Raw genomic sequence first — 144,179 nt, forward strand, 5'->3', positions numbered from 1 at the left:
ATGCAAGTGGAGATTCGGAGCGCTAAGAGGGTAATAGTAGAAAAAGGAATGTCTTCAAATATAAACTACACAGAATCATTCGGTGAAACTTCTTTCTGATCTGTGCATTCAGCTAACAGAGTTAAACCATACTTTTGATTGAGCAGATCTGAACACTCTTTCTGTTGAAAATGCAACTGGACATTTGGAGCGCTAAGAGCGTAGTAGTGGAAAAAGGAATATATTCAAATATAAACTACACAGAAGCATTCTGTGAAACTTCTTTCTGATCTGAGCATTCAGCTAACAGAGTTAAACCATACTTATGATTGAGCAGTTTTGAAACACTCTGTCTGTAGAAAATGCAACTGGACATTCGTAGCGCTAAGTGGGTAATAGTGGAAAAATAATATGTTCAAATATAAACTACACAGAAGCATTGTATGAAACTTCTTGCTGTTCTGTGCATTCAACTAACAAAGTTGAACCTTACATTTGATTGAGCCTTTCTGAAACACTCTTTCTGTAGAAACTGCAATTGGACATTCTGAGCGCTAAGAGGCCTATATTGGGAAAAATAATATCTTCAAATAAAAACTACACAGAAGCATTGTGTGAAACATATTTCTGATATGTTCATTAAGCTAACAGAGTTAAACCATACTTTTGATTGAGCAGATCTGAACACTCTTTCTGTTGAAAATGCAAGTGGACATTCGGAGCGCTAAGAGGGTAATAGTGGAAAAAGGAATATATTCAAATATAAACTACACAGAAGCATTCTGTGAAACTTCTTTCTGATCTGAGCATACAGCTAACACAGTTAAACCATACTTTTGATTGAGCAGTTTTGAAACACTCTGTCTGTAGAAAATGCAACTGGTCATTCGTAGCGCTAAGTGGGTAATAGTGGAAAAGAGAATATGTTCAAATATAAACTACACAGAAGCATTGTATGAAACTTCATTCTGTTCTGTGCATTCAACTAACAGAGTTGAACCTTACTTTTGATTGAGCCGTTCTGAAACACTCTTTCTGTAGAAACTGCAATTGGACATGCTAAGCGCTAAGAGGCCTACATTGGGAAAAAGAATATCTTCAAATAAAAACTACACAGATGCATTCTGTGAAACTTATTTCTGATCTGTAAATTCAGTTAACAGAGATAAAACATATTTTTGATTGAGCAGTTATGAAACACTCTTTTTGTAGAAAATGCAAGTGGAGATTCGGAGCGCTAAGAGGGTAATAGTAGAAAAAGGAATGTCTTCAAATATAAACTACACAGAATCATTCCGTGAAACTTCTTTCTTATCTGTGCATTCAGCTAACAAAGTTAAACCATACTTTTGATTGAGCAGATCTGAACACTCTTTCTGTAGAAAATGCAACTGGACATTTGGAGCGCTAAGAGTGTAGTAGTGGAAAAAGGAATATATTCAAATATAAACTACACAGAAGCATTCTGTGAAACTTCTTTCTGATCTGAGCATTCAGCTAACAGAGTTAAACCATACTTTTGATTGAGCAGTTTTGAAACACTCTGTCTGTAGAAAATGCAACTGGACATTCGTAGCGCTAAGTGGGTAATAGTGGAAAAAAGAATATGTTCAAATATAAACTACACAGAAGCATTGTATGTAACTTCTTTCTGTTCTGTGCATTCAACTAACAGAGTTGAACCTTACTTTTGATTGAGCCGTTCTGAAACACTCTTTCTGTAGAAACTGCAATTGGACATTCTGAGCGCTAAGAGGCCTATATTGGGAAAAACAATGTCTACAAATAAAAACTACACAGAAGAATTGTGTGAAACTTCTTTCTGTTCTGTTTGTTCAACTAAAAGAGTTGAACCTTAGTTTTGATTGAGCCGTTCTGAAACACTCTTTCTGTAGAAAATGCAAGTGGAGATTCGGAGCGCTAAGAGGGTAATAGTGGAAAAAGGAATGTCTCCAAATATAAACTACACAGAATCATTCTGTGAAACTTCTTTCTGACCTTTGCATTCAGCTAACAGAATTAAAACATACTTTTGATTGAGCAGATCTGAACACTCTTTCTGTAGAAAATACAACTGGACATTTGGAGCGCTAAGAGAGTAGTAGTGGAAAAAGGAATATATTCAAATATAAACTACACAGAAGCATTCTGTGAAACTTCTTTCTGATCTGAGCATTCAGCTAACGGAGTTAAACAATACTTTTGATTGAGCAGTTTTGAAACACTCTGTCTGTAGAAAATGCAACTGGACATTCGTAGTGCTAAGTGGGTAATAGTGGAAAAAATAATATGTTCAAATATAAACTACACAGAAGCATTGTATGAAACTTCTTTCTGTTCTGTGCATTCAACTAACAGAGTTGAACCTTACTTTTGATTGAGCCTTTCTGAAACACTCTTTCTGTAGAAACTGCAATTGGACATTCTGAGCGCTAATCGGACTCTATTGGGAAAAATAATATCTTCAAATAAAAACTACACAGAAGCATTGTGTGAAACTTATTTCTGATATGTTCATTAAGCTAACAGAGTTAAACCATACTTTTGATTGCGCAGTTCTTAACACTCTTTCTGTAGAAAATGCAAGTGGACATTCGTAGCGCTAAGAGGGTAATAGTGAAGAAAGGAATATATTCAAATATAAACTACACAGTAGCATTATGTGAAAAATCTTTCTGTTCTGTGCATTCAACTAACTGAGTTGAACCTTAATTTTGATTGAGCCGTTCTGAAACTCTCTTTCTGTAGAAACTGCAATTGGACATTCTGAGCGCTAAGAGGCCAATATTGGGAAAAAGAATGTCTACAAATAAAAACTACACAGAAGAATTGTGTGAAACTTCTTTCTGTTCTGTTTGTTCAACTAAAAGAGTTGAACCTTAGTTTTGATTGAGCCGTTCTGAAACACGCTTTCTGTAGAAAATGCAAGTGGAGATTCGGAGCGCTAAGAGGGTAATAGTGGAAAAAGGAATGTCTCCAAATATAAACTACAAAGAATCATTCTGTGAAACTTCTTTCTGATCTGTGCATTCAGCTAACAGAGTTAAACCATACATTTGATTGAGCAGATCTGAACACTCTTTCTGTAGAAAATGCAACTGGACATTTGGAGCGCTAAGAGAGTAGTAGTGGAAAAAGGAATATATTCAAATATAAACTACACAGAAGCATTCTGTGAAACTTCTTTCTGATCTGAGTATTCAGCAAACAGAGTTAAACCATACTTTTGATTGAGCAGATCTGAACACTCTTTCTGTAGAAAATGCAACTGGACATTTGGAGCGCTAAGAGCGTAGTAGTGGAAAAAGGAATATATTCAAATATAAACTACACAGAAGCATTCTGTGAAACTTCTTTCTGATCTGAGCATTCACCTAACAGAGTTAAACCATACTTTTGATTGAGCAGTTTTGAAACACTCTGTCTGTAGAAAATGCAACTGGACATTCGTAGCACTAAGTGGGTAATTGTGGAAAAAAGAATATGTTCAAATATAAACTACACAGAAGCATTGTATGAAACTTCTTTCTGTTCTGTGCATGCAACTAACAGAGTTGAACCTTACTTTTGATTTAGCCGTTCTGAAACACTCTTTCTGTAGAAACTGCAATTGGACATTCTGAGCGCTAAGAGGCCTATATTGGGAAAAAGAATGTCTACAAATAAAAACTACACAGAAGAATTGTGTGAAACTTCTTTCTGTTCTGTTTGTTCAACTAAAAGAGTTGAACCTTAGTTTTGATTGAGCCGTTCTGAAACACACTTTCTGTAGAAAATGCAAGTGGAGATTCGGAGCGCTAAGAGGGTAATAGTGGAAAAAGGAATGTCTCCAAATATAAACTACACAGAATCATTCTGTGAAACTTCTTTCTGATCTGTGCATTCAGCTAACAGAGTTAAACCATACTTTTGATTGAGCAGATCTGAACACTCTTTCTGTAGAAAATGCAACTGGACATTTGGAGCGCTAAGAGAGTAGTAGTGGAAAAAGGAATATATTCAAATATAAACTACACAGAAGCATTCTGTGAAACTTCTTTCTGATCTGAGCATTCAGCTAACAGAGTTAAACCATACTTTTGATTGAGCAGTTTTGAAACACTCTGTCTGTAGAAAATGCAACTGGACATTCGTAGCGCTAAGTGGGTAATAATGGAAAAAAGAATTTGTTCAAATATAAACTACACAGAAGCATTGTATGAAACTTCTTTCTGTTCTGTGCATTCAACTAACAGAGTTGAACCTTACTTTTGATTGAGCCTTTCTGAAACACTCTTTCTGTAGAAACTGCAATTGGACATTCTGAGGGCTAAGAGGCCCCTATTGGGAAAAATAAAATCTTCAAATAAAAACTACACAGAAGCATTGTGTGAAACTTATTTCTGATATGTTCATTAAGCTAACAGAGTTAAACCATACTTTTGATTGCGCAGTTCTGAAAACTCTTTCTGTAGAAAATGCAAGTGGACATTCGGAGCGCTAAGAGGGTAATAGTGGAAAAAGGAATATATTCAAATATAAACTACACAGTAGCATTCTGTGAAAATACTTTCTGTTCTGTGCATTCAACTAACAGAGTTGAACCTTACTTTTGATTGAGCCGTTCTGAAACACTCTTTCTGTAGAAACTGCAATTGGACATGCTAAGCGCTAAGAGGCCTACATTGGGAAAAAGAATATCGTCAAATAAAAACTACACAGATGCATTCTGTGAAACTTATTTCTGATCTGTAAATTCAGTTAACAGAGATGAAACATATTTTTGATTGAGCAGTTATGAAACACTCTTTTTGTAGAAAATGCAAGTGGAGATTCGGAGCGCTAAGAGGGTAATAGTGGAAAAAGGAATGTCTTCAAATATAAACTACACAGAATCATTCGGTGAAACTTCTTTCTGATCTGTGCATTCAGCTAACAGAGTTAAACCATACTTTTGATTGAGCAGATCTGAACACTCTTTCTGTAGAAAATGCAACTGGACATTTGGAGCGCTAAGAGCGTAGTAGTGGAAAAAGGAATATATTCAAATATAAACTACACAGAAGCATTCTGTGAAACTTCTTTCTGATCTGAGCATTCACCTAACAGAGTTAAACCATACTTTTGATTGAGCAGTTTTGAAACACTCTGTCTGTAGAAAATGCAACTGGACATTCGTAGCGCTAAGTGGGTAATAATGGAAAAAAGAATATGTTCAAATATAAACTACACAGAAACATTGTATGAAACTTCTTTCTGTTCTGTGCATGCAACTAACAGAGTTGAACCTTACTTTTCATTGAGCCGTTCTGACACACTCTTTCTGTAGAAACTGCAATTGGACATTCTGAGCGCTAAGAGGCCTATATTGGGAAAAAGAATGTCTACAAATAAAAACTACACAGAAGAATTGTGTGAAACTTCTTTCTGTTCTGTTTGTTCAACTAAAAGAGTTGCACCTTAGTTTTGATTGAGCCGTTCTGAAACACACTTTCTGTAGAAAATGCAAGTGGAGATTCGGAGCGCTAAGAGGGTAATAGTGGAAAAAGGAATGTCTCCAAATATAAACTACACAGAATCATTCTGTGAAACTTCTTTCTGATCTGTGCATTCAGCAAACAGAGTTAAACCATACTTTTGATTGAGCAGATCTGAACACTCTTTCTGTAGAAAATGCAACTGGACATTTGGAGCGCTAAGAGAGTAGTAGTGGAAAAATTAATATATTCAAATATAAACTACACAGAAGCATTCTGTGAAACTTCTTTCTGATCTGAGAATTCTGCTAACAGAGTTAAACCATACTTTTGATTGAGCAGTTTTGAAACACTCTGTCTGTAGAAAATGCAACTGGACATTCGTAGCGCTAAGCGGGTAATAGTGGAAAAAAGAATATGTTCAAATATAAACTACACAGAAGCATTGTATGAAACTTCTTTCTGTTCTGTGCATTCAACTAACAGAGTTGAACCTTACTTTTGATTGAGCCGTTCTGAAACACTCTTTCTGTAGAAACTGCAATTGGACATTCTGAGCGCTAAGTGGCCTATATTGGGAAAAAGAATGTCTACAAATAAAAACTACACAGAAGAATTGTGTGAAACTTCTTTCTGTTCTGTTTGTTCAACTAAAAGAGTTGAACCTTAGTTTTGATTGAGCCGTTCTGAAACACTCTTTCTGTAGAAAATGCAAGTGGAGATTCGGAGCGCTAAGAGGGTAATAGTGGAAAAAGGAATGTCTCCAAATATAAACGACACAGAATCATTCTGAGAAACTTCTTTCTGATCTGTGCATTCAGCTAACAGTGTTAAACCATACTTTTGATTGAGCAGATCTGAACACTCTTTCTGTAGAAAATGCAAATGGACATTTGGAGCACTAAGAGAGTAGTAGTGGAAAAAGTAATATATTCAAATATAAACTACACAGAAGCATTCTGTGAAACTTCTTTCTGATCTGAGCATTCAGCTAACAGAGTTAAACCATACTTTTGATTGAGCAGTTTTGAAACACTCTGTCTGTAGAAAATGCAACTGGACATTCGTAGCGCTAAGTGGGTAATAGTGGAAAAAAGAATATGTTCAAATAAAAACTACACAGAAGCATTGTATGAAACTCCTTTCTGTTTTGTGCATTCAACTAACAGAGTTGAACTTTACTTTTGATTGAGCCTTTCTGAAACACTCTTTCTGTAGAAACTGCAATTGGACATTCTGAGGGCTAAGAGGCCTCTATTGGGAAAAATAAAATCTTCAAATAAAAACTACACAGAAGCATTGTGTGAAACTTATTTCTGATATGTTCATTAAGCTAACAGAGTTAAACCATACTTTTGATTGCGCAGTTCTGAATACTCTTTCTATAGAAAATGCAAGTGGACATTCGGAGCGCTAAGAGGGTAATAGTGGAAAAAGGAATATATTCAAATATAAACTACACAGTAGCATTCTGTGAAAATTCTTTCTGTTCTGTGCATTCAACTAACAGAGTTGAACCTTACTTTTGATTGAGCCGTTCTGAAACACTCTTTCTGTAGAAACTGCAATTGGACATGCTAAGCGCTAAGATGCCTACATTGGGGAAAAGAATATCGTCAAATAAAAACTACACAGATGCATTCTGTGAAACTTATTTCTGATCTGTAAATTCAGTTAACAGAGATAAAACATATTTTTGATTGAGCAGTTATGAAACACTCTTTTTGTAGAAAATGCAAGTGGAGATTCGGAGCGCTAAGAGGGTAATAGTGGAAAAAGGAATGTCTTCAAATATAAACTACACAGAATCATTCGGTGAAACTTCTTTCTGATCTGTGCATTCAGCTAACAGAGTTAAACCATACTTTTGATTGAGCAGATCTGAACACTCTTTCTGTAGAAAATGCAACTGGACATTTGGAGCGCTAAGAGCGTAGTAGTGGAAAAAGGAATATATTCAAATATAAACTACACAGAAGCATTCTGTGAAACTTCTTTCTGATCTGAGCATTCACCTAACAGAGTTAAACCATACTTTTGATTGAGCAGTTTTGAAACACTCTGTCTGTAGAAAATGCAACTGGACATTCGTAGCGCTAAGTGGGTAATAGTGGAAAAAAGAATATGTTCAAATATAAACTACACAGAAGCATTGTATGAAACTTCTTTCTGTTCTGTGCATGCAACTAACAGAGTTGAACCTTACTTTTGATTGAGCCGTTCTGACACACTCTTTCTGTAGAAACTGCAATTGGACATTCTGAGCGCTAAGAGGCCTATATTGGGAAAAAGAATGTCTACAAATAAAAACTACACAGAAGAATTGTGTGAAACTTCTTTCTGTTGTGTTTGTTCAACTAAAAGAGTTGAACCTTAGTTTTGATTGAGCCGTTCTGAAACACACTTTCTGTAGAAAATGCAAGTGGAGATTCGGAGCGCTAAGAGGGTAATAGTGGAAAAAGGAATGTCTCCAAATATAAACTACACAGAATCATTCTGTGAAACTTCTTTCTGATCTGTGCATTCAGCTAACAGAGTTAAACCATACTTTTGATTGAGCAGATCTGAACACTCTTTCTGTAGAAAATGCAACTGGACATTTGGAGCGCTAAGAGAGTAGTAGTGGAAAAAGGAATATATTCAAATATAAACTACACAGAAGCATTCTGTGAAACTTCTTTCTGATCTGAGCATTCAGCTAACAGAGTTAAACCATACTTTTGATTGAGCAGTTTTGAAACACTCTGTCTGTAGAAAATGCAAATGGACATTCGTAGCGCTAAGTGGGTAATAGTGGAAAAAAGAATATGTTCAAATATAAACTACACAGAAGCATTGTATGAAACTTCTTTCTGTTCTGTGCATTCAACTAACAGAGTTGAACCTTACTTTTGATTGAGCCTTTCTGAAACACTCTTTCTGTAGAAAGTGCAATTGGACATTCTGAGCGCTAAGAGGCCTATATTGGGAAAAATAATATCTTCAAATAAAAACTACACAGAAGCATTTTGTGAAACTTATTTCTGATATGTTCATTAAGCTAACAGAGTTAATCCATACTTTGATTGCGCAGTTCTGAACACTCTTTCTGTAGAAAATGCAAGTGGACATTCGGAGCGCTAAGAGGGTAATAGTGGAAAAAGGAATATATTCAAATATAAACTACACAGTAGCATTCTGTGAAAATTCTTTCTGTTCTGTGCATTCAACTAACAGAGTTGAACCTTACTTTTGATTGAGCCGTTCTGAAACACTCTTTCTGTAGAAACTGCAATTGGACATGCTAAGCGCTAAGAGGCCTACATTGGGAAAAAGAATATCTTCAAATAAAAACTACACAGATGCATTCTGTGAAACTTATTTCTGATCTGTAAATTCAGTTAACAGAGATAAAACATATTTTTGAGCAGTTATGAAACACTCTTTTTGTAGAAAATGCAAGTGGAGATTCGGAGCGCTAAGAGGGTAATAGTGGAAAAAGGAATGTCTTCAAATATAAACTACACAGAATCATTCGGTGAAACTTCTTTCTGATCTGTGCATTCAGCTAGCAGAGTTAAACCATACTTTTGATTGAGCAGATCTGAACACTCTTTCTGTTGAAAATGCAACTGGACATTTGGAGCGCTAAGAGCGTAGTAGTGGAAAAAGGAATATATTCAAATATAAACTACACAGAAGCATTCTGTGAAACTTCTTTCTGATCTGAGCATTCAGCTAACGGAGTTAAACCATACTTTTGATTGAGCAGGTTTGAAATACTCTGTCTGTAGAAAATGCAACTGGACATTCGTAGCGCTAAGCGGGTAATAGTGGAAAAAAGAATATGTTCATATATAAACTACACAGAAGCATTGTATGAAACTTCTTTCTGTTCTGTGCATTCAACTAACAGAGTTGAACCTTACTTTTGATTGAGCCGTTCTGAAACACTCTTTCTGTAGAAACTGCAATTGGACATTCTGAGCGCTAAGAGGCCTATATTGGGAAAAAGAATGTCTACAAATAAAAACTACACAGAAGAATTGTGTGAAACTTCTTTCTGTTCTGTTTGTTCAACTAAAAGAGTTGAACCTTAGTTTTGATTGAGCCGTTCTGAAACACTCTTTCTGTAGAAAATGCAAGTGGAGATTCGGAGCGCTAAGAGGGTAATAGTGGAAAAAGGAATGTCTACAAATATAAACTACACAGAATCATTCTGTGAAACTTCTTTCTGATCTGTGCATTTAGCTAACAGACTTAAAACATACTTTTGATTGAGCAGATCTGAACACTCTTTCTGTAGAAAATGCAACTGGACATTTGGAGCGCTAAGAGAGTAGTAGTGGAAAAAGGAATATATTCAAATATAAACTACACAGAAGCATTCTCTGAAACTTCTTTCTGATCTGAGCATTCAGCTAACAGAGTTAAACCATACTTTTGATTGAGCAGTTTTGAAACACTCTGTCTGTAGAAAATGCAACCGGACATTCGTAGCGCTAAGTGGGTAATAGTGGAAAAAAGAATATGTTCAAATATAAACTACACAGAAGCATTGTATGAAACTTCTTTCTGTTCTGTGCATTCAACTAACAGAGTTGAACCTTACTTTTGATTGAGCCTTTCTGAAACACTCTTTCTCTAGAAACTGCAATTGGACATTCTGAGCGCTAAGAGGCCTATATTGGGAAAAATAATATCTTCAAATAAAAACTACACAGAAGCATTGTGTGAAACTTATTTCTGATATGTTCATTAAGCTAACAGAGTTAAACCATACTTTTGATTGCGCAGTTCTGAACACTCTTTCTGTAGAAAATGCAAGTGGACATTCGGAGCGCTAAGAGGGTAATAGTGGAAAAAGGAATATATTCAAATATAAACTACACAGTAGCATTCTGTGAAAATTCTTTCTGTTCTGTGCATTCAACTAACAGAGTTGAACCTTACTTTTGATTGAGCCGTTCTGAAACACTCCTTCTGTAGAAACTGCAATTGGACATGCTAAGCGCTAAGAGGCCTACATTGGGAAAAAGAATATCTTCAAATAAAAACTACACAGATGCATTCTGTGAAACTTATTTCTGATCTGAAAATTCAGTTAACAGAGATAAAACATATTTTTGATTGAGCAGTTATGAAACACTCTTTTTGTAGAAAATGCAAGTGGAGATTCGGAGCGCTAAGAGGGTAATAGTGGAAAAAGGAATGTCTTCAAATATAAACTACACAGAATCATTCGGTGAAACTTCTTTCTGATCTGTGCATTCAGCTAGCAGAGTTAAACCATACTTTTGATTGAGCAGATCTGAACACTCTTTCTGTTGAAAATGCAACTGGACATTTGGAGCGCTAAGAGCGTAGTAGTGGAAAAAGGAATATATTCAAATATAAACTACACAGAAGCATTCTGACATTCGGAGTGCTAAGAGGGTAATAGTGGAAAAAGGAATATATTCAAATATAAACTACACAGTAGCATTCTGTGAAAATTCTTTCTGTTCTGTGCATTCAACTAACAGAGTTGAACCTTACTTTTGATTGAGCCGTTCTGAAACACTCTTTCTGTAGAAACTGCAATTGGACATGCTAAGCGCTAAGAGGCCTACATTGGGAAAAAGAATATCTTCAAATAAAACCCTCACAGATGCATTCTGTGAAACTTATTTCTGATCTGTAAATTCAGTTAACAGAGATAAAACATATTTTTGATTGAGCAGTTATGAAACACTCTTTTTGTAGAAAATGCAAGTGGAGATTCGGAGCGCTAAGAAGTTAATAGTGGAAAAAGGAATGTCTTCAAATATAAACTACACAGAATCATTCGGTGAAACTTCTTTCTGATCTGTGCATTCAGCTAACAGAGTTAAACCATACTTTTGATTGAGCAGATCTGAACACTCTTTCTGTTGAAAATTCAACTGGACATTTGGAGCGCTAAGAGCGTAGTAGTGGAAAAAGGAATATATTCAAATATAAACTACACAGAAGCATTCTGTGAAACTTCTTTCTGATCTGAGCATTCAGCTAACAGAGTTAAACCATACTTTTGATTGAGCAGATTTGAAACACTCTGTCTGTAGAAAATGCAACTGGACATTCGTAGCGCTAAGCGGGTAATAGTGGAAAAAAGAATATGTTCAAATATAAACTACACAGAAACATTGTATGAAACTTCTTTCTGTTCTGTGCATTCAACTAACAGAGTTGAACCTTACTTTTGATTGAGCCGTTCTGAAACACTCTTTCTGTAGAAACTGCAATTGGACATTCTGAGCGCTAAGAGGCCTATATTGGGAAAAAGAATGTCTACAAATAAAAACTACACAGAAGAATTGTGTGAAAATTCTTTCTGTTCTGTTTGTTCAACTAACAGAGTTGAACCTTACTTTTGATTGAGCCTTTCTGAAACACTCTTTCTGTAGAAACTGCAATTGGACATTCTGAGCGCTAAGAGGCCTCTATTGGGAAAAATAAATCTTCAAATAAAAACTACACAGAAGCATTGTGTGAAACTTATTTCTGATATGTTCATTAAGCTAACAGAGTTAAACCATACTTTTGATTGCGCAGTTCTGAAAACTCTTTCTGTAGAAAATGCAAGTGGACATTCGGAGCGCTAAGAGGGTAATAGTGGAAAAAGGAATATATTCAAATATAAACTACACAGTAGCATTCTGTGAAAATTCTTTCTGTTCTGTGCATTCAACTAACAGAGTTGAACCTTACTTTTGATTGAGCCGTTCTGAAACACTCTTTCTGTAGAAACTGCAATTGGACATGCTAAGCGCTAAGAGGCCTACATTGGGAAAAAGAATATCTTCAAATAAAAACTACACAGATGCATTCTGTGAAACTTATTTCTGATCTGTAAATTCAGATAACAGAGATAAAACATATTTTTGATTGAGCAGTTATGAAACCCTCTTTTTGTAGAAAATGCAAGTGGAGATTCGGAGCGCTAAGAGGGTAATAGTAGAAAAAGGAATGTCTTCAAATATAAACTACACAGAATCATTCTGTGAAACTTCTTTCTGATCTGTGCATTCAGCTAACAGAGTTAAACCATACTTTTGATTGAGCAGATCTGAACACTCTTTCTGTTGAAAATGCAACTGGACATTTGGAGCGCTAAGAGCGTAGTAGTGGAAAAAGGAATATATTCAAATATAAACTACACAGAAGCATTCTGTGAAACTTCTTTCTGATCTGAGCATACAGCTAACAGAGTTAAACCATACTTTTGATTGAGCAGTTTTGAAACACTCTGTCTGTAGAAAATGCAACTGGAGATTCGTAGCGCTAAGTGGGTAATAGTGGAAAAAAAATATGTTCAAATATAAACTACACAGAAGCATTGTATGAAACTTCTTGCTGTTCTGTGCATTCAACTAACAGAGTTGAACCTTACATTTGATTGAGCCTTTCTGAAACACTCTTTCTGTAGAAACTGCAATTGGACATTCTGAGCGCTAAGATTCCTATATTGGGAAAAATAATATCTTCAAATAAAAACTACACAGAAGCATTGTGTGAAACTTATTACTGATATGTTCATTAAGCTAACAGAGTTAAAACATACTTTTGATTGAGCAGATCTGAACACTCTTTCTGTTGAAAATGCAACTGGACATTTGGAGCGCTAAGAGCGTAGTAGTGGAAAAAGGAATATATTCAAATATAAACTACACAGAAGCATTCTGTGAAACTTCTTTCTGATCTGAGCATTCAGCTAACAGAGTTAAACCATACTTTTGATTGAGCAGTTTTGAAACACTCTGTCTGTAGAAAATGCAACTGGACATTCGAAGCGCTAAGTGGGTAATAGTGGAAAAAAGAATATGTTCAAATATAAACTACACAGAAGCATTGTATGAAACTTCTTTCTGTTCTGTGCATTCAACTAACAGAGTTGAACCTTACTTTTGATTGAGCCGTTCTGAAACACTCTTTCTGTAGAAACTGCAATTAGACATTCTGAGCACTAAGAGGCCTATATTGGGAAAAAGAATGTCTACAAATAAAAACTACACAGAAGAATTGTGTGAAACTACTTTCTGTTCTGATTGTTCAACTAAAAGAGTTGAACCTTAGTTTTGATTGAGCCGTTCTGAAACAGTCTTTCTGTAGAAAATGCAAGTGGAGATTCGGAGCGCTAAGAAGGTAATAGTGGAAAAAGGAATGTCTCCAAATATAAACTACACAGAATCATTCTGTGAAACTTCTTTCTGATCTGTGCATTCAGCTAACAGAGTTAAACCATACTTTTGATTGAGCAGATCAGAACACTCTTTCTGTAGAAAATGCAACTGGACATTTGGAGCGCTAAGAGAGTAGTAGTGGAAAAAGGAATATATTCAAATATAAACTACACAGAAGCATTCTGTGAAACTTCTTTCTGATCTGAGCATTCAGCTAACAGAGTTAAACCATACTTTTGATTGAGCAGTTTTGAAACACTCTGTCTGTAGAAAATGCAACTGGACATTCGTAGCGCTAAGTGGGTAATAGGGGAAAAAATAATATGTTCAAATATAAACTACACAGAAGCATTGTATGAAACTTCTTTCTGTTCTGTGCATTCAACTAACAGAGTTGAACCTTACTTTTGACTGAGCCTTTCTGAAACACTCTTTCTGTAGAAACTGCAATTGGACATTCTGAGCGCTAAGAGGCCTATATTGGGAAAAATGATATCTTCAAATAAAAACTACACAGAAGCATTGTGGGAAACTTATTTCTGATATGTTCATTAAGCTAACAGAGTTAAACCATACTTTTGATTGCGCAGTTCTGAACACTCTTTCTGTAGAAAATGCAAGTGGACATTCGGAGCGCTAAGAGGGTAATAGTGGAAAAAGGAATATATTCAAATATAAACTACACAGCAGCATTCTGTGAAAATTCTTTCTGTTCTGTGCATTCAACTAACAGAGTTGAACCTTACTTTTGATTGAGCCGTTCTGAAACACTCTTTCTGTAGAAACTGCAATTGGACATGCTAAGCGCTAAGAGGCCTACATTGGGAAAAAGAATATCTTCAAATAAAAACTACACAGATGCATTCTGTGAAACTTATTTCTGATCTGTAAATTCAGTTAACAGAGATAAAACATATTTTTGAGCAGTTATGAAACACTCTTTTTGTAGAAAATGCAAGTGGAGATTCGGAGCGCTAAGAGGGTAATAGTGGAAAAAGGAATGTCTTCAAATATAAACTACACAGAATCATTCGGTGAAACTTCTTTCTGATCTGTGCATTCAGCTAGCAGAGTTAAACCATACTTTTGATTGAGCAGATCTGAACACTCTTTCTGTTGAAAATGCAACTGGACATTTGGAGCGCTAAGAGCGTAGTAGTGGAAAAAGGAATATATTCAAATATAAACTACACAGAAGCATTCTGTGAAACTTCTTTCTGATCTGAGCATTCAGCTAACGGAGTTAAACCATACTTTTGATTGAGCAGGTTTGAAATACTCTGTCTGTAGAAAATGCAACTGGACATTCGTAGCGCTAAGCGGGTAATAGTGGAAAAAAGAATATGTTCATATATAAACTACACAGAAGCATTGTATGAAACTTCTTTCTGTTCTGTACATTCAACTAACAGAGTTGAACCTTACTTTTGATTGAGCCGTTCTGAAACACTCTTTCTGTAGAAACTGCAATTGGACATTCTGAGCGCTAAGAGGCCTATATTGGGAAAAAGAATGTCTACAAATAAAAACTACACAGAAGAATTGTGTGAAACTTCTTTCTGTTCTGTTTGTTCAACTAAAAGAGTTGAACCTTAGTTTTGATTGAGCCGTTCTGAAACACTCTTTCTGTAGAAAATGCAAGTGGAGATTCGGAGCGCTAAGAGGGTAATAGTGGAAAAAGGAATGTCTACAAATATAAACTACACAGAATCATTCTGTGAAACTTCTTTCTGATCTGTGCATTCAGCTAACAGACTTAAAACATACTTTTGATTGAGCAGATCTGAACACTCTTTCTGTAGAAAATGCAACTGGACATTTGGAGCGCTAAGAGAGTAGTAGTGGAAAAAGGAATATATTCAAATATAAACTACACAGAAGCATTCTCTGAAACTTCTTTCTGATCTGAGCATTCAGCTAACAGAGTTAAACCATACTTTTGATTGAGCAGTTTTGAAACACTCTGTCTGTAGAAAATGCAACCGGACATTCGTAGCGCTAAGTGGGTAATAGTGGAAAAAAGAATATGTTCAAATATAAACTACACAGAAGCATTGTATGAAACTTCTTTCTGTTCTGTGCATTCAACTAACAGAGTTGAACCTTACTTTTGATTGAGCCTTTCTGAAACACTCTTTCTCTAGAAACTGCAATTGGACATTCTGAGCGCTAAGAGGCCTATATTGGGAAAAATAATATCTTCAAATAAAAACTACACAGAAGCATTGTGTGAAACTTATTTCTGATATGATCATTAAGCTAACAGAGTTAAACCATACTTTTGATTGCGCAGTTCTGAACACTCTTTCTGTAGAAAATGCAAGTGGACATTCGGAGCGCTAAGAGGGTAATAGTGGAAAAAGGAATATATTCAAATATAAACTACACAGTAGCATTCTGTGAAAATTCTTTCTGTTCTGTGCATTCAACTAACAGAGTTGAACCTTACTTTTGATTGAGCCGTTCTGAAACACTCTTTCTGTAGAAACTGCAATTGGACATGCTAAGCGCTAAGAGGCCTACATTGGGAAAAAGAATATCTTCAAATAAAAACTACACAGATGCATTCTGTGAAACTTATTTCTGATCTGAAAATTCAGTTAACAGAGATAAAACATATTTTTGATTGAGCAGTTATGAAACACTCTTTTTGTAGAAAATGCAAGTGGAGATTCGGAGCGCTAAGAGGGTAATAGTGGAAAAAGGAATGTCTTCAAATATAAACTACACAGAATCATTCGGTGAAACTTCTTTCTGATCTGTGCATTCAGCTAGCAGAGTTAAACCATACTTTTGATTGAGCAGATCTGAACACTCTTTCTGTTGAAAATGCAACTGGACATTTGGAGCGCTAAGAGCGTAGTAGTGGAAAAAGGAATATATTCAAATATAAACTACACAGAAGCATTCTGACATTCGGAGTGCTAAGAGGGTAATAGTGGAAAAAGGAATATATTCAAATATAAACTACACAGTAGCATTCTGTGAAAATTCTTTCTGTTCTGTGCATTCAACTAACAGAGTTGAACCTTACTTTTGATTGAGCCGTTCTGAAACACTCTTTCTGTAGAAACTGCAATTGGACATGCTAAGCGCTAAGAGGCCTACATTGGGAAAAAGAATATCTTCAAATAAAAACCTCACAGATGCATTCTGTGAAACTTATTTCTGATCTGTAAATTCAGTTAACAGAGATAAAACATATTTTTGATTGAGCAGTTATGAAACACTCTTTTTGTAGAAAATGCAAGTGGAGATTCGGAGCGCTAAGAAGTTAATAGTGGAAAAAGGAATGTCTTCAAATATAAACTACACAGAATCATTCGGTGAAACTTCTTTCTGATCTGTGCATTCAGCTAACAGAGTTAAACCATACTTTTGATTGAGCAGATCTGAACACTCTTTCTGTTGAAAATTCAACTGGACATTTGGAGCGCTAAGAGCGTAGTAGTGGAAAAAGGAATATATTCAAATATAAACTACACAGAAGCATTCTGTGAAACTTCTTTCTGATCTGAGCATTCAGCTAACAGAGTTAAACCATACTTTTGATTGAGCAGATTTGAAACACTCTGTCTGTAGAAAATGCAACTGGACATTCGTAGCGCTAAGCGGGTAATAGTGGAAAAAAGAATATGTTCAAATATAAACTACACAGAAACATTGTATGAAACATCTTTCTGTTCTGTGCATTCAACTAACAGAGTTGAACCTTACTTTTGATTGAGCCGTTCTGAAACACTCTTTCTGTAGAAACTGCAATTGGACATTCTGAGCGCTAAGAGGCCTATATTGGGAAAAAGAATGTCTACAAATAAAAACTACACAGAAGAATTGTGTGAAAATTCTTTCTGTTCTGTTTGTTCAACTAACAGAGTTGAACCTTACTTTTGATTGAGCCTTTCTGAAACACTCTTTCTGTAGAAACTGCAATTGGACATTCTGAGCGCTAAGAGGCCTCTATTGGGAAAAATAAATCTTCAAATAAAAACTACACAGAAGCATTGTGTGAAACTTATTTCTGATATGTTCATTAAGCTAACAGAGTTAAACCATACTTTTGATTGCGCAGTTCTGAAAACTCTTTCTGTAGAAAATGCAAGTGGACATTCGGAGCGCTAAGAGGGTAATAGTGGAAAAAGGAATATATTCAAATATAAACTACACAGTAGCATTCTGTGAAAATTCTTTCTGTTCTGTGCATTCAACTAACAGAGTTGAACCTTACTTTTGATTGAGCCGTTCTGAAACACTCTTTCTGTAGAAACTGCAATTGGACATGCTAAGCGCTAAGAGGCCTACATTGGGAAAAAGAATATCTTCAAATAAAAACTACACAGATGCATTCTGTGAAACTTATTTCTGATCTGTAAATTCAGATAACAGAGATAAAACATATTTTTGATTGAGCAGTTATGAAACCCTCTTTTTGTAGAAAATGCAAGTGGAGATTCGGAGCGCTAAGAGGGTAATAGTAGAAAAAGGAATGTCTTCAAATATAAACTACACAGAATCATTCTGTGAAACTTCTTTCTGATCTGTGCATTCAGCTAACAGAGTTAAACCATACTTTTGATTGAGCAGATCTGAACACTCTTTCTGTTGAAAATGCAACTGGACATTTGGAGCGCTAAGAGCGTAGTAGTGGAAAAAGGAATATATTCAAATATAAACTACACAGAAGCATTCTGTGAAACTTCTTTCTGATCTGAGCATACAGCTAACAGAGTTAAACCATACTTTTGATTGAGCAGTTTTGAAACACTCTGTCTGTAGAAAATGCAACTGGAGATTCGTAGCGCTAAGTGGGTAATAGTGGAAAAAAAATATGTTCAAATATAAACTACACAGAAGCATTGTATGAAACTTCTTGCTGTTCTGTGCATTCAACTAACAGAGTTGAACCTTACATTTGATTGAGCCTTTCTGAAACACTCTTTCTGTAGAAACTGCAATTGGACATTCTGAGCGCTAAGATTCCTATATTGGGAAAAATAATATCTTCAAATAAAAACTACACAGAAGCATTGTGTGAAACTTATTACTGATATGTTCATTAAGCTAACAGAGTTAAAACATACTTTTGATTGAGCAGATCTGAACACTCTTTCTGTTGAAAATGCAACTGGACATTTGGAGCGCTAAGAGCGTAGTAGTGGAAAAAGGAATATATTCAAATATAAACTACACAGAAGCATTCTGTGAAACTTCTTTCTGATCTGAGCATTCAGCTAACAGAGTTAAACCATACTTTTGATTGAGCAGTTTTGAAACACTCTGTCTGTAGAAAATGCAACTGGACATTCGAAGCGCTAAGTGGGTAATAGTGGAAAAAAGAATATGTTCAAATATAAACTACACAGAAGCATTGTATGAAACTTCTTTCTGTTCTGTGCATTCAACTAACAGAGTTGAACCTTACTTTTGATTGAGCCGTTCTGAAACACTCTTTCTGTAGAAACTGCAATTAGACATTCTGAGCACTAAGAGGCCTATATTGGGAAAAAGAATGTCTACAAATAAAAACTACACAGAAGAATTGTGTGAAACTACTTTCTGTTCTGATTGTTCAACTAAAAGAGTTGAACCTTAGTTTTGATTGAGCCGTTCTGAAACAGTCTTTCTGTAGAAAATGCAAGTGGAGATTCGGAGCGCTAAGAAGGTAATAGTGGAAAAAGGAATGTCTCCAAATATAAACTACACAGAATCATTCTGTGAAACTTCTTTCTGATCTGTGCATTCAGCTAACAGAGTTAAACCATACTTTTGATTGAGCAGATCAGAACACTCTTTCTGTAGAAAATGCAACTGGACATTTGGAGCGCTAAGAGAGTAGTAGTGGAAAAAGGAATATATTCAAATATAAACTACACAGAAGCATTCTGTGAAACTTCTTTCTGATCTGAGCATTCAGCTAACAGAGTTAAACCATACTTTTGATTGAGCAGTTTTGAAACACTCTGTCTGTAGAAAATGCAACTGGACATTCGTAGCGCTAAGTGGGTAATAGGGGAAAAAATAATATGTTCAAATATAAACTACACAGAAGCATTGTATGAAACTTCTTTCTGTTCTGTGCATTCAACTAACAGAGTTGAACCTTACTTTTGACTGAGCCTTTCTGAAACACTCTTTCTGTAGAAACTGCAATTGGACATTCTGAGCGCTAAGAGGCCTATATTGGGAAAAATGATATCTTCAAATAAAAACTACACAGAAGCATTGTGGGAAACTTATTTCTGATATGTTCATTAAGCTAACAGAGTTAAACCATACTTTTGATTGCGCAGTTCTGAACACTCTTTCTGTAGAAAATGCAAGTGGACATTCGGAGCGCTAAGAGGGTAATAGTGGAAAAAGGAATATATTCAAATATAAACTACACAGCAGCATTCTGTGAAAATTCTTTCTGTTCTGTGCATTCAACTAACAGAGTTGAACCTTACTTTTGATTGAGCCGTTCTGAAACACTCTTTCTGTAGAAACTGCAATTGGACATGCTAAGCGCTAAGAGGCCTACATTGGGAAAAAGAATATCTTCAAATAAAAACTACACAGATGCATTCTGTGAAACTTATTTCTGATCTGTAAATTCAGTTAACAGAGATAAAACGTATTTTTGATTGAGCAGTTATGAAACACTCTTTTTGTAGAAAATGCAAGTCGAGATTCGGAGCGCTAAGAGGGTAATAGTGGAAAAAGGAATGTCTTCAAATATAAACTACACAGAATCATTCGGTGAAACTTCTTTCTGATCTGTGCATTCAGCTAACAGAGTTAAAGCATACTTTTGATTGAGCAGATCTGAACACTCTTTCTGTTGAAAATGCAACTGGACATTTGGAGTGCTAAGAGCGTAGTAGTGGAAAAAGGAATATATTCAAATATAAACTACACAGAAGCATTCTGTGAAACTTCTTTCTGATCTGAGCATTCAGCTAACAGAGTTAAACCATACTTTTGATTGAGCAGTTTTGAAACACTCTGTCTGTAGAAAATGCAACTGGACATTCGTAGCGCTAAGTGGGTAATAGTGGAAAAAAGAATATGTTCAAATATAAACTACACAGAAGCATTGTATGAAACTTCTTTCTGTTCTGTGCATTCAACTAACAGAGTTGAACCTTACTTTTGATTGAGCCGTTCTGAAACACTCTTTCTGTAGAAACTGCAATTGGACATTCTGAGCGGTAAGAGGCCTATATTGGGAAAAAGAATGTCTACAAATAATAACTACACAGAAGAATTGTGTGAAACTACTTTCTGTTCTGATTGTTCAACTAAAAGAGTTGAACCTTAGTTTTGATTGAGCCGTTCTGAAACACTCTTTCTGTAGAAAATGCAAGTGGAGATTCGGAGCGCTAAGAAGGTAATAGTGGAAAAAGGAATGTCTCCGAATATAAACTACACAGAATCATTCTGTGAAACTTCTTTCTGATCTGTGCATTCAGCTAACAGAGTTAAAACATACTTTTGATTGAGCAGATCTGAACACTCTTTCTGTAGAAAATGCAACTGGACATTTGGAGCGCTAAGAGAGTAGTAGTGGAAAAAGGAATATATTCAAATATAAACTACACAGAAGCATTCTGTGAAACTTCTTTCTGATCTGAGCATTCAGCTAACAGAGTTAAACCATACTTTTGATTGAGCAGTTTTGAAACACTCTGTCTGTAGAAAATGCAACTGGACATTCGTAGCGCTAAGTGGGTAATAGGGGAAAAAATAATATGTTCAAATATAAACTACACAGAAGCATTGTATGAAACTTCTTTCTGTTCTGTGCATTCAACTAACAGAGTTGAACCTTACTTTTGACTGAGCCTTTCTGAAACACTCTTTCTGTAGAAACTGCAATTGGACATTCTGAGCGCTAAGAGGCCTATATTGGGAAAAATAATATCTTCAAATAAAAACTACACAGAAGCATTGTGTGAAACTTATTTCTGATATGTTCATTAAGCTAACAGAGTTAAACCATACTTTTGATTGCGCAGTTCTGAACACTCTTTCTGTAGAAAATGCAAGTGGACATTCGGAGCGCTAAGAGGGTAATAGTGGAAAAAGGAATATATTCAAATATAAACTACACAGTAGCATTCTGTGAAAATTCTTTCTGTTCTGTGCATTCAACTAACAGAGTTGAACCTTACTTTTGATTGAGCCGTTCTGAAACACTCTTTCTGTAGAAACTGCAATTGGACATGCTAAGCGCTAAGAGGCCTACATTGGGAAAAAGAATATCTTCAAATAAAAACTACACAGATGCATTCTGTGAAACTTATTTCTGATCTGTAAATTCAGTTAACAGAGATAAAACATATTTTTGATTGAGCAGTTATGAAACACTCTTTTTGTAGAAAATGCAAGTGGAGATTCGGAGCGCTAAGAAGGTAATAGTGGAAAAAGGAATGTCTTCAAATATAAACTACACAGAATCATTCGGTGAAACTTCTTTCTGATCTGTGCATTCAGCTAACAGGGTTAAACCATACTTTTGATTGAGCAGATCTGAACACTCTTTCTTTTGAAAATGCAACTGGACATTTGGAGAGCTAAGAGCGTAGTAGTGGAAAAAGGAATATATTCAAACATAAACTGCACAGAAGCATTCTGTGAAACTGCTTTCTGATCTGAGCATTCAGCTAACAGAGTTAAACCATACTTTTGATTGAGCAGTTTTGAAACACTCTGTCTGTAGAAAATGCAACTGGACATTCGTAGCGCTAAGTGGGTAATAGTGGAAAAAAGAATATGTTCAAATATAAACTACACAGAAGCATTGTATGAAACTTCTTTCTGTTCTGCGCATTCAACTAACAGAGTTGAACCTTACTTTTGATTGAGCCTTTCTGAAACACTCTTTTTGTAGATACTGCAATTGGACATTCTGAGCGCTAAGAGGCCTCTATTGGGAAAAATAATATCTTCAAATAAAAACTACACAGAAGCATTGTGTGAAACTTATTTCTGATATGTTCATTAAGCTAACAGAGTTAAACCATACTTTTGATTGCGCAGTTCTGAACACCCTTTCTGTAGAAAATGCAAGTGGACATTCGTAGCGCTAAGAGGGTAATAGTGGAGAAAGGAATATATTCAAATATAAACTACACAGTAGCATTATGTGAAAATTCTTTCTGTTCTGTGCATTCAACTAACAGAGTTGAACCTAACTTTTGATTGAGCCATTCTGAAACACTCTTTCTGTAGAAACTGCAATTGGACATGCTAAGCGCTAAGAGGCCTACATTGGGAAAAAGAATATCTTCAAATAAAAACTACACAGAAGAATTGTGTGAAACTTCTTTCTGTTCTGTTTGTTCAACTAAAAGAGTTGAACCTTAGTTTTGATTGAGCCGTTCTGAAACACTCTTTCTGTAGAAAATGCAAGTGGAGATTCGGAGCGCTAAGAGGGTAATAGTGGAAAAAGGAATGTCTCCAAATATAAAATACACAGAATCATTCTGTGAAACTTTTTTCTGATCTGTGCATTCAGCTAACAGAGTTAAACCATACTTTTGATTGAGCAGATCTGAACACTCTTTCTGTAGAAAATGCAACTGGACATTTGGAGCGCTAAGAGAGTAGTAGTGGAAAAAGGAATATATTCAAATATAAACTACACAGAAGCATTCTGTGAAACTTCTTTCTGATCTGAGCATTCAGCTAACAGAGTTAAACCATACTTTTGATTGAGCAGTTTTGAAACACTCTGTCTGTAGAAAATGCAACTGGACATTCGTAGCGCTAAGAGGGTAATAGTGGAAAAAAGAATATGTTCAAATATAAACTACACAGAAGCATTGTATGAAACTTCTTTCTGTTCTGTGCATTCAACTAACAGAGTTGAACCTTACTTTTGATTGAGCCTTTCTGAAACACTCTTTCTGTAGAAACTGCAATTGGACATTCTGAGCGCTAAGAGGCCTCTATTGGGAAAAATAAAATCTTCAAATAAAAACTACACAGAAGCATTGTGTGAAACTTATTTCTGATATGTTCATTAAGCTAACAGAGTTAAACCATACTTTTGATTGCGCAGTTCTGAAAACTCTTTCTGTAGAAAATGCAAGTGGACACTCGGAGCGCTAAGAGGGTAATAGTGGAAAAAGGAATATATTCAAATATAAACTACACAGTAGCATTCTGTGAAAATTCTTTCTGTTCTATGCATTCAACTAACAGAGTTGAACCTTACTTTTGATTGAGCCGTTCTGAAACACTCTTTCTGTAGAAACTGCAGTTGGACATGCTATGCGCTAAGAGGCCTACATTGGGAAAAAGAATATCTTCAAATAAAAACTACACAGATGCATTCTGTGAAACTTATTTCTGATCTGTAAATTCAGTTAACAGAGATAAAACATATTTTTGATTGAGCAGTTATGAAACACTCTTTTTGTAGAAAATGCAAGTGGAGATTCGGAGCGCTAAGTGGGTAATAGTAGAAAAAGGAATGTCTTCAAATATAAACTACACAGAATCATTCGGTGAAACTTCTTTCTGATCTGTGCATTCAGCTAACAGAGTTAAACCATACTTTTGATTGAGCAGATCTGAACACTCTTTCTGTTGAAAATGCAACTGGACATTTGGAGCGCTAAGAGCGTAGTAGTGGAAAAAGGAATATATTCAAATATAAACTACACAGAAGCATTCTGTGAAACTTCTTTCTGATCTGAGCATTCAGCTAACAGAGTTAAACCATACTTATGATTGAGCAGTTTTGAAACACTCTGTCTGTAGAAAATGCAACTGGACATTCGTAGCGCTAAGTGGGTACTAGTGGAAAAATAATATGTTCAAATATAAACTACACAGAAGCATTGTATGAAACTTCTTGCTGTTCTGTGCATTCAACTAACAAAGTTGAACCTTACATTTGATTGAGCCTTTCTGAAACACTCTTTCTGTAGAAACTGCAATTGGACATTCTGAGCGCTAAGAGGCCTATATTGGGAAAAATAATATCTTCAAATAAAAACTACACAGAAGCATTGTGTGAAACTTATTTCTGATATGTTCATTAAGCTAACAGAGTTAAACCATACTTTTGATTGTGCAGTTCTGAACACTCTTTCTGTAGAAAATGCAAGTGGACATTCGGAGCGCTAAGAGGGTAATAGTGGAAAAAGTAATATATTCAATTATAAACTACACAGTAGCATTCTGTGAAAATTCTTTCTGTTCTGTGCATTCAACTAACAGAGTTGAACCTTACTTTTGATTGAGCCGTTCTGAAACACTCTTTCTGTAGAAACTGCAATTGGACATGCTAAGCGCTAAGAGGCCTACATTGGGAAAAAGAATATCTTCAAATAAAAACTACACAGATGCATTCTGTGAAACTTATTTCTGATCTGTAAATTCAGTTAACAGAGATAAAACATATTTTTGATTGAGCAGTTATGAAACACTCTTTTGTAGAAAATGCAAGTGGAGATTCGGAGCGCTAAGAGGGTAATAGTGGAAAAAGGAATGTCTTCAAATATAAACTACACAGAATCATTCGGTGAAACTTCTTTCTGATCTGTGCATTCAGCTAACAGAGTTAAAGCATACTTTTGATTGAGCAGATCTGAACACTCTTTCTGTTGAAAATGCAACTGGACATTTGGAGCGCTAAGAGCGTAGTAGTGGAAAAAGGAATATATTCAAATATAAACTACACAGAAGCATTCTGTGAAACTTCTTTCTGATCTGAGCATTCAGCTAACAGAGTTAAACCATACTTTTGATTGAGCAGTTTTGAAACACTCTGTCTGTAGAAAATGCAACTGGACATTCGTAGCGCTAAGTGGGTAATAGTGGAAAAAAGAATATGTTCAAATATAAACTACACAGAAGCATTGTATGAAACTTCTTTCTGTTCTGTGCATTCAACTAACAGAGTTGAACCTTACTTTTGATTGAGCCGTTCTGAAACACTCTTTCTGTAGAAACTGCAATTGGACATTCTGAGCTCTAAGAGGCCTATATTGGGAAAAATAATATCTTCAAATAAAAACTACACAGAAGCATTGTGTGAAACTTATTTCTGATATGTTCATTAAGCTAACAGAGTTAAACCGTACTTTTGATTGCGCAGTTCTGAACACTCTTTCTGTAGAAAATGCAAGTGGACATTCGGAGCGCTAAGAGGGTAATAGTGGAAAAAGGAATATATTCAAATATAAACTACACAGTAGCATTCTGTGAAAATTCTTTCTGTTCTGTGCATTCAACTAACAGAGTTGAACCTTACTTTTGATTGAGCCGTTCTGAAAAACTCTTTCTGTAGAAACTGCAATTGGACATGCTAAGCGCTAAGAGGCCTACATTGGGAAAAAGAATATCTTCAAATAAAAACTACACAGATGCATTCTGTGAAACTTATTTCTGATCTGTAAATTCAGTTAACAGAGATAAAACATATTTTTGATTGAGCAGTTATGAAACACTCTTTTTGTAGAAAATGCAAGTGGAGATTCGGAGCGCTAAGAAGGTAATAGTGGAAAAAGGAATGTCTTCAAATATAAACTACACAGAATCATTCGGTGAAACTTCTTTCTGATCTGTGCATTCAGCTAACAGAGTTAAACCATACTTTTGATTGAGCAGATCTGAACACTCTTTCTGTTGAAAATGTAACTGGACATTTGGAGCGCTAAGAGCGTAGTAGTGGAAAAAGGAATATATTCAAATATAAACTACACAGAAGCATTCTGTGAAACTTCTTTCTGATCTGAGCATTCAGCTAACAGAGTTAAACCATACTTTTGATTGAGCAGTTTTGAAACACTCTGTCTGTAGAAAATGCAACTGGACATTCGTAGCGCTAAGTGGGTAATAGTGGAAAAAAGAATATGTTCAAATATAAACTACACAGAAGCATTGTATGAAACTTCTTTCTGTTCTGTGCATTCAACTAACAGAGTTGAACCTTACTTTTGATTGAGCCGTTCTGAAACACTCTTTCTGTAGAAACTGCAATTGGACATTCTGAGCGCTAAGAGGCCTATATTGGGAAAAAGAATGTCTACAAATAAAAACTACACAGAAGAATTGTGTGAAACTACTTTCTGTTCTGATTGTTCAACTAAAAGAGTTGAACCTTAGTTTTGATTGAGCCGTTCTGAAACACTCTTTCTGTAGAAAATGCAAGTGGAGATTCGGAGCGCTAAGAAGGTAATAGTGGAAAAAGGAATGTCTCCAAATATAAACTACACAGAATCATTCTGTGAAACTCCTTTCTGATCTGTGCATTCAGCTAACAGAGTTAAACCATACTTTTGATTGAGCAGATCTGAACACTCTTTCTGTTGAAAATGTAACTGGACATTTGGAGCGCTAAGAGCGTAGTAGTGGAAAAAGGAATATATTCAAATATAAACTACACAGAAGCATTCTGTGAAACTTCTTTCTGATCTGAGCATTCAGCTAACAGAGTTAAACCATACTTTTGATTGAGCAGTTTTGAAACACTCTGTCTGTAGAAAATGCAACTGGACATTCGTAGCGCTAAGTGGGTAATAGTGGAAAAAAGAATATGTTCAAATATAAACTACACAGAAGCATTGTATGAAACTTCTTTCTGTTCTGTGCATTCAACTAACAGAGTTGAACCTTACTTTTGATTGAGCCGTTCTGAAACACTCTTTCTGTAGAAACTGCAATTGGACATTCTGAGCGCTAAGAGGCCTATATTGGGAAAAAGAATGTCTACAAATAAAAACTACACAGAAGAATTGTGTGAAACTACTTTCTGTTCTGATTGTTCAACTAAAAGAGTTGAACCTTAGTTTTGATTGAGCCGTTCTGAAACACTCTTTCTGTAGAAAATGCAAGTGGAGATTCGGAGCGCTAAGAAGGTAATAGTGGAAAAAGGAATGTCTCCAAATATAAACTACACAGAATCATTCTGTGAAACTCCTTTCTGATCTGTGCATTCAGCTAACAGAGTTAAACCATACTTTTGATTGAGCAGATCTGAACACTCTTTCTGTAGAAAATGCAACTGGACATTTGGAGCGCTAAGAGAGTAGTAGTGGAAAAAGGAATATATTCAACTATAAACTACACAGAAGCATTCTGTGAAACTTCTTTCTGATCTGAGCATTCAGCTAACAGAGTTAAACCATACTTTTGATTGAGCAGTTTTGAAACACTCTGTCTGTAGAAAATGCAACTGGACATTCGTAGCGCTAAGTGGGTAATAGGGGAAAAAATAATATGTTCAAATATAAACTACACAGAAGCATTGTATGAAACTTCTTTCTGTTCTGTGCATTCAACTAACAGAGGTGAACCTTACTTTTGACTGAGCCTTTCTGAAACACTCTTTCTGTAGAAACTGCAATTGGACATTCTGAGCGCTAAGAGGCCTATATTGGGAAAAATAATATCTTCAAATAAAAACTACACAGAAGCATTGTGTGAAACTTATTTCTGATATGTTCATTAAGCTAACAGAGTTAAACTATACTTTTGATTGCGTAGTTCTGAACACTCTTTCTGTAGAAAATGCAAGTGGACATTCGGAGCGCTAAGAGGGTAATAGTGGAAAAAGGAATATATTCAAATATAAACTACACAGTAGCATTCTGTGAAAATTCTTTCTGTTCTGTGCATTCAACTAACAGAGTTGAACCTTACTTTTGATTGAGCCGTTCTGAAACACTCTTTCTGTAGAAACTGCAATTGGACATGCTAAGCGCTAAGAGGCCTACATTGGGAAAAAGAATATCTTCAAATAAAAACTACACAGATGCATTCTGTGAAACTTATTTCTGATCTGTAAATTCAGTTAACAGAGATAAAACATATTTTTGATTGAGCAGTTATGAAACACTCTTTTTGTAGAAAATGCAAGTGGAGATTCGGAGCGCTAAGAAGGTAATAGTGGAAAAAGGAATGTCTTCAAATATAAACTACACAGAATCATTCGGTGAAACTTCTTTCTGATCTGTGCATTCAGCTAACAGAGTTAAACCATACTTTTGATTGAGCAGATCTGAACACTCTTTCTTTTGAAAATGCAACTGGACATTTGGAGCGCTAAGAGCGTAGTAGGGGAAAAAGGAATATATTCAAATATAAACTACACAGAAGCATTCTGTGAAAGTTCTTTCTGATCTGAGCATTCAGCTAACAGAGTTAAACAATACTTTTGATTGAGCAGTTTTGAAACACTCTGTCTGTAGAAAATGCAACTGGACATTCGTAGTGCTAAGTGGGTAATAGTGGAAAAAATAATATGTTCAAATATAAACTACACAGAAGCATTGTATGAAACTTCTTTCTGTTCTGTGCATTCAACTAACAGAGTTGAACCTTACTTTTGATTGAGCCTTTCTGAAACACTCTTTCTGTAGAAACTGCAATTGGACATTCTGAGCGCTAATCGGACTATATTGGGAAAAATAATATCTTCAAATAAAAACTACACAGAAGCATTGTGTGAAACTTATTTCTGATATGTTCATTAAGCTAACAGAGTTAAACCATACTTTTGATTGCGCAGTTCTTAACACTCTTTCTGTAGAAAATGCAAGTGGACATTCGTAGCGCTAAGAGGGTAATAGTGAAGAAAGGAATATATTCAAATATAAACTACACAGTAGCATTATGTGAAAAATCTTTCTGTTCTGTGCATTCAACTAACAGAGTTGAACCTTAATTTTGATTGAGCCGTTCTGAAACTCTCTTTCTGTAGAAACTGCAATTGGACATTCTGAGCGCTAAGAGGCCTATATTGGGAAAAAGAATGTCTACAAATAAAAACTACACAGAAGAATTGTGTGAAACTTCTTTCTGTTCTGTTTGTTCAACTAAAAGAGTTGAACCTTAGTTTTGATTGAGCCGTTCTGAAACACGCTTTCTGTAGAAAATGCAAGTGGAGATTCGGAGCGCTAAGAGGGTAATAGTGGAAAAAGGAATGTCTCCAAATATAAACTACACAGAATCATTCTGTGAAACTTCTTTCTGATCTGTGCATTCAGCTAACAGAGTTAAACCATACATTTGATTGAGCAGATCTGAACACTCTTTCTGTAGAAAATGCAACTGGACATTTGGAGCGCTAAGAGAGTAGTAGTGGAAAAAGGAATATATTCAAATATAAACTACACAGAAGCATTCTGTGAAACTTCTTTCTGATCTGAGCATTCAGCAAACAGAGTTAAACCATACTTTTGATTGAGCAGATCTGAACACTCTTTCTGTAGAAAATGCAACTGGACATTTGGAGCGCTAAGAGCGTAGTAGTGGAAAAAAGAATATATTCAAATATAAACTACACAGAAGCATTCTGTGAAACTTCTTTCTGATCTGAGCATTCACCTAACAGAGTTAAACCATACTTTTGATTGAGCAGTTTTGAAACACTCTGTCTGTAGAAAATGCAACTGGACATTCGTAGCGCTAAGTGGGTAATTGTGGAAAAAAGAATATGTTCAAATATAAACTACACAGAAGCATTGTATGAAACTTCTTTCTGTTCTGTGCATGCAACTAACAGAGTTGAACCTTACTTTTGATTTAGCCGTTCTGAAACACTCTTTCTGTAGAAACTGCAATTGGACATTCTGAGCGCTAAGAGGCCTATATTGGGAAAAAGAATGTCTACAAATAAAAACTACACAGAAGAATTGTGTGAAACTTCTTTCTGTTCTGTTTGTTCAACTAAAAGAGTTGAACCTTAGTTTTGATTGAGCCGTTCTGAAACACACTTTCTGTAGAAAATGCAAGTGGAGATTCGGAGCGCTAAGAGGGTAATAGTGGAAAAAGGAATGTCTCCAAATATAAACTACACAGAATCATTCTGTGAAACTTCTTTCTGATCTGTGCATTCAGCTAACAGAGTTAAACCATACTTTTGATTGAGCAGATCTGAACACTCTTTCTGTAGAAAATGCAACTGGACATTTGGAGCGCTAAGAGAGTAGTAGTGGAAAAAGGAATATATTCAAATATAAACTACACAGAAGCATTCTGTGAAACTTCTTTCTGATCTGAGCATTCAGCTAACAGAGTTAAACCGTACTTTTGATTGAGCAGTTTTGAAACACTCTGTCTGTAGAAAATGCAACTGGACATTCGTAGCGCTAAGTGGGTAATAATGGAAAAAAGAATTTGTTCAAATATAAACTACACAGAAGCATTGTATGAAACTTCTTTCTGTTCTGTGCATTCAACTAACAGAGTTGAACCTTACTTTTGATTGAGCCTTTCTGAAACACTCTTTCTGTAGAAACTGCAATTGGACATTCTGAGGGCTAAGAGGCCTCTATTGGGAAAAATAAAATCTTCAAATAAAAACTACACAGAAGCATTGTGTGAAACTTATTTCTGATATGTTCATTAAGCTAACAGAGTTAAACCATACTTTTGATTGCGCAGTTCTGAAAACTCTTTCTGTAGAAAATGCAAGTGGACATTCGGAGCGCTAAGAGGGTAATAGTGGAAAAAGGAATATATTCAAATATAAACTACACAGTAGCATTCTGTGAAAATTCTTTCTGTTCTGTGCATTCAACTAACAGAGTTGAACCTTACTTTTGATTGAGCCGTTCTGAAACACTCTTTCTGTAGAAACTGCAATTGGACATGCTAAGCGCTAAGAGGCCTACATTGGGAAAAAGAATATCGTCAAATAAAAACTACACAGATGCATTCTGTGAAACTTATTTCTGATCTGTAAATTCAGTTAACAGAGATAAAACATATTTTTGATTGAGCAGTTATGAAACACTCTTTTTGTAGAAAATGCAAGTGGAGATTCGGAGCGCTAAGAGGGTAATAGTGGAAAAAGGAATGTCTTCAAATATAAACTACACAGAATCATTCGGTGAAACTTCTTTCTGATCTGTGCATTCAGCTAACAGAGTTAAACCATACTTTTGATTGAGCAGATCTGAACACTCTTTCTGTAGAAAATGCAACTGGACATTTGGAGCGCTAAGAGCGTAGTAGTGGAAAAAGGAATATATTCAAATATAAACTACACAGAAGCATTCTGTGAAACTTCTTTCTGATCTGAGCATTCACCTAACAGAGTTAAACCATACTTTTGATTGAGCAGTTTTGAAACACTCTGTCTGTAGAAAATGCAACTGGACATTCGTAGCGCTAAGTGGGTAATAATGGAAAAAAGAATATGTTCAAATATAAACTACACAGAAACATTGTATGAAACTTCTTTCTGTTCTGTGCATGCAACTAACAGAGTTGAACCTTACTTTTGATTGAGCCGTTCTGACACACTCTTTCTGTAGAAACTGCAATTGGACATTCTGAGCGCTAAGAGGCCTATATTGGGAAAAAGAATGTCTACAAATAAAAACTACACAGAAGAATTGTGTGAAACTTCTTTCTGTTCTGTTTGTTCAACTAAAAGAGTTGAACCTTAGTTTTGATTGAGCCGTTCTGAAACACACTTTCTGTAGAAAATGCAAGTGGAGATTCGGAGCGCTAAGAGGGTAATAGTGGAAAAAGGAATGTCTCCAAATATAAACTACACAGAATCATTCTGTGAAACTTCTTTCTGATCTGTGCATTCAGCTAACAGAGTTAAACCATACTTTTGATTGAGCAGATCTGAACACTCTTTCTGTAGAAAATGCAACTGGACATTTGGAGCGCTAAGAGAGTAGTAGTGGAAAAATTAATATATTCAAATATAAACTACACAGAAGCATTCTGTGAAACTTCTTTCTGATCTGAGAATTCTGCTAACAGAGTTAAACCATACTTTTGATTGAGCAGTTTTGAAACACTCTGTCTGTAGAAAATGCAACTGGACATTCGTAGCGCTAAGCGGGTAATAGTGGAAAAAAGAATATGTTCAAATATAAACTACACAGAAGCATTGTATGAAACTTCTTTCTGTTCTGTGCATTCAACTAACAGAGTTGAACCTTACTTTTGATTGAGCCGTTCTGAAACACTCTTTCTGTAGAAACTGCAATTGGACATTCTGAGCGCTAAGTGGCCTATATTGGGAAAAAGAATGTCTACAAATAAAAACTACACAGAAGAATTGTGTGAAACTTCTTTCTGTTCTGTTTGTTCAACTAAAAGAGTTGAACCTTAGTTTTGATTGAGCCGTTCTGAAACACTCTTTCTGTAGAAAATGCAAGTGGAGATTCGGAGCGCTAAGAGGGTAATAGTGGAAAAAGGAATGTCTCCAAATATAAACTACACAGAATCATTCTGAGAAACTTCTTTCTGATCTGTGCATTCAGCTAACAGAGTTAAACCATACTTTTGATTGAGCAGATCTGAACACTCTTTCTGTAGAAAATGCAAATGGACATTTGGAGCACTAAGAGAGTAGTAGTGGAAAAAGTAATATATTCAAATATAAACTACACAGAAGCATTCTGTGAAACTTCTTTCTGATCTGAGCATTCAGCTAACAGAGTTAAACCATACTTTTGATTGAGCAGTTTTGAAACACTCTGTCTGTAGAAAATGCAACTGGACATTCGTAGCGCTAAGTGGGTAATAGTGGAAAAAAGAATATGTTCAAATAAAAACTACACAGAAGCATTGTATGAAACTCCTTTCTGTTCTGTGCATTCAACTAACAGAGTTGAACCTTACTTTTGATTGAGCCTTTCTGAAACACTCTTTCTGTAGAAACTGCAATTGGACATTCTGAGGGCTAAGAGGCCTCTATTGGGAAAAATAAAATCTTCAAATAAAAACTACACAGAAGCATTGTGTGAAACTTATTTCTGATATGTTCATTAAGCTAACAGAGTTAAACCATACTTTTGATTGCGCAGTTCTGAATACTCTTTCTGTAGAAAATGCAAGTGGACATTCGGAGCGCTAAGAGGGTAATAGTGGAAAAAGTAATATATTCAAATATAAACTACACAGTAGCATTCTGTGAAAATTCTTTCTGTTCTGTGCATTCAACTAACAGAGTTGAACCTTACTTTTGATTGAGCCGTTCTGAAACACTCTTTCTGTAGAAACTGCAATTGGACATGCTAAGCGCTAAGATGCCTACATTGGGAAAAAGAATATCGTCAAATAAAAACTACACAGATGCATTCTGTGAAACTTATTTCTGATCTGTAAATTCAGTTAACAGAGATAAAACATATTTTTGATTGAGCAGTTATGAAACACTCTTTTTGTAGAAAATGCAAGTGGAGATTCGGAGCGCTAAGAGGGTAATAGTGGAAAAAGGAATGTCTTCAAATATAAACTACACAGAATCATTCGGTGAAACTTCTTTCTGATCTGTGCATTCAGCTAACAGAGTTAAACCATACTTTTGATTGAGCAGATCTGAACACTCTTTCTGTAGAAAATGCAACTGGACATTTGGAGCGCTAAGAGCGTAGTAGTGGAAAAAGGAATATATTCAAATATAAACTACACAGAAGCATTCTGTGAAACTTCTTTCTGATCTGAGCATTCACCTAACAGAGTTAAACCATACTTTTGATTGAGCAGTTTTGAAACACTCTGTCTGTAGAAAATGCAACTGGACATTCGTAGCGCTAAGTGGGTAATAGTGGAAAAAAAATATGTTCAAATATAAACTACACAGAAGCATTGTATGAAACTTCTTTCTGTTCTGTGCATGCAACTAACAGAGTTGAACCTTACTTTTGATTGAGCCGTTCTGACACACTCTTTCTGTAGAAACTGCAATTGGACATTCTGAGCGCTAAGAGGCCTATATTGGGAAAAAGAATGTCTACAAATAAAAACTACACAAAAGAATTGTGTGAAACTTCTTTCTGTTGTGTTTGTTCAACTAAAAGAGTTGAACCTTAGTTTTGATTGAGCCGTTCTGAAACACACTTTCTGTGGAAAATGCAAGTGGAGATTCGGAGCGCTAAGAGGGTAATAGTGGAAAAAGGAATGTCTCCAAATATAAACTACACAGAATCATTCTGTGAAACTTCTTTCTGATCTGTGCATTCAGCTAACAGGGTTAAACCATACTTTTGATTGAGCAGATCTGAACACTCTTTCTGTAGAAAATGCAACTGGACATTTGGAGCGCTAAGAGAGTAGTAGTGGAAAAAGGAATATATTCAAATATAAACTACACAGAAGCATTCTGTGAAACTTCTTTCTGATCTGAGCATTCAGCTAACAGAGTTAAACCATACTTTTGATTGAGCAGTTTTGAAACACTCTGTCTGTAGAAAATGCAAATGGACATTCGTAGCGCTAAGTGGGTAATAGTGGAAAAAAGAATATGTTCAAATATAAACTACACAGAAGCATTGTATGAAACTTCTTTCTGTTCTGTGCATTCAACTAACAGAGTTGAACCTTACTTTTGATTGAGCCTTTCTGAAACACTCTTTCTGTAGAAAGTGCAATTGGACATTCTGAGCGCTAAGAGGCCTATATTGGGAAAAATAATATCTTCAAATAAAAACTACACAGAAGCATTTTGTGAAACTTATTTCTGATAAGTTCATTAAGCTAACAGAGTTAAACCATACTTTGTTTGCGCAGTTCTGAACACTCTTTCTGTAGAAAATGCAAGTGGACATTCGGAGCGCTAAGAGGGTAATAGTGGAAAAAGGAATATATTCAAATATAAACTACACAGTAGCATTCTGTGAAAATTCTTTCTGTTCTGTGCATTCAACTAACAGAGTTGAACCTTACTTTTGATTGAGCCGTTCTGAAACACTCTTTCTGTAGAAACTGCAATTGAACATGCTAAGCGCTAAGAGGCCTACATTGGGAAAAAGAATATCTTCAAATAAAAACTACACAGATGCATTCTGTGAAACTTATTTCTGATCTGTAAATTCAGTTAACAGAGATAAAACATATTTTTGAGCAGTTATGAAACACTCTTTTTGTAGAAAATGCAAGTGGAGATTCGGAGCGCTAAGAGGGTAATAGTGGAAAAAGGAATGTCTTCAAATATAAACTACACAGAATCATTCGGTGAAACTTCTTTCTGATCTGTGCATTCAGCTAGCAGAGTTAAACCATACTTTTGATTGAGCAGATCTGAACACTCTTTCTGTTGAAAATGCAACTGGACATTTGGAGCGCTAAGAGCGTAGTAGTGGAAAAAGGAATATATTCAAATATAAACTACACAGAAGCATTCTGTGAAACTTCTTTCTGATCTGAGCATTCAGCTAACGGAGTTAAACCATACTTTTGATTGAGCAGGTTTGAAATACTCTGTCTGTAGAAAATGCAACTGGACATTCGTAGCGCTAAGCGGGTAATAGTGGAAAAAAGAATATGTTCATATATAAACTACACAGAAGCATTGTATGAAACTTCTTTCTGTTCTGTGCATTCAACTAACAGAGTTGAACCTTACTTTTGATTGAGCCGTTCTGAAACACTCTTTCTGTAGAAAGTGCAATTGGACATTCTGAGCGCTAAGAGGCCTATATTGGGAAAAAGAATGTCTACAAATAAAAACTACACAGAAGAATTGTGTGAAACTTCTTTCTGTTCTGTTTGTTCAACTAAAAGAGTTGAACCTTAGTTTTGATTGAGCCGTTCTGAAACACTCTTTCTGTAGAAAATGCAAGTGGAGATTCGGAGCGCTAAGAGGGTAATAGTGGAAAAAGGAATGTCTCCAAATATAAACTACACAGAATCATTCTGTGAAACTTCTTTCTGATCTGTGCATTCAGCTAACAGACTTAAAACATACTTTTGATTGAGCAGATCTGAACACTCTTTCTGTAGAAAATGCAACTGGACATTTGGAGCGCTAAGAGAGTAGTAGTGGAAAAAGGAATATATTCAAATATAAACTACACAGAAGCATTCTCTGAAACTTCTTTCTGATCTGAGCATTCAGCTAACAGAGTTAAACCATACTTTTGATTGAGCAGTTTTGAAACACTCTGTCTGTAGAAAATGCAACCGGACATTCGTAGCGCTAATTGGGTAATAGTGGAAAAAAGAATATGTTCAAATATAAACTACACAGAAGCATTGTATGAAACTTCTTTCTGTTCTGTGCATTCAACTAACAGAGTTGAACCTTACTTTTGATTGAGCCTTTCTGAAACACTCTTTCTGTAGAAACTGCAATTGGACATTCTGAGCGCTAAGAGGCCTATATTGGGAAAAATAATATCTTCAAATAAAAACTACACAGAAGCATTGTGTGAAACTTATTTCTGATATGTTCATTAAGCTAACAGAGTTAAACCATACTTTTGATTGCGCAGTTCTGAACACTCTTTCTGTAGAAAATGCAAGTGGACATTCGGAGCGCTAAGAGGGTAATAGTGGAAAAAGGAATATATTCAAATATAAACTACACAGTAGCATTCTGTGAAAATTCTTTCTGTTCTGTGCATTCAACTAACAGAGTTGAACCTTACTTTTGATTGAGCCGTTCTGAAACACTCTTTCTGTAGAAACTGCAATTGGACATGCTAAGCGCTAAGAGGCCTACATTGGGAAAAAGAATATCTTCAAATAAAAACTACACAGATGCATTCTGTGAAACTTATTTCTGATCTGAAAATTCAGTTAACAGAGATAAAACATATTTTTGATTGAGCAGTTATGAAACACTCTTTTTGTAGAAAATGCAAGTGGAGATTCGGAGCGCTAAGAGGGTAATAGTGGAAAAAGGAATGTCTTCAAATATAAACTACACAGAATCATTCGGTGAAACTTCTTTCTGATCTGTGCATTCAGCTAGCAGAGTTAAACCATACTTTTGATTGAGCAGATCTGAACACTCTTTCTGTTGAAAATGCAACTGGACATTTGGAGCGCTAAGAGCGTAGTAGTGGAAAAAGGAATATATTCAAATATAAACTACACAGAAGCATTCTGACATTCGGAGTGCTAAGAGGGTAATAGTGGAAAAAGGAATATATTCAAATATAAACTACACAGTAGCATTCTGTGAAAATTCTTTCTGTTCTGTGCATTCAACTAACAGAGTTGAACCTTACTTTTGATTGAGCCGTTCTGAAACACTCTTTCTGTAGAAACTGCAATTGGACATGCTAAGCGCTAAGAGGCCTACATTGGGAAAAAGAATATCTTCAAATAAAAACCTCACAGATGCATTCTGTGAAACTTATTTCTGATCTGTAAATTCAGTTAACAGAGATAAAACATATTTTTGATTGAGCAGTTATGAAACACTCTTTTTGTAGAAAATGCAAGTGGAGATTCGGAGCGCTAAGAAGTTAATAGTGGAAAAAGGAATGTCTTCAAATATAAACTACACAGAATCATTCGGTGAAACTTCTTTCTGATCTGTGCATTCAGCTAACAGAGTTAAACCATACTTTTGATTGAGCAGATCTGAACACTCCTTCTGTTGAAAATTCAACTGGACATTTGGAGCGCTAAGAGCGTAGTAGTGGAAAAAGGAATATATTCAAATATAAACTACACAGAAGCATTCTGTGAAACTTCTTTCTGATCTGAGCATTCAGCTAACAGAGTTAAACCATACTTTTGATTGAGCAGTTTTGAAACACTCTGTCTGTAGAAAATGCAACTGGACATTCGTAGCGCTAAGCGGGTAATAGTGGAAAAAAGAATATGTTCAAATATAAACTACACAGAAACATTGTATGAAACTTCTTTCTGTTCTGTGCATTCAACTAACAGAGTTGAACCTTACTTTTGATTGAGCCGTTCTGAAACACTCTTTCTGTAGAAACTGCAATTGGACATTCTGAGCGCTAAGAGGCCTATATTGGGAAAAAGAATGTCTACAAATAAAAACTACACAGAAGAATTGTGTGAAAATTCTTTCTGTTCTGTTTGTTCAACTAAAAGAGTTGAACCTTAGTTTTGATTGAGCCGTAATGAATCACTCTTTCTGTAGAAAATGCAAGTGGAGATTCGGAGCGCTAAGAGGGTAATAGTGGAAAAAGGAATGTCTCCAAATATAAACTACACAGAATCATTCTGTGAAACTTCTTTCTGATCTGTGCATTCAGCTAACAGAGTTAAACCATACTTTTGATTGAGCAGATCTGAACACTCTTTCTGTAGAAAATGCAACTGGACATTTGGAGCGCTAAGAGAGTAGTAGTGGAAAAAGGAATATATTCAAATATAAACTACACAGAAGCATTCTGTGAAACTTCTTTCTGATCTGAGCATTCAGCTAACAGAGTTAAACCATACTTTTGATTGAGCAGTTTTGAAACACTCTGTCTGTAGAAAATGCAACTGGACATTCGTAGCGCTAAGTGGGTAATAGTGGAAAAAAGAATATGTTCAAATATAAACTACACAGAAGCATTGTATGAAACTTCTTTCTGTTCTGTGCATTCAACTAACAGAGTTGAACCTTACTTTTGATTGAGCCTTTCTGAAACACTCTTTCTGTAGAAACTGCAATTGGACATTCTGAGCGCGAAGAGGCCTATATTGGGAAAAATAATATCTTCAAATTAAAACTACACAGAAGCATTGTGTGAAATTTATTTCTGATATGTTCATTAAGCTAACAGAGTTAAACCATACTTTTGATTGCGCAGTTCTGAACACTCTTTCTGTAGAAAATGGAAGTGGACATTCGGAGTGCTAAGAGGGTAATAATGGAAAAAGGAATATATTCAAATATAAACTACACAGTAGCATTCTGTGAAAATTCTTTCTGTTCTGTGCATTCAACTAACAGAGTTGAACCTTACTTTTGATTGAGCCGTTCTGAAACACTCTTTCTGTAGAAACTGCAATTGGACATGCTAAGCGCTAAGAGGCCTACATTGGGAAAAAGAATATCTTCAAATAAAAACTTCACAGATGCATTCTGTGAAACTTATTTCTGATCTGTAAATTCAGTTAACAGAGATAAAACATATTTTTGATTGAGCAGTTATGAAACACTCTTTTTGTAGAAAATGCAAGTGGAGATTCGGAGCGCTAAGAAGTTATTAGTGGAAAAAGGAATGTCTTCAAATATAAACTACACAGAATCATTCGGTGAAACTTCTTTCTGATCTGTGCATTCAGCTAACAGAGTTAAACCATACTTTTGATTGAGCAGATCTGAACACTCTTTCTGTAGAAAATGCAACTGGACATTTGGAGCGCTAAGAGAGTAGTCGTGGAAAAAGGAATATATTCAAATATAAACTACACAGAAGCATTCTGTGAAACTTCTTTCTGATCTGAGCATTCAGCTAACAGAGTTAAACCATACTTTTGATTGAGCAGTTTTGAAACACTCTGTCTGTAGAAAATGCAACTGGACATTCGTAGCGCTAAGTGGGTAATAGTGGAAAAAAGAATATGTTCAAATATAAACTACACAGAAGCATTGTATGAAACTTCTTTCTGTTCTGTGCATTCAACTAACAGAGTTGTACCTTACTTTTGATTGAGCCTTTCTGAAACACTCTTTCTGTAGAAACTGCAATTGGACATTCTGAGCGCGAAGAGGCCTATATTGGGAAAAATAATATCTTCAAATAAAAACTACACAGAAGCATTGTGTGAAACTTATTTCTGATATGTTCATTAAGCTAACAGAGTTAAACCATACTTTTGATTGCGCAGTTCTGAACACTCTTTCTGTAGAAAATGGAAGTGGACATTCGGAGCGCTAAGAGGGTAATATTGGAAAAAGGAATATATTCAAATATAAACTACACAGTATCATTCTGTGAAAATTCTTTCTGTTCTGTGCATTCAACTAACAGAGTTGAACCTTACTTTTGATTGAGCCGTTCTGAAACACTCTTTCTGTATGAACTGCAATTGGACATGCTAAGCGCTAAGAGGCCTACATTGGGAAAAAGAATATCTTCAAATAAAAACTACACAGATGCATTCTGTGAAACTTATTTCTGATCTGTAAATTCAGTTAACAGAGATAAAACATATTTTTGATTGAGCAGTTATGAAACACTCTTTTTGTAGAAAATGCAAGTGGAGATTCGGAGCGCTAAGATGGTAATAGTGGAAAAAGGAATGTCTTCATATATAAACTACACAGAATCATTCGGTGAAACTTCTTTCTGTTCTGTGCATTCAGCTAACAGAGTTAAACCATACTTTTGATTGAGCAGATCTGAACACTCTTTCTGTTGAAAATGCAACTGGACATTTGGAGCGCTAAGAGCGTAGTAGTGGAAAAAGGAATATATTCACACATAAACTACACAGAAGCATTCTGTGAAACTTCTTTCTGATCTGAGCATTGAGCTAACAGAGTTAAACCATACTTTTGATTGAGCAGTTTTGAAACACTCTGTCTGTAGAAAATGCAACTGGACATTCGTAGCGCTACGTGGGTAATAGTGGAAAAAAGAATATGTTCAAATATAAACTACACAGAAGCATTGTATGAAACTTCTTTCTGTTCTGTGCATTCAACTAACAGAGTTGAACCTTACTTTTGATTGAGCCGTTGTGAAACACACTTTCTGTAGAAACTGCAATTGGACATTCTGAGCGCTAAGAGGCCTATATTGGGAAAAAGAATGTCTACAAATATAAACTACACAGAAGAATTGTGGGAAACTTCTTTCTGTTCTGTTTGTTCAACTAAAAGAGTTGAACCTTAGTTTTGATTGAGCCGTTCTGTAACAGTCTTTCTGTAGAAAATGCAAGTGGAGATTCGGAGCGCTAAGAGGGTAATAGTGAAAAAAGGAATGTCTCCAAATATAAACTACACAGAATCATTCTGTGAAACTTCTTTCTGATCTGTGCATTCAGCTAACAGAGTTAAATCATACTTTTGATTGAGCAGATCTGAACACTCTTTCTGTAGAAAATACAACTGGACATTTGGAGCGCTAAGAGAGTAGTAGTGGAAAAAGGAATATATTCAAATATAAACTACACAGAAGCATTCTGTGAAACTTCTTTCTGATCTGAGCATTCAGCTAACAGAGTTAAACCATACTTTTGATTGAGCAGTTTTGAAACACTCTGTCTGTAGAAAATGCAACTGGACATTCGTAGCGCTAAGTGGGTAATAGTGGAAAAAAAATATGTTCAAATATAAACTACACAGAAGCATCGTATGAAACTTCTTTCTGTTCTGTGCATTCAACTAACAGAGTTGAACCTTACTTTTGATTGAGCCTTTCTGAAACACTCTTTCTGTAGAAACTGCAATTGGACATTCTGAGCGCTAAGAGGCCTCTATTGGGAAAAATAATATCTTCAAATAAAAACTACACAGAAGCATTGTGTGAAACTTATTTCTGATATGTTCATTAAGCTAACAGAGTTAAACCATACTTTTGATTGCGCAGTTCTGAACACTCTTTGTGTAGAAAATGCAAGTGGACATTCGGAGCGCTAAGAGGGTAATAGTGGAAAAAGAAATATATTCAAATATAAACTACACAGTAGCATTCTGTGAAAATTCTTTCTCTTCTGTGCATTCAACTAACAGAGTTGAACCTTACTTTTGATTGAGCCGTTCTGAAACACTCTTTCTGTAGAAACTGCAATTGGACATGCTAAGCGCTAAGAGGCCTACATTGGGAAAAAGAATATCTTCAAATAAAAACTACACAGATGCATTCTGTGAAACTTATTTCTGATCTGTAAATTCAGTTAACAGAGATAAAACATATTTTTGATTGAGCAGTTATGAAACACTCTTTTTGTAGAAAATGCAAGTGGAGATTCGGAGCGCTAAGAGGGTAATAGTCGAAAAAGGAATGTCTTCAAATATAAACTACACAGAATCATTTGGTGAAACTTCTTTCTGATCTGTGCATTCAGCTAACAGTGTTAAACCATACTTTTGATTGAGCAGATCTGAACACTCTTTCTGTTGAAAATGCAACTGGACATTTGGAGCGTTAAGAGAGTAGTAGTGGAAAAAGGAATATATTCAAATATAAACTACACAGAAGCATTCTGTGAAACTTCTTTCTGATCTGAGCATTCAGCTAACAGAGTTAAACCATACTTTTGATTGAGCAGTTTTGAAACACTCTGTCTGTAGAAAATGCAACTGGACATTCGTAGCGCTAAGTGGGTAATAGTGGAAAAAAGAATATGTTCAAATATAAACTACACAGAAGCATTGTATGAAACTTCTTTCTGTTCTGTGCATTCAACTAACAGAGTTGAACCTTACTTTTGATTGAGCCGTTCTGAAACACTCTTTCTGTAGAAACTGCAATTGGACATTCTGAGCGCTAAGAGGCCTATATTGGGAAAAAGAATGTCTACAAATAAAAACTACACAGAAGAATTGTGTGAAACTTCTTTCTGTTCTGTTTGTTCAACTAAAAGAGTTGAACCTTAGTTTTGATTGAGCCATTCTGAAACACTCTTTCTGTAGAAAATGCAAGTGGAGATTCGGAGCGCTAAGAGGGTAATAGTGGAAAAAGGAATGTCTCCAAATATAAACTACACAGAATCATTCTGTGAAACTTCTTTCTGATCTGTGCATTCAGCTAACAGAGTTAAACCATACTTTTGATTGAGCAGATCTGAACACTCTTTCTGTAGAAAATGCAACTGGACATTTGGAGCGCTAAGAGAGTAGTAGTGGAAAAAGGAATATATTCAAATATAAACTACACAGAAGCATTCTGTGAAACTTCTTTCTGATCTGAGCATTCAGCTAACAGAGTTAAACCATACTTTTGATTGAGCAGTTTTGAAACACTCTGTCTGTAGAAAATGCAACTGGACATTCGTAGCGCTAAGTGGGTAATAGTGGAAAAATGAATATGTTCAAATATAAACTACACAGAAGCATCGTATGAAACTTCTTTCTGTTCTGTGCATTCAACTAACAGAGTTGAACCTTAATTTTGATTGAGCCTTTCTGAAACACTCTTTCTGTAGAAACTGCAATTGGACATTCTGAGCGCTAAGAGGCCTCTATTGGGAAAAATAATATCTTCAAATAAAAACTACACAGAAGCATTGTGTGAAACTTATTTCTGATATGTTCATTAAGCTAACAGAGTTAAACCATACCTTTGATTGCGCAGTTCTGAACACTCTTTGTGTAGAAAATGCAAGTGGACATTCGGAGCGCTAAGAGGGTAATAGTGGAAAAAGGAATATATTCAAATATAAACTACACAGTAGCATTCTGTGAAAATTCTTTCTCTTCTGTGCATTCAAATAACAGAGTTGAACCTTACCTTTGATTGAGCCGTTCTGAAACACTCTTTCTGTAGAAACTGCAATTGGACATGCTAAGCGCTAAGAGGCCTACATTGGGAAAAAGAATATCATCAAATAAAAACTACACAGATGCATTCTGTGAAACTTATTTCTGATCTGTAAATTCAGTTAACAGAGATAAAACATATTTTTGATTGAGCAGTTATGAAACACTTTTTGTAGAAAATGCAAGTGGAGATTCGGAGCGCTAAGAGGGTAATAGTGGAAAAAGGAATGTCTTCAAATATAAACTACACAGTATCATTCGGTGAAACTTCTTTCTGATCTGTGCATTCAGCTAACAGAGTTAAACCATACTTTTGATTGAGCAGATCTGAACACTCTTTCTGTTGAAAATGCAACTGGACATTTGGAGTGCTAAGTGCGTAGTAGAGGAAAAAGGAATATATTCAAATATAAACTACACAGAAGCATTCTGTGAAACTTCTTTCTGATCTGAGCATTCAGCTAACAGAGTTAAACCATACTTTTGATTGAGCAATTTTGAAACACTCTGTCTGTAGAAAATGCAACTGGACATTCGTAGCGCTAAGCGGGTAATAGTGGAAAATAGAATATGTTCAAATATAAACTACACAGAAACATTGTATGAAACTTCTTTCTGTTCTGTGCATTCAACTAACAGAGTTGAACCTTACTTTTGATTGAGCCGTTCTGAAACACCCTTTCTGTAGAAACTGCAATTGGACATTCCGAGCGCTAAGAGGCCTATATTGGGAAAAAGAATGTCTACAAATAAAAACTACACAGAAGAATTGTGTGAAACTTCTTTCTGTTCTGTTTGTTCAACTAAAAGAGTTGAACCTTAGTTTTGATTGAGCCGTTCTGAAACACTCTTTCTGTAGAAAATGCAAGTGGAGATTCGGAGCGCTAAGAGGGTAATAGTGGAAAAAGGATTGTCTCCAAATATAAACTACACAGAATCATTCTGTGAAACTTCTTTCTGATCTGTGCATTCAGCTAACAGAGTTAAACCATACTTTTGATTGAGCAGATCTGAACACTCTTTCTGTAGAAAATGCAACTGGACATTTGGAGCGCTAAGAGAGTAGTAGTGGAAAAAGGAATATATTCAAATATAAACTACACAGAAGCATTCTGTGAAACTTCTTTCTGATCTGAGCATTCAGCTAACAGAGTTAAACCATACTTTTGATTGAGCAGTTTTGAAACACTCTGTCTGTAGAAAATGCAACCGGACATTCGTAGCGCTAAGTGGGTAATAGTGGAAAAAAAATATGTTCAAATATAAACTACACAGAAGCATCGTATGAAACTTCTTTCTGTTCTGTGCATTCAACTAACAGAGTTGAACCTTACTTTTGATTGAGCCTTTCTGAAACACTCTTTCTGTAGAAACTGCAATTGGACATTCTGAGCGCGAAGAGGCCTATATTGGGAAAAATAATATCTTCAAATAAAAACTACACAGAAGCATTGTGTGAAACTTATTTCTGATATGTTCATTAAGCTAACAGAGTTAAACCATACTTTTGATTGCGCAGTTCTGAAAACTCTTTCTGTAGAAAATGGAAGTGGACATTCGGAGCGCTAAGAGGGTAATAGTGGAAAAAGGAATATATTCAAATATAAACTACACAGTAGCATTCTGTGAAAATTCTTTCTGTTCTGTGCATTCAACTAACAGAGTTGAACCTTACTTTTGATTGAGCCGTTCTGAAACACTCTTTCTGTAGAAACTGCAATTGGACATGCTAAGCGCTAAGAGGCCTACATTGGGAAAAAGAATATCTTCAAATAAAAAATACACAGATGCATTCTGTGAAACTTATTTCTGATCTGTAAATTCAGTTAACAGAGATAAAACATATTTTTGATTGAGCAGTTATGAAACACTCTTTTTGTAGAAAATGCAAGTGGAGATTCGGAGCGCTAAGAGGGTAATAGTGGAAAAAGGAATGTCTTCAAATATAAACTACACAGAATCATTCGGTGAAACTTCTTTCTGATCTGTGCATTCAGCTAACAGAGTTAAACCATACTTTTGATTGAGCAGATCTGAACACTCTTTCTGTTGAAAATGCAACTGGACATTTGGAGCGCTAAGAGCGTAGTAGTGGAAAAAGGAACATATTCAAATATAAACTACACAGAAGCATTCTGTGAAACTTCTTTCTGATCTGAGCATTCAGCTAACAGAGTTAAACCATACTTTTGATTGAGCAGTTTTGAAACACTCTGTCTGTAGAAAATGCAGCTGGACATTCGTAGCGCTAAGTGGGTAATAGTGGAAAAAAGAATATGTTCAAATATAAACTACACAGAAGCATTGTATGAAACTTCTTTCTGTTCTGTGCATTCAAATTACAGAGTTGAACCTTACTTTTGATTGAGCCGTTCTGAAACACTCTTTCTGTAGAAACTGCAATTGGTCATTCTGAGCGCTAAGAGGCCTATATTGGGAAAAAGAATGTCTTCAAATAAAAACTACACAGAAGAATTGTGTGAAACATCTTTCTGTTCTGTTTGTTCAACTAAAAGAGTTGAACCTTAGTTTTGATTGAGCCGTTCTGAAACACTCTTTCTGTAGAAAATGCAAGTGGAGATTCGGAGCGCTAAGAGGGTAATAGTGGAAAAAGGAATGTCTCCAAATATAAACTACACAGAATCATTCTGTGAAACTTCTTTCTGATCTGTGCATTCAGCTAACAGAGTTAAACCATACTTTTGATTGAGCAGATCTGAACACTCTTTCTGTAGAAAATGCAACTGGACATTTGGAGCGCTAAGAGAGTAGTCGTGGAAAAAGGAATATATTCAAATATAAACTACACAGAAGCATTCTGGGAAACTTCTTTCTGATCTGAGCATTCAGCTAACCGAGTTAAACCATGCTTTTGATTGAGCAGTTTTGAAACACTCTGTCTGTAGAAAATGCAACTGGACATTCGTAGCGCTAAGTGGGTAATAGTGGAAAAAAGAATATGTTCAAATATAAACTACACAGAAGCATCGTATGAAACTTCTTTCTGTTCTGTGCATTCAACTAACAGAGTTGAACCTTACTTTTGATTGAGCCTTTCTGAATCACTCTTTCTGTAGAAACTGCAATTGGACATTCTGAGCGCTAAGAGGCCTCTATTGGGAAAAATAATATCTTCAAATAAAAACTACACAGAAGCATTGTGTGAAACTTATTTCTGATATGTTCATTAAGCTAACAGAGTTAAACCATACTTTTGATTGCGCAGTTCTGAACACTCTTTCTGTAGAAAATGCAAGTGGACATTCGGAGCGCTAAGAGGGTAATAGTGGAAAAAGGAATATATTCAAATATAAACTACACAGTAGCATTCTGTGAAAATTCTTTCTGTTCTGTGCATTCAACTAACAGAGTTGAACCTTACTTTTGATTGAGCCGTTCTGAAACACTCTTTCTGTAGAAACTGCAATTGGACATGCTAAGCGCTAAGAGGCCTACATTGGGAAAAAGAATATCTTCAAATAAAAACTACACAGATGCATTCTGTGAAACTTATTTCTGATCTGTAAATTCAGTTAACAGAGATAAAACATATTTTTGATTGAGCAGTTATGAAACACTCTTTTTGTAGAAAATGCAAGTGGAGATTCGGAGCGCTAAGAGGGTAATAGTGGAAAAAGGAATGTCTTCAAATATAAACTACACAGAATCATTCGGTGAAACTTCTTTCTGATCTGTGCATTCAGCTAACAGAGTTAAACCATACTTTTGATTGAGCAGATCTGAACACTCTTTCTGTTGAAAATGCAACTGGACATTTGGAGCGCTAAGAGCGTAGTAGTGGAAAAAGGAATATATTCAAATATAAACTACACAGAAGCATTCTGTGAAACTTCTTTCTGATCTGAGCATTCAGCTAACAGAGTTAAACCATACTTTTGATTGAGCAGTTTTGAAACACTCTGTCTGTAGAAAATGCAACTGGACATTCGTAGCGCTAAGTGGGTAATAGTGGAAAAAAGAATATGTTCAAATATAAACTACACAGAAGCATTGTATGAAAATTCTTTCTGTTCTGTGCATTCAGCTAACAGAGTTGAACCTTACTTTTGATTGAGCCGTTCTGAAACACTCTTTCTGTAGAAACTGCAATTGGACATTCTGAGCGCTAAGAGGCCTATATTGGGAAAAAGAATGTCTACAAATAAAAACTACACTGAAGAATTGTGTGAAACTTCTTTCTGTTCTGTTTGTTCAACTAAAAGAGTTGAACCTTAGTTTTGATTGAGCCGTTCTGAAACACTCTTTCTGTAGAAAATGCAAGTGGAGATTCGGAGCGCTAAGGGGGTAATAGTGGAAAAAGGAATGTCTCCAAATATAAACTACACAGAATCATTCTGTGAAACTTCTTTCTGATCTGTGCATTCAGCCAACAGAGTTAAACCATACTTTTGATTGAGCAGATCTGAACACTCTTTCTGTAGAAAATGCAACTGGAAATTTGGAGCGCTAAGAGAGTAGTAGTGGAAAAAGGAATATATTCAAATATAAACTACACAGAAGTATTCTGTGAAACTTCTTTCTGATCTGAGCATTCAGCTAACAGAGTTAAACCATACTTTTGATTGAGCAGTTTTGAAACACTCTGTCTGTAGAAAATGCAACTGGACATTCGTAGCGCTAAGTGGGTAATAGTGGAAAAAAGGGTATGTTCAAATATAAACTACACAGAAGCATTGTATGAAATTTCTTTCTGTTCTGTGCATTCAACTAACAGAGTTGAACCTTACTTTTGATTGAGCCTTTCTGAAACACTCTATCTGTAGAAACTGCAATTGGACATTCTGAGCGCTAAGAGGCCTCTATTGGGAAATAAAATATCTTCAAATAAAAACTACACAGAAGCATTGTGTGAAACTTATTTCTGATATGTTCATTAAGCTAACAGAGTTAAACCATACTTTTGATTGCGCAGTTCTGAACACTCTTTCTGTAGAAAATGCAAGTGGACATTCGGAGCGCTAAGAGGGTAATAGTGGAAAAAGGAATATATTCAAATATAAACTACACAGTAGCATTCTGTGAAAATTCTTTCTGTTCTGTGCATTCAACTAACAGAGTTGAACCTTACTTTTGATTGAGCCGTTCTGAAACACTCTTTCTGTAGAAACTGCAATTGGACATGCTAAGCGCTAAGAGGCCTACATTGGGAAAAAGAATATCTTCAAATAAAAACTACACAGATGCATTCTGTGAAACTTATTTCTGATCTGTAAATTCAGTTAACAGAGATAAAACATATTTTTGATTGAGCAGTTATGAAACACTCTTTTTGTAGAAAATGCAAGTGGAGATTCGGAGCGCTAAGAGGGTGATAGTGGAAAAAGGAATGTCTTCAAATATAAACTACACAGAATCATTCGGTGAAACTTCTTTCTGATCTGTGCATTCAGCAAACAGAGTTAAACCATAGTTTTGATTGAGCAGATCTGAACACTCTTTCTCTAGAAAATGCAACTGGACATTTGGAGCGCTAAGAGCATAGTAGTGGAAAAAGGAATATATTCAAATATAAACTACACAGAAGCATTCTGTGAAACTTCTTTCTGATCTGAGCATTCAGCTAACAGAGTTAAACCATACTTTTGATTGAGCAATTTTGAAACACTCTGTCTGTAGAAAATGCAACTGGACATTCGTAGCGCTAAGCGGGTAATAGTGGAAAATAGAATATGTTCAAATATAAACTACACAGAAACATTGTATGAAACTTCTTTCTGTTCTGTGCATTCAACTAACAGAGTTGAACCTTACTTTTGATTGAGCCGTTCTGAAACACCCTTTCTGTAGGAACTGCAATTGGACATTCTGAGCGCTAAGAGGCCTATATTGGGAAAAAGAATGTCTACAAATAAAAACTACACAGAAGAATTGTGTGAAACTTCTTTCTGTTCTGTTTGTTCAACTAAAAGAGTTGAACCTTAGTTTTGATTGAGCCGTTCTGAAACACTCTTTCTGTAGAAAATGCAAGTGGAGATTCGGAGCGCTAAGAGGGTAATAGTGGAAAAAGGATTGTCTCCAAATATAAACTACACAGAATCATTCTGTGAAACTTCTTTCTGATCTGTGCATTCAGCTAACAGAGTTAAACCATACTTTTGATTGAGCAGATCTGAACACTCTTTCTGTAGAAAATGCAACTGGACATTTGGAGCGCTAAGAGAGTAGTAGTGGAAAAAGGAATATATTCAAATATAAACTACACAGAAGCATTCTGTGAAACTTCTTTCTGATCTGAGCATTCAGCTAACAGAGTTTAACCATACTTTTGATTGAGAAGTTTTGAAACACTCTGTCTGTAGAAAATGCAACCGGACATTCGTAGCGCTAAGTGGGTAATAGTGGAAAAAAAATATGTTCAAATATAAACTACACAGAAGCATTGTATGAAACTTCTTTCTGTTCTGTGCATTCAACTAACAGAGTTGAACCTTACTTTTGATTGAGCCTTTCTGAAACACTCTTTCTGTAGAAACTGCAATTGGTCATTCTGAGCGCGAAGAGGCCTATATTGGGAAAAATAAAATCTTCAAATAAAAACTACACAGAAGCATTGTGTGAAACTTATTTCTGATATGTTCATTAAGCTAACAGAGTTAAACCATACTTTTGATTGCGCAGTTCTGAACACTCTTTCTGTAGAAAATGGAAGTGGACATTCGGAGCGCTAAGAGGGTAATAGTGGAAAAAGGAATATATTCAAATATAAACTACACAGTAGCATTCTGTGAAAATTCTTTCTGTTCTGTGCATTCAACTAACAGAGTTGAACCTTACTTTTGATTGAGCCGTTCTGAAACACTCTTTCTGTAGAAACTGCAATTGGACATGCTAAGCGCTAAGAGGCCTACATTGGGAAAAAGAATATCTTCAAATAAAAACTACACAGATGCATTCTGTGAAACTTATTTCTGATCTGTAAATTCAGTTAACAGAGATAAAACATATTTTTGATTGAGCAGTTATGAAACACTCTTTTTGTAGAAAATGCAAGTGGAGATTCGGAGCGCTAAGAGGGTAATAGTGGAAAAAGGAATGTCTTCAAATATAAACTACACAGAATCATTCGGTGAAACTTCTTTCTGATCTGTGCATTCAGCTAACAGAGTTAAACCATACTTTTGATTGAGCAGATCTGAACACTCTTTCTGTTGAAAATGCAACTGGACATTTGGAGCGCTAAGAGCGTAGTAGTGGAAAAAGGAATATATTCAAATATAAACTACACAGAAGCATTCTGTGAAACTTCTTTCTGATCTGAGCATTCAGCTAACAGAGTTAAACCATACTTTTGATTGAGCAGTTTTGAAACACTCTGTCTGTAGAAAATGCAACTGGACATTCGTAGCGCTAAGTGGGTAATAGTGGAAAAAAGAATATGTTCAAATATAAACTACACAGAAGCATTGTATGAAACTTCTTTCTGTTCTGTGCATTCAACTAACAGAGTTGAAGCTTACTTTTGATTGAGCCGTTCTGAAACACTCTTTCTGTAGAAACTGCAATTGGACATTCTGAGCGCTAAGAGGCCTATATTGGGAAAAAGAATGTCTTCAAATAAAAACTACACAGAAGAATTGTGTGAAACATCTTTCTGTTCTGTTTGTTCAACTAAAAGAGTTGAACCTTAGTTTTGATTGAGCCGTTCTGAAACACTCTTTCTGTAGAAAATGCAAGTGGAGATTCGGAGCGCTAAGAGGGTAATAGTGGAAAAATGGAATGTCTCCAAATATAAACTACACAGAATCATTCTGTGAAACTTCTTTCTGATCTGTGCATTCAGCTAACAGAGTTAAACCATACTTTTGATTGAGCAGATCTGAACACTCTTTCTGTAGAAAATGCAACTGGACATTTGGAGCGCTAAGAGAGTAGTCGTGGAAAAAGGAATATATTCAAATATAAACTACACAGAAGCATTCTGTGAAACTTCTTTCTGATCTGAGCATTCAGCTAACAGAGTTAAACCATGCTTTTGATTGAGCAGTTTTGAAACACTCTGTCTGTAGAAAATGCAACTGGACTTTCGTAGCGCTAAGTGGGTAATAGTGGAAAAAAGAATATGTTCAAATATAAACTACACAGAAGCATCGTATGAAACTTCTTTCTGTTCTGTGCATTCAACTAACAGAGTTGAACCTTACTTTTGATTGAGCCTTTCTGAATCACTCTTTCTGTAGAAACTGCAATTGGACATTCTGAGCGCTAGGAGGCCTCTATTGGGAAAAATAATATCTTCAAATAAAAACTACACAGAAGCATTGTGTGAAACTTATTTCTGATATGTTCATTAAGCTAACAGAGTTAAACCATACTTTTGATTGCGCAGTTCTGAACACTCTTTCTGTAGAAAATGCAAGTGGACATTCGGAGCGCTAATAGGGTAATAGTGGAAAAAGGAATATATTCAAATATAAACTACACAGTAGCATTCTGTGAAAATTCTTTCTGTTCTGTGCATTCAACTAACAGAGTTGAACCTTACTTTTGATTGAGCCGTTCTGAAACACTCTTTCTGTAGAAACTGCAATTGGACATGCTAAGCGCTATGAGGCCTACATTGGGAAAAAGAATATCTTCAAATAAAAACTACACAGATGCATTCTGTGAAACTTATTTCTGATCTGTAAATTCAGTTAACAGAGATAAAACATATTTTTGATTGAGCAGTTATGAAACACTCTTTTTGTAGAAAATGCAAGTGGAGATTCGGAGCGCTAAGATGGTAATAGTGGAAAAAGGAATGTCTTCAAATATAAACTACACAGAATCATTCGGTGAAACTTCTTTCTGATCTGTGCATTCAGCTAACAGAGTTAAACCATACTTTTGATTGAGCAGATCTGAACACTCTTTCTGTTGAAAATGCAACTGGACATTTGGAGCGCTAAGAGCGTAGTAGTGGAAAAAGTAATATATTCAAATATAAACTACACAGAAGCATTCTGTGAAACTTCTTTCTGATCTGAGCATTCAGCTAACAGAGTTAAACCATACTTTTGATTGAGCAGTTTTGAAACACTCTGTCTGTAGAAAATGCAACTGGACATTCGTAGCGCTAAGTGGGTAATAGTGGAAAAAAGAATATGTTCAAATATAAACTACACAGAAGCATTGCATGAAAATTCTTTCTGTTCTGTGCATTCAACTAACAGAGTTGAACCTTACTTTTGATTGAGCCGTTCTGAAACACTCTTTCTGTAGAAACTGCAATTGGACATTCTGAGCGCTAAGAGGCCTATATTGGGAAAAAGAATGTCTACAAATAAAAACTACACTGAAGAATTGTGTGAAACTTCTTTCTGTTCTGTTTGTTCAACTAAAAGAGTTGAACCTTAGTTTTGATTGAGCCGTTCTGAAACACTCTTTCTGTAGAAAATGCAAGTGGAGATTCGGAGCGCTGAGAGGGTAATAGTGGAAAAAGGAATATATTCAAATATAAACTACACAGTAGCATTCTGTGAAAATTCTTTCTGTTCTGTGCATTCAACTAACAGAGTTGAACCTTACTTTTGATTGAGCCGTTCTGAAACACTCTTTCTGTAGAAACTGCAATTGGACATGCTAAGCGCTAAGAGGCCTACATTGGGAAAAAGAATATCTTCAAATAAAAACTACACAGATGCATTCTGTGAAACTTATTTCTGATCTGTAAATTCAGTTAACAGAGATAAAACATATTTTTGATTGAGCAGTTATGAAACACTCTTTTTGTAGAAAATGCAAGTGGAGATTCGGAGCGCTAAGAGGGTAGTAGTGGAAAAAGGAATGTCTTCAAATATAAACTACACAGAATCATTCGGTGAAACTTCTTTCTGATCTGTGCATTCAGCTAACAGAGTTAAACCATACTTTTGATTGAGCAGATCTGAACACTCTTTCTGTAGAAAATGCAACTGGACATTTGGAGCGCTAAGAGAGTAGTCGTGGAAAAAGGAATATATTCAAATATAAACTACACAGAAGCATTCTGTGAAACTTCTTTCTGATCTGAGCATTCAGCTAACAGAGTTAAACCATGCTTTTGATTGAGCAGTTTTGAAACACTCTGTCTGTAGAAAATGCAACTGGACATTCGTAGCGCTAAGTGGGTAATAGTGGAAAAAAGAATATGTTCAAATATAAACTACACAGAAGCATCGTATGAAACTTCTTTCTGTTCTGTGCATTCAACTAACAGAGTTGAACCTTACTTTTGATTGAGCCTTTCTGAATCACTCTTTCTGTAGAAACTGCAATTGGACATTCTGAGCGCTAAGAGGCCTCTATTGGGAAAAATAATATCTTCAAATAAAAACTACACAGAAGCATTGTGTGAAACTTATTTCTGATATGTTCATTAAGCTAACAGAGTTAAACCATACTTTTGATTGCGCAGTTCTGAACACTCTTTCTGTAGAAAATGCAAGTGGACATTCGGAGCGCTAAGAGGGTAATAGTGGAAAAAGGAATATATTCAAATATAAACTACACAGTAGCATTCTGTGAAAATTCTTTCTGTTCTGTGCATTCAACTAACAGAGTTGAACCTTACTTTTGATTGAGCCGTTCTGAAACACTCTTTCTGTAGAAACTGCAATTGGACATGCTAAGCGCTAAGAGGCCTACATTGGGAAAAAGAATATCTTCAAATAAAAACTACACAGATGCATTCTGTGAAACTTATTTCTGATCTGTAAATTCAATTAACAGAGATAAAACATATTTTTGATTGAGCAGTTATGAAACACTCTTTTTGTAGAAAATGCAAGTGGAGATTCGGAGCGCTAAGAGGGTAATAGTGGAAAAAGGAATGTCTTCAAATATAAACTACACAGAATCATTCGGTGAAACATCTTTCTGATCTGTGCATTCAGCTAACAGAATTAAACCATACTTTTGATTGAGCAGATCTGAACACTCTTTCTCTAGAAAATGCAACTGGACATTTGGAGCGCTAAGAGCATAGTAGTGGAAAAAGGAATATATTCAAATATAAACTACACAGAAGCATTCTGTGAAACTTCTTTCTGATCTGAGCATTCAGCTAACAGAGTTAAACCATACTTTTGATTGAGCAGTTTTGAAACACTCTGTCTGTAGAAAATGCAACTGGACATTCGTAGCGCTAAGTGGGTAATAGTGGAAAAAAGAGTATGTTCAAATATAAACTACACAGAAGCATTGTATGAAATTACTTTCTGTTCTGTGCATTCAACTAACAGAGTTGAACCTTACTTTTGATTGAGCCTTTCTGAAACACTCTTTCTGTAGAAACTGCAATTGGACATTCTGAGCGCTAAGAGGCCTATATTGGGAAAAAAAATATCTTCAAATAAAAACTACACAGAAGCATTGTGTGAAACTTATTTCTGATATGTTCATTAAGCTAACAGAGTTAAACCATACTTTTGATTGCGCAGTTCTGAACACTCTTTCTGTAGAAAATGCAAGTGGACATTCGGAGCGCTAAGAGGGTAATAGTGGAAAAAGGAATATATTCAAATATAAACTACACAGTAGCATTCTGTGAAAATTCTTTCTGTTCTGTGCATTCAACTAACAGAGTTGAACCTTACTTTTGATTGAGCCGTTCTGAAACACTCTTTCTGTAGAAACTGCAATTGGACATGCTAAGCGCTAAGAGGCCTACATTGGGAAAAAGAATATCTTCAAATAAAAACTACACAGATGCATTCTGTGAAACTTATTTCTGATCTGTAAATTCAGTTAACAGAGATAAAACATATTTTTGATTGAGCAGTTATGAAACACTCTTTTTGTAGAAAATGCAAGTGGAGATTCGGAGCGCTAAGAGGGTAATAGTGGAAAAAGGAATGTCTTCAAATATAAACTACACAGAATCATTCGGTGAAACTTCTTTCTGATCTGTGCATTCAGCTAACAGAGTTAAACCATACTTTTGATTGAGCAGATCTGAACACTCTTTCTCTAGAAAATGCAACTGGACATTTGGAGCGCTAAGAGCATAGTAGTGGAAAAAGGAATATATTCAAATATAAACTACACAGAAGCATTCTGTGAAACTTTTTTCTGATCTGAGCATTCAGCTAACAGAGTTAAACCATACTTTTGATTGAGCAGTTTTGAAACACTCTGTCTGTAGAAAATGCAACTGGACATTCGTAGCGCTAAGTGGGTAATAGTGGAAAAAAGAATATGTTCAAATATAAACTACACAGAAGCATTGTATGAAACTTCTTTCTGTTCTGTGCATTCAACTAACAGAGTTGAACCTTACTTTTGATTGAGCCGTTCTGAAACACTCTTTCTGTAGAAACTGCAATTGGACATTCTGAGCGCTAAGAGGCCTATATTGGGAAAAAGAATGTCTACAAATAAAAACTACACAGAAGAATTGTGTGAAACTTCTTTCTGTTCTGTTTGTTCAACTAAAAGATTTGAACCTTAGTTTTGATTGAGCCGTTCTTAAACACTCTTTCTGTAGAAAATGCAAGTGGAGATTCGGAGCGCTAAGAGGGTAATAGTGGAAAAAGGAATATATTCAAATATAAAGTACACAGTAGCATTCTGTGAAAATTCTTTCTGTTCTGTGCATTCAACTAACAGAGTTGAACCTTACTTTTGATTGAGCCGTTCTGAAACACTCTTTCTGTAGAAACTGCAATTGGACATGCTAAGCGCTAAGAGGCCTACATTGGGAAAAAGAATATCTTCAAATAAAAACTACACAGATGCATTCTGTGAAACTTATTTCTGATCTGTAAATTCAGTTAACAGAGATAAAACATATTTTTGATTGAGCAGTTATGAAACACTCTTTTTGTAGAAAATGCAAGTGGAGATTCGGAGCGCTAAGAGGGTAATAGTGGAAAAAGGAATGTCTTCAAATATAAACTACACAGAATCATTCGGTGAAACATCTTTCTGATCTGTGCATTCAGCTAACAGAATTAAACCATACTTTTGATTGAGCAGATCTGAACACTCTTTCTCTAGAAAATGCAACTGGACATTTGGAGCGCTAAGAGCATAGTAGTGGAAAAAGGAATATATTCAAATATAAACTACACAGAAGCATTCTGTGAAACTTCTTTCTGATCTGAGCATTCAGCTAACAGAGTTAAACCATACTTTTGATTGAGCAGTTTTGAAACACTCTGTCTGTAGAAAATGCAACTGGACATTCCTAGCGCTAAGTGGGTAATAGTGGAAAAAAGAGTATGTTCAAATATAAACTACACAGAAGCATTGTATGAAATTACTTTCTGTTCTGTGCATTCAACTAACAGAGTTGAACCTTACTTTTGCTTGAGCCTTTCTGAAACACTCTTTCTGTAGAAACTGCAATTGGACATTCTGAGCGCTAAGAGGCCTATATTGGGAAAAAAAATATCTTCAAATAAAAACTACACAGAAGCATTGTGTGAAACTTATTTCTGATATGTTCATTAAGCTAACAGAGTTAAACCATACTTTTGATTGCGCAGTTCTGAACACTCTTTCTGTAGAAAATGCAAGTGGACATTCGGAGCGCTAAGAGGGTAATAGTGGAAAAAGGAATATATTCAAATATAAACTACACAGTAGCATCCTGTGAAAATTCTTTCTGTTCTGTGCATTCAACTAACAGAGTTGAACCTTACTTTTGATTGAGCCGTTCTGAAACACTCTTTCTGTAGAAACTGCAATTGGACATGCTAAGCGCTAAGAGGCCTACATTGGGAAAAAGAATATCTTCAAATAAAAACTACACAGATGCATTCTGTGAAACTTATTTCTGATCTGTAAATTCAGTTAACAGAGATAAAACATATTTTTGATTGAGCAGTTATGAAACACTCTTTTTGTAGAAAATGCAAGTGGAGATTCGGAGCGCTAAGAGGGTAATAGTGGAAAAAGGAATGTCTTCAAATATAAACTACACAGAATCATTCGGTGAAACTTCTTTCTGATCTGTGCATTCAGCTAACAGAGTTAAACCATACTTTTGATTGAGCAGATCTGAACACTCTTTCTCTAGAAAATGCAACTGGACATTTGGAGCGCTAAGAGCATAGTAGTGGAAAAAGGAATATATTCAAATATAAACTACACAGAAGCATTCTGTGAAACTTTTTTCTGATCTGAGCATTCAGCTAACAGAGTTAAACCATACTTTTGATTGAGCAGTTTTGAAACACTCTGTCTGTAGAAAATGCAACTGGACATTCGTAGCGCTAAGTGGGTAATAGTGGAAAAAAGAATATGTTCAAATATAAACTACACAGAAGCATTGTATGAAACTTCTTTCTGTTCTGTGCATTCAACTAACAGAGTTGAACCTTACTTTTGATTGAGCCGTTCTGAAACACTCTTTCTGTAGAAACTGCAATTGGACATTCTGAGCGCTAAGAGGCCTATATTGGGAAAAAGAATGTCTACAAATAAAAACTACACAGAAGAATTGTGTGAAACTTCTTTCTGTTCTGTTTGTTCAACTAAAAGATTTGAACCTTAGTTTTGATTGAGCCGTTCTTAAACACTCTTTCTGTAGAAAATGCAAGTGGAGATTCGGAGCGCTAAGAGGGTAATAGTGGAAAAAGGAATATATTCAAATATAAACTACACAGTAGCATTCTGTGAAAATTCTTTCTGTTCTGTGCATTCAACTAACAGAGTTGAACCTTACTTTTGATTGAGCCGTTCTGAAACACTCTTTCTGTAGAAACTGCAATTGGACATGCTAAGCGCTAAGAGGCCTACATTGGGAAAAAGAATATCTTCAAATAAAAACTACACAGATGCATTCTGTGAAACTTATTTCTGATCTGTAAATTCAGTTAACAGAGATAAAACATATTTTTGATTGAGCAGTTATGAAACACTCTTTTTGTAGAAAATGCAAGTGGAGATTCGGAGCGCTAAGAGGGTAATAGTGGAAAAAGGAATGTCTTCAAATATAAACTACACAGAATCATTCGGTGAAACATCTTTCTGATCTGTGCATTCAGCTAACAGAATTAAACCATACTTTTGATTGAGCAGATCTGAACACTCTTTCTCTAGAAAATGCAACTGGACATTTGGAGCGCTAAGAGCATAGTAGTGGAAAAAGGAATATATTCAAATATAAACTACACAGAAGCATTCTGTGAAACTTCTTTCTGATCTGAGCATTCAGCTAACAGAGTTAAACCATACTTTTGATTGAGCAGTTTTGAAACACTCTGTCTGTAGAAAATGCAACTGGACATTCGTAGCGCTAAGTGGGTAATAGTGGAAAAAAGAGTATGTTCAAATATAAACTACACAGAAGCATTGTATGAAATTACTTTCTGTTCTGTGCATTCAACTAACAGATTTGAACCTTACTTTTGCTTGAGCCTTTCTGAAACACTCTTTCTGTAGAAACTGCAATTGGACATTCTGAGCGCTAAGAGGCCTATATTGGGAAAAAAAATATCTTCAAATAAAAACTACACAGAATCATTGTGTGAAACTTATTTCTGATATGTTCATTAAGCTAACAGAGTTAAACCATACTTTTGATTGCGCAGTTCTGAACACTCTTTCTGTAGAAAATGCAAGTGGACATTCGGAGCGCTAAGAGGGTAATAGTGGAAAAAGGAATATATTCAAATATAAACTACACAGTAGCATTCTGTGAAAATTCTTTCTGTTCTGTGCATTCAACTAACAGAGTTGAACCTTACTTTTGATTGAGCCGTTCTGAAACACTCTTTCTGTAGAAACTGCAATTGGACATGCTAAGCGCTAAGAGGCCTACATTGGGAAAAAGAATATCTTCAAATAAAAACTACACAGATGCATTCTGTGAAACTTATTTCTGATCTGTAAATTCAGTTAACAGAGATAAAACATATTTTTGATTGAGCAGTTATGAAACACTCTTTTTGTAGAAAATGCAAGTGGAGATTCGGAGCGCTAAGAGGGTGATAGTGGAAAAAGGAATGTCTTCAAATATAAACTACACAGAATCATTCGGTGAAACTTCTTTCTGATCTGTGCATTTAGCTAACAGAGTTAAACCATACTTTTGATTGAGCAGATCTGAACACTCTTTCTCTAGAAAATGCAACTGGACATTTGGAGCGCTAAGAGGGTAATAGTGGAAAAAGGAATATATTCAAATATAAACTACACAGTAGCATTCTGTGAAAATTCTTTCTGTTGTGTGCATTCAACTAACAGAGTTGAACCTTACTTTTGATTGAGCCGTTCTGAAACACTCTTTCTGTAGAAACTGCAATTGGACATGCTAAGCGCTAAGAGGCCTACATTGGGAAAAAGAATATCTTCAAATAAAAACTACACAGATGCATTCTGTGAAACTTATTTCTGATCTGTAAATTCAGTTAACAGAGATAAAACATATTTTTGATTGAGCAGTTATGAAACACTCTTTTTGTAGAAAATGCAAGTGGAGATTCGGAGCGCTAAGATGGTAATAGTGGAAAAAGGAATGTCTTCAAATATAAACTACACAGAATCATTCGGTGAAACTTCTTTCTGATCTGTGCATTCAGCTAACAGAGTTGAACCATACTTTTGATTGAGCAGATCTGAACACTCTTTCTGTTGAAAATGCAACTGGACATTTGGAGCGCTAAGAGCGTAGTAGTGGAAAAAGGAATATATTCAAATATAAACTACACAGAAGCATTCTGTGAAACTTCTTTCTGATCTGAGCATTCAGCTAACAGAGTTAAACCATACTTTTGATTGAGCAGTTTTGAAACACTCTGTCTGTAGAAAATGCAACTGGACATTCTTAGCGCTAAGTGGGTAATAGTGGAAAAAAGAATATGTTCAAATATAAACTACACAGAAGCATTGTATGAAAATTCTTTCTGTTCTGTGCATTCAACTAACAGAGTTGAACCTTACTTTTGATTGAGCCGTTCTGAAACACTCTTTCTGTAGAAACTGCAATTGGACATTCTGAGCGCTAAGAGGCCAATATTGGGAAAAAGAATGTCTACAAATAAAAACTACACTGAAGAATTGTGTGAAACTTCTTTCTGTTCTGTTTGTTCAACTAAAAGAGTTGAACCTTAGTTTTGATTGAGCCGTTCTTAAACACTCTTTCTGTAGAAAATGCAAGTGGAGATTCGGAGCGCTAAGAGGGTAATAGTGGAAAAAAGAATGTCTCCAAATATAAACTACACAGAATCATTCTGTGAAACTTCTTTCTGATCTGTGCATTCAGCTAACAGAGTTAAACCATACTTTTGATTGAGCAGATCAGAACACTCTTTCTGTAGAAAATGCAACTGGACCTTTGGAGCGCTAAGAGAGTAGTAGTGGAAAAAGGAATATATTCAAATATAAACTACACGGAAGCATTCTGTGAAACTTCTTTCTGATCTGAGCATTCAGCTAACAGAGTTAAACCATACTTTTGATTGAGCAGTTTTGAAACACTCTGTCTGTAGAAAATGCAACTGGACATTCATAGCGCTAAGTGGGTAATAGTGGAAAAAAGAATATGTTCAAATATAAACTACACAGAAGCATTGTTTGAAACTTCTTTCTGTTCTGCGCATTCAACTAAAAGAGTTGAAACTTACTTTTGATTGAGCCGTTCTGAAACACTCTTTCTGTAGAAACTGCAATTGGACATTCTGAGCTCTAAGAGGCCTATATTGGGAAAAAGAATGTCTACAAATAAAAACTACACAGAAGAATTGTGTGAAAATTCTTTCTGTTCTGTTTGTACAACTAAAAGAGTTGAACCTTAGTTTTGATTGAGCCATTCTGAAACACTCTTTCTGTAGAAAATGCAAGTGGAGATTCGGAGCGCTAAGAGGGTAATAATGGAAAAAGGAATGTCTCCAAATATAAACTACACAGAATCATTCTGTGAAACTTCTTTCTGATCTGTGCATTCAGCTAACAGGTTTAAACCATACTTTTGATTGAGCAGATCAGAACACTCTTTCTGTAGAAAATGCAACTGGACATTTGGAGCGCTAAGAGAGTAGTAGTGGAAAAAGGAATATATTCAAATATAAACTACACAGAAGCATTCTGTGAAACTTCTTTCTGATCTGAGCATTCAACTAACAGAGTTAAACCATACTTTTGATTGAGCAGTTTTGAAACACTCTGTCTGTAGAAAATGCAACTGGACATTCGTAGCGCTTAGTGGGTAATAGTGGAAAAAAGAGTATGTTCAAATATAAACTACACAGAAGCATTGTATGAAACTTCTTTCTGTTCTGTGCATTCAACTAACAGAGTTGAACCTTACTTTTGATTGAGCCTTTCTGAAACACTCTTTCTGTAGAAACTGCAATTGGACATTCTGAGCGCTAAGAGGCCTGTAATGGGAAAAAAAATATCTTCAAATAAAAACTACACAGAAGCATTGTGTGAAACTTATTTCTGATATGTTCATTAAGCTAACAGAGTTAAACCATACTTTTGATTGCGCAGTTCTGAACACTCTTTCTGTAGAAAATGCAAGTGGACATTCGGAGCGCTAAGAGGGTAATAGTGGAGAAAGGAATATATTCAAATATTAACTACACAGTAGCATTCTGTGAAAATTCTTTGTGTTCTGTGCATTCAACTAACAGAGTTGAACCTTACTTTTGATTGAGCCGTTCTGAAACACTCTTTCTGTAGAAACTGCAATTGGACATTCTGAGCGCTAAGAGTCCTATATTGGGAAAAAGAATGTCTACAAATAAAAACTACACAGAAGAATTGTGTGAAACTTCTTTCTGTTCTGTTTGTTCAACTAAAAGATTTCAACCTTAGTTTTGATTGAGCCGTTCTTAAACACTCTTTCTGTAGAAAATGCAAGTGGAGATTCGGAGCGCTAAGAGGGTAATAGTGGAAAAAGGAATGTCTCCAAATATAAACTACACAGAATCATTCTGTGAAACTTCTTTCTGATCTGTGCATTCAGCTAACAGAGTTAAACCATACTTTTGATTGAGCAGATCAGAACACTCTTTCTGTAGAAAATGCAACTGGACATTTGGAGCGCTAAGAGAGTAGTAGTGGAAAAAGGAATATATTCAAATATAAACTACACAGAAGCATTCTGTGAAACTTCTTTCTGATCTGAGCATTCAGCTAACAGAGTTAAACCATACTTTTGATTGAGCAGTTTTGAAACACTCTGTCTGTAGAAAATGCAACTGGACATTCGTAGCGCTAAGTGGGTAATAGTGGAAAAAAGAGTATGTTCAAATATAAACTACACAGAAGCATTGTATGAAACTTCTTTCTGTTCTGTGCATTCAACTAACAGATTTGAACCTTACTTTTGATTGAGCCTTTCTGAAACACTCTTTCTGTAGAAACTGCAATTGGACATTCTGAGCGCTAAGAGGCCTGTAATGGGAAAAATAATATCTTCAAATAAAAACTACACAGAAGCATTGTGTGAAACTTATTTCTGATATGTTCATTAAGCTAACAGAGTTAAACCATACTTTTGATTGCGCAGTTCTGAACACTCTTTCTGTAGAAAATGCAAGTGGACATTCGGAGCGCTAAGAGGGTAATAGTGGAGAAAGGAATATATTCAAATATAAACTACACAGTAGCATTCTGTGAAAATTCTTTCTGTTCTGTGCATTCAACTAACAGAGTTGAACCTTACTTTTGATTGAGCCGTTCTGAAACACTCTTTCTGTAGAAACTGCAATTGGACATGCTAAGCGCTAAGAGGCCTACATTGGGAAAAAGAATATCTTCAAATAAAAACTACACAGATGCATTCTGTGAAACTTATTTCTGATCTGTAAATTCAGTTAACAGAGATAAAACATATTTTTGATTGAGCAGTTATGAAACACTCTTTTTGTAGAAAATGCAAGTGGAGATTCGGAGCGCTAAGAGGGTAATAGTGGAAAAAGGAATGTCTTCAAATATAAACTACACAGAATCATTCGGTGAAACTTCTTTCAGATCTGTGCATTCAGCTAACAGAGTTAAACCATACTTTTGATTGAGCAGATCTGAACACTCTTTCTGTAGAAAATGCAACTGGACATTTGGAGCGCTAAGAGCGTAGTAGTGGAAAAAGGAATATATTCAAATATAAACTACACAGAAGCATTCTGTGAAACTTCTTTCTGATCTGAGCATTCAGCTAACAGAGTTAAACCATACTTTTGATTGAGCAGTTTTGAAACACTCTGTCTGTAGAAAATGCAACTGGACATTCATAGCGCTAAGTGGGTAATAGTGGAAAAAAGAATATGTTCAAATATAAACTACACAGAAGCATTGTTTGAAACTTCTTTCTGTTCTGCGCATTCAACTAACAGAGTTGAAACTTACTTTTGATTGAGCCGTTCTGAAACACTCTTTCTGTAGAAACTGCAATTGGACATTCTGAGCGCTAAGAGGCCTATATTGGGAAAAAGAATGTCTACAAATAAAAACTACACAGAAGAATTGTGTGAAACTTCTTTCTGTTCTGTTTGTACAACTAAAAGAGTTGAACCTTAGTTTTGATTGAGCCATTCTGAAACACTCTTTCTGTAGAAAATGCAAGTGGAGATTCGGAGCGCTAAGAGGGTAATAGTGGAAAAAGGAATGTCTCCAAATATAAACTACACAGAATCATTCTGTGAAACTTCTTTCTGATCTGTGCATTCAGCTAACAGGTTTAAACCATACTTTTGATTGAGCAGATCAGAACACTCTTTCTGTAGAAAATGCAACTGGACATTTGGAGCGCTAAGAGAGTAGTAGTGGAAAAAGGAATATATTCAAATATAAACTACACAGAAGCATTCTGTGAAACTTCTTTCTGATCTGAGCATTCAGCTAACAGAGTTAAACCATACTTTTGATTGAGCAGTTTTGAAACACTCTGTCTGTAGAAAATGCAACTGGACATTCGTACCGCTAAGTGGGTAATAGTGGAAAAAAGAATATGTTCAAATATAAACTACACAGAAGCATCGTATGAAACTTCTTTCTGTTCTGTGCATTCAACTAACAGAGTTGAACCTTACTTTTGATTGAGCCTTTCTGAAACACTCTTTCTGTAGAAACTGCAATTGGACATTCTGAGCGCTAAGAGGCCTCTATTGGGAAAAATAATATCTTCAAATAAAAACTACACAGAAGCATTGTGTGAAACTTATTTCTGATATGTTCATTAAGCTAACAGAGTTAAACCATACTTTTGATTGCGCAGTTCTGAACAGTCTTTCTGTAGAAAATGCAAGTGGACATTCGGAGCGCTAAGAGGGTAATAGTGGAAAAAGGAATATATTCAAATATAAACTACACAGTAGCATTCTGTGAAAATTCTTTCTGTTCTGTGCATTCAACTAACAGAGTTGAACCTTACTTTTGATTGAGCCGTTCTGAAACACTCTTTCTGTAGAAACTGCAATTGGACATGCTAAGCGCTAAGAGGCCTACATTGGGAAAAAGAATATCTTCAAATAAAAACTACACAGATGCATTCTGTGAAACTTATTTCTGATCTGTAAATTCAGTTAACAGAGATAAAACATATTTTTGATTGAGCAGTTATGAAACACTCTTTTTGTAGAAAATGCAAGTGGAGATTCGGAGCGCTAAGATGGTAATCGTGGAAAAAGGAATGTCTTCAAATATAAACTACACAGAATCATTCGGTGAAACTTCTTTCTGATCTGTGCATTCAGCTAACAGAGTTAAACCATACTTTTGATTGAGCAGATGTGAACACTCTTTCTGTAGAAAATGCAACTGGACATTTGGAGCGCTAGGAGCGTAGTCGTGGAAAAAGGAATATATTCAAATATAAACTACACAGAAGCATTCTGTGAAACTTCTTTCTGATCTGAGCATTCAGCTAACAGAGTTAAACCATACTTTTGATTGAGCAGTTTTGAAACACTCTGTAGAAAATGCAACTAGACATTCGTAGCGCTAAGTGGGTAATAGTGGAAAAAAGAATATGTTCAAATATAAACTACACAGAAGCATTGTATGAAACTTCTTTCTGTTCTGTGCATTCAACTAACAGAGTTGAACCTTACTTTTGATTGAGCCGTTCTGAAACACTCTTTCTGTAGAAACTGCAATTGGACATTCTGAGCGCTAAGAGGCCTATATTGGGAAAAAGAATGTCTACAAATAAAAACTACACAGAAGAATTGTGTGAAACTTCTTTCTGTTCTGTTTGTTCAACTAAAAGAGTTGAACCTTAGTTTTGATTGAGCCGTTCTTAAACACTCTTTCTGTAGAAAATGCAAGTGGAGATTCGGAGCGCTAAGGGGGTAATAGTGGAAAAAGGTATGTCTCCAAATATAAACTACACAGAATCATTCTGTGAAACTTCTTTCTGATCTGTGCATTCAGCTAACAGATTTAAACCATACTTTTGATTGAGCAGATCTGAACACTCTTTCTGTAGAAAATGCAACTGGACATTTGGAGCGCTAAGAGAGTAGTAGTGGAAAAAGGAATATATTCAAATATAAACTACACAGAAGCATTCTGTGAAACTTCTTTCTGATCTGAGCATTCAGCTAACAGAGTTAAACCATACTTTTGATTGAGCAGTTTTGAAACACTCTGTCTGTAGAAAATGCAACTGGACATTCGTAGCGCTAAGTGGGTAATAGTGGAAAAAATAGTATGTTCAAATATAAACTACACAGAAGCATTGTATGAAATTACTTTCTGTTCTGTGCATTCAACTAACAGAGTTGAACCTTAATTTTGATTGAGCCTTTCTGAAACACTCTTTCTGTAGAACCTGCAATTGGACATTCTGAGCGCTAAGAGGCCTCTATTGGGAAATAAAATATCTTCAAATAGAAACTACACAGAAGCATTGTGTGAAACTTATTTCTGATATGTTCATTAAGCTAACAGAGTTAAACCATACTTTTGATTGCGCAGTTCTGAACACACTTTCTGTAGAAAATGCAAGTGGACATTCGGAGCGCTAAGAGGGTAATAGTGGAAAAAGGAATATATTCAAATATAAACTACACAGTAGCATTCTGTGAAAATTCTTTCTGTTCTGTGCATTCAACTAACAGAGTTGAACCTTACTTTTGATTGAGCCATTCTGAAACACTCTTTCTGTAGAAACTGCAATTGGACATGCTAAGCGCTAAGAGGCCTACATTGGGAAAAAGAATATCTTCAAATAAAAACTACACAGATGCATTCTGTGAAACTTATTTCTGATCTGTAAATTCAGTTAAGAGAGATAAAACATATTTTTGATTGAGCAGTTATGAAACACTCTTTTTGTAGAAAATGCAAGTGGAGATTCGGAGCGCTAAGAGGGTAATAGTGGAAAAAGGAATGTCTTCAAATATAAACAACACAGAATCATTCGGTGAAACTTCTTTCTGATCTGTGCATTCAGCTAACAGAGTTAAACCATACTTTTGATTGAGCAGATCTGAACACTCTTTCTCTAGAAAATGCAACTGGACATTTGGAGCGCTAAGAGCATAGTAATGGAAAAAGGAATATATTCAAATATAAACTACACAGAAGCATTCTGTGAAACTTCTTTCTGATCTGAGCATTCAGCTAACAGAGTTAAACCATACTTTTGATTGAGCAGTTTTGAAACACTCCGTCTGTAGAAAATGCAACTGGACATTCGTAGCGCTAAGTGGGTAATAGTGGAAAAAAGAATATGTTCAAATATAAACTACACAGAAGCATTGTATGAAACTTCTTTCTGTTCTGTGCATTCAACTAACAGAGTTGAACCTTACTTTTGATTGAGCCGTTCTGAAACACTCTTTCCGTAGAAACTGCAATTGGACATTCTGAGCGCTAAGAGGCCTATATTGGGAAAAATAATATCTTCAAATAAAAACTACACAGAAGCATTGTGTGAAACTTATTTCTGATATATTCATTAAGCTAACAGAGTTAAACCATACTTTTGATTGCGCAGTTCTGAACACTCTTTCTGTAGAAAATTCAAGTGGACATTCGGAGCGCTAAGAGGGTAATAGTGGAAAAAGGAATATATTCAAATATAAACTACACAGTAGCATTCTGTGAAAATTCTTTCTGTTCTGTGCATTCAACTAACAGAGTTGAACCTTACTTTTGATTGAGCCGTTCTGAAACACTCCTTCTGTAGAAACTGCAATTGGACATGCTAAGCGCTAAGAGGCCTACATTGGGAAAAAGAATATCTTCAAATAAAAACTACACAGATGCATTCTGTGAAACTTATTTCTGATCTGTAAATTCAGTTAACAGAGATAAAACATATTTTTGATTGAGCAGTTATGAAACACTCTTTTTGTAGAAAATGCAAGTGGAGATTCGGAGCGCTAAGAGGGTAATAGTGGAAAAAGGAATGTCTTCAAATATAAACTACACAGAATCATTCGGTGAAACTTCTTTCTGATCTGTGCATTCAGCTAACAGAGTTAAACCATACTTTTGATTGAGCAGATCTGAACACTCTTTCTGTAGAAAATGCAACTGGACATTTGGAGCGCTAAGAGCGTAGTCGTGGAAAAAGGAATATATTCAAATATAAACTACACAGAAGCATTCTGTGAAACTTCTTTCTGATCTGAGCATTCAGCTAACAGAGTTAAACCATACTTTTGATTGAGCAGTTTTGAAACACTCTGTCTGTAGAAAATGCAACTGGACATTCGTAGCGCTAAGTGGGTAATAGTGGAAAAAAGAATATGTTCAAATATAAACTACACAGAAGCATTGTATGAAACTTCTTTCTGTTCTGTGCATTCAACTAACAGAGTTGAACCTTACTTTTGATTGAGCCGTTCTGAAACACTCTTTCTGTAGAAACTGCAATTGGACATTCTGAGCGCTAAGAGGCCTATATTGGGAAAAAGAATGTCTACAAATAAAAACTACACAGAAGAATTGTGTGAAACTTCTTTCTGTTCTGTTTGTTCAACTAAAAGTGTTGAACCTTAGTTTTGATTGAGCCGTTCTGAAACACTCTTTCTGTAGAAAATGCAAGTGGAGATTCGGAGCGCTAAGGGGGTAATAGTGGAAAAAGGAATGTCTCCAAATATAAACTACACAGAATCATTCTGTGAAACTTCTTTCTGATCTGTGCATTCAGCTAACAGATTTAAACCATACTTTTGATTGAGCAGATCTGAACACTCTTTCTGTAGAAAATGCAACTGGACATTTGGAGCGCTAAGAGAGTAGTAGTGGAAAAAGGAATATATTCAAATATAAACTACACAGAAGCATTCTGTGAAACTTCTTTCTGATCTGAGCATTCAGCTAACAGAGTTAAACCATACTTTTGATTGAGCAGTTTTGAAACACTCTGTCTGTAGAAAATGCAACTGGACATTCGTAGCGCTAAGTGGGTAATAGTGGAAAAAATAGTATGTTCAAATATAAACTACACAGAAGCATTGTATGAAATTACTTTCTGTTCTGTGCATTCAACTAACAGAGTTGAACCTTAATTTTGATTGAGCCTTTCTGAAACACTCTTTCTGTAGAACCTGCAATTGGACATTCTGAGCGCTAAGAGGCCTCTATTGGGAAATAAAATATCTTCAAATAGAAACTACACAGAAGCATTGTGTGAAACTTATTTCTGATATGTTCATTAAGCTAACAGAGTTAAACCATACTTTTGATTGCGCAGTTCTGAACACACTTTCTGTAGAAAATGCAAGTGGACATTCGGAGCGCTAAGAGGGTAATAGTGGAAAAAGGAATATATTCAAATATAAACTACACAGTAGCATTCTGTGAAAATTCTTTCTGTTCTGTGCATTCAACTAACAGAGTTGAACCTTACTTTTGATTGAGCCATTCTGAAACACTCTTTCTGTAGAAACTGCAATTGGACATGCTAAGCGCTAAGAGGCCTACATTGGGAAAAAGAATATCTTCAAATAAAAACTACACAGATGCATTCTGTGAAACTTATTTCTGATCTGTAAATTCAGTTAAGAGAGATAAAACATATTTTTGATTGAGCAGTTATGAAACACTCTTTTTGTAGAAAATGCAAGTGGAGATTCGGAGCGCTAAGAGGGTAATAGTGGAAAAAGGAATGTCTTCAAATATAAACAACACAGAATCATTCGGTGAAACTTCTTTCTGATCTGTGCATTCAGCTAACAGAGTTAAACCATACTTTTGATTGAGCAGATCTGAACACTCTTTCTCTAGAAAATGCAACTGGACATTTGGAGCGCTAAGAGCATAGTAATGGAAAAAGGAATATATTCAAATATAAACTACACAGAAGCATTCTGTGAAACTTCTTTCTGAACTGAGCATTCAGCTAACAGAGTTAAACCATACTTTTGATTGAGCAGTTTTGAAACACTCCGTCTGTAGAAAATGCAACTGGACATTCGTAGCGCTAAGTGGGTAATAGTGGAAAAAAGAATATGTTCAAATATAAACTACACAGAAGCATTGTATGAAACTTCTTTCTGTTCTGTGCATTCAACTAACAGAGTTGAACCTTACTTTTGATTGAGCCGTTCTGAAACACTCTTTCCGTAGAAACTGCAATTGGACATTCTGAGCGCTAAGAGGCCTATATTGGGAAAAATAATATCTTCAAATAAAAACTACACAGAAGCATTGTGTGAAACTTATTTCTGATATATTCATTAAGCTAACAGAGTTAAACCATACTTTTGATTGCGCAGTTCTGAACACTCTTTCTGTAGAAAATTCAAGTGGACATTCGGAGCGCTAAGAGGGTAATAGTGGAAAAAGGAATATATTCAAATATAAACTACACAGTAGCATTCTGTGAAAATTCTTTCTGTTCTGTGCATTCAACTAACAGAGTTGAACCTTACTTTTGATTGAGCCGTTCTGAAACACTCTTTCTGTAGAAACTGCAATTGGACATGCTAAGCGCTAAGAGGCCTACATTGGGAAAAAGAATATCTTCAAATAAAAACTACACAGATGCATTCTGTGAAACTTATTTCTGATCTGTAAATTCAGTTAACAGAGATAAAACATATTTTTGATTGAGCAGTTATGAAACACTCTTTTTGTAGAAAATGCAAGTGGAGATTCGGAGCGCTAAGAGGGTAATCGTGGAAAAAGGAATGTCTTCAAATATAAACTACACAGAATCATTCGGTGAAACTTCTTTCTGATCTGTGCATTCAGCTAACAGAGTTAAACCATACTTTTGATTGAGCAGATCTGAACACTCTTTCTGTAGAAAATGCAACTGGACATTTGGAGCGCTAAGAGCGTAGTCGTGGAAAAAGGAATATATTCAAATATAAACTACACAGAAGCATTCTGTGAAACTTCTTTCTGATCTGAGCATTCAGCTAACAGAGTTAAACCATACTTTTGATTGAGCAGTTTTGAAACACTCTGTCTGTAGAAAATGCAACTGGACATTCGTAGCGCTAAGTGGGTAATAGTGGAAAAAAGAATATGTTCAAATATAAACTACACAGAAGCATTGTATGAAACTTCTTTCTGTTCTGTGCATTCAACTAACAGAGTTGAACCTTACTTTTGATTGAGCCGTTCTGAAACACTCTTTCTGTAGAAACTGCAATTGGACATTCTGAGCGCTAAGAGGCCTATATTGGGAAAAAGAATGTCTACAAATAAAAACTACACAGAAGAATTGTGTGAAACTTCTTTCTGTTCTGTTTGTTCAACTAAAAGAGTTGAACCTTAGTTTTGATTGAGCCGTTCTGAAACACTATTTCTGTAGAAAATGCAATGGAGATTCGGAGCGCTAAGAGTGTAATAGTGGAAAAAGGAATATATTCAAATATAAACTACACAGTAGCATTCTGTGAAAATTCATTCTGTTCTGTGCATTCAGCTAACAGAGTTGAACCTTACTTTTGATTGAGCCGTTCTGAAACACTCTTTCTGTAGAAACTGCAATTGGACATGCTAAGCGCTAAGAGGCCTACATTGGGAAAAAGAATATCTTCAAATAAAAACTACACAGATGCATTCTGTGAAACTTATTTCTGATCTGTAAATTCAGTTAACAGAGATAAAACCTATTTTTGATTGAGCAGTTAGGAAACACGCTTTTTGTAGAAAATGCAAGTGGAGATTCGGAGCGCTAAGAGGGTAATAGTGGAAAAAGGAATGTCTTCAAATATAAACTACACAGAATCATTCGGTGGAACTTCTTTCTGATCTGTGCATTCAACTAACAGAGTTAAACCATACTTTTGATTGAGCAGATCTGAACACTCTTTCTGTAGAAAATGCAACTGGACATTTGGAGCGCTAAGAGCGTAGTAGTGGAAAAAGGAATATATTCAAATATAAACTACACAGAAGCATTCTGTGAAACTTCTTTCTGATCTGAGCATTCAGCTAACAGAGTTAAACCATACTTTTGATTGAGCAGTTTTGAAACACTCTGTCTGTAGAAAATGCAACTGGACATTCGTAGGGCTAAGTGGGTAATAGTGGAAAAAAGAATATGTTCAAATATAAACTACACAGAAGCATTGTATGAAACTTCTTTCTGTTCTGTGCATTCAACTAACAGAGTTGAACCTTACTTTTGATTGAGCCGTTCTGAAAGACTCTTTCTGTAGAAACTGCAATTGGACATTCTGAGCGCTAAGAGGCCTATATTGGGAAAAAGAATGTCTACAAATAAAAACTACACAGAAGAATTGTGTGAAACTTCTTTCTGTTCTGCTTGTTCAACTAAAAGAGTTGAACCTTAGTTTTGATTGAGCCGTTCTGAAACACTCTTTCTGTAGAAAATGCAATGGAGATTCGGAGCGCTAAGAGGGTAATAGTGGAAAAAGGAATATATTCAAATATAAACTACACAGTAGCATTCTGTGAAAATTCTTTCTGTTCTGTGCATTCAACTAACAGAGTTGAACCTTAGTTTTGATTGAGCCGTTCTGAAACACTCTTTCTGTAGAAACTGCAATTGGACATGCTAAGCGCTAAGAGGCCTACATTGGGAAAAAGAATATCTTCAAATAAAAACTACACAGATGGATTCTGTGAAACTTATTTCTGATCTGTAAATTCAGTTAACAGAGATAAAACATATTTTTGATTGAGCAGTTATGAAACACTCTTTTTGTAGAAAATGCAAGTGGAGATTCGGAGCGCTAAGAGGGTAATAGTGGAAAAAGGAATGTCTTCAAATATAAACTACACAGAATCATTCGGTGAAACTTCTTTCTGATCTGTGCATTCAGCTAACAGAGTTAAACCATACTTTTGATTGAGCAGATCTGACCACTCTTTCTGTAGAAAATGCAACTGGACATTTGGAGCGCTAAGAGCGTAGTAGTGGAAAAAGGAATATATTCAAATATAAACTACACAGAAGCATTCTGTGAAACTTCTTTCTGATCTGAGCATTCAGCTAACAGAGTTAAACCATACTTTTGATTGTGCAGTTTTGAAACACTCTGTCTGTAGTAAATGCAACTGGACATTCGTAGCGCTAAGTGGGTAATAGTGGAAAAAAGAATATGTTCAAATATAAACTACACAGAAGCATTGTATGAAACTTCTTTCTGTTCTGTGCATTGAACTAACAGAGTTGAACCTTACTTTTGATTGAGCCGTTCTGAAACACTCTTTCTGTAGAAACTGCAATTGGACATTCTGAGTGCTAAGAGGCCTATATTGGGAAAAAGAATGTCTACAAATAAAAACTACACAGAAGAATTGTGTGAAACTTCTTTCTGTTCTGTTTCTTCAACTAAAAGAGTTGAACCTTAGTTTTGATTGAGCCGTGCTGAAACACTCTTTCTGTAGAAAATGCAATGGAGATTCGGAGCGCTAATAGGGTAATAGTGGAAAAAGGAATATATTCAAATATAAACTACACAGTAGCATTCCGTGAAAATTCTTTCTGTTCTGTGCATTCAACTAACAGAGTTGAACCTTACTTTTGATTGAGCCGTTCTGAAACACTCTTTCTGTAGAAACTGCAATTGGACATGCTAAGCGCTAAGAGGCCTACATTGGGAAAAAGAATATCTTCAAATAAAAACTACACAGATGCATTCTGTGAAACTTATTTCTGATCTGTAAATTCAGTTAACAGAGATAAAACATATTTTTGATTGAGCAGTTATGAAACACTCTTTTTGTAGAAAATGCAAGTGGAGATTCGGAGCGCTAAGAGGGTAATAGTGGAAAAAGGAATGTCTTCAAATATAAACTACACAGAATCATTCGGTGAAACTTCTTTCTGATCTGTGCATTCAGCTAACAGAGTTAAACCATAATTTTGATTGAGCAGATCTGAACACTCTTTCTGTAGAAAATGCAACTGGACATTTGGAGCGCTAAGAGCGTAGTAGTGGAAAAAGGAATATATTCAAATATAAACTACACAGAAGCATTCTGTGAAACTTCTTTCTGATCTGAGCATTCAGCTAACAGAGTTAAACCATACTTTTGATTGAGCAGTTTTGAAACACTCTGTCTGTAGAAAATGCAACTGGACATTCGTAGCGCTAAGTGGGTAATAGTGGAAAAAAGAATATGTTCAAATATAAACTACACAGAGGCATTGTATGAAACTTCTTTCTGTTCTGTGCATTCAACTAACAGAGTTGAACCATACTTTTGATTGAGCCGTTCTGAAACACTCTTTCTGTAGAAACTGAAATTGGACATTCTGAGCGCTAAGAGGCCTATATTGGGAAAAAGAATGTCTACAAATAAAAACTACACAGAAGAATTGTGTGAAACTTCTTTCTGTTCTGTTTGTTCAACTAAAAGAGTTGAACCTTAGTTTTGATTGAGCCGTTCTGAAACACACTTTCTGTAGAAAATGGAAGTGGAGATTCGGAGCGCTAAGAGGGTAATATTGGAAAAAGGAATGTCTCCAAATATAAACTACACAGAATCATTCTGTGAAACTTCTTTCTGATCTGTGCATTCAGCTAACAGAGTTAAACCATACTTTTGATTGAGCAGATCTGAACACTCTTTCTGTAGAAAATGCAACTGGACATTTGGAGCGCTAAGAGATTAGTAGTGGAAAAAGGAATATATTCAAATATAAACTACACAGAATCATTCTGTGAAACTTCTTTCTGATCTGAGCATTCAGCTAACAGAGTTAAACCATACTTTTGATTGAGCAGTTTTGAAACACTCTGTCTGTAGAAAATGCAACTGGACATTCGTAGCGCTAAGTGGGTAATAGTGGAAAAAAGAATATGTTCAAATATAAACTACACAGAAGCATTGTATGAAACTTCTTTCTGTTCTGTGCATTCAACTAACAGAGTTGAACCTTACTTTTGATTGAGCCTTTCTGAAACACTCTTTCTGTAGAAACTGCAATTGGACATTCTGAGTGCTAAGAGGCCTCTATTGGGAAAAATAATATCTTCAAATAAAAACTACACAGAAGCATTGTGTGAAACTTATTTCTGATATGTTCATTAAGCTAACAGAGTTAAACCATACTTTTGATTGCGCAGTTCTGAACACTCTTTCTGTAGAAAATGCAAGTGGACATTCGGAGCGCTAAGAGGGTAATAGTGGAAAAAGGAATATATTCAAATATAAACTACACAGTAGCATTCTGTGAAAATTCTTTCTGTTCTGTGCATTCAACTAACAGAGTTGAACCTTACTTTTGATTGAGCCGTTCTGAAACACTCTTTCTGTAGAAACTGCAATTGGACATGCTAAGCGCTAAGAGGCCTACATTTTGAAAAAGAATATCTTCAAATAAAAACTACACAGATGCATTCTGTGAAACTTATTTCTGATCTGTAAATTCAGTTAACAGAGATAAAACATATTTTTGATTGAGCAGTTATGAAACACTCTTTTTGTAGAAAATGCAAGTGGAGATTCGGAGCGCTAAGTGGGTAATAGTGGAAAAAGGAATGTCTTCAAATATAAACTACACAGAATCATTCGGTGAAACTTCTTTCTGATCTGTGCATTCAGCTAACAGAGTTAAACCATACTTTTGATTGAGCAGATCTGAACACTCTTTCTGTAGAAAATGCAAGTGGACATTTGGAGCGCTAAGAGCGTAGTAGTGGAAAAAGGAATATATTCAAATATAAACTACACAGAAGCATTCTGTGAAACTTCTTTCTGATCTGAGCATTCAGCTAACAGAGTTAAACCATACTTTTGATTGAGCAGTTTTGAAACACTCTGTCTGTAGAAAATGCAACTGGACATTCGTAGCGCTAAGTGGGTAATAGTGGAAAAAAGAATATGTTCAAATATAAACTACACAGAAGCATTGTATGAAACTTCTTTCTGTTCTGTGCATTCAACTAACAGAGTTGAACCTTACTTTTGATTGAGACGTTCTGAAACACTCTTTCTGTAGAAACTGCAATTGGACATTCTGAGCGCTAAGAGGACTATATTGGGAAAAAGAATGTCTACAAATAAGAACTACACAGAAGAATTGTGTGAAACATCTTTCTGTTCTGTTTGTTCAACTAAAAGAGTTGAAACTTAGTTTTGATTGAGCCGTTCTGAAACACACTTTCTGTAGAAAATGCAAGTGGAGATTCGGAGCGCTAAGAGGGTAATAGTGGAAAAAGGAATGTCTCCAAATATAAACTACACAGAATCATTCGGTGAAACTTCTTTCTGATCTGTGCATTCAGCTAACAGAGTTAAACCATACTTTTGATTGAGCAGATCTGAACTCTCTTTCTGTAGAAAATGCAACTGGACATTTGGAGCGCTAAGAGAGTAGTAGTGGAAAAAGGAATATATTCAAATATAAACTACACAGAAGCATTCTGTGAAACTTCTTTCTGATCTGAGCATTCAGCTAACAGAGTTAAACCATACTTTTGATTGAGCAGTTTTGAAACACTCTGTCTGTAGAAAATGCAACTGGACATTCGTAGCGCTAAGTGGGTAATAGTGGAAAAAAGAATATGTTCAAATATAAACTACACAGAAGCATTGTATGAAACTTCTTTCTGTTCTGTGCATTCAACTAACAGAGTTGAACCTTACTTTTGATTGAGCCTTTCTGAAACACTCTTTCTGTAGAAACTGCAATTGGACATTCTGAGCGCTAAGAGGCCTCTATTGGGAAAAATAATATCTTCAAATAAAAACTACACAGAAGCATTGTGTGAAACTTATTTCTGATATGTTCATTAAGCTAACAGAGTTAAACCATACTTTTGATTGCGCAGTTCTGAACACTCTTTCTGTAGAAAATGCAAGTGGACATTCGGAGCGCTAAGAGGGTAATAGTGGAAAAAGGAATATATTCAAATATAAACTACACAGTAGCATTCTGTGAAAATTCTTTCTGTTCTGTGCATTCAACTAACAGAGTTGAACCTTACTTTTGATTGAGCCGTTCTGAAACACTCTTTCTGTAGAAACTGCAATTGGACATGCTCAGCGCTAAGAGGCCTACATTGGGAAAAAGAATATCTTCAAATAAAAACTACACAGATGCATTCTGTGAAACTTATTTCTGATATGTAAATTCAGTTAACAGAGATAAAACATATTTTTGATTGAGCAGTTATGAAACACTCTTTTTGTAGAAAATGCAAGTGGAGATTCGGAGCGCTAAGAGGGTAATAGTGGAAAAAGGAATGTCTTCAAATATAAACTACACAGAATCATTCGGTGAAACTTCTTTCTGATCTGTGCATTCAGCTAACAGAGTTAAACCATACTTTTGATTGAGCAGTTCTGAACACTCTTTCTGTAGAAAATGCAACTGGACATTTGGAGCGCTAAGAGCGTAGTAGTGGAAAAAGGAATATATTCAAATATAAACTACACAGAAGCATTCTGTGAAACTTCTTTCTGATCTGAGCATTCAGCTAACAGAGTTAAACCATACTTTTGATTGAGCAGTTTTGAAACACTCTGTCTGTAGAAAATGCAACTGGACATTCGTAGCGCTAAGTGGGTAATAGTGGAAAAAAGAATATGTTCAAATATAAACTACACAGAAGCATTCTGTGAAACTTCTTTCTGATCTGAGCATTCAGCTAACAGAGTTAAACCATACTTTTGATTGAGCAGTTTTGAAACACTCTGTCTGTAGTAAATGCAACTGGACATTCGTAGCGCTAAGTGGGTAATAGTGGAAAAAAGAATATGTTCAAATATAAACTACACAGAAGCATTGTATCAAACTTCTTTCTGTTCTGTGCATTGAACTAACAGAGTTGAACCTTACTTTTGATTGAGCCGTTCTGAAACACTCTTTCTGTAGAAACTGCAATTGGACATTCTGAGTGCTAAGAGGCCTATATTGGGAAAAAGAATGTCTACAAATAAAAACTACACAGAAGAATTGTGTGAAACTTCTTTCTGTTCTGTTTGTTCAACTAAAAGAGTTGAACCTTAGTTTTGATTGAGCCGTTCTGAAACACTCTTTCTGTAGAAAATGCAATGGAGATTCGGAGCGCTAAGAGGGTAATAGTGGAAAAAGGAATATATTCAAATATAAACTACACAGAATCATTCTGTGAAACTTCTTTCTGATCTGAGCATTCAGCTAACAGAGTTAAACCATACTTTTGATTGAGCAGTTTTGATACACTCTGTATGTAGAAAATGCAACTGGACATTCGGAGCGCTAAGTGGGTAATAGTGGAAAAAAGAATATGTTCAAATATAAACTACACAGAAGCATTGTATGAAACTACTTTCTGTTCTGTGCATTCAACTAACAGAGTTGAACCTTACTTTTGATTGAGCCTTTCTGAAACACTCTTTCTGTAGAAACTGCAATTGGACATTCTGAGCGCTAAGAGGCCTATTTTGGGAAAAATAATATCTTCAAATAAAAACTACACAGAAGAATTGTGTGAAACTTATTTCTTATATGTTTATCAAGCTAACAGAGTTAAACCATACTTTTGATTGCACAGTTCTGAACACTCTTTCTGTAGAAAATGCAAGTGGACATTCGGAGCGCTAAGAGGGTAATAGTGGAAAAAGGAATATATTCAAATATAAACTACACAGTAGCATTCTGTGAAAATTCTTTCTGTTCTGTGCATTCAACTAACAGAGTTGAACCTTACTTTTGATTGAGCCGTTCTGAAACACTCTTTCTGTAGAAACTGCAATTGGACATGCTAAGCGCTAAGAGGCCTACATTTTGAAAAAGAATATCTTCAAATAAAAACTACACAGATGCATTCTGTGAAACTTATTTCTGATCTGTAAATTCAGTTAACAGAGATAAAACATATTTTTGATTGAGCAGTTATGAAACACTCTTTTTGTAGAAAATGCAAGTGGAGATTCGGAGTGCTAAGAGGGTAATAGTGGAAAAAGGAATGTCTTCAAATATAAACTACACAGAATCATTCGGTGAAACTTCTTTCTCATCTGTGCATTCAGCTAACAGAGTTAAACCATACTTTTGATTGAGCAGATCTGAACACTCTTTCTGTAGAAAATGCAACTGGACATTTGGAGCGCTAAGAGCGTAGTAGTGGAAAAAGGAATATATTCAAATATAAACTACACAGAAGCATTCTGTGAAACTTCTTTCTGATCTGAGCATTCAGCTAACAGAGTTAAACCATACTTTTGATTGAGCAGTTTTGAAACACTCTGTCTGTAGAAAATGCAACTGGACATTCGTAGCGCTAAGTGGGTAATAGTGGAAAAAAGACTATGTTCAAATATAAACTACACAGAAGCATTGTATGAAACTTCTTTCTGTTCTGTGCATTCAACTAACAGAGTTGAACCTTACTTTTGATTGAGCCGTTCTGAAACACTCTTTCTGTAGAAACTGCAATTGGACATTCTGAGCGCTAAGAGGACTATATTGGGAAAAAGAATGTCTACAAATAAAAACTACACAGAAGAATTGTGTGAAACATCTTTCTGTTCTGTTTGTTCAACTAAAAGAGTTGAACCTTAGTTTTGATTGAGCCGTTCTGAAACACACTTTCTGTAGAAAATGCAAGTGGAGATTCGGAGCGCTAAGAGGGTAATAGTGGAAAAAGGATTGTCTCCAAATATAAACTACACAGAATCATTCGGTGAAACTTCTTTCTGATCTGTGCATTCAGCTAACAGAGTTAAACCATACTTTTGATTGAGCAGATCTGAACTCTCTTTCTGTAGAAAATGCAACTGGACATTTGGAGCGCTAAGAGAGTAGTAGTGGAAAAAGGAATATATTCAAATATAAACTACACAGAAGCATTCTGTGAAACTTCTTTCTGATCTGAGCATTCAGCTAACAGATTTAAACCATACTTATGATTGAGCAGTTTTGAAACACTCTGTCTGTAGAAAATGCAACTGGACATTCGTAGCGCTAAGTGGGTAATAGTGGAAAAAAGAATATGTTCAAATATAAACTACACAGAAGCATTGTATGAAACTTCTTTCTGTTCTGTGCATTCAACTAACAGAGTTGAACCTTACTTTTGATTGAGCCTTTCTGAAACACTCTTTCTGTAGAAACTGCAATAGGACATTCTGATCGCTAAGAGGCCTCTATTGGGAAAAATAATATCTTCAAATAAAAACTACACAGAAGCATTGTGTGAAACTTATTTCTGATATGTTCATTAAGCTAACAGAGTTAAACCATACTTTTGATTGCGCAGTTCTGAACACTCTTTCTGTAGAAAATGCAAGTGGACATTCGGAGCGCTAAGAGGGTAATAGTGGAAAAAGGAATATATTCAAATATAAACTACACAGTAGCATTCTGTGAAAATTCTTTCTGTTCTGTGCATTCAACTAACAGAGTTGAACCTTACTTTTGATTGAGCCGTTCTGAAACACTCTTTCTGTAGAAACTGCAATTGGACATGCTCAGCGCTAAGAGGCCTACATTGGGAAAAAGAATATCTTCAAATAAAAACTACACAGATGCATTCTGTGAAACTTATTTCTGATCTGTAAATTCAGTTAACAGAGATAAAACATATTTTTGATTGAGCAGTTATGAAACACTCTTTTTGTAGAAAATGCAAGTGGAGATTCGGAGCGCTAAGAGGGTAATAGTGGAAAAAGGAATGTCTTCAAATATAAACTACACAGAAACATTCGCTGAAACTTCTTTCTGATCTGTGCATTCAGCTAACAGAGTTAAACCATACTTTTGATTGAGCAGATCTGAACACTCTTTCTGTAGAAAATGCAACTGGACATTTGGAGCGCTAAGAGCGTAGTAGTGGAAAAAGGAATATATTCAAATATAAACTACACAGAAGCATTCCGTGAAACTTCTTTCTGATCTGAGCATTCAGCTAACAGAGTTAAACCATACTTTTGATTGAGCAGTTTTGAAACACTCTGTCTGTAGAAAATGCAACTGGACATTCGTATCGCTAAGTGGGTAATAGTGGAAAAAAGAATATGTTCAAATATAAACTACACAGAAGCATTGTATGAAACTTCTTTCTGTTCTGTGCATTCAACTAACAGAGTTGAACCTTACTTTTGATTGAGCCGTTCTGAAACACTCTTTCTGTAGAAACTGCAATTGGACATTCTGAGCGCTAAGAGGCCTATATTGGGAAAAAGAATGTCTACAAATAAAAACTACACAGAAGAATTGTGTGAAACTTCTTTCTGTTCTGTTTGTTCAACTAAAAGAGTTGAACCTTAGTTTTGATTGAGCCGTTCTGAAACAATCTTTCTGTAGAAAATGCAAGTGGAGATTCGGAGTGCTAAGAGGGTAATAGTGGAAAAAGGAATGTCTCCAAATATAAACTACACAGAATCATTCTGTGAAACTTCTTTCTGATCTGTGCATTCAGCTAACAGAGTTAAACCATACTTTTGATTGAGCAGATCTGAACTCTCTGTAGAAAATGCAACTGGACATTTGGAGCGCTAAGAGAGTAGTAGTGGAAAAAGGAATATATTCAAATATAAACTACACAGAAGCATTCTGTGAAACTTCTTTCTGATCTGAGCATTCAGCTAACAGAGTTAAACCATACTTTTGATTGAGCAGTTTTGAAACACTCTGTCTGTAGAAAATGCAACTGGACATTCGTAGCGCTAAGTGGGTAATAGTGGAAAAAATACTATGTTCAAATATAAACTACACAGAAGCATTGTATGAAACTTCTTTCTGTTCTGTGCATTCAACTAACAGAGTTGAACCTTACTCTTGATTGAGCCTTTCTGAAACACTCTTTCTGTAGAAACTGCAATTGGACATTCTGAGCGCTAAGAGGCCTATATTGGGAAAAATAATATCTTCAAATAAAAACTACACAGAAGCATTGTGTGAAAATTATTTCTGATATGTTCATTAAGCTAACAGAGTTAAACCCTACTTTTGATTGCGCAGTTCTGAACTCTCTTTCTGTAGAAAATGCAAGTGGACATTCGGAGCGCTAAGAGGGTAATAGTGGAAAAAGGAATATATTCAAATATAAACTACACAGTAGCATTCTGTGAAAATTCTTTCTGTTCTGTGCATTCAACTAATAGAGTTGAACCTTACTTTTGATTGAGCCGTTCTGAAACACTCTTTCTGTAGAAACTGCAATTGGACATGCTAAGCGCTAAGAGGCCTACATTGGGAAAAAGAATATCTTCAAATAAAAACTACACAGATGCATTCTGTGAAACTTATTTCTGATCTGTAAATTCAGTTAGCAGACATAAAACATATTTTTGATTGAGCAGTTATGAAACACTCTTTTTGTAGAAAATGCAAGTGGAGATTCGGAGCGCTAAGAGGGTAATAGTGGAAAAAGGAATGTCTTCAAATATAAACTACACAGAATCATTCGGTGAAACTTCTTTCTGATCTGTGCATTCAGCTAACAGAGTTAAACCATACTTTTGATTGAGCAGATCTGAACACTCTTTCTGTAGAAAATGCAACTGGACATTTGGAGCACTAAGAGCGTTGTAGTGGAAAAAGGAATATATTCAAATATAAACTACACAGAAGCATTCTGTGAAACTTCTTTCTGATCTGAGCATTCAGCTAACAGAGTTAAACCATACTTTTGATTGAGCAGTTTTGAAACACTCTGTCTGTAGAAAATGCAACTGGACATTCGTAGCGCTAAGTGGGTAATAGTGGAAAAAAGAATATGTTCAAATATAAACTACACAGAAGCATTGTATGAAACTTCTTTCTGTTCTGTGCATTCAACTAACAGAGTTGAACCTTACTTTTGATTGAGCCGTTCTGAAACATTCTTTCTGTAGAAACTGCAATTGGACATTCTGAGCGCTAAGAGGCCTATATTGGGAAAAAGAATGTCTACAAATAAAAACTACACAGAAGAATTGTGTGAAACTTCTTTCTGTTCTGTTTGTTCAACTAAAAGAGTTGAACCTTAGTTTTGATTGAGCCGTTCTGAAACACTCTTTCTGTAGAAAATGCAAGTGGAGATTCGGAGTGCTAAGAGGGTAATAGTGGAAAAAGGAATGTCTCCAAATATAAACTACACAGAATCATTCTGTGAAACTTCTTTCTGATCTGTGCATTCAGCTAACAGAGTTAAACCATACTTTTGATTGAGCAGATCTGAACTCTCTTTCTGTAGAAAATGCAACTGGACATTTGGAGCGCTAAGAGAGTAGTAGTGGAAAAAGGAATATATTCAAATATAAACTACACAGAAGCATTCTGTGAAACTTCTTTCTGATCTGAGCATTCAGCTAACAGAGTTAAACCATACTTTTGATTGAGCAGTTTTGAAACACTCTGTCTGTAGAAAATGCAACTGGACATTCGTAGCGCTAAGTGGGTAATAGTGGAAAAAAGACTATGTTCAAATATAAACTACACAGAAGCATTGTATGAAACTTCTTTCTGTTCTGTGCATTCAACTAACAGAGTTGAACCTTACTTTTGATTGAGCCTTTCTGAAACACTCTTTCTGTAGAAACTGCAATTGGACATTCTGAGCGCTAAGAGGCCTATATTGGGAAAAATAATATCTTCAAATAAAAACTACACAGAAGCATTGTGTGAAACTTATTTCTGATATGTTCATTAAGCTAACAGACTTAAACCATACTTTTGATTGCGCAGTTCTGAACTCTCTTTCTGTAGAAAATGCAAGTGGACATTCGGAGCGCTAAGAGGGTAATAGTGGAAAAAGGAATATATACAAATATAAACTACACAGTAGCATTCTGTGAAAATTCTTTCTGTTCTGTGCATTCAACTAACAGAGTTGAACCTTACTTTTGATTGAGCCGTTCTGAAACACTCTTTCTGTAGAAACTGCAATTGGACATGCTAAGCGCTAAGAGGCCTACATTGGGAAAAAGAATATCTTCAAATAAAAACTACACAGATGCATTCTGTGAAACTTATTTCTGATCTGTAAATTCAGTTAGCAGACATAAAACATATTTTTGATTGAGCAGTTATGAAACTCTTTTTGTAGAAAATGCAAGTGGAGATTCGGAGCGCTAAGAGGGTAATAGTGGAAAAAGGAATGTCTTCAAATATAAACTACACAGAATCATTCGGTGAAACTTCTTTCTGATCTGTGCATTCAGCTAACAGAGTTAAACCATACTTTTGATTGAGCAGATCTGAACACTCTTTCTGTAGAAAATGCAACTGGACATTTGGAGCGCTAAGAGCGTAGTAGTGGAAAAAGTAATATATTCAAATATAAACTACACAGAAGCATTCTGTGAAACTTCTTTCTGATCTGAGCATTCAGCTAACAGAGTTAAACCATACTTTTGATTGAGCAGTTTTGAAACACTCTGTCTGTAGAAAATGCAACTGGACATTCGTAGCGCTAAGTGGGTAATAGTGGAAAAAAGAATATGTTCAAATATAAACTACACAGAAGCATTGTATGAAACTTCTTTCTGTTCTGTGCATTCAACTAACAGAGTTGAACCTTACTTTTGATTGAGCCGATCTGAAACACTCTTTTGTAGAAACTGCAATTGGACATTCTGAGCGCTAAGAGGCCTATATTGGGAAAAAGAATGTCTACAAATAAAAACTACACAGAAGCATTGTGTGAAACTTCCTTCTGTTCTGTTTGTTCAACTAAAAGAGTTGAACCTTAGTTTTGATTGAGCCGTTCTGAAACACTCTTTCTGTAGAAAATGCAAGTGGAGATTCGGAGCGCTAAGATGGTAATAGTGGAAAAAGGAATGTCTCCAAATATAAACTACACAGAATCATTCTGTGAAACTTCTTTCTGATCTGTGCATTCAGCTATCAGAGTTAAACCATACTTTTGATTGAGCAGATCTGAACACTCTTTCTGTAGAAAATGCAACTGGACATTTGGAGCGCTAAGAGAGTAGTAGTGGATAAAGGAATATATTCAAATATAAACTACACAGAAGCATTCTGTGAAACTTCTTTCTGATCTGAGCATTCAGCTAACAGAGTTAAACCATACTTTTGATTGAGCAGTTTTGAAACACTCTGTCTGTAGAAAATGCAACTGGACATTCGTAGCGCTAAGTGGGTAATAGTGGAAAAAAGAATATGTTCAAATATAAACCACACAGAAGCATTGTATGAAACTTCTTTCTGTTCTGTGCATTCAACTAACAGAGTTGAACCTTACTTTTGATTGAGCCTTTCTGAAACACTCTTTCTGTAGAAACTGCAATTGGACATTCTGAGCGCTAAGAGGCCTCTATTGGGAAAAATAATATCTTCAAATAAAAACTACACAGAAGCATTTTGTGAAACTTATTTCTGATATGTTCATTAAGCTAACAGAGTTAAACCATACTTTTGATTGCGCAGTTCTGAAAACTCTTTCTGTAGAAAATGCAAGTGGACATTCGGAGCGCTAAGAGGGTAATAGTGGAAAAAGGAATATATTCAAATATAAACTACACAGTAGCATTCTGTGAAAATTCTTTCTGTTCTGTGCATTCAACTAACAGAGTTGAACCTTACTTTTGATTGAGCCGTTCTGAAACACTCTTTCTGTAGAAACTGCAATTGGACATGCTAAGCGCTAAGAGGCCTACATTGGGAAAAAGAATATCTTCAAATAAAAACTACACAGATGCATTCTGTGAAACTTATTTCTGATCTGTAAATTCAGTTAACAGAGATAAAACTTATTTTTGTTTGAGCAGTTATGAAACACTCTTTTTGTAGAAAATGCAAGTGGAGATTCGGAGCGCTAAGAGGGTAATAGTGGAAAAAGGAATGTCTTCAAATATAAACTACACAGAATCATTCGGTGAAACTTCTTTCTGATCTGTGCATTCAGCTAACAGAGTTAAACCATACTTTTGATTGAGCAGATCTGAACACTCTTTCTGTAGAAAATGCAACTGGACATTTGGAGCGCTAAGAGCGTAGTAGTGGAAAAAGGAATATATTCAAATATAAACTACACAGAAGCATTCTGTGAAACTTCTTTCTGATCTGAGAATTCAGCTAACAGAGTTAAACCATACTTTTGATTGAGCAGTTTTGAAATATTCTGTCTGTAGAAAATGCAACTGGACATTCGTAGCGCTAAGTGGGTAATTGTGGAAAAAAGAATATGTTCAAATATAAACTACACAGAAGCATTGTATGAAACTTCTTTCTGTTCTGTGCATTCAACTAACAGAGTTGAACCTTACTTTTGATTGAGCCGTTCTGAAACACTCTTTCTGTAGAAACTGCAATTGGACATTCTGAGCGCTAAGAGTCCTATATTGGGAAAAAGAATGTCTACAAATAAAAACTACACAGAAGAATTGTGTGAAACTTCTTTCTGTTCTGTTTGTTCAACTAAAAGAGTTGAACCTTAGTTTTGATTGAGCCGTTCTGAAACACACTTTCTGTAGAAAATGGAAGTGGAGATTCGGAGCGCTAAGAGGGTAATGGTGGAAAAAGGAATGTCTCCAAATATAAACTACACAAAAGTGTCAATCTACTAATTTATCTTCTAATAACTTTCCACCCAGGAGCATTCGTCCCTCTCATTAGACAGTTGTTCTATGCTTCTTTTTTTCACATTCTAATTGCCTCACCTGAACCAAAAAAAGAATGTGGATCTAGGATAAATACCTTTTGAAAAGTCATTTATTTCATTATATTATTTTTTCATATATCTGCATTATTGCATAGAATACCTGATTGGTCTTATGCTAAGTTTTTCATGTAACATTACCTCTGCAAGATGTTAATAAGTATCCTTCCAAAAATGTTTGAAAAATCTTGGGTAAAACATATTACGTAAGTTCCTGTTTTATAGTTTTCCAAGAGTTTTACTATCCTTGGCCAATGACAAAATTCAAAGCAGAGATACAGTACACAACTTTTGTAAAACTTACCTATTTTTCTTATAAGACTGTGGCTTTGTTTTGTTTTGTTTTGAACTTCTTTTCTGTGATGTGACATGAGACTGTGTGTTGAGTTAGGGGTGGGGACATACATTAACAGAGGTTTAGGAACTGCTTTGCTAAAGCAAGTTTGAGGAGAAAATGGGGAGACTAATACAAGATTTTCCTTTAAGCAGTGGGAGTTGAAGGGGTAGGTGGTTTTTGGAGAAAGAAGAGACCCATTCATGGCACAGGCTTCTTTATGTTTCTGCTCTGTGTGATACTTAATGAGGATACAGACATTCACTTCCTCTATTTCCCACCCCTGGCCGGGGGTAACCCAAAGGTACCTGATAAAGACACAGCCTTATAGCTGTATCAAGTATCCCTGAGTGTGTTAGGACTGGAGAGGCCTAAGGAATAAAAAACATACATGCATTAAATGGAACAAATACAGAGAAGAAGAAAACTCAGACATGGTACATTAATTGTGTACCTTTCCTTACAACCCAGCACATCACAGGGTACATGACCTGCTTCCTTTTGACCTGCTTCCTTTATGTTCACTGCATGAACAGGGAAGGGGGTTGGGGTACACGTGGGAGATAATTGTGTTTACTATGTACCTGGTATTAATACATCTATAGAGACAATTGGAATGACTATACTGGAGAAACAGCAAGAGAAGAACTGAAAAGGCTAAAACAAATACTTGGTTCTCTAAAAAATACTCCAAAGGATTTCTCATGTCTGACAAATTACATTTTAGTCTAATAGTAATAAGTGACCAAAACTAAGGTGATTTGATAAATATCATAAGGTATTTTATTGTGAAATTGATATCTATACGTATTGCTTATAAAGCTCAGTAATCTGTTCTTGAATTGAGAAATTACTGAGACAACATCAAAAGCTGTCATTTTTGTTTCTATGTTGTCGTTGTTATTGTTTGTGAGGTCAGAGCTTCTAAACTTTATGACTGTTTGAAAGGGGCCTATATAGACCTTGCCTGAATATTAAGTCATGCGAAATGATAAAAAGCTTTCTGATTTATTGGGTTAGACAAAGAAAAAATTGAGAAATTGAGCATCATTAAAATTAAAGACTTTTGTTATTAAAACTGTGCTTAGAATGAAAACAAAAGCCACAGGTTGGGAGAAAATTTTTTCAAAACATATTCAAAACATTTTCAAAACATATCAGATAAATTACTGGTATTTAAAGTATACAGAGAACTCGAAAATAAGAAAGAAAACAACTCATTTAAAAAATAGTCCAAAGGTCTAAATACAGCTGTCAAATGGGGATTTTGAAGTTACTAGTCATGTATCATTAGGGAACTGCAAGTCACAGCAACCGTGAGATATTATTACATGACTATTAAAATGACCAATATCCAAAAGTCTGATGATACCAAAAGCTGGCAAATGTGAGGAGAAACAGGAACTTTTATTCATTGCTTGTGAGAATGCAGAATAGTACAGCTACTTTGGCAGTCAGTTTGGCAGTTTCTTATAAAACTAAACATACTCCTACCACACAACCCAGCAATTACATTCCCGGTATTTACTTAAAGGATTTGAAAACTTACATGCACACAAAAGCCTTCTTCCCATGAATGTTACAGGAGCCTTATTCATGATCACTAAAATCGAAATGTCCTTCAGGAAGTGAATGGAAAAATAAACTGTGGTATATCCAGGCAATGGAATAGTATTCTGTCAAGCTACAGAAGACACACAGGAACCTTTAAATGCATATTGCCAAGTGAAAGAAGCCAGTCTGAAAAGTCTACATACCGTATGATTCAACTACATGACCTTCTGGAGAAAGCAAAACTATGGAGACAGTAAAGAGATCAGTGGCTATTAGGGATTTGGAGGAGATTTGTGCAGTCTAAACATGTCATGTGCCAACAATGACGTAAAGATATGTGAGATAAAGTATGACGAATTCTATTGACAAACACACGCAATGGCTTCCATTTAACTGAGAAGAAACCATATACCTAGCACAAGTCTTTTTCTGTGCATTAACTTTTTGTAATACAACTATATGAAGTTATAGCCTATTTTATATATGAATAAAAGCATTTCCAAAGGTTAAGAAAGGGCACAGTGAGAGTGAGAAGCACAGTCTGGGTAGGCAGGTCAATCTAGTTTTCTATCTGTGCTTTAAACTGCTATAACCATCAACTCAATCTACTAATTTATCTTCTACATAAATTAGTAGAGGAAACGATGAACGGATGGAGCAAGGAAGAATTTTAGGAGAGTGAATCCATTATTCTGTATGACACTGTAATGAGGATTATTTGTCATTACACATTTGACAAAACCTATAGAATTCATAAGACAAGGAGTAAACTCTAATACAAACTACATACTTTAGTCAATAGTAATGTACCAATATTGACTCATCAACTATAACAAATGTACCACACTATTGCAAGATGTTAAAAATCGGGGAAATTGGGGTAGAGGCTGAGGATGACGTGTGAATGCTTATTCACTTCTTTCTACAAACCTAAAATTGCTTTTAAAGAGTCAATAAAAATTAAAACAAGGCAGGGTTTTCATGCAATGGAAAAAAACACACAACTTTAGTAAGTGACTCATAATTATGCTTATGCCACTTTGCTAGATTTCACTTCATTAATAAATATAGTTTCATTCTTTATGTTATAAAGCAGAATAAAGTCAGATATCTAGAGAAATTGATTTTAATGATTAGAGTAAAAGCATTTTCACCTCCAACGTCAGAATGAGTTCTTCAGAATCAGTCCATTTTATAGTTAAATCAATCATTGATTTTAAAAAAATATTGAGAAAAACTTTAACTTCACTTTTTCCATCAAACTCAATGTCATGACAGCATTGTCATTTCAATCTAGGATTAAAACCTATTTCTGGACCCAGTGGACTTACTGTGATAGATTCTGAAAATGTCAGACGTTAAAGTCCAGTCTTTGATCTGCTGTCCTCTGCAGTTATCAAAAGGTCAGTTTATCCTGCTTCTTTTCTCTCTTTTTCATATATCTTGCACTTCAGCTTAATATTAGTATTAAGCTAAATTTCTTATTTTATTTTGATTGATAAAGGAAAACAGATTGTTTCAATACAGTTACTGAGAATAAGCAGCAAAACGTACTTATAAAGTACACAAGAGAGCTATAAGATAAAAATTTGTTCAAAAAAAGATTTGGAAATTTTTATTGCATGAATGTTCAAATGGAAAGGAAAACTTTCTGGATTCTTTTTCCACCACACAGGAGTAGCAGCACTAAAGTAGTGAATAATGTCCGTTCAATTGGTAGTTTTCATGTATTTCTGATATCAGAAATGGACTGTTAGTAACTAGTTTTAAAAGCAGAGCATTTTTGTGCATGGCATTCCCCTGAATTCCAAAGCCCAAACTTAACTTAGGCTAATTTCTCTCTGCTGGGAGCCCCATTAATTTCTCATAGATAACATTTCATATATATGCGGCATTCTGATGATGTAAAGGAATTCACACCTTATGGGCCTACAAGCCAAATTTAATCAATGGCTTGCTTCATATGGCTGAGAGCTAAAAATTGTTTTGGCATTTTGGAAGTGTTTAAAGAAGGAGAAGGAAGGGGAGAAGAAGAATGAGTAGATGAAGGAGAGACAGAGACTACATATGGCCAGCAAAGCCTATAATATTTACTGTCTAGTTCTTTACACAAAGAACTTTTCCAATCTTGAACAAAACACACACATTTTCTTTATGCCAAAAAAGGACTACAATAAGTCTTCACTTAACATCATTGACAGGTGCTTGAAAACTGGTCATAGGTATATATATTTATGGTCACGTGATGTTTTGATACACGCATACGGAGGGATAAATTGGGGATGGTTAATTGGTACAAAAATACCGTCAGCGAAACCCATTTTACCATAGGTTGACATCAAAAGAGTTCAGCTTCTATGGCTTTTGGTAACTAAAACGTCAACAAACTTGTAAATAAAGATCAAAACACTTCTAATATTAAATGCTGAAATAAATTTCAGCTATTCATACGTTTAAGATTAATAAAAGCTAGTAAAATCATTATTTACCTACTTATTTCAGTTTAGGGTTGCAGTTGACCACAGCCTATCCTGTCAGCTCAGGACGCAATGTGGGAACCAGCCCTGGACAGGGCGCCGTCGCATTGCAGGTGCACTCACACATACCCACAGTTACTCAGACTGGGACCACATAGACACGTCAATCAACCTCACATGCACAGCCTTGGGAAGTGAGAGGAAACTGGAGCATCCAGAGAATATCAATGCAGACATGGGGAGAATACATAAGCTCTACACAGACAGTGAACCCCAATTGGAATCAATTTGTTTTTTCTCATCAACATCATAATGAAATGACATTGAATGAAACGTCGTTATTCAAAGACCTGTTGTACTCAGTTCTAAACATTTCAGAATTAAGAGATCTACACACATCCTCTTCTATATAATGGAGTGGGTCTCTTAAAATTTCCTGGCAACATACTCTTAGCCTGCCTAGGAAACACTTTAGAATACAACTGCATTATAATAAATTTTCATATTCTATTCATATCTTCATATTTCTCCCTCTACTTATTAAGGTATAGTCTTGTATATGTAATCCTTCAGTTCCTGAACAAGGTGAACATATGATCTCATGATGTGTGTTTTAATTTCTTAACTTTGTTGAGATTTGGGAATGTGAGGATGATGGAAAGGAAAGAAAGGAATTCAGCAGCTATAAAAGAAATCTGACCTTTAATTTTTTTATTGAATTTGTTTCTTGTTTTATTTTTCCTTCCTTTGCACAAATGAGAACTTCTAGTTTTACAAAGGGTACCATCAACTTTAGGACAAAAATTTGTATTTGTGGCATAACACAAGTTGGAGACACAATGATTTAGAGATTGCATATCAATTTTATCAAATAAATGTGATAAAGTAGGTGATATGCACACACACACACATTTGTAGTGACAAAACCATTGACACAGATACCCAGATGGCACTTAATGTACTTTCAGCCTTAAATTCTTTCTCAAGGACAAGCCATTTGTTTGCAAATGATTTAGCATTCAAAAATGATTAAACACGGGAAAAAATGCATTGCACATAAAGTTCAGATTACAAGTGAATTAAAGTCACACTAATATAACTATAATTTATAATGAATTCAAATGGCTTTCAGAAGGGTCATCTGTGGAAGGTGAAGAGCAATCTGAATTTATTTTTCTGGTAACTGGTCACAGCAATGTTTTCTAGACTAGTGAGTGAGTGCTCATACAGCACCATGTGTGTTCAACAACACATAAAGTTGGATGACAAAATCTACTTTAGTGAGAAGGTAGCTATTTCCAGGGGCACCAATAGTAATGTCAGTTTTGAGTCTTGGGTTTGCTTTTGTTTGTTTACAAGGCGATGAAATGTTTAAGGAAAAAATAAATTCTACCAATCCATGTTGAGTGAACATTTCAATCCTTGTAAAGACCAAAGTCAGCTGCCACCATGCCATGCAAACCTTATAGTACATGACATGTTAAATCGGTAACCTCGAAAGGGACTTCTGAGAAGCTATGAGTAAAAGGCACATACAAAATGCCTCTGAGATGAATTCACAAATGAAATGGAAAAGGATAACTGTGTACATCCAAGAAGAATAGTAATTAACAGAAAACAAGAACACTTCTAAATTGAAAGAATCCCTAAAGTAAAAGAAGACCAAAGAAAAAGAAATAAAGATGAGAAGTGAAATGAGGCGGAAATGGTGAGCGACAAGGAGATACACTGAGAAAAAAAGTAGCTAAAGTTAGTGTGTTATTATTTCAGCAAAATTAAGTATATCAATACTGAGAAATATGACTTGAAATAGATTCAGTACCTCAAGCAGAAACATAAACAAATAACATCTGGGTTTTTCTTTTGATAACCAGTATTTTAAATACAAAAATCTAAAAATTTTGTCTTTGTGTAAGAGTTACACATTTATCATACCAATCAATAACAAAAAGGCGCTATAAATACTGTATGGAAATAAATGTCCTAACAGATGTTAACCAGACATCAGTCTTCACCGGTAAGGATTAGATTTGAAGGTGTTTGCAGATAATTAAAACTTGTTTTTATAACATAACTTAGCAGCTAAGTAGTATAATGAAAATGGGATATTCAAATTATAAGATATAAAATATTAAAGATAGAAGAACATGTTTATTTTTTCAATATAAATATTGTTACAGCTCAGAGAAACAGTATGAAATCTCAGGGCTCATGAAAGGCCACATTCTAGAGATAGTGATTGACAGGTATGGTAATTCCCCTACAGCGTGGTGCCTGTTGTCATGGAGTAGCATGTCTCCTACAGGGTACTACCAGCAGGTTCATGTAGGAAGAGCCAATAGTCCATGTGAGAAACCCCGGAAGGCTAAAGATAGAAGGAAATATTTGTGCCACGTTGAAGAGCAAGTTCACCAGGTGAATTGGCATGTGGCTAGGGTACAACTTCCCATACATATATAAATAATGAAACACACAAAAAATTATCAGAAAAGTATTTTATTATTATTAGAGTCACGATTAGCACTCTCCTCATCAGGAGAGTTTTAGGTTTTTTTCTAGCCCTACTCTATACTTTTTAAACACAGTCTCCAAGTTTCAAAATAAAAGTTTCTTATTTTTAATTCAAATCTCAATTACAATAAAACAAAAACCGAAAATGTAGAAGTTCCTTATTTTGACCATCTATATATCATACACAACAAAAAGACTGATAAAATTCCACTAAACACAACAGCTAGATCCGTATTCCCGTTACTGCTTAAGCCCATTCCAATAAGGATTTTATACCAAATCTGCCCTTGCCAAGGCTACCTGGGGCCTTCATTTTATTATTTGCAATGGACAATTTTAACTTCACATCCATGTTGGCTTCCTTACATCCTAGATGCACATACAGCCAGATTTTTTTCCATCAGATGTGATTTGATCCTCCAAATTCGGAATGCCTTGATGACCTCCTCTTTATCTAAAGATCACTTTAAAAAGCCTGAAGTATTTGGCTCTTCCCTAAATCTTTGGCCAGATGTAATGTCATCCTCCCATTGGCTTTCTTTGTCCAAACTACATTAGCCTTATCTCAGATCTTCAAACAAGTTATATTTCCTGCCTAAGATCTTTCTATGAGTGAGTGAAAGGTGTGACGAAGATAGTTCCTCTTTGCCCCCAAAGGTTTCATTGATCACGCTGATAATGAATTTACTGTTATTTTAATCTCTTACTGTTATACTCAGGCTTAAATTCTCTACCCTACACACTTCAGTTGACATAATTTTAATTTCCACTGTGATGCTTCTCTCTCTTCTGTCAACACTCTCTCCTCACAGGGTTTCATCCAGATCAGGAGTCAGTAACATTTTTGACAAAGAGCCAGATAGTAAATATTGCAGGCTTTGTGTTGCCAAGAGGCAAATTTATGGAACTATCTCTGCTGAAAAATTTCCCTGTATTTTACATTTTAGACTTATAAATGCCACACGTACTTATAACTCATGAGCCATACAAAAATAGGTGGCAGACCAGATCTGGCTCATGGGCTATAATAGTTTTCCAACCCCTCACCTAGATTCATGACTTTAGGCATGCTCTATAGGCTACGATGATCTAACTCACATCTCTAGCCAAGTCAACTTGTCAGTGCCTACTTGATGTCTCCACTTGGATTCTAACTAGCGTCTTAATTTAAGATTAAAAAATGTAAAATCAATCACACATACGCACCTACCCACACCTCTGTCACTTGCAAACTGCCTCATGTCATCAAGACTTTGCCATATCACTAAAAGTGACCATAATCCCCCATGTCCCTAAATCCAAATACCTTGATATAATTCTTGCTCAGTAAATTCAATCATCTTCAAATCAACTTCCAATCTCAACTGATTTTCTCCAACTTTATTGCTACACTCATAATCCCAACTACCATCATCCTTCAACTGGACAGGTGCAATAGTCAGCTAAATGAACCCCCTTCCTTCACTAGTGTACCCTTCCACAATAGTACACCCTCCTAAGAGCTAACCTCATCGTATCACACATCCATCATACACTTTTCAATGTAGTTAATTTATATTCACATTTTGATATAAGATCTAGATTTGGTCCCTGAGAACACTCATGTAATCTCTCTCCATGCTCTTCCTTCATGGACATTCCAGCCAAACCGGCCTTCTTTTCTTTGTAAGAAACTATCAAGCTCTCTTTTTAAATTACAGAATCTTTATATCTGCCCTTCTTTCTGCTCAGAGCACCCCAGATCTTCAAAGTACCTTCCTCTTTGTCTTCACTCAACTCTCAAATGAAATATTACCTCCTCAGAGAGAAAAATGCTCTGAAGTACCTACAGCCAGATCAGTGCCTTCCTCCTTGACAGTTTTACTCAGCCATGTTATCACATGTAATCTTCTTCGTAGTAGTGTACTTTATAGCCCTTCACACCATTGCTTTTTTTAGGTATTTGTATGTCTTCCTCCTCTTTCCCTCCTCACTACAGTATAGCCAATTGTGTCTTTGCCTTCTTCACTGCTATATCCCCTAGTGCCTGGTAGGCTTTCTATAAACAGCCATTTATTGACTTATTGACTACATGTATATGCTAATCCTTTTTACTAATTGTTGTTACACTATAAATTTCTCTTCTCCCTCTCTTCGCTTCCCTCTTCTCATGTCCCTTGATGCTTCCTACTCAATATTAACATGGACATCATTTTGTGTCTTCAGCATTTCTCTTTTCATTATATTATGATAGGTTAATTTTCCTAAGAAAACACTATTTTGACAAAAGCAAAGCATTAAAGTAAAGCAGCATAGGATCAATTTTTTCCTATTGAAAAGGAAACACCATCTTTCCGAGAAGACAATTCCACCAGGAAACAAAAAAAACACACACATTTCCGGTAAGTCCTAGTTCCCAAGACTTGAAGCCAGTATGTTTTTCCACTTTCAAGTATCCTTGACTGTAGAGATAAAAGGTATCCACTTAGAGATATTAACTCATTACCACTGCCTAAATTTGGTTTCCAGAAACACAACTTAATATGACATCAATGGATGTGATAATCATTTGAAAGTAGCTTTATCAAAATCATCCAACAGAACAAGTTACTTTCCTAATTAGCATCCTCGGTTAAATACCTAAATCTGATGAATAATAAGTTATGCATTATGCTAAATTGCATTGGCTCACTATCTTAGAATGCTTTCAAACTAATTAAAAATGAGATATTCAGTGATGAGAAACATAAAAAGATAAAAACCTATTTCAATCAGTTTAAATTAGAATTTAACATTTCTTCAATACGCTCTTTTGTAGTCAATTGCAAGAGTAATAAAGCAAAATTATTGAGTCTATAATAGTGACCGTTCAAAATTCATAGTGAATTATTAAAAAGAAAACTAAGGTCCCTGCCAACTTTCCACCTCACTTCAAAGCATAGCCAAGGTCATTACAACAGCAAGTAAAAGACTCCACACAATTCCCACTTCTTCGCCTCTATACTGTTACTTCTGGAATCTTCTACTGCTCCAAATTGTGTGTTTGCTCCAGACTCAGCAGTTCTCACCACCTTGTTCTTCCAATTGCCATCTTCTCTGTGCGGCCTTTCTTGACTACCCAGTTAAAAATTATCCTATCAAAATTATCTGATCCCCATCCAGGATTACTTTTCACCATCTAACTTACGATACTTTGCATATTTATGTGGCTCATTGTCTGTTATCTGTCTCCCTAAGTTAGAATGCGAGCTTCATGATGGCAGAGTTTTGGTCAATTTCCTTCACTCAATAATTCCTGACCCAAAGTAAACACTTCATAAGTATTTTTTGAATATACTAATATATAGTCCGAATTATCAAGGAACTTATAAATAAATAAAGACACAACCCAGCATATAGTGCAGCTTGAGAAATGTTGATAGTGTGGTACAGGAGGAGGTATGTAAACTATGAGAAGCAACAGTTAAATAAGAAGCAATCCAGAAAGACACACAGTGTGGGTGACATCTGAGTTAAAGGACAGAAGGTAAGAAGATAACCAGATGGAGAAAAGAGAGGAAGATCTTACAAACAAGCATCAGAAGTTACCATAAGAAAAGCAAGTACAAAATCATCAGAAGAAAAACAATTGCATCCCAGTTATTACCACAAACATAATTAACTATGAAAACCCAGAACAGTTCATGCTTTGATAATGCTAAAGTTGATACGTAGATTAAGATGTGATATAACAATCTGCAAATCTTAGTTTTCAGAAAACCTTTTTAGGCAAGATATGATGATTTAAGGAAGAAAAGTTGCTGATGGATGAGGCATGTTTTCCCTTAAAGACAAACACTATGAAGACTGCGTACAGCCTTTATAATGGAAAGGTGCCACGTTTTTTCTTTTTTAAGTCCTTGGAATCTCAGTTGGCAACTTTGAAATTCATGTGTAATTCATGAGTTTTTTAAAAGAAATGTAATAAGTAACACAAGTGATTCTAGAGCTTGTCTTTAGGCTGAGGTAGATATTGGCATTATAAATTGAAGTGCTAGAAAGGAACAATAAGAATTAAGAATAAGCAGTAATTTCTGCCAAGATCTGTGGCACCCAGTCTCACACATAAGGCTTTTTGGAATCTCTTGGTTTCCAAGGTTCAGGCTCTCATACTTTAGTTTGTACATAAAGGACTTAAGTTATTCTTAAAGCACAGTTTTAGCACTTCACACCAGGAGATGGTTATGAGACTGATCACAGGATAAAGTGAAATAGGATGTGTGCCTACTTGTAGAAGGAACCTCGTTCCTTTTGCCATTCTATTCCTACTTTTCTGGCAGGAAAGTCCTAGAAAAAATTTCATATACAGATTAATTTTAAACAATTTACATTATATTTTACTATTAATAGCTTCTAGAATATCTTAGCTTAGGCTGGCCCTGGTGGCTCACACTTGAAATCCCAGAATTTTGGGAGGCTGAAGTGGGCGGATCAACTGAAGTCAGGAGTTTGAGACTAGCCTAGCCAACATGGTCAAACCTAGTCTCTACTAAAAATCCAAAAATTAGCCGGGTGTGGTGATGCGTACCTGTAATCCCAGCTACACAGGAGGCTGAGGCAGGAGAACCATTGAGCCTGGGAGGTGGAGGCCGCAGTGAGCCAAGATTGTGTCACTGCACTCCAGCCTGGGCAACAGAGCAAGACTCTGTCTCACAAAAACAAAAAACAAACAAACAAAAAAAGAGTATCTTAGCTTATATATTTCTCACATCTGATCCTACCACTTTACTTCTTTTTTCCTGTTTATACCAATTATTTCTATTCCTCTTTACATATAGGCAGAAAGATAAGACTAAAATGTGTCATAGACAATGACATCTAGTAAATTGACGTATTCTTCATGTTTAATTCCACAACAGATTTCAAATACAACCAAAATCTCCAAATAAAATCTTAATTCTAAATTGAGTGCTTGTACAGTCTTCAAATATGTTCAAATAGAACATCAAAGCTCAATAAAAATAGTTATATCACTTGGGATGGTGTTTAAAATATTTTTTCCTAAATAAATTCAGCTTCAGAGGATGAGAAAACCTTCGTTAGGAGATGTTTTAAAGAACAAATTAAGTTAAATGTGAAGGAAATCATACTTTATTTTGTTGAATAGTAAGATTTTTTTGTTGCTATTGTGAATTAATGCCATCCAAATATTGAGTGATGTAATTCAATTTAGTAAAAGAAAAAAGTCTAAATTATCAACTTCTTTCCTTATAAAAATGAAATATGCTATAACTTGCATTTTTTCCATGGCAATGACCCTGATGATCAGAGAGGTTAAAACCTAAAAACATTTAAAATCATCTAATCTAAATTATAAAAAAGAAATCCCTTTCTTCAGAAAAAATAATTTTTTAAGGAAGCACTCATAAACAAATCTCTACTAGTAGATATACAGCATACACATCTCTTACTATCTCCCATGCAGACTGCATAAAAAGGCGTGCTGGCTACTTTTAAGAAAACAACATTCAGATGTCTGGAAAGTATCTGAAATGCATGATTAATCTACACAGATAATTTTCTCAAGAAACCAAATTTTGAAGACAAGTAATTCAAAAGTCTATTGTCTATAAAGTAAATCCGCTGGTATACTTAAACTGCTGTAATCCTTTCTCTGTTTACCTTATAGTGTGCACCTCTCAAGCTATGGGAATGCATGTCTTCTCTAAGAAGAGCTGACTTCTTTTGTAGGAAAAAGCTGTTGGAAATGACTGTTAGGATTTCAAATGTTTGGGAGTGTGTATTCATGTGGGTTTTACGTGTTGAATATTTGCATTTGTAATTTTAAGATGCTTAAATCAAAAACTAAAATGACCTATGCAACATAATTCTGCCATAGGATAAATTAAATTCAATTAAATGTTCCCATACAAATTATTATCTACCACAATGTAAAAATATTTATATATCACAAAGATGTAAGAAACACTGACTTCTATTATACAGCAGAGTTCAATTTCACTACTACTTAGCTTGATGATATTTTAAGGTCATGTCTCTTGGAATACACATTCAATATTCATTGCCAAACGTCTGAGCTCACCTCTCTTGAAGCAATATTCAATTATCAAAGGAAAATAATTTACCAAGCAACCTCACAAAACACAAACTCTAGGTAGCATCAAGGTTTTTCAAAGTGATTATTCCTTACTGGTCGAGATCCTAAGATATTAAAACTCATAGATCACATGATCTGAGATTTTCTAATTGAAAAGCTGTAGCTGTAAACCTTTCATTCAAAGTCGGATACTACTTTCAGCTGTCAAAAGAATTATGCAATCACTTAAACTTCTGGAATGAAAGAGAAAATGAAGGGAACAATAAAAGTAACTGAAATGCACTGAGAAATGAACATAAGGAACCAAATGGAGGCAAAGACAGAGAGAGAGAGAGAGAGGGCTGTTTATCTAACCTTCCCTTCTTGAGTGGGTTTTCTCTGATATCTCTAGAGAACAATTGGATGTGTAACAATGAAATACAAAACACAAGATACTGTCTTCGTATAATTACTTGTAATGATTCCAAGATGGCATAATTTGAGAACTTGCTAAATAGGACAACAAAGTGATCTGCTTTTCCAAAATTTTGCCCCTTAGCTTATATATTATTTCATGGTGAAGATCAATAAAACTGAAAATTGGAATTGCCAGATATTATCAGATTTTATTTTTTGAATGCTTAACAGCTGACCCAAAATCTGGTCATAAAAATGGAAGTTAAATTAAATTGTCCTCAAAATTTAAGTTTGCTACATTTGTAAGAACCACTTGCTTCTTCAAAATCTCAAACTTTCTCATATCTAGCAGCAAATTGAAATTAGGAATTTAAGCATGTAAATTCATCATGGAAACCAAATTGATTAAAATTTTCTGTGTATTCATGATAATGTTTAAAATTTTTGCTACATTTAAACCCTAAGTTAGTTACAAAAACCCTAAAATTATGCTTGTTTAAAAACTTGGGCTAACTTGCTTTTGAAAACATACTGACATATTCGTTCCATTCTTCTTATAATTATTTTTTTGTCACTCCCAAGCAGCACACCATTGTATATATCCCCAAAACGGCACTTCTTTGTTAAAGCCATTAGGACAGAAATATTTTTGAGCCAGATGCAATGGCTCATGCCTGTAATGTCAGTACTTTGGGAGGCCTAGGTTAGAGGACTGCTTGAGGATAGGAGTTTGTGACCTGCCTGGGCAACATAGCAAGACCCAGTCTTTACAAATGAAATGAAAATAAAATATAAAATAAACTGGCTGGACAAAGTAGTGCACACCTGTGGTCATAGCTACCAGGAGGCTGAGATGAGAGGACCATATGAACCCAGGAGTTTGGGGCTGAGAATGAGCTATGACTGCACCACTGCACTTCAGCCAGAACTATGGGTTGGTGAGTTAGAAATAAGTTCTCAGTTCTGAATATAATAACTGCTCCTGGCACTCCCCAGAATGAGCTGGGTTTTCTTTTGCCTCTCTATAGTCCCTCTTCCTCAGGAAATACCCCCATGGTTCTGCCCGCTGTGCTATTAATTACACCAATGCTTATTATATGTCAGTTCAGTTTTATCTAGATTCTCCCAAAGTCAGTGCTGAACTTAGTTGTTTGAAAATGTATATATTGTAATAGTTACCAAAAAGACCAAATACAGCTAGATATTTATGCTATTTGTTTTATTTCCATCGTAGGTATATTTCCTTTTAAAATTCATATATATCTTTCTCTAAGGATTGTCTCCGTTTTCAGATGTTAAGCACTTTCTCATGCACACACCACCTAAGCAGCAAAGACAGAGTCCACGTCAGGGAATGTCACATTCAGGATAAGTACCTATTATTCTGTAACTCAGAAGTAGGAAAATGGATGTCCTCAAGCAGATGCTTTTCTTGACAGATACAAAAATTTGACAAGGATCACTGACTGACTTCCAACCCACCATTCATCACTTTTATCTTATTTTGACCCTAAGGGTCCCAGAGGGATAATGGCACTACATTCCTATTTAGAATTCAGATTTCAGATTGCATTTCTTATATCATTGTTTATAAGTAGTGGTTGCACACAGTCGCGATAATACTATGACATTAATCTACATTCCTCGTTAAATCGATTTTTGTCTTCCGTTTTTGAGCTTAGCTACAATTTCTCACACGGTTTCTCTAGGAAGATTCCTCAATGACTGAAACATTTAGAACATGGTCGATTCATAAATACGACACTGGGATTCCCCAATGACTGAAACATTTTGAACATGGTCCATTCATAAATACGACACTGGGATTCCCCAATGACTGAAACATTTAGAACATGGTCCACTCATAAATACGACACTGGGATTCCCCAATGACTGAAACATTTAGAACATGGTCCATTCATAAATACGACACTGGGATTCCCCAATGACTGAAACTTTTAGAACATGGTCCATTCATAAATATGACATTGGGATTCCCCAATGACTGAAACATTTAGAACATGGTCCATTCATAAATATGACATTGGGATTCCCCAATGATTGAAAAATTTAGAACATGGTCTATTCATAAATATGAAGAGCTTGTGTAGAAAGTATAATTTACTTATCCTATTATGCTTAAGAAATTATGTGAAATAATGTGAAAATAATCTTAAAACATTTGCATGCATATTTGCTGCAAGAGTCATCTTTCATTGATACTTAATCATAATCATGGACATGGTGGGTCCCAATAACCAATATTTAATGCAAGACTGTAAATTTAATAGAGAGAAAACCTTATTTATAAATTTTCATGTGTTCTTTTCTTGACAATAAGGAGCTGTGAGATTTGTATTTTAAAAGATACTTAGTAATAAAAACTTTAATTTTTAAAACTTTTATTTTTAAATTCTGCTTAATTGCATAAAAGTTAAAAGGTAATATTTAATATTTAATGAGGCTTATTGAGCTAAATGATGATATGCAGCTTGGGTTATACTTGCAATTATAAGATTTGCTCATTATACCTAAGCAATCTCCTTCACTCAATCTAGCTACCACTAAGGAAGCAAAATTCCCTGAATCATAGTATCAAAGCATTCCATTATGTTTTCTATTAAGTTGTTTTGTTCTTTGAATCATTGTCTATTTTAATTTATCCTTTTAGAAAGAAAACAAATTACTTAACTTGCATTTCCCACTAGAAGCTTCACTACAGCTAGACTTGGAATTGATTTCAGGCCATTTTTTAATAAATGATGGTCCCTAGTGAAAGATAGAATACTTGAGCCATCAATATTGAGTAAATAAAAGGGTTTGGGTAAATAAGAGAGAAGATACCTATTTTTCTCAAATATTTTAAATATCTAATAACCTATTCCTCATCTAAAACAAGCCACAATTACTGGAAATGATGGTCAGAGGAAGGTATTAGCAACCCTGTGTAATACTACATGTCATGTTGGATCACTATTACAGAGAAACAGTTGTCATGCTGCATTTTAGTAATTCTACACATCACCAGAGAAATAGACAACTCTTATAGCCAAAGAAATCCAACGTAGCTACTGTCTACATATTCTTGTTTTAGACCTTTGGTGAAAAAAACTACTATGTGTATTGAATATATTTTACATTAGTTTTATCACAAAAGAAAAATGAGAATTCTATTAGATGCAAATACAAATTCTGAATGACAGGAAAGAAAAATTAAAATCAAAGCTGATCTTAATTAACAAAATGTATTATCTGCTTACATGTATATACAACTGTTCATATACAAAGGCACAGATGCATTTGTGGTTTTGAAAAAATATCTATTTCATTTCAAATCTTCATTGAACAATATTACATATGGCAAGAAAGCTGATCTTTTTGAAGGATCTTTTAAAAAGTGTTAAACTTTATTAGATACTCCAAACTAGCAAAGCTCAACTTCATCACAATTATATAATAACACTGCACACTTTCAATTTTATCTGGAGAAATATATCTATCCCTTGAAATAACTCTGTAAACTTCCTGCTCACAGATTTCATTTCAAGCCTTGAAAATGCAGAAAATCAATGCTGAATATACTTGCCCCGAAAGGAAAAGAAAATTTCAGGGGTGTCAGGATGTTTTATCACATAAAGTACAGAATTGCAATTTGTATCTGAGCAGGCAACACACCTCCAAAAATAATACAATACTTATCACAAAATACATTCACAGATACTAGATTTGGCACAAACCACTCCATACAGCTATTGATGAAATCAGTATTGAAAGCCTTATTCCAAAATCTATGGCCCTTTTCTACTCTCCAACTGACATTTCAGGATGCCACAACCTTGCAGCTCCACTCTCTCATTAATTTCCCCTAAATACCCTTGGCAGAAGAACGAGAAACGTCACATTTTTCATTTAATTTCTAAAGAACATCACATCCTTTAAGAATAGGTTCTTGAAATTTTAAAATGTTAAACATAAAAACCCTAAAGAGACAAACATCCAAAAACATAAAAACCCTAAACAGACAAACGTCCAAAAACTTTTCTTCAAAATCACAACAACTTTATATGCTACGTGTTCCTGTAAAATACCACATACACAAACTCACAGGCACACCCACCCACCCAAAACCCACACACTCGAATTTATATGGCCTCGTAATACCTCACATATATATACATGTCACCAAATGCAACAGAGACACACGCATATATATGGCCTCATAATACCTCACATATATATACATATCATCAATTACAACAGAGAAAAGCCAATTTCAGAAACATGGCTTCAATTTTGATGCATTTACTCACACTTAATTCTATTTCAATTTAACTGCAGAGATATTACAATACCCTGTAACAAAAACCTGACGGAAGATTGTAACAAATTGCTTAAACATCAAACCAAACACTAAACATAATTTCATCACAAAGTGAAATTCGCATCCAACTCGCAAAGAATTAGAAAATCCTTGCACTTACCTTGGCTTTGTCCATTCCCCAGATGACCCCAAAACACCACCGTCATCATCAACAGCCCCGGAGCCCACGTCCACATCCTTCTAGTGACACGCTCGTGTCTTCTGGCCATTGCATCTTAAACTCTGCATATTCAGTGGGGTGGATGTGAAAGTACAATAAATTACATTCTTAGAGAAATACACTACGACTCAAATCCCATATCTAATATGCACTGTGCATTTCTGAATTATCCTGCCTACAAGGAGGTACATTTGAAAATCATGCTTCCCTTTAGGGTTGTCATATTGATGATTAATACGAAAGCTCATTCATTTTTAATCTTTAAGCATTCATCTGAATTCCATTTTTAATATCATTTTCCAAAACAGGCCACTTAACCTATGAATGTTAAAAAGTACTCCCGATATACATATTGGAGTTCAGTCAAGCAAAAGCATGGTGTATGGACACTACTTAAGTATAACTTGATATTTAGGCAAATTGATGAATTTAACATACCATGTAATCTCTACATATATACAAAAGGACTTTTCAACACATTTATGTAAGTTTTGCATAAATACCCTTGAAAATATTCTCAAGTTTTAAGTGGTATTCTAATTATGTCAGTAATTTTAACTGAATAAAGAGATGCATCATGTGCAAAAACTAATCTTGTTTACTTAAAATTGAGAGTAAAATTAATTATAGAAGGTACAAAACACTTGTAATTTTGATTTCAGATATATGACCCACAGGAACCTTCATATATACAAATATTATACACATATATGACAATGTATATTTGAATGTTCATTTTGAAACTGCTTTTCATACTGATACATGAAAATACTTAAATGTCCACCAAAGCAAGGTTATTTATTCATACATTTGAATGATATACAGTAGCTCAAAAGAATAAACTTGAGTTGCATGTACTAATATGGATAAGTGTCCAAAATGAATAGTGAAGCAAAACTAGCAAATTTAATAATGATAAGTTCAAAATTACACCTTTCATATGTAAACATGTGCAATAGTTAAAACTATAAATTTTATGTTGCATAAATATATAATACAGTATAATAACGCATAAGAATGAGAAACACCTTCAAGACTAAAGTTAGGAAATTACAAGACTACAATTTAAATGGTTAGTAGGTGGAATTTTAAATCAGAGGTTACTCCTAAATCCCAATTTTTCCACAGTTGACAAAATAACGGAGTTAAGAAAAATAAACTTAATGATTTCCAGAATGAATGCTTTATTCAAAATGCTACGTAATTACAATTCTAATAAACTTGCAAGGGAATCCAGTCACCCAGAAATTTTTTATGCCTTTCTCCTACATCACGAAAGGGGAAGATTTAATTACCAACTTTGCATTACTTAACGTCAGACTCATAGTATCAGAGCTAAAGAGAAATTTAAGAAACACCTAACTCAACCTCTCCATTTTAAATGACCAAATGAGTTGAGAAGGTTACAATGACATTTCTAAGTTCATATGTAAAAACAGAATTTTGATGACAATGACAGTTTAAGTACTAATAAACACTCCTGGAAAAGTTACTGTAATCCAGGTTATTTGACTGTGCTAAATGCCTTACATTCTTTACCCAATTCAGTTTTCACAGAAATCCTATGAACAAAGCACTTCCAAAATTTACCACTTCACAGCTAAGAAAACAAGGCTTAGAGAAATGCTACACGATCCCCTAGTCATGAGGTTAGTAGGTACCACTGTGGAGACTGAGGCAAAACAGGACGATTTCAAAGCCTATGCTCTGAACAAGTAAACACTAAGCAGGAATTTAGTTCTAGATCTCCCAGTTGTAGTCCAATAATCAGCCAAAAAATGGTGCTGAGAAGAGGGGAAAGAAAGATGTCTTGTATGTGGAGCCTCATGTATTTGATCCCAAATACATCTTCATATTGAAAATCATTAGAGCACAAGGCAAAAGAATTATTAGTTTGTTTCTAAAATCATCAACCTTTCCCAAGTTGAACATACAAATATATTTTATCATATATATACTATATGTGTGTATAGCGTGTGTTTATCTAAGTATTCCTGTGGTTTATATATCTGGATGTGGAATTACAAGTGTTTTGTGGTTTATTATTTATTTATTATTATACTTTGAGTTTTGGGGTACATGTGCACAATGTGCAGGTTTGTTACATATGTATCCATGTGCCATGTTGATGTGCTGCACCCATTAACTCGTCATATAGCATTAGGTGTATCTCCTAATGCTGTCCCTGCCCCCTCCCCCCACCCCACCACAGTCCCCAGAGTGTGATGTTCCCCTTCCTGTGTCCACGTGTTCTCATTGTCTCCCTCTGTTGCTCTGGCTGGAGTCAGTGGTGTGATCATAGCTCACTTCAGACTCCAAGTCCTAGGCTCAAGCGATACTTTTGCCTCGGCCTCTCAAGTAGCTCGGACTACAGGCACGCACCACCATCCCCGGCTAATTTTTTTACAGAGATGGGTCCCACCGTGTTGCTTGACTGGTCTCAGCCTCCTTAAGTCAAGGGATCCTCCCACCTGGACTTCCGAAAGCACTGAGATTACAGGTGTCAGCCACCGTGCGTTTTTTGATTTCTTCAATTAATTTTACTTATACACTTGATTACACAAGATTAATTTTGTGTACATAATGAATCTCTTTTGAGGTTTAAGTTACTGATTAATTAGAGTACCACTTAACAAGCGTGTCATCCCAGCACTTTGGGAGGCTGAAGTGGGCGGCTCACCTGAGGTCAGGCATGAGCCACCGTGCCCGGCTTACACACATTCTTTTCACTCCTGCTTGCAGATCTCTGTTCCCTTCTAATTCCAGTGGAACCACTTTCACTTAGTATCAAAATATCCAGATCCACTCATCAAAGTGTAAATAATCCTCCAGCAAATTACCTTTGCAAATCTATTTTTATGTAATATTTCCTTAACTTCTTCTTACCTACATCCAGTAGTCATTTTACACGGCAGAATTTTTTCTATTTTATATAGAACTGAGGCAGTATTTGAAAAAAATCTCAAAACACTCTTCAGGAAGGACTGGCATCTAAAACACCAGTTCCAATATATATTTCAGTAACATTTTAAAGGACAGATGCTTTTCAAAATGTTATTATAATTTAAAAAAATGTAACCTTCCTCTCTGAGTTCATGTTTATGGAAAACTAATATTTCATAAATGCCAAGTTACTATGATGTATTATCTAAATGCTGCCCCTGCCATTCTATAAATACAAAAATCATAACCTTCTAACTAACTTTGGTATTAGTCAACAACTGTGCTGATGAAAAGTAAAATCAATTCATTTAAAATAATTTTCCATGAACAAAATCAAGTAACTTGTAAGTAGTATGGTAGATGAACCAAAAAATAAAGTAACATTAACCAGAAAGACATGCCATGGACTTCTCTAATCTTTTTTTGGAACACCCTTTTCATGCATATGAAAATAAAAATTAAATATAAAATACCTACTTTATGTATGTACTTTTACTTGTGTCTATTGTTCTTTAAAGATTAAAATAACTCCTAAAGCCTGGATAGCTGAGCCCATTGTGCTCTTCTGCCCATAAAATAGATCGGATGTGCAGTGAAAGAGGTAAAACTTAGGCTTTCAGGTTAGTTATGACGATGGAAACACAATTCTATTCAATAGTGTTCATCTTGGTCTTTCAAATGTTTAAGGTCACAAGGCAAAAGAGAACAGACTTTAAGAATGTTCGTGTATTACTTCTCGTCTTACCCAATAGCTACATTAGTTCAATTAGGCCAGTGTTTTGGAGTAAACAGCACTGTGAAATGTGTCGTGGAGTCCGGAGGCTCCACCACCTACCTCCATGTAGTTGTTCTGTCCGATGGAGCCTAGAGTAATACCTTAGGAGATGCATTACATCTACAGGTACCAACCAGGAAGGGTAGTCTTGAATTAAATGGCTTTAGAACACGTTATAAGAGCAAATCGAAGCTTCTAGGTATTAGAACCACTTCAATCACAGAGCGTCTCTGGGTTCTATCTGTGGCCAGCATCAAGTATCTGTCTGCCCTCCCCGAATGCTTTCTCTCATCATGTGGATCTTCTAGATGGTCTTATTCTTCCCCAGCCAGCCAACTTGATCAACAAGCCTAGGTATATTAGATATGTATAAAGTTGGTTCTTAAATAAAGTCCATTTCTGTATCTAGGTAAGTAATGTCTTCAGACTTACAATTTCATTGATATCTAGAAAGAGTGACTCTAGTTAGCTTCTAGTGTCAGTTTTTCTAGCAGCTTCTTTAAAAACAAAAATCCTCTCTGGAACAAAGCTTCCTTGCAAGTATTGCTGTTGGCAATAGTCCTCTTTACTGAAATGCTTATCCGGTGAAACTTGCGCTGTGCCAGTGAGCCTGCAGGTTGATGGTCCTTTTGTTCAACTTCTCCATTATAAAGCAACCTCTCTGATCACCCTTTTAAAACTAAAGACCAAAGAATCAAATGAGATCAGGAAGTGACCAGAGCTCACAGGTCATCAACTCCTCTTCTTAGCATATTATAGCACACAGTCTAAGCCCGAAAAACACAGCAGAACCCATTACAGCTCTCGAGTTCCAGTTATTAACATTGATTTTTTCCAATGGGAAATTTTCATTAGAAGCTATCACAGGACTCACATTCAGTAATAACTTAGATTAGGATACATACTGGAGCCTTTGTCCTTAGAGTAGGTGCCACTGAGTCACTATTAAAAGGAGTCTTTTTGATCTTAGTAAATTCTCACAGGGCTTATCTCAGTCTAAACTGTAACTGGCCTTTACTAGTGATGTCATGTGTAGTTCAAATTAATATTGTAATGTATATAAATTGTATATATAGGTATAATACATGCATGTATTTACAATTATTTATTTTATTTTATTTTTTAATAAGATAAAAGTTAGAGGTTAAAATATGACTCTAGGCCATTGTGCTTTAGAATGAAGAGCACAGACATGGGTTGGAAATGTAAATTTTGGCCCAATTTAATTTCTGTGACAAATTCATTAATGTCTTCAAGGTTCAGGCTCTATGTATGAGACAAATGAAAACAGCTCTAAGATTCCTGAAAACCCTAAAATATTAAAATTCCACTCTGCCATTAGTTCAGATAAATCATTTGCCAATTTGCCCCACAAGAACCAGGCATCTTTAAATGGTAACACAACATGCACTTCTCTCTCCCAAAGTGTGGTGCATAAACGTTCTGCTTCTCAATAACACAGGATGCCTGCTAAAATGTGCTGTCAGGGGGATTAGTAAGGAAATGTTGTATCAAAACTTCTGCAGATGTGGCCCTGAAATACACATTGTAATAAATCCTCCAGGCCTCTCAAGTTAGGAATAACTGGTTTATAAAATTGTACTTACTTAAAAATTATAGATAAACAGATTTCACCGTAACCCATTCTTTCTGTTCTGAATGAAATAAGGCTCTATATTCAGACTGAATTTTCAGTGAAAAACAACTTAAAATAGTGACAAATCATCTATAAGTTTAAATGAATATAACTAGGAGACCTGAAAACTCAGGTTTAGCAGTCATCTTCCAACAGTTTGAGAGCCCACAGGAGGCACAGAGCCCTCATGTCTCTCCAGAGAAGCAGGGTGATTCTTCCCCCTAAACACCATGCAATTCTTGAAGTGAGTGAAAGCATCCCTGCTCACACTGATACCCTCTCAAGTGAACTCAAAGTTAAGCCATCTCCAGCCAGACCAGATATCCTGGCCCATATCTCATTCATTAATATATGTTGAGAAGCCTTTGTTTCTTGGAAACTACATGAAGTGAATAGGCTGTGGACTCCACTGGACATAGTGGTCTATATTTAACCAATTCCCTTCACACATATGTATCAGATGCTCTCTTAGTTACGGAGCTGCAGTGGTGAATAAGAAAGCCACAGTCCTGTACTCCCAGGGTTTCAATTCTGAAGACGAAGACAGGCACAGAAACCCAACTGAGCAAAGAGAAGAGATTATTACAAAATGTGTTCACATGCAAAGTGAAGCAAGGGACTGAATATACAACAAGGGTTTTGGGGCGAACATTAGATACAATCTTAATTCAGATTATATAAGATTCATACATATAATTTTTATATATAGATATATTAATTTGGGCCGGGCGTGGTGGCTTATGCCTGTAATCCCAGCATTTTGGGAGGCCAAGGCGGATGGATCACTTCAGTCCAGGAGTTTCAGACCAGTCTGATCAACATGGCAAAACCCCATCTCTACTAAAAATAAAAAAGTTAGCCGGGTGTAGTGGTGTGCGCTTGTAGTCCCAGCTACTCAGGAGGCTGAGAAAGGAAAACTGCTTGAACCCAGGAGGCAGAGGTTTCAGTGAGCCAAGATTGTGCCACTGCACTCCAGCCTGGGTGACACAGCAAGACCCTGTCTCAAAAGAAAAAGAAAAAAAGAAATATTAATTTGGATTATACAGATTCTAACCACTTCTTTCAAGTGAGAATATTTAAGGTAAGACCTGAGAATAAAAAGAGTTAGCTTTTCATACACTACAGAAAGATTCGTCTTTTAGGAAAAACCCCCAGTGTTCATGGACCCTAATATATGAGCAAGATCTTGGCATGTAGAAGAAACCTGTGAATTGGATGAAATGAAAAACTGAAAAGTAGGAATCTGGATGAAGTACAGAAGGGAGAAAGACTAATGTGAGACGTGGCTGAAAGAGAAGGATATGTGAAACAGTACAGGTCTTCATTAGTAATGATGAGGAACATAAATGTTAGTCCAAGTACACCAGAAAAGTGGGAGAGTTGGAAACTGAAAGACATGTTAAGAGATCACTTTGGTTTCTCTGTAGCTAACAGGGTGTAGGAGATTAAGAATTAAAGTAGGTTGACTAAGGATGACCTAAGAAAATAAGCATAGGTAAGAAAATATGTGGCTCTGGCTAGGCTGGGGACATTGGAAATCAAAAGAGGTGGAGGAAATTACAGATGTATTTGGAACCAAAATATTTTTTAAATGAATGTTGAATTGGATATTGTCAGAATATTGAGGAAGGGCCAAAAATGACTTATAAGCGTCTAGCATGGCTGGCAGTGCCACTTACTGACATGTGGGAAACCAGGACATGTTACCTCTGAATTATTCGAGTGCTATTGTCATGTAAATCATCAACTCCCAGAATAAAGGTCTGGGCCAAACTCTAAGACTGGAAATTATGAGCTGTTTAGTAGTGTTTAGAGCTTAGAGAGAGTATGTGTGTGGAGAGAAAAGAAGAGCAATTAGGACAGAACCCTTAGAAACATCAATATTTAAAATTTGGGAAGAGAAACAGAAACAAATAAATTGTGGGAAAATGAAGCTCAGGGTAGTTGCAAGGGAATGCTAAAAATGAACTATGGCATTTGAGGAGAAAAACGTGGAAACTGAAAGCAAGAGAGTACGGATGGATCGTGAGGGAGCAGCAGCAGCTGTGTCCTAAGAAGAGTCTCAGTGAAAATGAAGGGTTGTAGGAATGAGGACATCTGGGCCAACGAGCTGGCAAGGAGTGATGTCCAGGAGGCAGAATATTTGCATCTAGATCCTGGTGGTATATACCCTTATAGAAAATGTTTCAGATTTGATGACAATAAAGTGGAGGAAAGAAAAAAAGTAATGGAAACAAAGATGTCAAAAAACGGGGAACCGAGGTTTGTACTGGTCCTTTCACGTGAAAGCTGAGCCACTAAAATGATGGCTGAACTTGCCTGAAGATGATATTGAGCAAAAGATCTACAGCCTTAAATAAATGGCAAGAGGCCAGGTGCAGTGGATCATGCCTGTAATCCCAGAACTTTGGGGGGCTGAGGCAGGCATATCACCTGAGGTCAGGAGTTCGAGACCAGCCTGGCCAACATGGCGAAACCCCGTCTCTACCAAAAATACAAAAATTAGCTGGGTGTGGTGGTATGCACCTGTAATCCCAGTTACTCAGGAACCTGAGGCAGGAGAATCACTTGAAACCGGGAGGAGGAGGTTGCAGTGAGCCGAGATCACACCATTACACTCCAGCATGGGTGACAGAGCAAGACTCCATCTCAAAAAAAAAAAAAAATAAGACCAGAGTGCCCAGGAGGGAGGTCTGTTGATGATGGTAATACCAAAGGGGCATGGCCGATATTTCCAAGGGGTTTGAGTTTCAAAGGAACAGTCTAATTTGCAAGGAGCGGAGAAATTAACAGTCTAGAAGTTGTAACGGGAACCAAGAACAACCACCTCGGCTTCCAGCCATAGGTATGTGGAGGGTGAGAAAAAGACCTGTCTCAATTTATGAAAGCTAGAGGAAAAACTGCACTTTAGTATCAACCAACTTTTGTTTTAAGATAATTACAAACCAATATGGAACTTAGCAAGAGTCAATTTTGACAGTTTCCTGCAGCTTAGTAAATTCTGCACAAAATTAAGATTTAACACAAAAGTAGAGAAAAATTTTAATGGCATAGCACATTTCTTCACAATTCCTTAAACCAAATAATTCCCTGTTCTTCTAACTCTCACCTTACACTATCAACTAGGCTTCTTATTCAATGAACGGTTTAAGTCTACTAAGACACACACACACACACACACACACGTCTTATCCAGCTGCAGATCTCATTTTTGAAGGTACACTGAAAGTACATAGATCATTCTATAATCATCAACTATGAAGATTGTGAGCAACTGGAACAAGTATTCTTGGAAAAGAAGTTTCCTGTGTATAAGAAAAAAAAGAGTCCAACTCTGGGAACTGACTTGGCTGAGTCATCATTATATGCCACTGGCAAGAAATCAAGAAGTAACTCAGGACTGATAAACTTTGTTAAAGGAAATGGAAACAGCCTATCTGTGAGGCTTAATTCTTGATAATCTGGCCAAGATATAGCATCTGGATAAGAGTTCACTGACTCAACTAAATTTTGTGAAGGTGAAGTACTTGTTAAAATGAAAGATCTATTTAGAGAGAAATAAGTAGACATAATGTCTGCACTATGGATAGGTGTATACCTGTTTTTTGCAAAAACAGTTTGTATCTTTGAAATGCTGGTTTGCCCTGGACAGAGCTAACTTAAATAGAGACCTGGCGCGGTGGTTCATGCCTGTAATCCCAGCACTTTGGGAGGCCGAGGAGGGTGGATCATGAGGTCAGGAGATCGAGACCATCCTGGCTAACACGGTGAAACCCCGTCTGTACTAAAAATGCAAAAAATTAGCCGGGCATGGTGGCGGGCACCTGTAGTCCCAGCTACTCTGGAGGCTGAGGCAGGAGAATGGTGTGAACCCGGGAGGCGGAGCTTGCAGTGAGCCGAGATCGTGCCACTGCACTCCAGCCGGGTGACAGAGAGAAACTCCGTCCCCAAAATATATATATATAGTTTTTTTATATATATATGTATATATACCCAAAGGATTATAAGTCATGCTGCTATAAAGACACATGCACACGTATGTTTATTGTGGCACTATTCACAATAGCAAAGACTTGGAACCAACCCAAACGTCCAACGATGATAGACTGGATTAAGAAAATGTGGCTGGATACATATGTAACAAACCTGCACATTGTGCATATGTACCCTAAAACCTAAAGTATAATAAAAAAAAAAGAAAATGTGGCACATATACACCATGGAATACTATGCAGCCATAAAAAAGGATGAGTTCATGTCCTTTGTAGACACATGGATGAAGCTGGAAACCATAATTCTCAGCAAACTATCACAAGGACAAAAAAAACCAAACGCTGCATGTTCTCACTCATAGGTGTGAATTGAACAATGAGAACACATGGACCCAGAAAGGGGAACATCACACTCCGGGGCCTGTCATGGGGTGGGGTGAGGGGGAGGGACAGCATTTGGAGATATACCTAATGTAAATGATGAGTTACTGGGTGCAGCACACCAACATGGCACATGTATACATATGTAACAAACCTGCACGTTGTGCACATGTGTCCTAGAACTTAAAGTATGTATATATATATATATATATATATATATATATATATATATATATATATATATATAAAGAGAAAACCATTAAAGAAAGGCTATAATACACAGGAACACACAGACATACATACACCTGTGTGTCTATATCTTCAGTTATCACACTTTTTCTATACAGACTCCACACGAGACAAACATGTTACATTTTATGAGAAACTATAAGTGGAAAGAGGAGAATTTGTGAAATCAATATAGAATGTTCCTTGTTTAGCATAATTCTAACTGTTTCTCATTAGAGGTCTGAGTATCAATCTGTATTATATGTGGCCATGCTGGCATTTGGGAAATTCCACAAGAAACTTTTTAAATATGAATTTGGAAAAGGGAAAAGGATTTTTAAAGTGTCTTTTTTTGTTCTGCATTCTATGTGGAACATCTATTTTGTGCTAACTGCTCGTGTTAGCTTGTGATTGCCTGTGACTATGTGGAAGATATACTTTACGTGACTATGTGAGCAATAGTCTTAAAGTTAAGAAATCTAAAATTTGGTTGGTTTAGTTGCTAATTAGGTAAATTACCTTGTAATGGTTACTTAACCTCTCAAAGATTAATTATCTTCAGTGGTACATTGAAGGTTCCATTCATATTGATTTTAGTAGACTTATCCTACTAAAAAGTAAATTTAACAGAAATTATTCTAGACCTCATTATTTCAGGAGACCCCACCCCAGCTTTTATTCCTAACTTCAAGAAATGCAGAGAAATTTAAAAATTCGATGTTCTCCCAATTCAACAGAATATAACTGAACTAAATCGATTTATGTATAATTCATTATTTCAACCTTTAACGCTATATCCGAGCGGTTTGTTTTCACCATAAAGTTATAGCTGTTTAGGCCAATAATTAAAGAGGACCTTGATAGAGAATGACAAGAGAGGATGATCACCCTATTGTCTATCTTCCAGCTGTTTTCAATGCCCTGAAGTTTTATTCACACCCAAATATTAGAATCTTATCTGAGAGAGCGTACTCAAATGATGAATCATGCTAATTTCTCAAGAAAAGTGTTACAGAATAATAAATGCCTTTCTGGTCAAAGCACTGATGCTCTGGAAATAATCTTTATCCAAATGAGGTACAGGAATTGTTAGGACTATTAAAAGTTTGTATATGATATCTGCCAGGTTCGACTGAGCTTCACTTAAAATCTACCATATTAGGGCCAAGTGTAATGACTCAAATTAGTGAACTTAAAAATTGTTTTAAAATGTTTCCTGGAGACATTTCAAATATTGCTCTCTGATTTATCACTGTTACTTTTGCTGAATTCAATTTGATGCCAAGATTTATTCAGATTAATCAAATGCCATAAACTCTGATACCTAATGTTCCTTAACACCTTAAGAACTTTTAAACAGATCAAATGTTGAAGATACGCTTTTAGTGAAACTGTACCTAAGCACATGAATTCTATTGAATATAGCTTTTTAGAAGACTAACAAAGAAAGAAGACTTAGGAAATTCGGAAACATTTTTTAAACCTTCTAGAGGGAATTAAACTACTGAAAAATAATTTCAATTGGTGAATCTAATGGCATTAATCAGAAGATAAGAAAAAAGTAACCATAAAACTTTATGGGGGTAATATTTGCTATGAGGATCAGGAAAAACAACTAATGGATATTAGGCTTAATATCTGGGTGATGAAATAAACTGTACAACCAATCCCATGGCATAAGCTTACCTCTGTAACAAACCTACACTTGTACCCCTGAACTTAAAAGTTAAAATTTAAATAAATAACGTTGTGCTATTAATTTCAACCAGAGCCTTTCCAAGGTGCAGGGAACTTTTGAGAATTTTATTTCTTGCAAAAGGAAACTTGATTCCTTGCTTAGGGCCTTCCTAGGAAAACCTCTATTCTTTGGAGAAGCATCATACTCCTACAATATTTAAGGACCATCATATTTGTCAGACTTTTTTTCTGTTTTACTGTGAGCAGTTTACAGAACATAAAGAAAAATCAAATCCGAAGGTGCACTACACGTGTTTTATCAAAAGGAACATTTTTGTGTACTTTTAAGAAAATACGACAAATTGAGTTTTCTGACCTATTACCAAGTTAGACATCTTGAGTGAATTGAATCTGTTGTAATCCTGTTTGGTTTTCATCCCATGGCTCTGGAAAACTGACATTTATCTCCAATTTTTCAACTCTGCTTCTTTCCAGTACCTCATCTATACGACTATTATAGTACTTTTCATCTGCTTCTACCACTACACTATGGCTGCATTACTTTTAACACAGTGTCCCACATGTTACCCATTTCTACCTTATATAAAGAGTAGAAATTGAATTGTAATTGAGTATCCAGTTGCCTCATATTCAGGTCTTCAACTGAAATAACTCCAGCTATCTCAAAACTTCAACCCTCTCTGGAAGTATTGGACCAAATTATCCCAGATTATAGCACTCTCAGGCTAAAATTACTAATGCTTCTATAGTTTCAGAGACTGTATCAGGTTATTCAACACAACATTCCATGCACCATTCCAGCCTCATATAATCAGAGGACACTTAGACGACTTTAATAGCCTTCAAAAGACACCCTCCTCTTTTACTTATATATATATTTATTTATCTATTTATTTAATGGAGACAAGGTCTCACTCTGTCACCCAGACTGGAGCGCAGTGGCATAATCACGGTCCACCGCAGCCTGCACCTGCCGGGCTCCGATCCTTCCACCGCAGCCTCCTGAGTGGCTGGGACCACAGGCGCCGCCACCACGTCTGCCTGGTTTTTGTATTTTTGTGGAGATGGGGTTTCACATGTTGCCCAGGCTGATCTGAGACTCCTGGGCTCAAGAGATCCACCTGCCCCGGCCTCCCAAAGTGCTGGGATTACATGAACGAGCCATTGTGCCCAGCCGGTCCCGCCCGGTTTTTAACCTTCGTACTGTTTATATAATCATCCTTCACAAAATAGAACACTTCATTACTCGATGGTTCTCATTATTCTAATATGAAGAACTATATTAAGAAAATAAATTCCTGGCCGGGCGCGGTGGCTCACACTTGTAATCCCAGCACTTTGGGAGGCCGAGGCGGGCGGATCACGAGGTCAGGAGATCGAGACCACGGTGAAACCCCGTCTCTACTAAAAATACAGAAAATTAGCCGGCGTGGTGGTGGCGCCTGTAGTCCCAGCTACTCGGGAGGCTGAGGCAGGAGAATGGCGGGAACCCGGGAGGCAGAGCATGCAGTGAGCCGAGATCGCACCACTGCACTCCAGCCTGGGCGACAGAGCCAGACTCCAGCTCAGACAAAAAAATAAATCAATAAATTTCCAATATTTCCTAGCATATCCAATTTAATTCTATACATCACATAAAAATAAAAGCCATCTTACTGTGTTAGTTTCTTACTGCTGTTACAGTAAATTAACATAAACTCAGAGGCTTAAAACAACACATTTTTTTTCTTTATACTTCTGGGGGTCAGAAGTCCAAAATGGGTCTTAGTGTGCTAAAATCAAGGTATCATCAAGTGTATATTTTGTCTAGAGATTCCAGGAGAGAATTCACCAGGTTTGAGGGGTCACATGTATCCCTGAGCTCTTGGCCTCTGCACATCTTGGACACAGCACATCACTTCAGCCTCGGCTCCAGTTTACCCAAGCTCTTCTGCTCACTCTGGTCTCTCCGCCTTCCTGTCTGAAGGTTCTTTGTGACTACAGTGGGCCCACCTAGATAATTCAGGATAATCGCTCCAGTTTAAGGTGAGGTGATTAGCAATCTTAATTCCACCTCTAACCATAATGCTTCCATGCTGCCTAACAACACATTCAAAAGGTCATCCTGCTAAGGGTCATTATTCTACCTACACACTAAGTGACTGAGAAAAAGTAAAGTTATCTATCATGCCTTACCTATGGCGAGGAAATAATAACTTATAATGATTTATCTACGAAAACCTGTTTTTAAAAGCTTTGGTCCTAGTCTATTGATTAAAGTTTTGGTATATTCCAGATAAATTTCATGTCCTTGATGCTAACACATTGTGCACAGTAGATGGCCTTTTTAAAATAGTACTGCATAAAGGAATATTTAAGGTTGTCTGGACAATAGAAAAGGAACTTTAGTTGCTATGCCACAAAAGGCCGGATTTCTGCACATTACACCTCCTACCAGTGCACACATGTGCCAAACTCCTTCCTGAAAGCCTGGTTTATGTTTCCTATGTGCTTAGCAATAGTTTTACTCTCACGACTGTTTATATTAAGTCCTATTTTTTAAAGCATATCCTCATTTGTTTGTTTTCCTGAGCCTCTGAACTGGATTTCATCTGGTATGTATTGCACAGGTTTGCACACTTGATTGTACGCTACCTAAAAGCATCCTCTTGTGTTCTGGACACGGTTATTTTTCTCCATGGTAAGGTGATAAGTGACTTCTCTGAGGACTTGCCACCTTAGAATGCAGTGGTGACATCACCTGCTCAGGCTCTGTCTGCAATGTGGAATTTAGTATTTTCCAACTTCTGGTCTAACTTGAACTTCATAATTAAGCAGAGCCGCCTTTTGAGGGAACAGTAGGGTGTCTGCCCCTAAACGTCTGTGTAAATGCAGAGACACATTTGGGAACATAACTGACTTTTACGTACAGAAGCCAGATGCATTTCATGACCATGCATGCTTAGGGAAGCAAGTTCATCTCATCTATCACAATAAGCATCTGTGCCACTAAATTCCACTGCAGGATACTTTTCACACTTAGACAACAAAACATTTAAGGAAATAAAAGCTCTTTCCAATAAAAATGTGCATCAAATACTGTGTGTATGTTTAAAAAAAAACCTTCCTCTATAAGATAAGGCCACAGGAACTACTAAAAAAGCATTCTTGAAATACATTTTCTGATAGGAATCTAGGCCCTTGCCTTATATAAGATTTAAGGAAAGTGATGTGTGTGTCTTTATACTTGAAAGGCTGTTTTCAACAGCAAAGGGTATGCTTTGAGGTATCAATATAGTTTTGAGAATGCAAAAGTTTAAAAGAAATGGAATGCATATTCTCCAGGTATGAATATGCAATTGTCATTATTTTCCTACCATCTACTAGATTAGAAACAGAAGAAAAATTATGGAAATGTCTGTTTTCCCTCAATAGGAGTACCTATTTATTAAAGTTAATTAATTACTATTCTTTAAACATTTTCAAAATAGACTCATAAGTGACAACTTTCAGAGAAAACAAGGGTTTTTGGATGTAAATATTTACTTATAACATGGATAAAATAATTTTGTTAAATATTAACTCCATATTCATAATGTTCTCTATTGTTTTTGCATTTTGTTTAACAATAGAGAATCTAAGACATTTAGTGTTCATGAGTTTCATACAGTTTCCTGTCAATGTACTTTGTCTTTTTTTTATTGGACTACTAATCATTTATTTATGATTTGTTGGAACTACTCATATTTTAAATATGTCAAGTGAACTGCAAGCACTTGTTGCTGATTTGATATTTGCTTTTTACACATATTCATTGTATCCTCTGAAAAAGAAAAGTTTTATATTTTAACAAATTCCAATCCATAAATTTTTTTTTAAATTTTCTGTTATTGGTTAGGGCTATGTTTGGATATTTAATTTTAACCGTAATGTTGCAAGTGATATTTGTCTATGGTATTTTTTCTTTATATTTTGGAAAAGTGTATTTGACATCCACTATGGAATTAATATTTATTAATGACATATTATACCTTTGTGCAACTATAAAATACATATAGCCAATTATCTGAACACCATTTTATGAACTGTTTATCACTTATCCACTGATTTGAAACACTATCTTTATCATATATTGGATTTTAGGTTTATCGAGATTATGTAACATGAAATTATTTAATTATGAAATTATGTGAATTCAAGCATGACAGTCAGCTCTTCTTCCCCACCACTACCCTGTAAAAGGATGGATGGAATAATTGCTTCCCTATGGCTTAAGTGTATGAGAGGTATACAACATGGTCTTGATGAAGTGGGAACTACACAGAAACTGTTTTTGGTCCTGAAATGTACTCCAGCTTTACCAATTTGTTCTACACATATACCATTGAGGGTAGAAGCTGAATTTTGCTAATGATTATATTTACACTACTTAACATTGTGCCAGATACTGAGTAGATGCTTAGAAACATGTTTAATGACTTGTTTTATTGATAGAGACCTGATTATCTGCTGTAGTGGTGCTATCTCATTCAGAATCATTTTGACCAGCCTTTCTCCATCATGAATAAAACACTTATTTACACACTTGTGTACATGCACATGTGCATAGAAACACACACACCCTTTGCAGAGACAAACTGCATCGAAAGCATGTACAAACATTATAGTATTTTTGTTGATTCTGACCTGATTCTGATTCTATTGTATACATTTTCATTCTGATCACAATAACAATAAAAATAGAAAACTATAAGTTGTGAAGCTGGAAGATGCAGAACATGAAAGATCGAATTACCAATTTTTTTTTCTATTTTCTTTAGTTGGCTGCTGATAAAATCAGAAAAGAAATGGACACAAAAATGAAAGTATGCAATGTGTGTGCGTGTGTGTGTGTGTGTATCACATGCACTCGTTTCCATGATGTACATATGGAATTTCATAACCAGCCAAACTAAGCTTCATAAGTGAATGAGAAATAAAATCCTTTACAGACAAGCAGATGCTGACAGATTTAGTCACCATCAGACCTGCCTTCCAAGAGCTCCTAAAGGAAGCACTAAACATGGAAAGGAAAAACCAGTACCAGCCTCTGCAAAAACACACCAAAATATATAAACCAATGAAACTAGGAAGAAACTGCTTCAACTAATGTGCAGAATAACCAGCTAACATCATGATGACAGGACCAAATTCACACATAACAATATTAACGGTAAATATAAATGAGCTAAATGCCCCAATTAAAAGACATACACTGGCAAATTGGATAAAGAGTCAATACCCACAGGTGTGCTGTATTCAGGAGACACATCTCACTTGCAAGGTCACACATAGGCTCAAAATAAAGGGATGGAGGAATATTTACCAAGCAAATGGAAAGAAAGAAAAAAAAAGCAGGAGTTGCAATCCTAGTCTCTAATAAAACAGACTTTAAACCAACAAGGATAAAAAAGGACAAAGAAGGGCATTACATAGTAGTAAAGGGATCAATGCAACAAGAAGAGCTAAGTATCCTAAATATATATATATGCCAAATACAGGAGCACCAGGATTCATAAAACGAGTTCCTAGAGACCTACAAGGAGACTTAGACTCCCACACAATAATAGTGGGAAACTTTAACAACCCACTATCAATATTAGACAGATCAACAAGAAAGGAAATTAACAAGGATATTCAGACTTGAACTCAGCTCTGGTCCAAGTGGACCTAATAGATACCTACAGAACTCTCCACCCCAAATCAACAGAATATACATTCTTCTCAGCACCACATAGCACTTATTCTAAAATCAACCACATAATTGGAAGTAAAACACTCCTCAGCAAATGCAAAAGAATGAAAATCATAACAAACAATCTCTCACACCACAGTGTAATCAAATTAGAACTCAGAATTAAGAAGCTCACTCAAAACTGCACAACTACATGGAAACTGAACAACCTGCTTATGAATGACTACTGGGTAAATAGCAAAATTAAGGCAGAAATAAATAAGTTCTTTGAAACCAATGAGAACAAAGACACAACATATCAGAATTTCTGGGATACAGTTAAAACAGTGTTTAGAGGGAAATTTACAGCATTAAATGTCCACATTAGAAAGTGGGAAAGATCTAAAATAGACACCCTAACATCACAATCAAAAGAAGCAATGGAAAACACATTAAAAACCTAGTATAAAACAAGAAATAACTAAGATCACAGCAGAACCGAATGGGAGAGAAACACAAAAAAACCTTCAAAAAAAAATCAATGAATCTAGGAGTGGGTTTTTTGAAAAGATTAACAAAATAGATAGACCGGTAGCCAGACTAACAAGGAAGAAAAGAGAGAAAGATCAAATAGACACATTAAAAAACGATAAAGGGGATATCACCACTGATCCCACAGAAATACAAACTATTATTAGAGAATACTGTAAACACCTCTACACAAATAAACTAGAAAATCTAGAAGAAATGGATAAAGTCCTGGACACATACACCCTCCCAAGACTGAAGCAGGAAGAAGTCAAATCCCTGAATAGACCAATAACAAGTTCTGAAATTGACTCAGTAATTACTAGCCTACCAACCAAAAAAAGCCCAGGACCAGATGTCTTCACAGCCGAGTTCTACCAGAGGTACAAAGAGGAGCTGGTACCATTCCTTCTGAAACTATTCTGAACAATAGAAAAAGAAAGACTCCTCCCTAAATCATTTTATGAGGCCAGCATCACTCTGATTCCAAAACCTGGCGGAGACCCAATAGAAAAAGAAAATTTCAGGCCAATATCACTGATGAACATCGATGCGAAAATCCTGAATAAAATACTGGCAAGAGAATCCAGCAGCACATCAAAAACTTATCCACCACGATCAAGTTGGCTTCATGCCTGGCATGCAAGGCTGGTTCAACATATGCAAATCAATAAACATAATCCATCACATAAACAGAACCAATGACAAAAACCACATGATTATCTCAATAGATGCAGAAAAGGCCTTCAATAAAATTCAACACCCCTCATACTAAAAACTCTCAATAAACTAGGTATTGATGGAACATATCTCACAAAAATAAGAGCTATTTATGACAAATGCATAGCTAATATCATGCTAAATGGCCAAAAGCTGGAAGCATTACCTTTGAAAACTGGCCCAAGAGTAGGATGCCCTCTCTCCCCACTCTTATCAACATAGTATTGGAAGTTCTGGCCAGGGCAATCGAGTAAGAGAAAGAAATAAAAGCATGCAAATAGGAAGAGAGGAAATCAAATTGTCTCTGTCTGCAGATGACATGATTGTATATTTACAAAACGCCACCACCTCAGCCCAAAAATTCCTTAACCTGATAAGCAACTTTGGCAAAGTCTCAGGATATAAAATTAATGTGCAAAAATCACAATCATTCTTATATACCAATAACAGACAAGCAGAGAGCCAAATCATTAGTAAACTCCCATTCACAATTGCTATAAAGAAAACAAAATACCTAGGAATACAACCTACAAGGGATGTGAAGGACCTCTTCAAAGAAAACTACAAACCAGAGCTCAAGGAAATGACAGGACACAAACATATAGAGAAACACTCCATCCTCATGGATAGGAAGACTCAATATCATGAAAATGGCCATATTGCCCAAAGTAATTTATAGATTCAATGCTATTCCCATCAAGCTACCATTGACTTTCTTCACAGAACTAGAAAAAAACTATGTTAAATTTCATATGGAAGCAAAAAAGAGCCTGTGGAGCCAAGGCTAACCTAAGCAAAAAGAACAAAGCTGGAGGCATGACGCTGCCTGACTTCAAACTATATTACAAAGCTAAAGTAACCAAAACAGCATGGTGCTAATACCAAAACAGATATATAGACCAATGAAACAGAATAGAGGCCTCAGAAATAACACCACACATCTACAACAATCTGATCTTCAACAAACCTGACAAAAGCAAGCAATGGGGAAAGGATTCCCTATGTAATTAATGGCGCTGGGAAAACTGGGTAGCCATATGCAGAAAAGAGAAACTAGACCCCTTCATTATACCTTATAAAAGAATTAACTCAAGGTGGATTAAAAACATAAATGTAAAACCTAAAACTATAAAAACCCTAGAAGAAAACCTAGGCAATATGATTCAGGACATAGGTGTGGGCAAAGACTTCATGACTAAATCACCAACAGCACTTGAAACAACAGCCAAAATTGACAGATGGAATCTAATCAAACTAAAGAGCTTCTGCTCAGTAAAATAAACTATCACAAGAGTGAACAGGCAACCTACAAAATATGAGAAAATTTTTGCAATCTATCCATCTGACAAAGGTCTAATATCCAGAATCTAGAAGGAACTTAAACAAATTTACAAGAAAAAAAAAACGAACAACCCCATCAAAAAGTGGGCAAAGGATATGAACAGACACTCCTCAAAAGAAGATATGTATATGGCCAATAAACATATGAAAAAAGCTCATTATCACTGTTCATTAGAGAAATGCAAATCAAAACCACAATGACATACCATCTCACACCAGTTAGAATGGTGATCATTAAAAATTCTGGAAACAGCAGATGCTGGAGAAGATGCAGAGAAATAGGAACACTTTTACACTGTTGGTGGGCTTGTAAAATAGTTCAACCATTGTGGAATACAATGTGGTGATTCCTCAAGGATATAAAACCAGAAATACCATTTGACCCAGCAATCCCATTACTGGGTATATACCAAAGGATTATACATCATTCTACTCTAAAGACACATGTACATATATGTTTATCATGGGACTATTTACAATAGCAAAGACTTGGAACCAACATAATGCCCATCAATGAGAGACTGGATGAAGAAAATGTGGCACATATTCACCATAGAATACTACACAGCCATAAAAAAGGATGAGTTCACGTCCTTTGCGGGGATATGGATGAAGCTGGAAACCATCATCCTCAGCAAACTAACACAGGAACAGAAAACCAAACACTGCATGTTCTCACTCATAAGTGGGTGCTGAACAATGAGAACATGTTGACACAGGGAGAGGAACATCACACACTGGGGTCTGTAGGTGGGTGTGGGGAAAGGGGAGGGAGAGCATTAGGACAAATAGCTAATGCATGTGGAGCTTAAAACCTAGATGACGGGTTGATGGGTGCAGCAAATTACCATGGCACAAGTATACCTATGTAACAAACCTGCATGTTCAGCACATGTATCCCAGAACTTAAAGTAAAATTTTAAAAAATGAAAGTATGCAATATGTGTATGTGTGTGTATACATACATATAAAACAAGCACTCATTTTCATTTTGTACATATATGCACATTATGAGTGTGAATATATGTTAAATAATATCCTATCAGTTTTGTATTTGTAACACATATATGTACATGCATATACAACAAATAGAGGTGTTTTGCATAATAATTTCATTTATATTCATTTCATCAGCTAAGAACTAAAAAGAATTTAAATCAAAATCAATTATTCATTTACAGGTGTTTTTAACCATCATCTCCCCCTTTATCTTCAGTTTTATGCCTCCTTGTATTGCCATTTTGTGACTTTTTTGCCATAAATTATACATATTTGGAACAGTCACTTTAAGAAATTCAATCTTTGGATAAGATCTCTAAGATTGATTTAGTATGAATACGTGTGTGGGCACACACTTGACAAAGAAAGGTCAGTTATAAATATATGTGTACACTTATCAAAATAATTCACATAAAATCTCTGAATAAAATTATCTGTATGCTTTTTCTGTCAATAAAAGCAATATAGTATAATTCTTGGTAGTAAACCTGTTTGTTTTCATTCTGTTGCCTACCATGTGAGCTGCCATGTTGGTATAAAACATCGATCATTTGATATTTTACTACAGCAAATAATAGTGATCCCCACGAAATAATAAATAAATCAGTGAGTTTCACGGAAATAAGTTTTTGGATGGATCAGATAATTTGAAGTTGTTAGTTTATTCTCCAGCAAGGTGAAAGAAAAAAGCTGTTAGTTTGTTCTCTATCAGGTGATCTAAGATGAAAACTAAAGTTCTCAAGGCCAGTGCATAATAATGGTGCCGTATTCTGTGCATCAATCACCATTACCAAATACCTATATTGCCAAATATTTCATGTACCGCTTTAGTGGTGATTAATCAATGTGCCATGGCACTGAAACTGAAACGAGACTTTGTAGTACAAGTGATATTCAAAGGGTTTTGAAAATTTATCAGCTCTATAGATATAGATGAAAATTTATCATCATCTATCTAGAAATCCTGTTTTTATAAATGTTACCTAGCCAAATATTGGTTTTATTTACTTAATATTTAGAAAACATGAGTTTAGTAAAAATTGTTCAGATTTTCTTAATGTAGTGTGTGAAATTACTATGTAATTATACAAGAAATATGCTACACAGCTGAATACACAAAGAGGTCAGCAGAGGGAGCAAAAGGTGCCTTTCCCCTATAATCCACAGCAACATCACCCGCTCTTCTCTCTACATCATCGATGTATGTTATCTAAAGTCCTGTGCAAATGCCACCTCAACACAAGTCCTCTAGCCTTGCCTTCTTATCAGAAGCAGCTCGAAAGCCCCGATAATTCTAGAACCACTGAAAAATACACACTTGTTGCAAGGATTGAAAAGCCTCATATTGCAAATTCAGAATTCACAGTACTGAAAAAATTCATAATTTTTTAAAGTTACAATACTGTGAACTATACAAAATGAATTATGCTGGGATCCGATGACTCTCTTCATTCCAGCCTATCTTATATTTTCTCATTCATTTCTCCACATAGTCACAACAACAGACTCACTATTACATTTCATTAATGGCTATTTTATAATAAATGATCTCAATAGCATTTCTGAAACCTCTGCTGTTCTGGTTTTACAGAACTCTTGAATTTTTGAATGAGTTAGTTTTTGATTGAAAAAGACCTGACTCTTATGCTTAGAAAAGCCATCATTTCTTTCTGTAAGCTTTCCGTCTTCTATAAGCTTTACATGTTCCATAAGCAAACATTCGCTGGTTTTGTGATCAAACTAGAGAGGCAAATTCAGTTAATAATAACAACGTCATTTATCATCCTCAAATCTAGTGTTATGGATAATACGATCTCCACAAGGAGACGGTTGCACGAGCGACAAGAGAAAGACAATCAACAGTCTTTTACTCATACCAAGATATGTCCACACACACTTGTTTCAACAGTCAAAGTAACGCCATATGTCCCCAGTGATGTGGGTGGGCAAAAGGAACAGTTGGCCTGCTAATGAGGGCCATATGTACACGCAGCCTATCGTACCATCCTTCTTACTTATGGTTGCTGAAAACTCAGTGGAAGAGCTTGCTCTGAGGAATGGCATGGCTGGAGGAGGAGAGGCTTCCTTAAGAGCAGGAAAGGACCATTTGTTGTACAACTACTGTATCTCTGAAACTGGGAGCTAAAGATATGCATGTACGTTACTCATTCTTATTAAGAGTTACTTACGCATCCGTAGAGTTCTTTACTCCAGTTTCACCTTCTTTCACTAAATTCTTTTGCATTTATGTGCAAAGGGATTTTGGGCCCTTTTCAAAAATTACTTTTCCTAATCAATCTTGTTAATTTGATGTTCATTTACATCGGCTTCTCTTTATTTTTAGCTTGATTTCCAGAAAAATTATACTTTCTTTGACATTGTTAAATGTTACAATATTAAAAGAAATGAAAAAGACTTAAAAACTTAGAATATTTGAATGAGGGTTTCTGGAAGGCAGAGAGAACAATAAGGCAAAAGTACTTACTGCACTACTGTTCCAAAGTAAAAGAAAAACAAAGATTTTAAAAATGATTATAGCAGCTTTGTATCTCAACCAGGGTTTCCTTTGAAATTTCTACAACTGCAAACACTATTCAGCAATTTGCACTGATTATAAAATTTATTGTTTTAAGGTCAATTGTGATACTATGATCAGATAATATAATTTACTTTACTCTTAATGGCTTCATTTTGACAACTGAGGGAGCTTTCAGGAAGGACAACGCTTCCTGCACAACAACCAGTAAAGCAGGTCACATCCATTTTCAATCTAATTTTAAGAAAAATGAAGGACAAACTACTTGTGAGGCAGCAAGAATTCATTTGCATTAAATTAATTTGAACAGGGCATTTCAAGTTCTCTCTGGCAACAATGGAATAAAGGGGAAAATGAATCTATCTTATGCAATGATCCTCTTCTAGGTTACAGAAAGATTTGAAAGGCTGACATGACCATTGCTAAATTTCTTCTAGAAGTCTATGATTAGTGTCATAGATATAACTCATGAGATAAAATATTCACAAAGAATGTCTGTGAACTGCATCAATTGTGATGGAACTACTGTCTAACATCCCTTTGAAAAGTTATATTCTGCAAAGGTTAAAAAACACCAACCTTTCGATGCTTTCTTATATGGATGAGCTTTTGTCAACAAGAACTAAGCTTCACAATTAAGCACTATGGAAGATAATGTTCTAGGTTAATTTAAACCTAACTAATCCAGGACTTGGCCTTGATAAATAATGGGTTTAATTAATATTTTTGACCCTAGCAGTGCAAATACTTTTACTTATATTTTACTAAAGCTAGTTTTGACAAATCTAAGGGTATTTAATTTATCAGTATCTGTTGTCAGATGAAAACTTCCCCATCAATACCTTCTAATGGTTCAAAAATAAACTGTTACCCCCACAGATACATTGTTTTTCCATGCGTAAGCAAGTACATTAATTTCAGGGTCTCAAGGCATAAAAGTGATATTACCACTTGTGATAGGCTGCATAATAGTCCCAAAAGATGTTCTTCACCTAATCTCCCGGCCCTGGGAATGTGCTGCCTTACACAGCCAAAGGACTTGTAGATACGATTCATTTAAGGATCTGGAGACAAGGTGATTATCCCAGATCATCCACGTGAGTCCAAAGTAATCACAGGAGTCCTTAGATGAAGTGGAGAGAAGGACTCAAAGTTAAAGGAGGAGACAGCGCGGAGACAGAAACAGAAATAAAAGCAACGCACCTTGAAAATGGAGGAATGGGGAAAAGACAATGAAGACAGGTGCCACCAGAAGCAGAAAATGCAAGAGAATGGATTCTCCCCTGAGCACCTCCAGAAGGAACCCACACTGCAGACACATTGACTTAGCCATATTAAAGTGATTTTGGACTTCTGACCTTTGAAACTGCAAGACAATAAATATGTGTTAAGTTATGTAAATGTGTCGTAATTTGTTATAGCAGCAGTAATACAACTAATACACCACTACAATAAGCAAAGGAAATAAAGTGCAATAGTGACAAACTTAAGGGTTTCCAGGAAAGAGAAACGAAGTGGTAAACTCAATCACAGGATTATATTAGTAACTGTAGTATATGTTACTTGCTTACCCTTTCAATCACATTATTGCTGTAATTATCATTATCATCCAATCAATATGATTACACCAGTATGTATAACTTAGACATGAAAATTTTTTTCTATTTCACTCTTCCCATAATTCCATGCAGCTACCCCTAAGCAACTATGTATCTGATGAAGCTAATATTTTCAGGGAAAATCTTCCATGTTAAGCAGAAAATTTACATCTAAAATTAAATTCTTTTAAGCCAGTCTGGGGACAATACCTAGAAAATTCAAACATTACTTCTCAAGAATACCACTAGCAGTGAATTTGTGACGCTATCTTCCACCAACTGAATCAAAATTAATTTTAAATATTTTCAAAGCAATATTTTAAAAAATCGTGTACACATTTTTTCCTCTTGGTAAAAATAAACCACTTCTCAACCATCCATTATATTTATGTTAGTTACATGAAGTCCATACATGAATTATCATACCACAAATAGAAAACTATTTAAATAGAAAAATCTCACTTGGTGCTGACAGAATGACAGCATAAAACTGTTAAGCATGAGGAGAAAGTTGTTTGCAGTGTAAATATTTCCCTTTTCCTATCAAAGTGTGTCCTGTGATCTAGCGCTCTTCTCTCCACATGCTTAAGTACAGCAAAAGTTATAAAAACACTCATTCTAGTTTTCTATACTTTAATGGTTGTAGAACATCAGAAGAGAATTGGGAGATGGGAATGTTTTGTGCTTGACATTACATTTGAGGGGAAAATAAAAACTTGGACATAATATGTGGGATGTCTCCACAGTAATACATGGGAGGGCAAGAAAAAAATGCTATCAAATTTCTACCATGCGCTGAGCCCCTTATATCAACAAATATCCAGCCTTTCTAATGTACTAACAACCACTCTTCATAGCAAGTATTCTATTCCCAGCTTGTAGGTAAGAAACAAAGCTTCAGAAAGGGATCTTCACCAATTTCACACAGTCAATAAAAGGCAGAACTAGGGCAAATATCAATAATAAAAATAGCAATCTAATCCTAATTGGACCTGGCACTGTTCTAAGAAGAAAATCATTAACAAAGGATTTTGAGTTACCACACTCTTAGTCTCCCCGTTTTACAAAAGAAGCAACTGGGGTAAAGTGAAGCTATGCCGTTTCTTTTCAAGCTCATATACCTAACAAGATACCACTTTAATCATGGGTCTCTGATAGATCGTGTACCTCATTTCTAGCGTTTGCTGAGATTTTTCTTATTAACCCTAAGCAAGTATTTGATCCCTGGTAAGTATGCTGTAATTTTTTCACCGCTCATTCTTATCACGGTTCTTCAAGAAAAGTACAGTTCAACACATTTGTCCTATTTGGTTACAAATTTTGAAATTCAAAATATGTATCACACTAAGCTGTTAGCTCCATTTGGAATTTTAAAAAACTAAATTTTTCACTCAGTTAAAAAAAATTGCATTGTTTACTCCCATATCTACAATATAGCTTATAAGTGTATATTTGTATTGAAAACATAATTTTCTACAACTTTTATAATATTTAAATATTATTTAAGGTTTTAATAATATTTAAATATTTAAATAATACATTTAAAAACATAGTTCAACAAGTCCGAATAATCCATCACTTACTTATGACAGAATATTTGTTCAGTATCTTCTGTTTGTTCACTCTTGTGTAATATATCCTATTTTAAGAATCAAAAACTTCTCTTAATGTCAACACTACAGCCTCTTCACAATTCCTACTTATTCCTAATTACCCTTCAGGAGCAAATAAAATGAATTTATCCCAAATTTCTTTGCTTTGAAACAACTTCAGTGAAAATGGTGGTTGTCAACCATATCTACCATTCATATATCCCATTGTTTTCTGCATTAAATTTCATCTAATACTCCTTATGCCATCAGTGTCACTACAAAGGGGGACAGGGGATGAATCTCATCATGAACAAAGGTATATACACTAGATCTTAGGATGTTCAATCATTTCCTTACTCTATTATGTCCCATCTGAACTACTCATATTAAAATGAGCAACTATATGAACATGGTACTTTTAAGAAAGGATGTTCAAAAATTAATTCATATCTTGTACAAATTGGTATCCAAGAAATCATGACCTAATAGGCATCACATATGTGAATGAAAAAATTCACTTTCAGCAATGAATGTTGATGACACTCCTTTAGCAAGAGTTGTACCGAGCTACCCACAACTCCTCAGCACTCACTATTCTCATACATGCGGTCGGACAATGTCCAAGGGTGCAGTGATTCTGTCCAGAGGCTTTTCTGGGCCGTTAGAGCTGTCTCAGCCTGTGTACAGGGTTATACAGACACTCTAGGGCATTCATGACTCTGATCACTGGAGCAGCCCTGTACTAACTGCAAATTTATGGAGGAAACTTTCAAGTCCTCTTGCCCCCCAGTTGGGGTAACTCTGTTACCTATTTCATGTGGTCTCAGTTCTCCAACAAAAATGATCTCGGCCTGCTCATCTTACTTCCATTTCACTACATGGCACAACTAGAAGTTGACTAGGTATTCTGCTTTAATGTATATGCAAAGCCCTCTTGTTCAGGAATGTTTGTAGAATAATATTTCTAAATTAGGAATACAATTGGTCTTGTTCTTTCCTGAGGGATAAAATGTCATCTCTCTTCTTCTCTCCCTCTCTCCTTTCTTCCTAACTCAGCTAACCCTCTATCTGAAAGAATTACAAAGGAAGAAATCTAGGGCATTGTTTAGCATTCTCAGGAGGATTGGAAATGTTGGAATGACAGCGAGTATCACACATACACTGCTTGAAGTATTTTGTAGGATCCAAGGGAAGAGAAAATTTTGACATTCCAGAAAATTTAAGTCATCCTTTTAATATCAGGACCAGAAAGAAACAGGTCACACGGGCAAGAGCCATAAAACTAATTATCTTGACTCTTTCCAGAATACCTGAGCTATAAATGTACAGGGAATCCTGTAATCAGATGCAAAGTTGTGTATAATATACTTAGTTCCCAAATGTAACTAGGAATTTTATGTATATAATGTGAAAAATCGTTCCAAAGTATTTGAGACTCCAAAAACTTTCCTAGCTAGCATTCAATATTCTTGCTTAACTTCTCCTTATACCCCTAACTGTATTGAGCATGCATAGACACACAAAAGCTAGGATCAACTATTACCGCTTAAGAAAGAAAAGGAGGAAAAAGGCTGTATTATAGGGATTTAGTTTTCTTCCTCAACTCTTGAAGAAGCCTATTTGTATCAGCCCGTGTCAGACAACAAAGTACTTATCAATAAAGTTTTATGAATGTGGTCACATATGAAATATAAGAGCATTCAGTTTCTACCTCTCCTTTTCTCATAAATCCTACATCAGATAGACATTAGCTATATCTGCCAATGTTTCCACGGAATCTTAAAGACTATTCACTGCAAAGCTGGCAGTGTAGCCTGAAAGCAAGTTATGTCTGCGTTGCAACTTCACACTAAGTGGTTTAAAAATACAACTAAATGTGGCCTGTCTTTATCTTGATTATAAGACATAAATTATCCCAAGAATATTCTTAGTAAAAATTGGGTCTCCCGGTCAAGCCACTTCTATTAAGAAGGACACAGGTCAGTTTTTAGGAGTTTAGGTGTTATTTGGAAGTTAGGAGCATCTAAATATGGAATATAACTCCATTAAATTATAGTATATTTTATATCAAAGAGAAACGACAAAAATAAGAAATGTTTTAAGTATTTTTTCGTATAGCGTGTTCATATATAATTACTTCAGTAGTCTCAATGTAGTCATGCAATTGTTTGGGTAAAGAACTAAACTTGAAGTTAAATAGCATAGGTCTGAATTCTTATGGTTTATAACATTCATATATTTTATATGTTCCAGAATAATATGTAATTTCTAAGTTTATAACATAATAATTACAGAAATCTAGGTAAAGTAATACTTCTGTGACACAGTCTCTTCATCTACAAAATGGAATATTGCTTTTCTCCTTAAATTTATATTAAAAATTGGAGAAGTAATATATGTGAAAGAACCTTACATTAAATATGCAAGTTTTATTTGTTGAATTCAAACAGTCATTAAAGAACAAAATAAAACATTACATTTGGATTAACAAAGTAGATACATATATCTCAATCTGAGAAACCTTTAAGCTCTCTTGACCATAAAATGACATTGGATCCTATAAGAGAGTTTGGTAAATATTTGAAAGATATTTCAATTTCACACCTAAATGTTGATTCTGACATTTATTTCCTAAACTTATCATTTGTATACTTACCTGCTATTAAATCCACAGGGGTCATGTCACTAACTGTATGCCCACCGATTTTATTGAGAGGTATTCAGCAGGGCCCACAAAGTAAGTATTGAATTTTTTTAAAAAACAGACCCAAAACACCTAAAAGCAAAACACTTAGTAAATTCTTATAATCATGAAGATCACAAATTAGTGCTATTAGTAAGAAAGAAACTTCTAAACCAAATAAAGTCCTAATACCTCCAACGAATTTTGTCTCTCTGATACACACACACACGATTAAAAAAAAAATGAAGGAAATGTAAAAAAATAAATAAATGAAGGAAGTTCTGTGGGAAATGTCCATAATTTCATGCCCAGAATTTCCCTATCAATCTCTTTCTCCAAAGTTCTTCCGAGAAAATAAAGTTGCCTTTCTCTCAACGTTAACTCATCACTTTTCTCATAGCATTTTCAAAAGAAATATTTCCTGTCAGCCGGCCACTTAAACTTTGTGCTGTTAAAGAAATCCAAAAAGGTATCAATTTTGCAACAAAGGATAAAGAGGAGACGAAGTGAACCAACATGGCTTTTAAGCTAAATTGCCGTCACCTGTCACAGGTTGTCTAGCGAGCCTCAAGTTCCCTCTAATAAGCTTATGGAGGGTGCGGAGCAAAGGCACCTCAAGGTGCTCTGCGGGTTTTCCCCTGGTAAATTAGGCTGAAAGGAAAAAAGTCCCACCCCCCACCCCCAAACTTGGAGACCAGGGCTGCCCTGCCGAATGCTGTGCCCAGACCTCCTACTTCCACGCCCTTCCAGTCCTTTCCTCGGCTTGGAAAATTGGGCATGAGGCAAGCAAAAGGAAGGACAGAAGGCCAAAACGGGCATCCGGGAAGCCAAATTTCTGTCTCAAAAGCTCGTCTAGAAACGCGTACATAGCGCGTGCCTTGCGGACATCTCCTAAAACCCCGTTCACTGAAGCTAATTCCTCCCGAACGCCCCCACGCCGGCTGAGGATCGCAACCGCCCATCCGCCCCTCCAGCCTGTGCAGCCGCCCCCAAAACCTCCCGTGAATCGGGAAATGTCAAGGCAGCAGCGCTTGGGGAGCCGAGCAGCCTCGCCAGTTCCAAGTCTCTGGTTCGAGACCCCTCGCTTCGCCTCTTTGGGGAACTCACCTGGAGTCAGGTTTAGATGGCAGCCTCCACCCAGGGGACCGGGAAGCGGCCCCGGGAAGCGCCGCCGCGTCCTGTGAATAACGAGCGCAGCGCAGCGGAGCAGCTCCCCCTGGACTGGCCGCTCCCCGATTCCTCCCGCTCTGTCCGGGAACCGTCCCTCCGTTCTTTCCTCTCCCTCCCCTGCCTGCAGCCGCCGCGCTCCCTCCTCCTGCTGGCGGCTCAGGGCTGTGCTTCCGCCTCCCTCCTGCGGGCGCACGAGCTGCCCGCGCTGCTAATGAGCAGGCTCCAGGCTCCGCCCGGCCAGGGGTGCGCACACACCCCACGCCGGAGACGAGCTCCCAGGAGCGGAGCTATGGATACGCCTGGTGCGGCCGCTGGAGAAATGAACTGGAGGAGGCATCCAGCATCTCACACTTTCTGGCCACTCAGCTTAACTAAGCCATAACCCCAGACTTCTTCCTAAATCTCCAGTAATTTACAGGTGCTGAAAAGTCAATGAGGGGTTTGAGCACAATCTGTGTTAACAGTATTGCCAGTATAGAGATGCTAATCTGGCTAGATTCTAGGGATGAAATGTTCAAGGGACGGTATATGATTCTTTCTGGTGGTTATTTTGACATATTTTGGCTATACTTACAGATCTGTAAAATAAACCAGCAATCTTCTAATCATGACAACACAGATTCCTAATTGAAGGCAGCTGATACTTATTAAATACCAGGCTCTGTTTAATAGGCTCTTCTTTCCCAGCTGATCTTTACTACAATTCTGTGAGCACTACTAGCACCCCTATTCTATATTTTAAGAATTTGGGTTTAACTTTTAAAACAAGACGGTCTTAAAACAAGACTAAGGATCATGTCCAACCTTGCAGAGATTCTAAGTTTCTGAGCCTAAATAATAACTGAAATCTGTAGCTCCCACAACCCATAGCCTGTGTATAATGTGTTGCAGCATCTTGGATGGTACTGTGTAACTGAACCAACAAAGATAATAGGACCATCAGCAAATACACACCACGAGACTAATGAATACCTAGAATCCTAGTGAGACTTGTAAATAGTCAAGCACCCTAAGTAACAATAGTTCAAGTGCATGCTAAACATGGTGATTACTTATAAAAGAACAGCAACCAGTATGAGTGAAGACAGGCAAATAATGTTCAAAATGTTCAGAATCAATGTCCAGCCACTTATGAGTTGAATTCCCCACTCTAAAAAGGAGGCCAGATGTGATGTATTCTAAGAAGTCTACAATGGGCGTGGTCTTTTCGCAACCAAAAAGGGCTTTTTAAACACTTATTTCCCATTAAGAATATGCAATAGCTAATTAATATTAAATCTGAAAATCAGTGATAATTTATTTCAACTAACCTTACATGAAAAAATCATTACTCATTCAAGCTTTTAGAATTAGATTAAATAGCATTGAGTATCAAATTTACTTCAACCCATAGAAATAATAGACAGTTAATTAATAAAGTAAGTAATTTAATTAACTTTACTTTTGTGTCATGATGTATTTTTCCTTAGGAAAAGGATAAGACATTTTTTCCATGGTATAAAATACTAGAATATGACTTTTATATTTTTCTTCATGAAGATTAAAGAATTAATAAAATAAGTACAGACATATTGTCAACAAATCTATCCAGATCATTCATTCTCCACTCAAGAAATTATGCTAGGCAAGCTTTATTTCTCCATATGTACAAGGCAATTCAGAGGTCAAAAATTTGAAAACACTTCAATGAACATCAACCATTAATTAACTAAGAGTAGATTTTATTTATAAACAACTTTAAAAGACTATAAAAAAGGTATAACAAACTTCTACTTTATCAGTACTGCTACTCCTGTTGAACACAAAGATATATAATTATAGTTTTCTCCCTATTTAAAATATTTATTGATTCTGGCATAATAATGTCATACTCATCCCTCAATAATCAGTGTACATGGAACCAGAAATCTTTTCTTTCACCTAGTCAATTTAAGTATTTCTGTGTTTTGCATGTTAACACTCTATTTATTCTGTGTTTCTAGTGCTTATCCTCAAAATTTTTATAGTTCCGTTCACATATGAATTCTACCAATCAGCACTATATATAAATAATGCAACGTATAAAATGTGTTAAATAAATGGATGTAAGATTTATGCTAAATTTTTCACATAGTAAGTACTTCAAAACCCTTATTATTTTTCCTTAAGCTTTTATGTGCATATATTTTATCTCTCCAACTAAAGAATAAACTTCTAAATAAGAAGAGTTTTGTCTATAAATTTTACGCATTTTAATACATTATTAATCTAAAACCTTGGACTAGAGTTTGGAATTCTTTTATGTATTCATTTATTGATTCAAAAAATAGGTGTCCATGCCATTTTTTCTAAACCTTGTGCAAGATGTAGGGTATACAATGATGTCCAGACTTTAGAGTCCTTGACCTCATGGCGTTTAAAGTGCAGTAATGTACAGTAATTTTAAAATCTATTTATTATTATTTAAAACAATCAATGAATACATTCTTGTCGAAAATAACTGAAAAGTCTGTCTGAATTCCCTGGCCAAGGCCAAAACATGAAAGCAAAAGAGCTGCCTGAAAACAGTGCAAGCCACTCTCCAGAGGGTTTCTCTGTTGAAACAGCACATCGCATTATGGAAATAATGAGAAAAATTAGTAACTGTGCAAACGACAACACATATGCATCTTTGTGGTTTCTGACCTTTTAGCATCGTCGAAGCAAGACCACAAACCTTTCAACACCAGGCGTGGTATTAATCTTGCACAGAATATAATGTTTTCACATATTTTATTCTGATTTCCTACAAAGTAATTTCAATTTCTAGCTAAAGCTAATGGATTTTTCTAGTGAAAACATTGTGTACCGAATGACTTTCCAGTGAGATCCGCGTACCATGCGCCATTTTCATGTTCGTGCTCATTTCTCTGAAGTCTGTTTGCCTTTAATTCACCATAATGAAATTCCTTGTGTACTTTTATTGGCAACCATTGCATAGTGACACTTGCATCCAAATGTAATTCCATTTGAGCTTGGCAGTGTTTGCTTTTTTATCAGAAGAGGAAAGTTAGAGGGAACAAGGGGCAAAGATGTGTGTAAGAATATCTGAGGGACCATCACAGCATCATCACAAATTCAAGATTTTTTTGAAACATTAGACAAGGGACTCACAGCCATGCCCTGGGATGGCTGAAACACTTCACAACCTGCTCATGTTTATGACCAAAATCATCACCTAAAATGAATTCAATGTGTCAATATCATAATATTGTTTGTGTATAAGTAATCATGAAGCAGTTAGGGAAGGGAGTATAATCTAGTAAGAAATTGGAACAAAAAGTGTTAGACAAAATTCAAGAAGATTTAAAAGAAGAAAATTAACCTGTCTGATCTGAACAGAATTGGAAAAGCACATCAATCATAGCTCTATACATTGACCATAGACTTAAAGCATAACATAAAAATAAAGAAGGCAGATAACTCAGGAAAACATTTCTATTAAATCTACTCCGTAAAGTTTTCCCATACTTTTATTTTACTAACAGGAGCATACATTTAAATCTGACAAAATCATATATATTTTGTTGATTCAATTTGTAGCAGATAGAGGAGCATGTCCCAGTGCTATGACAGTGAGTTGTCACTATAACATACCACTGCTTTACATCTTACCCACAGGCTAAAATGCTTACCCCTAGAGTCGTGACTTTGTATATGACAGGAGATTGCTACTAAAAGTAAATATATTTGGCTGAAGGGTAGATACAACTTTAGGCCATTATATCATTCACTAAAATTTAGCTGGCATTTACATATTTACCTGCTTAGTTCATATGACAAATATGTTTGAGAGACTGCCATATACAAAAAAAAAAGATGGAACCATCTTACAAATTTAGAGATTACTTAAAGAAATGGAACTGAAGGGTTAACTGTGATGGCAAGAATGAAGAGAGCAAAACCAGAGGGTACTTCAAGGAGAACAGGCATGAGAGAGGCATTATAATTTGGAGGGTGCTATGATTTGAACCTATGTGCCCATCCAAAGTTTGTATGTTGAAACTAAAATCCCAGGACAATGACATCAAGAGATGGGGCTTTTGGTTAAGTGATTAAATGAAGAAGGATCCACCCTCATGAATGAGATAAACGTCCTCGTAAGAGATGCTTTAGAGGAATGCCGGGCTCCTCAGTCTCTTCTGCCATGTCGTTACATTGTCCGTTTTTGCCCACTTTTGTCACGTGAAGACGAAGCAAGAAGGTGCCACCTCGGGACCAACTGCCAAATCTCCACTGCCTTGATTTCGGACTTCTCAGCCCCAGAACTGTGAGAAATACATTTCTGTTTTTTATGAATTACTCAATCTGTGGCATTTTGTTATAGCAGCATACAGACAAAAACAGGGTAAACAGCCTGGTGAGAGTGGATATTTTAGAAACTTGAGATGATTCAATGTCGCTGATTCTCCATTTTCTCATATGTAAAATGAAGGAAATAATGCTGATTACTTCATAGTTCATTGTACAAATTAAATTAACTATGTAAATAAAGCAATATAGTTCCTTTTATCTAGTATACATTGTTTAAGTGTTGTTGTCATTACATGAGGAAAACAAGAACTTCCCCAAACAGAAGGATGTGGGAACCAAAACTAAGATATAAGAAAGGACCAAAGTTCACTGTGACAATCTGGTCAAGCGCTGGTTAGGGAAGATAGCATAATGTTACGCATAGATATTATTATAGGATAATTTTCCTCCACCCCGAACTCCTCTAGCACTTTCCCTACGTCTTTCATTGCACTTCTTCCTTTGTCTCTTTAATTACGGTTATTTATATAAATCTTTTAGCTTCCTACAAAAATAAGCTTGTAGTGGGACAGATTCTTGAGGATCTATGTCAAAGCAATTTTTCTATTTCCTACAGCAAGTAACCCAGTAGTAATCACACAGAATTTGTTAAAAGAATAAACATAGGAAGATTAATTTCCATTTTTTTCTTTGCTAATTTTTAATCAGAATTATACCATTGTTAGGGAGGGAGAAATTATAAATTGAGGACATGAGTATTAACATTTAAATCTGTTATTCTGCTTTATTTTAGAGCTTGCCATGTTTTGTGATTAAAAAAAGAAACAGGACATTCTGTATAGCTGTTGCAAAACGTGTGGTCTGTTGGTGAACTAGCAGCACCAGCATTATCAAGATTTCCTTAGTTTGCAGGGCTACTGAGTCAGAATTCGCATTTTGACAAAACTCCAGGTGATTCATGCTCTGCATTTAAGTTGGAGAAGCACTGTTCTATAGTTCTCCTTATGTCCTAAATGCATTGTCAGTGAAAGAAAATACTATACGTATGATAATAATAACGGTAATATTAACAAAAATGTAACTATTAGTAATTTTCTATGCTCTCCCAGATACTAAGTCTTTTATTTAATACTTGTGATATTTCTGCGAAGTTGCAATTGATATCACCTACTAAACTGATACTCAGAAATCTGAAGTAATTCTCCAAGGTCACAAAGCTAGTGAATCACAAACCAGATTTTTAAACTCTTGCTGCTTCATTCCAAAGACTAAACCGTTTCTAACTCACGGTTAATACATTTGCTTCTGCCTTCCATTTCCTAAATATGGTTTCCTTTCTATTTCATTAGCTTTACTTATACATGACTGATTTTTAACCCTCTCTAACATTTGCAGAATATGGTGTACTATGGTTAATAAGGACAATACCAAGTAATATCATGTTGAGAAAGCGTGCAGAAGTAGCATCAAAAAACAGACTTTTTCCAAAATGTTTACTAAAAACTTTCAATAAAAACAAGATTTTCTACTTAGAATTTCTACCTTGCATAACTCAAATGGAGCATGATTATTAAAATGACAAAAAGATTCCGTAATTGCCTAAGAGCTAAGAATAAGAATTGCTATATAAAAAAGCATAAATATGCCATATGAATGACATGTATAAGAATCATGGGAGTGCTATTTGGTATTTAGTATTTAGTTCCATTCTGCAGCATGATCAAAAAGAAGCATCTGTATAGTTCACTGTGCATTATAGCACAATAAATCACCTCATTAGGCTCAGATATATGTAAAGATTTACAGTCTGGGAAAGTCCACTAGATATTCTTAATCACTTCTTAGACTGTACTGTCCCCCATATTTCTCTTTTTCTATAGAAAGGTTGCACATGGAAAGGCTTTATTTGAAATCCAGCAATGAATGGAATGTCTGTGAAGCAAGAAATAGATGGAAATTGACATTTTAAAAGAAAGTTTGGCTTCTGAAGAGATACAGCTGTGACCTTGGTCTTTTTGTTGGAGAGAAGTATTCCCTAGCCTTACTGTACTATTTTTCCCAAAGCACCCTCTCTATTGTTCTCCCTTCATCTCTGGCTCGTATCATATGGCCCCTCCCTCATTCTATCTGGTGAGTTCTGAGAAAAATGCTTAAATTCTGCAGAGAAGATTGAGAACAATGCTAAATATTCCTCAGAGAAGCAAAATATTATGTTAACAGTTTATATTTTCACATGAAATTGTCTATCTCTTCTCTCTGTCTCATGTGTGTATGTGTGTATGTGTATATATATATATACATATAATATACAGTAGATATGTATATATAGAGTATAATATTCAGTATATATGTATATATAGTATAATATACCGTATATATGTATATATATACAGTGTGTGTGTGTGTGTGTGTGTATATATATATACATACATATATATATATGTATATATATACTACCATTTACCTCCCAGGCTATATGTCCTGACATCTTAAAAGTAGAAAGCCCTCACAGGCCGCGGTTGCTCACGCCTGTAATCCCAGCACTTTGAGAGGCCGAGGCGTGCAGATCACCTGAGGTCGGGAGTTCAAGACCAGCCTGACCAACATGGTGAAACCCCATCTCTACTAAAAATACAAAAAATTAGCTGGGCGTTGTGTTGCGCACCTGTAATCCCAGCTACTCAGGAGGTGGAGGCAGGAGAATCACATGAACCCGGGAGTCGGAGGTTGTGTGAGCCGAGACCATGACATTGCACTGCAGCCTGGGCAATGAGAGCAAAACTCCATCTGAAAAATAAAGGTGGATAGGCCTTAAAAGACTTTTGAAAATGAGATTTGTCAAATATTTATTAGAGATGAAGAAAATAAGTGCGGACCCACACGTAACTTGTCTGAGGTCACAGAAGTAGGGACCCACACGTAACTTGTATGAGGTCACAGAGGTAGTCATGCTGCAGCAGCCTTATTGGTTTTCCTCTATGACATGCATTATTATTGTTTTTGATCATTTCAAGAGGTTTCTAGTCGATAGTGGGACAAAATTTCTAATTTGGGAACCTAATTTTCTCTGCAAATCTTCTTTACATCTCTAGCTTATTAATACACCTCAGAAGTGTTACAGGAATTAATTCGCAGGATTTTGAAGAATATTTTGAGGTATGCTGGGAAAAATCATGTCAAGTATCAATGATTAGAAACTAAACAATCAATATTAGATATTGTAAAATTATATTTAATCTTCCATATGGCATAAATAAGTTATTTTAATGTACAGTCGTTGTACTTTGTAAATTTGCATATAAAATATTTGAAAAAATAACTTTCAATATGTAAAATGTAAATATACAAAGGAAAGGATCGGAAAAAATAGATAAAAATAATCAGGCTAAGAAAACACTACAGTGTCACCCTCAGAAGACTATAGAAGGATTCTCACCCTCGAGAAACAGAGGAACTTGAACATGGAAATGACCCTCTGCTGGCCATACTGATTATGGTACATAATTTTAAAAGGCTTTTAGAGAGAAGGGAAATGTTTTATTATGCATTCAGCACAGTGTTATGGTGATGTTTCTTAACTATCAGCTATTTTTAAAATTCTTATAATCTTTCTATAGATGACAAAGTTACATAAATATGAAGGATAAGAAGGGCCCCTGCAAACCTGATAATACAATTCTCTTTTCAATGATAACGTATTTCTAAGCGCGCATCTCCTAATCATATTGATGTGCATTAAGTGTTCTTTTACCTACACCTGTCAAAGTGGCTAAAGTAATATTTCATGAGGAGATAATTTTTTCCTTTAGGTGATTTTTTCCGCATAATACTCTAACATTTCCAATTCCATCTTTCTCGAAAAAGTTTACATGATATACATATACAATTACTAAAATTTTGGCGGCATAAATAATTTAAATGGACTTTACTTCAAAGATAATATTTACTTTTAAAGTTGTAAACCTTTGAATCATCAATTAATTAGAATTATCTTTTTCTTTATAAATAAAGTTTTTTGTCCCTACATATTTATGATTTGGAAATTTTCACCTGGAAAATTTCATTTTCAGTTGTATGCCTTGTCTTTAGTATAAAATTCAGTATTTCAATTTCAATATAATTTTTTGATTGATTTTAATGCAGAGAACAGAAAGGAATATCTTCAAATATAAACTACACAGAATCATTCTGTGAAACATCTTTCTGATCTGTGCATTCAGCTAACAGAGTTAAACCGTACTTTTGATTGAGCAGTTCTGAACACTCTTTCTGTAGAAAATGCAACTGGACATTTGCAGCGCTAAGAGGGTAGTAGTGGAAAAAGGAATATATTCAAATATAAAGTAAACAGAAGCATTCTGTGAAATTTCTTTCTGTTCTCTGCAACTTCTTTCTGTTCTCTGCATTCAACTAACAGAGTTGAGCCTTACTTTTGAAGGAGCAGTTCCGAAACACTCTTTGTGTAGAAACTGAAATTGGACATTCGGAGAGCTAAGAGGATAAAAGTCGAAAAAGGAATATCTTCAGCTAAATACTACACAGAAGCATTCTGTGAAACTTATTTCTGATATGTGCATTCAACAAACAGAGTAAAACCATACTTTTGATTGAGCCATTATGAACACTCTTTCTGAAGAAAATGCAAGTGGACATTCGGAGCACTAAGAAGGTAATACAGGAAAAAGGAATATATTCAAATATAAACTACACAGAAGAATTCTGTGAAACTTCTTTCTGTTCTGTGCATTCAACTAACAGAGTTGAACCTTACTTTTGATTGAGCCGTCCTGAAACACTCATTCTGTAGAAACTGCAATTGGACATTCTGAGCGCTAAGTGGCCTATATTGGGAAAAAGAATATCTCCAAATAAAAACTACTCAGAAGAATTCTGTGAAACTTATTTCTGATCTGTGCATTCAGCTAACAGAGTTAAACCAT

The sequence above is a fragment of the Symphalangus syndactylus genome, chromosome 16 (genome assembly GCF_028878055.3).
Source record: "Symphalangus syndactylus isolate Jambi chromosome 16, NHGRI_mSymSyn1-v2.1_pri, whole genome shotgun sequence".
Taxonomy (NCBI): Eukaryota; Metazoa; Chordata; class Mammalia; order Primates; family Hylobatidae; genus Symphalangus; species Symphalangus syndactylus.